Genomic DNA, 144,179 nt, shown 5'->3' on the forward strand with positions numbered 1-144,179 from the left:
GTGCAGGAGGTGGCCATTCAGCCCATCGGGTCTGCACCGCCAATGATCCCACCCAGGCCTATCCCCGCACTGGCACTTGATACCAGCTAAAAAACCATCCCAATTTTCAATAGTTTGATATCTAGTAAAAATCAGAGACCAAAAGAGAAAATGCTGGAAAATCTCAGCAGGTCTGGCAGCACCTGGAAGGTGGGATTGATAATTTATTTTTTAAATCTCAATTTCTCCCTAGAATCTCACAATTCTGGGAGAGTCCAGGCCAATCCGGGAGGAGTTGGCAACCCTGTGCTGTGGATGGGACAGGCGCTATAGCAACGTAACTCTCTCTCACCTCTCCCGTTGCTTCTTCTGCTGCTCCAGCTCCTGGGCGCGGAGGTTGCTCTGCATCTGCTGCAGGCTGGGCTCCCACTCGGCCTGGTGGGCGGCCAGGGCCCCCCCGGCCTGCGGCCACAGTGAGGCGGCCTCCACCCCCGAGGCGCTGCCCCAGCGGCCGTACCGCTTGCGCAGGGCCTGTGGGCTCCGCTGCCACTCGGGGCTGCCGTCGTGCGGCAGGTAGAAGCCGCTCAGGTCCAGGCCCAGTCGCCGGGCGTTGTAGCCGGCCCGGGCCTCCCGCAGCGGGGCCGGGAGCCGCAGGAAAAGCCGCCGCCCCAGAGCCGCCAACATGGGCGCCGCCATCTTGGATCCGGGGGGTCCTCCCGCCCCCTGAGGTGGCTCTCAAAGCGCCTGCTGAAAGGTTTTCCACAACTTTTTAAAAAGTAGCTGCACTCAGACAAAATCAAGTGTGCAAGTGACCCACCCTTCACATTGCAACATCTAGCCTTCTAAACGTTCATTTGCTGCCACTCAAGAAATCTGACAACACCAGGTTAAAGTCCAACAGGTTTATTTGGAACCAAAAGAGAAAATGCTGGAAAATCTCAGCAGGTCTGGCAGCATCTGTAAGTCATGATGTGGAGATGCTGGCGTTGGACTGGGGTAAATACAGTAAGAGTTTTAACAACACCAGGTTAAAGTCCAACAGGTTTATTTGGTAGCAAATGCCATTAGCTTTCGGAGCGCAGCTCCTTCATCAGATGGAGTGGATATCTGCTCTATATCCACTCCATCTGACGAAGGAGCAGTGCTCCGAAAGCTAATGGCATTTGCTACCAAATAAACCTGTTGGACTTTAACCTGTGTTGTTAAAACTCTTACTGTAAGCACAGTAAGAAGTCTAACAACACCAGGTTAAAATCCAACAGGTTTATTTGGTAGCAAATGCCACTAGCTTTTGGAGCGTGCTGCTCCTTCGTCAGGTGGAATGGGAGATGTGCTCATCTCCCACTGGACTGAGGTGGGCACAGTAAGAAGTCTCACAACACCAGGTTAAAGTCCAACAGGTTTATTTGGAATCATGAGCTTTCAGAGCGCTGCTCCTTCATCATCCACCACAGCACATCTCCCACTCCACCTGACGAAGGAGCAGCACGCTGCGAAAGCTAGTGGCATTTGCTACCAGATAAACCTGTTGGACTTTAACCTGGTGTTGTTAGACGTCTTACTGTCTTTACCCCAGTCCCAACGCCGGCATCTCCACCTCATCATCTGTAAGTGTCAGAAAAGAGCTGACGTTTCGAGTCCAGATAACCCTTTGTCAAAGCTATTTGGAATCACGAGCTTTCGGAGCGCTGCTCCTTCCTCAGGTGAGTGGAGAGGTAGGTTTCACAAACACAGCAGACAAAAACACAATTGCATAACCATCACTTCTACCTAATCTGCACATCTTTGGACACTAAGGGGCAATTTAGCATGGCCAATCCACCTAACCCGCACATCTTTGGACACTAAGGGGCAATTTAGCATGGCCAATCCAGGTGAATGGAGAGGTAGGTTCATCAGGTGAGTGGAGAGGTAGGTTCACAAAGACGGCATATATAGACAAAGATACAACTGTGCAGCTACTTTTTAAAAAGCTCCAAAAGCTCGTGATTCCAAATAATCCTGTTGGACTTTAACCTGGTGTTGTGAGACTACTTATTTGTGCCCACCCCAGTCCAACGCCAGCATCTCCACATCATGGCTACTCAATAAATAGCTCACCACTTGAAACTCCATACCATAAAATCCCTACAGTGCAGAAGGAGGCCATTCGGCCCATTGAGACTGGACTGACTCTCAGAAAGAGATCAGTTGAGCCCAGTTGACCATCCCTTCACATTGTCCCACCTAGCCTTCTAAACGTCCATTTGCTGCCACTGAAGCAATGGATTAGCACTTGAAACTCCATACCATAGAATCCCCACAGTGCAAAAGGAGGCCATTCGGCCCACTCAGTCTCCACTGACTCGCCAAAAGAGCAATCTTACCCAGGCCCACCCTATTCCTGAAGTTTCTTTCCACTGATGTCAGCTGATGTCAGACCTGCTGAGATTTTCCAGCAATTTTTGTTTCAGATTCCAGCATGTGCAGTATTTCACTTCTGCCTAATCTGCACATCTTTGGACACTAAGGGGCAATTTAGCATGGTCAATCCACCTAACCTGCACATCTTTGGACACTAAGAAGCAATTTAGCATGGCCAATCCACCTAACCCGCACATCTTTGGACACTAAGAAGCAATTTAGCATGGCCAATCCACCTAACCCGCACATCTTTGGACACTAAGGGACAATTTAGCATGGCCAATCCACCTAACCCGCACATCTTTGGACACTAAGGGGCAATTTAGCATGGCCAATCCACCTAACCCGCACATCTTTGGACACTAAGGGGCAATTTAGTATGGCCAATCCACCTAACCCGCACATCTTTGGACACTAAGGGGCAATTTAGCATGGCCAATCCACCTAACCTGCACATCTTTGGACACTAAGGGATAATTTAGCATGGCCAATCCACCTAACCCGCACATCTTTGGACACTAAGGGAAAATTTAGCATGGCCAATCCACCTAACCTGCACATCTCTGGACACTAAGGGGCAATTTAGCATGGCCAATCCACCTAACCCGCACATCTTTGGACACTAAGGGGCAATTTAGCATGGCCAATCCACCTAACCTGCACATCTTTGGACACTAAGGGGCAATTTAGCATGGCCAATCCCCCTAACCTGCACATCTTTGGACACTAAGGGGCAATTTAGCACGGCCAATCCACCTAACCTATACAGCTTTGGACACTAAGGGGAAATCTTGCATGACTAATCCATGCAGCCGACACATCTTTGGAGTGTGAGAGGAAACCGGAGCACCCGGAGGAAGCCCACGCAGACATGGGAGGATGTGCAAACTCCACACAGCCAGTCACCGAAGGCCAAAATCGAGCCCGGGTCCCTGTGAGGCAGCAGTGCTAACCACTGTGCCACCCATATAAGGCTATGGACCAAATGCTGGAAACTGGGATTAGAATAGATAGGTGCTTGATGGCCAGTGCAGACACGATGGGCTGAAGGGCCTGTTTCTGTACTGTAATAACTCTATGACTCCAAAGAACTTGCATTTCTTTAGTGCTTGGCCTGGAGTCTCCAGGAATTAAACATCATTTGTTATTATTTTATTATTTGATTTATTATTACATACATTGAAAAGTATTGTTTCTTGTGTGCTATACAGACAAAGCATACCATTCATAGAGAAGGAAACGAAAGAGTGCAGAATATAGTGTTACAGACATAGCTAGGGTGTAGAGAAAGATCAACTTAATGCAAGGTAAGTTCATTCAAAAGTCTGACAGCAGCAGGGAAGAAGCAGTTGGTACGTGACCTCAGACTTTTGTATCTTTCTCCCGATGGAAGAAGGTGGAAGAGAGAATCTCCGGGGTGCGTGGGGTCCTTAATTGTGCTGGCTGCTTTGCCGAGGTAGCAGGAAGTATAGACAGAGTCAATGGATGGGAGGCTGGTTTGTGTGATGGATTGGGCTACATTCACGACCTTTTGTATTTTCTTGCAGTCTTGGGCAGAGCAGGAGCCATACTAAGCTGTGATACATCTGGAAAGAATGCTTTCTAAGGTGCATCTGTAAAAGTTGGTGAGATTCGTAGCTGACATTACAAATTTCCTTAGCCTTCTGAGAAAGTAGAGGCGTTGGTGGGCTTTCTTAACTATAATGTCGGCACTGGGGGACCAGGACAGGTTGTTGGTGATCTGGACACCTAAAAACTTGAAGCTTTCGACCAGGACAACTGGGAGTGCTTCACTGGTCTACTTAAAAAAGAACACAATGCATTGGAAAATCTTTTAGTCACTCCCAGGAGGATTAACATCCCATCTGAAAAACAGCACCTCCCTCAGGTACTGCCAAGGATGCACCATAGAAAGTATCCTTTGGCTCTCTTTCTATGATGGCTCTCAAACCTCTGGAGTGGGAAATAGGACCCACAGCCTTTGTGAGTCAGAGAAGCAAAGATCCTTCAGCTAATATCCTTAATGTGTCGAATGCAAAGGCTTTAATATGCGGCATCCCCTTGCCATCGAATGTTTGCTCCAGGCATAGCTGGGTCAAATGAAAGCTTTGTGATAAAACAGTCTTTTAAGCCTTGCCAGGACTTCACACATTTCACTGTGGGAGGGTGGGTGGTGGAGGGTTGGGGGCAGGGGGCTTCTAAGCCACTCGACAAATGATGACCTTTTCTGGAGAGCTCGTAACCAGAGTTCGCACCTTCCTCCGAATCTGACCTTGAATGGTTTGAGTTATTGATCCGACAGCCCTATTTTCCGCTTGGCGGGAAGTCCATTAATCTCCAGTGACCCTTCCTCTAACACGGCGACTCCAACTTTCTCCTTCTCCCCCCTGGATTTCGCATCTGAAAGCAAGAGGACGCCCGGCAGATGCGTTCGAATCCACAGCTGAATCCTCATCCCGGGACCACCTCAGTGGAGAACCCCCGGTTGGTCCCTCGATTCTGACGGACTCTTGTTACACAGTGCAAAATGAAACAGATTTAATTTGATTTGATTTATTATTGTCACATGTATTGGGATACAGTGAAAAGTATTGTTTCTTGCGCACTATACAGACAAAGCATACCGTTCATAGAGAAGGACAGGAGAGGGTGCAGAATGTAGCGTTACAGTCATAGCTAGGGTGTAGAGAAAGATCAACTTACTGCAAGGTAGGTCCATTCAAAAGTCTGACAGCAGCAGGGAAGAAGCTGTTCTTGAGTCGGTTGGTACGTGACCACAGACTTTTGTATCTTTTTCCCAACGGAAGAAGGTGGAAGACAGAATGCCCTGGGTGCATGGGGGTCCTTAATTATGCTGGTTGCTTTGCCGAGGCAGCGGGAGGTGTAGACAGAGTCAATGGATGGGAGGCTGGTTTGCGAGATGGATTGGGCTACATTCCTGATCTTTTGTAGTTTCTTTTGTAGTAGGAGCCATTTCAAGCAGGAGCCAGACCATTCTGGGAAATCAGGATGTGAAGTATAACGCTGGGTTCACAGGAGCTGGACAAAATAAGTGGCCTTTTTGTCTGAAATGTTAGCTAAACCTTCCCGATGTGTTGCCTAGGCTGAGGATTCCCTGAACTTACTTTGTCTGTGTTTCTGTTCTATACAGTACGTGTTAATGTAAGACAAGGGATGGCCAACCTGCAGTTCACGGGTCAAATCAATATTCTGAGTGCGGCCCCCACGAGACATTGTGTTGACCGTTTCCCGCGCGCAGGGTTGCCACATTCCGCTGATTCCCGTCCGTGTAGTTTTTTTTCCTACCGGTGTGACTGAAGCGATTCGCACGTAAAGCAAGGGTGAGTAAAGTGGGGTGTGTGCTGATTGCTCACAACGATCGGGGTGGCACAGTGGTTAGCACTGCTGCCTCACAGCGCCAGGGACCTGGGTTCAAATCCGGCCTCGGGTCACTGTCTGTGCGGAGTCTGCACATTCTCCCCGTGTCTGCGTGGGTTTCCTCCGGGTGCTCTGGTTTCCTCCCACAGTCCAAAGAGGTAGGGGGATTGGCCATGCTAAATTGCCCCTTAGTGTCAGGGGGATTAGCAGGGTAAATATGTGGGGTTACAGGGATAGGGCCTGGGTGGGATTGTTGCTGCTGCAGGCTTGATGGGCTGAATGGCCTCCTTCTGCATTGTAGGATTCTATGATTATCTGACATTGCTCTCCAGCACACAGACTAGAGCACACATATATGATCCCTGACACGCAGACTAGTGTGTGCAGACACGATCCCTAACATGCATTGACACGGAGACACAAGATCTAATCACCATCAGGTTGGAGATCAGTCATTTCCATGGTTTCCCATCATCCTTTGTTTAGCTTTGCCCCCTCACCACCCAATACAGGGCTTGTTGGAGAGGCCACTGAAAAATGTACAGTCTTTGATTTGATTTATTATTGTCACATGTATTGGGATACAGTGAAAAGTATTGTTTCTTGTGCACTATACAAAGCATACCGTTCATAGAGTACATAGGGGAGAAGGAAAGGAGAGGGTGCAGAATGTGGTGTTACAGTCATAGCTAGGGTGTAGAGAAAGATCAACTTAACGCGAGGTAGGTCCATTCAAAAGTCTGACAGCAGCAGGGAAGAAGCTGTTCTTGAGTCGGTTGGTACGTGAGCTCAGACTTTTGTATCTTTTTCCAGACGGAAGAAGGCGGAAGAGAGAATGTCCGGGGTGCGTGAGATCCTTAATTATGTTGGCTGCTTTTCCAAGGCAGGGGGAAGTGTAGACAGAGTCAATGGATGGGAGGCTGGTTTGCGTGATGGACTGGGCTTTGTTCACAACCCTTTGTAGTTTCTTGCGGTCTTGGGCAGAGCAGGAGCCATACCAAGCGGTGATACAACCAGAAAGGATGCTTTCTATGGTGCATCTGTAAAAATTGGTGAGTCGTAGCTGACATGCCAAATTTCCTTAGCTTCCTGAGAAAGTAGAGGCGTTGGTTGGTTTTCTTGTTGGCATGGGGGGGGGACAGGTTATTGATGATCTGGACACCTAAAAACTCGAAGCTCCTAAAAACCTGAATCCCCGTTGGTGTAGACAGGGGCATGTTCTCCTTTACGCTTCCTGAAGTCGATGACAATCTCCTTTGTTTTACTGACATTGAGGGAGACATTATTGTTGGCGCACCGTTCAGTGACAGGAGTGCAGACTGAACCCACTGGCACCAGCACACTGCTGTTGATGAAAGTATCTCTTGCCTGTGTTTCCATCTCGATGGTTACCTGTCTGCTATGTCGATGGCCAGGCACCGTCAGTTCCGAACATACGAATTAGGGGCAGGAGTAGGCCACTCGGCTCATCGAGCCTGCTCCACCATTCAGTAAGATTGTGACTGATCTGTTTGTGTTTTGAGTCCACCTTCCCATCATCCTCCCAATAACCTTTGCTTATTCCCTTGCCTAAGAAGACTCGATCCACCTCCACCTTAAAAATATTCAGTGATCCCCACCTCCAACGCCTTCTGAGGCAGGGAGGTCCCTGCAGCTGTGAGGCAACAGCACTAACCACTGTGTCACCATGCTGCATCCTTGGGCGGCACGGTGGCACAGTGGGTTAGCACTGCTGCCTCACAGCGCCAGGGACCCAGGTTCGATTCCTGGTTCAGGTCACTGTCTGTGCGGAGTCTGCACGTTCTCCCCGTGTCTGCGTGGGTTTCCTCCGGGTGCTCCGGTTTCCTCCCACAGTCCAAAGATCATAGAATCATAGAAAGAATCATAGAAACCCTACAGCACAGAAAGAGGCCATTCGGCCCATCGAGTCTGCACCGACCACAATCCCACCCAGGCTCTACCCCCATATCCCTACATATTTACCCACTAATCCCTCTAACCTATGCATCCCAGGACACTAAGGGGCAATTTTAGCATGGCCAATCAACCTAACCCACACATCTTTGGACTGACGTGTGGGTTAGGTGGATTGGCCATGCTAAATTGCCCCTTAATGTCAGGGGACTAGCTAGAGTAAATGCATGGGGTTATGGGGATGGGGCCTGGGGTGGGATTGTGGTCACTGCAGGCCCGACGGGCCGAATGGCCTCCTTCTGCACTGTAGGATTCTATGAAAGTCGCACAACCTTCTGAGAGAAAAATATTTTCTTCATCACTGTCCTAAAAGGAAAGCCCCTAATTTTAATAAGTGCCGCCGCCCCCCCCCGCCGCCCCCCGCACCCCCCCCCCCTGCCGCCCCCCGCACCCCCCCCCCCCCCCCCAACCCCAGTACTGGATTGTACTGGATTCTGGCTCAAGAGGAAACATTTTTCCGGCATCCTCCTTGTCAAGACTGTCCAGAATCTTATAGACTTCAACCAAGTCACCCTTTACTCCTCTAAACTCCAGTGGAAACAAGCCCAGTCTATCCAATCTTTCCTCATAAGACAACCTACTTGTTCCAGGTATCAATCTGAATCCGGGGGGTGAGGGGGGAGGGGGGTGCGAGGTGGTTGGTGGGGGGAGATTTACAAAGATAGCGAGACAAGGCCTTGAAGGGATTTGAAAACAAGGATACAGCACGGTGGCACGGTGGCTAGCGCTGCTGCCTCACAGCCCCAGGGACCCGGGTTCGATTCCTGGCTTGAGTCACTGTCTGTGTGGAGGCTGCACATCCTCCCCGTGTCTGCGTGGGTTTCCTCCGGGTGCTCCGGTTTCCTCTCACACTCCAAAGATGTGCGAGTTAGGTTGATTGGCCATTCTAAATTGCCCCTCAGTGTCAAGGGGATGTGTGGGTTAGGTGGACTGGCCATGCTAAATTACACTTAGTGTCCAAAGATGTGCAGTTTTTAAAGTTTATTTATTAGTGTCACAAGCAGGTTTACATTAACACTGCAATGAAGTTGCTGTGAAAATCCCCTAGTCGCCACACTCCGGCGCCTGTTCGGGTAACACTGAGGGAGAATTTAGCACGGCCAATGCACCCTAACCAGCACCTCTTTCGGACTGTGGAAGGAAACCGGAGCACCCAGAGGAAACCCACGGAGACACGGGGAGAACGTGCAGACTCCGCACAGACAGCGACCCAAGCCGGGAATCGAATCCAGGTCCCTGGCGCTGTGAGGCAGCAGTGCTAACCACTGTGACGCCACAATAATTTCATTGCAGTGTTAGTGTAAGCCCACTCGTGACACTAATAAATAAACTTTGATACTGTTCAATCTCTTCTCATACGTCAATCCTTTCATCCCCAGACTCCACGTGACTCCAGACCCAGTGAGGCAGCAGTGCTAACCATTGGTTAGGTGGTTAGGCAATGGTAAATTGCCCCTTGAATGTGCAGATTGAGGGGACTAGCCATGCTAAATGGGTGGGGTTACGGGGGTAGGACAGAGGGGAGGGCCTGAGTGGGAAGCTCTTTCAGAGAGTCGGTGTAGATTTGATGGGCCAAATGGCCTCTGTCTTCATGATTCTCTGGTTGTATTTTAAAATCACTGCAAGGGCAGGTTTGGCTGCCAGTGTGCGTCAGCAGGCACGGGGGGCGGTGCGGAGGGGGGGGGTGGGGGTGGGGGGGAGATGGTGAGGATGAGCTACCAGCGAGGATACGGGGAGGCAGAGACTCCACACAGACATTTGTTGTATTCCCAAGCCAGGAATCGAACCCGGGTCACTGGTGCTGTGAGGCCGCAGTGCTAACCCACTGTGCCACCCGTGGATGGGATGCCAATGGGGAGATTTGGACGATCGCAAGTTTAGAGAGAGCCGGAGAGGGAATGCTCAAAGGTGAGGACGTTGACGGGGGAGTGTAGCCCCCACTCCTAGTGAGTTCAGGTATTTTTGACAAGAATGTGAGTTTTAAGGGGCGTCTGGACAAATACATGAACAGGATGGGAATAGAGGGATATGGTCCACGGAAGGGTAGGGGGGTCAGGCGGGCAGCATGGTCGGTGCAGGCTTAGAGGGCCGAAGGGCCTGTTCCTGTGCTGTAATTCTCTTTGTTCTTTGTAAAGCAGGACTGGATCACATGCCAGAGACTGGGTTTATATTTAGTCATTATTAATTTCTGCAAATAGATCTTGCTTTCTGTGGTTGCTAATACACAAAATCTGTTCGCTCTGCCTATTATAGATGCAAATGTCTTCAGAGTCAACACCAACAAGCTTAAACAACAGGTGTTAGCGCCGAATTCTTAAAAAGGTGGGGAGCTTCTCCCTCCTCTCCCTCCCCTCCTTCTATTCAATGATTTATTGAATCAATAAACTGAATGATTTCAATGACGCTTGGGGATGTGAGATGGCAGCTTCCTGTGGTAATCTCTGCAGCTTGGAAAACCGGCAAGATATAAAGAGGCAAGTGCTGTGGGAAAATCCAAAATTGACTGCAAGTCTCTGTTGTGAGAGCCTTGAACTGGGATTTACAAGCACAGAAGTCCTGTGAAAATGTCGGCCTTCTGGATAAAGCTCATAGTCAGTCTCTCCCTCACTGCATCAAGTCTCAGCTTCCTCCCCAGGCGAGCACAGTACCACCCAGATGACAACGAAGAAATGACCTCTTCTGCACACTCTCCGCTGGGGAGCGGCACGCCGGACCGCGAGCGGATCTCCAACCCGGTGGCCACGCTCCCCAACCTGCTGGCCGCCCGCTTCCCCTTCGGACACCGTCCCCCGCCCCGGCTCCCGGAGACCGCGAGCCACCAGTGGGCGACCTTCCTGGGGCTGCAGAGGAGGCGGGAGTCCCTCGGGGTGGATCTCCCCCGGCGGAGCCCGGGCTTCCCGGTTTGGGCCCGTCCCGTCGCTCCGGCTGCAGGCTTCCCGAGGCGGGGCAGGCCCGAGGACTGGGGGCAGGGAGACCCAGCTCCGGTTTTCCCGGGGGGCCCTTGGCGAAATCGGAAGAAAGCAGGCGGCCTTCAGATCCGTAAGACAGTGGCTTTGGGCCTTTGGGAGCCGGCGCAAAGTTTGACCAAAAGGGGAGGTCCTCACACAAAGCAGGGGCCACCGGATCTTGACACCAAAGAAAAGTTCAGCCACCAAAGGCCATTTCGACAGAGTGCCGAAGATCTCCCAACCGGGCGGGGGGCAGGGGATGAGGTTTGGGGTTCTGGCTCAGGCCATACGGACGACAACTTTGAGACAAAGCTAAAGAGCGAAGCCAGGGGTTGGGATCCGTCCGCACCCCTTGCAAGACATGACGCAGAAGCCAGGCAGAGGACAGCTGAAGAGGCATGGAGGAGATTGACTGAGAAAGGGCGAGGGGTTACTGAGGTGATTGCCCTTCCTCTGACGGAGCACGAAGCCACAAGATCAAACTGCAGAACGGTACCTTTCACACAGGTAGGTGAATTAATCTGCATCCAAAAACCAAATCTGGATTATCTTTTGAATTGATTTATTATTGTCACATGTATTGGGATTGTATCGAATCATAGAATCCCTACAGTGCAGAAGGAGGCCATTCAGCCCATTGAGTCTGCACCGAAAACCATCCCACCCTATCCCCGTAACCCCACGTAATGGGTGGCACGGTGGCAGAGATACAGGAGATGAGGAGAAACTGTTTCTCTCAGAGGGTGGTGAATCGGTGGAGTTCGCCAACCCAGAGTGCAGTGAATGCCGGGACATTGGGTAAATGTGAGTAAAATTGAGTAAAATCGAGGTGGACAGATTTTTAATTAGTAATGGGTTGAAGGGCGATGGTGAACGGGTAGGAAAGCGGAGTTGGGAGCGACACGGTGGCACAGTGGTTAGCACTGCTGCCTCACAGCTCCAGGGACCCGGGTTCAACTCCGGCCTTGGGTCACTGTCTGTGTGGAGTCTGCACATTCTCCCCGTGTCTGCGTGGGTTTCCTCCGGGTGCTTCGGTTTCCTCCCACACTCCAAAGATGTGTGGGTTAGGTGGATTGGCCATGCTAAGTTGACCCTGGTGCCAGGGGGATTAGTAGGGTAAATATGTGGGGTTACGGGAATGGGGCCTGGGTGGGATTGTGATCGATGCAGTCCCGATGGGCCGAATGGCCTCCTTCTGCACTGTAGGGATTCTGTGAGGCCGAGATGAGATCGATCATGATGGTATTGAATGGCGGAGCAGGCTCGAGGGGCTGAATGGCCTACTCCTGCTCCTATTTCTTAAGTTGAATGAGTAAAGGCTCAGGGGGCTGCCATTTGCGATTGGTGAAAGACCGTTTGTTATTTATTAATCTGAATAATTATGAAGGGGAAGTCAAATGGTTGATGAGGGGAATGGGAATAGAAGGTTATGATAATGGAACGAGATAAGTTATGGTGGAAGGAATTTCATCTGGAGCATAATCACTGGCGTGGAGAAATGTCCTTCAACTTTTTAAGAAGCATTGTTGATTGAGAGATCATGGTCCTCTGATATTGATCTACATTAATTACTAACATTAACTGGGTGGCACAGTGGTTAGCACTGCTGCCTCACAGCACCAGGGACCCGGGTTCGATTCCCATCTTGGGTCACTGTGTGTGGAGTTTACACATTCTCCCCGTGTCTGCGTGGGTTTCCTCCGGGTGCTCCGGTTTCCTCCCACAGTCCGAAAGACGTGCTGGTTAGGGTGCATTGGCCGTGCTAAATTCTCCCTCAGTGTACCCGAACAGGCTCCGGAGTGTGGCACCTAGGCGATTTTCACAGTAACTTCATTGCAGTGTTAATGTAAGCTTAGTTGTGACACTAATCATAGAATCCCTACAGTGCAGAAAGAGGCCGTTTGGCCCATCGAGTCTGTACCGACAACAATCCCATCCAGGCCCTATCCCCATAACCCCATTATTTACCTAGTTAGTCCCCCTGACACTAAGGGGCAAATAAATAAACTGTTGCAGTTGTGCTACTATAACTGGGGTTTCATTGTAGTTAATCTTTAACCCCCCCCTGCCCTAAATACACAGATATCCCTGAACACCCCCCCACTCCCCCTCAGCTCATAGGTCACTGGAACCATTGGGTGAACAGTGATGCTTTCACCACAGGCCAATTGGCCTGTGGGCACACTCTCCACTAACCAATCATTGCCAGGGTATCTCCAGCAATGGCTTCTCTTCTCTCCTCGTGTGATTGGCTCCTTTTTCCTCTCGTCTACCTCTTACTGTTCCTTGACATCATCAGCGCACAGAGCTCAAGGAATGCTGGGAATATTGTGTGACTAGCAAGTGCCCCAGTGGCCACACCAACAGCAGACAAGATTACACACTGCCCTAATCTGGTCACTTGATCGAGCCACGTTGACCGATCTAGGCCCACTCCAATTAAGGCACAAGTTTAGACTAACAAAATGGCTTCAGAGCATGTCGACTTCTTGCAAGCTGTCCCCAGCATACTCTCTAATTCTATCTTTTACTTTCGTTCTATGCTTTTAAAGCTGTATTCTAACTCTTCCAAACTCTACACCGTATTCTGCACGCTCTCCTTTCCTTCTCCCCTATGTACTCTATGAACAGTATGCTTTGTTGAAATAGCACTCAAGAAACAATACTTTTCACTGTAACCCAATACATGTGACAATAATAAATCAAATCAAATCAAAAGCCAGGAGTGTGATGGAATACTCCCCACTTGCCTGGATGGGTGCGGCTCCAACAACACTCAAGAAGTTCGACACCATCCAGGACAAAGCAGCCCCGCTTAATTGGGACCCCATCCACTCCCTCCTCCATCACCATAACAGGGTGGCAGCTGTGTGTACCATCTATAAGATGCATTGCAGCAACTCATCAAGCCTCCTTTGACAACACCTTCCAAACACGACAAGCTAGAAAGGTAGGAGCAACAGATGCATGGGAACACCACCAGCTGCAAGTTCCCCTCTGAGCCACACACCTTCCTGACTTGGAAATATATCCGTTTGAGCCTCTCGGTTGCTGTGGAATAAAGGAGGCCCGAGTTCTGCTTCTTCATAAAATATCTTCATTTCTTTGACCCAACTTCCCCACCCACAATTCTCCAACAACACCCAGTGCCACCTATAGCCCCTTTATATATCAGTGACTTCTATTTAATAATTGACATCAAATTAGGACTTAATTGGAAGGTCTCTTAACTCATTCCTAACAAGATTGGCCGCTCCCTCACTGTGGCTGGGTCAAAATCCCGGAACTCCCTTCCTGACAGCACTGTGGGTGTACCTACACCACACGGACAGCAGCGGTTCAAGAAGGCAGCTCACCCACCACCTTCTCAAGGGGCAATTAAGGATGGGAAGTAAATGTTGCCTTAGCCAGCAATGCCCACATCCCATGGCACAGTAAGAAGTCTCACAACACCAGGTTAAAGTCCAACAGGTTTATTTGGCAGCATGAGCTTTCGGAGCGCTGCCCCTTCATCAGGTGAGTCCCATGGAAGAGCAAAAGGAAAGGGATCTATTATCTCATCTGCAGGTACCTACCTACATAACCTGTAACACACTAGGGGTGTAGATGTTGTCAAATTTAATAAAAACCTTAAACAAAACCTTAAACTAATCAAGGACCCCACACATCCCGGACATTCTCTCTTCCACCTTCTTCCGTCGGGAAAAAAACACAAAAGCCTGAGGTCGCGTACCAACTGACTCAAGAACAGCTTCTTCCCTGCTGCTGTCAGACTTTTGAATGGACCTGAAACCAGAAGAGAAAATGCTGGAAAATCTCAGCAGGTCTGGCAGCATCTGTAAGGAGAGAAAAGAGCTGACGTTTCAAATCCAGACGACTCTCTGTCAAAGCTCATCTGGACGCAAAACATCAGCTCTTTTCTCTCCTTACAGATGCTGCCAGACCTGCTGAGATTTTCCAGCAATTTTTTCTTTTGGTTTCAGATTCCAGCATCCGTGGTAACTTGCTTTTATTTTGAATGGACCTACCTCGCACTAAGTTAATCTTTCTCTACACCCTAGCTATGACTGTAACACTACATTCTGCACTCTGCTGCCATCACAGCGCCAGGGACCCGGGTTCAATTCCCGGCTTGGGTCACTGTCTGTGTGGACTCCCCATGTCTGCGTGGGTTTCCTTCGGATGCTCCATTTCCTCCCACAGTCTGAAAGACATGCTGGTTAGGTGGACTGGCGATGCTAAATTCCCCCTCAGTGTTACCCGAACAGGTGCCGGAGTGTGGCGACTGGGGGATTTTCACAGTAACTTCATTGCAGTGTTAATGTAAGCCTACTTGTGACTCTAATAAATAAACTTTAAAAAAAACTGGGGCGGCACAGTGGTTAGCACTGCTGCTTCACAGCGCCAGGGACCTGGGTTCGATTCCTGGCTTGGGTCACTATGTAGAAAGAGTTTACACATTCTCCCCGTGTCTGCGTGGGTTTCCTCCAGTTTCCTCCCACAATCCAAAAGATGTGCTGGTTAGGGTGCACTGGCCGTGCTAAATTCTCCCTCAGTGTAACCCGAACAGGAGTGTGGGGACTAGGGGATTTTCACAGTAACTTCATTGCGGTGTTAATGTAAGCCTACTTGTGACACTAATAAATAAACTTTAAAACTTTGAAACTCTCTCCTTTCCTTCTCTATGAACGGTATGCTTTGCCTGTATAGCGCGCAAGAAACAATACTCTTCACTGTATCCCAATACGTGACAATAATAAATCAAAAATCACAAAGTGACTGGCCTCGTCATCGTCATAGTGATCAGTGCAGTATACACGAGACAAGGCTCATAATGACAGGCTAACGATCCCATTTTAGTCTGTTCAGCTCACAGAATAACTGAGGCTACACAATCTGAATTGTTCAAATTATTCCCTCAGTTCAGGTGCAAAGAAACCAGGACAGAGAGAGAGAACGTGAGCAAAAGAGAGGGAAGAGAAAGAGGACGGGAAGAAACAGCTGGAGAGAGGGGGAAGGAACAGAGAAAAAAAGAGGAGAGATAGAGCGAGGGAGAGAAGGAAGAATTAGACAGAGAGGGAGGAAAGATGTATAGAGAGGGAGGGTGGGAAGGGACAGAGAAAAAAGGGAAGGTAGAGGAGAGAGAGAAGGAAGAATTAGAGAGAGCGGAAAAATGTACAAAGAGAGAGTGAGAAGGAACAGGAAAAAAAAGAGGGAGGGTAGAGAGAGAGAATGAAGGAAGAATGAGAGAGAGCGGGAGGAAAGATGCACAGAGAGGGAGGGTGGGAAGGGGCAGAGAAAAAAGGGAAGGTAGAGGAGAGAGAGAAGGAAGAATTAGAGAGAGAGAGGAAAGATACTGTGGTGAACCCCATCGTTGGTTCTCACTGGATAGTGCTGAGCCAGGGGCTGGCCAGGACTACAAGGATGTACATATGTTACTGTTGGGTTGTGCTATTGTTGCTGTTGGGGTTAGGGTGGGGTTGTTACACCTTTGTACTGTAGTGTTGTGGCACATCCCAGTCGGGCTCCGCCTCCTGGGAGAGGTATAAGAGTCCCTGCTCTGGCCGGGACCCCTTCAGTCTGGGATAGTGTATATAAGTTCTGGTAGCTTCATTAACAGTAAATAAAAGCCTTCATTTACTGAGCTTCAAGCCTCGTGTCTGAATAGCGCATCAGATACACAGAGAGGGAGGGTAGGAAGAGACAGAGAAAAAAGAGAAAAAAGAGAGAAGGTAGAGATAGAGAGAAAGAAGGAAGAATTAGAGAGAGAGGGAAGAAATAATCACAGAGGAAGGGTGGGAAGAGACAGAAAAAAGGGAAGGTAAATGGAGAGAAGGAAGAATTAGAGAGAGAGGGAGGAAAGATGCAAAGAGAGAGAGGGTGGGAAGGGACAGAGAAATAGATAGTACAGAGAGGGAGAAAGTGCGGGAAAGAGAAAGAGGGAGGAAAGGTACAGAGAGAGTGAGCGAGAGAGAGGGAGGGTGGAAAGGAACAAAGAGGGAATGGAGAGAGAGAGAGAAAGAGAGGGAAGGAATAGAGAAAGAGGGAGGAAAGGTACAGAGAGATTGAACGAGAGAGAGAGAGAGGGAGGGTGGGATGAAACAAGGGAGTACAGGGAGAGAGAAGGAGAGAGAGAGAGAGAGAGAGAAAGACCAGGCGGGGAGAGGGAGAAGGCTCAGTGATTCCCAAGTGTCAGCCATTAATTTTTTAAAAACCATCTCTCTCCCCCAAGCCAGCTGAAATCTGCTCGCAAAGGCTGGTAAGGGACAGGCTGGCACGGTGAGACTGGCACGGTGAGACTGGCGGGGCGAAGAGTGGAGGGGGAGGGTCAGACGGGTGATGGAAGCAGTTGAGTGCTCCATACGGCCATGGGTCGTGCCCCCCTTGGCCCGCTTCCTCCCTTGAACCCAGCTGCCGGGGGGTTGGAAGTGGGACTTTGGTGTGTGGTTGGCATGGCCACCAGAGGGTGCTGCTGTGGCACGGTGCGGTATGTGTCTGTGTGTGGGTGAAAGGTTTGGCGTTGGTTCTTTTGCAATGACTGCATCCTGTTGGCTGCCATTTGCGGCAGCGTAGCCCAGACCATCCTTATGGCTGCGGCTTCTGGAAGATTTGGGGGAGTGTGAAATCGATTGCCTGCCTCACTTGTTGACACCATTTGAAGGGTTGCGAGCGACCCCGGTTTGCCGAACCTGCGGCTGGTGCCTGGGCTGGAGTCAGCAGTGTGAGATCCCATCGTGCCTTCTCTGCGAGAAAGCTTCTTTGTGCTTTTTTTTTGGCACGGGGGATTTACTCGTGGCGCCTCAAGGTGCAAACCGCAGAGCAGATGGGATGAGTCAAGCTCGCAATAGCTAGGCCGCACCCTGGCTATGGGCTGCAGGGAGCTGGCAGGGTGTAGGTTGGAGGCTCTGAGCGAGAGCGCGAGGGCGAGGAGAGGATTTCCACACAGAGCGAGGGACAGGGGGAGGAATAGAGGGGGAAGAATTGAGAGGGGGAAGAAATTGCGGCACGTTGTGGCATGGTGGTTAGCACTGCTGCCTCACAGCACCAAGGACCCGGGTTCGATTCCCGGCTCGGGTCACTGTCTGTGCGGATTCAGCATGTTTCTCCCACAGCCCCAAGGGGTACAGATTAGGTGGATTGGCCATGCTAAATTGCCCCTTAGTGTCCAAAGATGTGCAGGTTAGGGGGATTGGCCATGCTAAATTGCCCCTTAGTGTCCAAAGATGTGCAGGTTAGGGGGATTGGCCATGCTAAATTGCCCCTTAGTGTCCAAAGATGTGCAGGTTAGGGGGATTGGCCATGCTAAATTGCCCCTTAGTGTCCAAAGATGTGCAGGTTAGGGGGATTGGCCATGCTAAATTGCCCCTTAGTGTCCAAAGATGTGCAGGTTAGGTGAATTGGCCATGCTAAATTGCCCCTTAGCGTCCAATGATTTGCAGATTAGGTGGATTGGCCATGCTAAATGCACAGGGTTACAGGGATAGGGCAGAGGGAAGCCTGGGTGGGATGCTCTTTTGGAGAGTTGGTGCAGAGTCGATGGCCTCCTTCCACACTGTAGAGATTCTATGATTCTGAGCGAGGGGAAGGGATGGAGAGGGGGAAGGAGCAGAGAGAGAGGGAGAGAGAGATGCGAAAGTAGAGCGAGGGATGGAGAAGCTGAGGAGTGAGAAGGAGCAGAGTTCCAAAAGCTCGTAATTCCAGATAAACCTGTTGGACTTCAACCTGGTGTTGTGAGACTTCTTACTGTGCCCACCCCAGTCCAACGCCGGCATCTCCACCTCAGATTAAATGCATTTAATACATACTGAATGTTCCATAACGAGTTGTGGAAAATGCTTCATCATTTATATATTAATAGAACTCTCATCAGCTTCAAATGGTAAAAACAGAAGAAATATTGACGCTTTGGGCACAGAGGGAGTGCACGGCTCTCACAGTCAGTGTTGTGAGCAATCAGCACACACCTCACTTCACTCACCCTCGCTTTACGGGCGAATCGCTTCAGTCACACCGGCAGGAAAAAAAACTGCACGGACAGGAATCAGCAGAATGTGGCAACCCTGCGCCTGGGGCAACGGTCAACAAAATGTCTCGTGGGGGCCGCACTCGGAACCCAGAAGGGCCAAGTGTGACCCTTGGGGCTGCAGGTTGTGGTCTAGATCGTGCAGGCTGGAGTGGGATTTGAACCCACAGCATTCTGACTCAGTAATGCGAGTGGTACCGACCGTGCTGTAGCTGATTTCAGCAAAGGAGGCGGCCCGGCACACTGATTTGATTTGATTTATTATTGTCACTTGTGTTGGTGTACAGTGAAAAGTATTGTTTCTTGCACGCTATACAGACAAAACATACCGTTCATAGAGAAGGAAAGGAGAGAGTGCAGAATGTAGTGTTACAGTCATAGCTAGGGTGTAGAGAAAGATCAACTTAATGCGAGGTAGGTCCATTCAAAAGTCTGATGGCAGCAGGGAAGAAGCTGTTCTTGAGTCGGTTGCAAAGTAAAGTTTATTTATTAGTGTCACAAATAGGCTTACGTTAACACTGCAATGAAGTTACTGTGAAAATCCCCTGGTCACCACACTCCGGCGCCTGTTTGGAGAATTTAGCATGGTCAATGCACCCTAACCAGCACGCCTTTCGGACTGCGGGAAGAAACCGGAGCACCCGGAGGAAACCCACGCAGACACGGGGAGAATGTGCAGACTCCACACAGACAGTGACCCAAGCCGGGAATCGAACCCGGGTCCCTAGCGCTGTGAGGCAGCAGTGCTAACCACTGGCTCCCGCAATAAAAGTGCAGAACATCTTTAAGACGGTGACCTTGGGGTCTTCAGTCCGTCTGCACAGCCTGCGGGGCCCTCTCTCGCTTGCCCGCTCACTCACAACATATTTAATCGTCTCTCTCTCTCTCTCTCTTCCTCTTTCAGAACATCTCCCACCCAAACTGCAAGACGTCCGCCTTCCAAAACCGACTGTGTTTCGGGCAGTGTAGCTCCTTCTTCATCCCGGGGGCAGAGCAGCGACTGTACCGCTCCTGTTCCAGGTGTTTCCCCAGCCAGCTGAGGAGGGACACGGTCCGGCTGGAATGTGAAGGGGGCCTGCTGGTGAGCAAAGAGGTGACGCTGGTGGAACAATGTCAGTGCGACCTGGAGAAAGTGGGAAACTGAGTCGGTGTCCCCTTTTCCAAGCCCATTCCCAGTCACGGCCATGGCGGTCGGTCGATAGGAAGGGGAATAAGTCAAATTGGGATATTTTCCAGAACTTCATTGAGTTGGTGTCCATTTCCCTCAGTCCTGTCCACCATTTTATTTTCCCCATTTTTGAAATTCCCCCCCTCCCCTCCCCTCTCTCCAACATCTGCCTCTTGGGCCTTTGGGGTGGCACAGTGGCACAATGGTTAGCAGTGCTGCCTCACAGCGCCAGGGACCCGGGTGCGATTCCCGGCTTGGGTCACTGTCAGTGTGCAGTTTGCACATTCTCCTCGTGTCTGCGTGGGTTTCCTCCGGGTGCTCCGGTTACCTCCCACAGTCCAAAGATGTGTGGGTTAGGTGGATTGTCCATGCTAAATTGCCCCTTAGTGTCAGGGGGGATTAGCAGGGTAAATATGTGGGGTGACGGGAATAGGGCCTGGTCGGTGTAGCCTCGATGGGCCAAATGGCCTCCTTCTGAACTGTAGGGATTCCATGATGCTATGTTCTCTACCTCTGAGATCTGGGCAAGCACAGATCCTTTGTGGCTGGTCTCACTGCAACCTGGAGAGGGGATGCACAGCCGGTGGTATAACTCTAGGCCCTGAACGAATTCGAACCATCTAACCTGTCCGGAATGTCACTCCATTGCTAGGTCATTTTAAGGGGGAGCGGAGTGCTCAGACAAATTTGTGTTAATGGGACATCAGGGGAGGCGATGGCCTAGTGGTATTATTGCTAGACTATGAATCCAGAAACTCAGCTAATGTTCTGGGGACCTGAGTTCGAATCCCGCCGCGGCAGATGGTGGAATTTGAATTCAATCAAACATATCTGGAATTAAGAATCTACTGATGACCATGAAACCATTGTCGATTGTTGGAAAAACCCATCTGGTTCACTAATGTCCTTTAGGGAAGGAAACCTGCTGTCCTTACCCGGTCTGGCCTCCATGTGACTCCAGAGCCACAGCAATGTGGTTGACTCCCAACTGCCCTGTGAAATGGGCTAGCGAGCCACTCAGTTGGAAGGCTATCAGCGATTCAAGAAGGCAGCTCATCGCCACCTTCTCAAGGGCGACAAGGGGTGGGCAATAAATGCTGGCCAGCCAGCGACGCCAATTTCCCATGGGACAGCACGGCAGCACAGTGGTTAGGACTGCTGCCTCACAGCTCCAAGGACCAGGGTTCGATTCTGGCCTTGGGTCACTGTCTGTGTGGAGTTTGCACTTTCTCCCCGTGTCTGTGTGGGTTTCCTCTAGGTGCTCCGATTTCGTCTCAGAGTCAAAGGATGTGCAGGTTAGGTGGATTGGCCATGCTAAATTGCCCCTTAGTGTCCAAAAGATGTGTAGTTAGGTGGATTGGCCATGCTAAATTGCTCCTTAGTGTCCAAAGATATGTAGATTAGGTGGATTGGTCATGCTAAATTGCCCCTTAGTGTCCAAAAGATGTGTAGTTAGGTGGATTGGCCATGCTAAATTGCCCCTTAGTGTCCAAAAGATGTGTAGTTAGGTGGATTGGCCATGCTAAATTGCCCCTTAGTGTCCAAAGATGGGCAGGTCATGTGGATTGGCTATGCTAAATTGCTCCTTAGTGTCCAAAGATATGTAGATTAGGTGGATTGGTCATGCTAAATTGTCCCTTAGTGTCCAAAGATGTGTCAGTAAGGTGGATTGGCCATGCTAAATTTCACCTTGGTGTCCAAAGATGTGCGAGTTAGGTGGATTGGCCATGCTAAATTGCCCCTTAGTGTCCAAAGATGTGCAGGTTAGGTGGATTGGCCATGCTAAATTGCCCCTTAGTGTCCAAAGATGTGCAGGTTAGGTGGATTGGCCATGCTAAATTGCCCCTTAGTGTCCAAAAGATGTCTGGTTTGGGGAATTGGTAGGGTAAATTTGTGGGGTTATGAGGATGGGGCCTGGGTAAGATGCGCTGTCAGAGAGTTGGTGCAGACGGGCTGAACGGCCTCATTCTGCACTGTAGGGATTCTATTTTTCAATGAAAAATAAGTGACTGAATTGCATAGGGCCTTTGACACGGTGGCCAGAACTTCACTGTCCCGCCCGCCATGGGACCCGGAGCGGGTGTGGGACAGAGCATGGACCTCGGGCGGGATTTTACAGTTTCGGGACGAGCGAGGCCGTCAAAATCCCGCCCAGTAGAGCATCCCAATCCACAGGGGGACAGTGGGGCGATAGGGGAGGGCAGAAGGGAAGGAAGGTTAAGCCAAGGGTCGTTAGGAAGGACCGAAATTCTGGACCTGAAGTAGCGCCTTCCAGGAAGGGAATGGACTTGGCAAGTGAAAGGAATAATGAATAATTGAAGTTCAAAGAGTGGGGAGAGATATGGGGAGAGGGACATAGGAGAGGCTGTAGTTGTTTGAATTCATTTCTACGTGGATCGGAGAGAGAAAAAAATAAGAGTGGGTTGGAAGCACATTTTTAGATTTTAGTGAAAGGAGTTGAGAATCCTAATTAAGGTTGTGGCATTTTATATCCTGACTGGGGATTTATTGTTAAGATGTGAACGCAATACTCAGCCAACAAGCAGATTGCGAGGAGAGCTTGTCTTTTCCTGAAGGGATGAATTGGCCTTTTAATAGCTCTCTGCCATCAGAAAGCTGATGCATAATTTTGCGAGGTAGATTGAATGATGATAAGGCATGATTCAGCCATGGTTTCTGACAACGGGGAAACAATCTGTCAAAATATCCATCAGGCGAACCCTCTCTCGTGGAATTTACCCCTTCCACCCGCTCTCTCGACACCCCTTGGCTTTTTATTTCATGGCCGTGCCCCCCCCCCACCCCACCTCACGCTTTGGGGCAATGCCCCGGTTTGAGGAAAGTGCCCCCCCCCACCCCCACCTCCCTTTCTTCCCTCAGATTCAACAAAGTCCACACTCGTAGATGCCCCAACAGTGCAGAAGGAGGCCGTTCGGCCCGTCGGGTCTGCACTGACTCTCCGACAGTGGATCTCACCCAGGCCCACTCCTCGTCCTATCCCTGTAACCCATTTTACCGTGGCCAATCCACCTAACCCGCACATCTTTGGACACTAAGGGGCAATTTAGTATGGCCAATCCACCTAACCTGCACATCTTTGGACACTGAGGGGCAATTTAGCATGGCCAATCCACTTAACCTACACATCTTTGGACACTAACGGGCAATTTAGCATGGCCATGCCACCTAACTTACTTTGGACAGTAAGGGGCAATTTAGCATGGCCAATCCACCTAACCCGCACATCTTTGGACACTAAAGGGCAATTTAGCATGGCCAATCCACCTAACCTACACATTTGTGGACACCAAGGGACAATTTAGCATGGCCAATCCACCTAACCCGCACATCTTTGGACACTAAGGGGAAATTTAGCATGGCCAATCCACCTAACCTGCACATCTTTGGACACTAAAGGGCAATTTAGCATGGCCAATCCACCTAACCTACACATTTGTGGACACTAAGGGACAATTTAGCATGGCCAATACACCTAACCTACACATTTTTGGATGCTAACGGACAATTTAGCATGGCCAATCCACCTAACCTGCACATCTTTGGACACTAAGGGACAATTTAGCATGGCCAATCCATCTAACCCGCACATCTTTGGACACTAAGGGACAATTTAGCATGGCCAATCCATCTAACCCGCACTCAGCAACCTTGAGCTGCTCTATATTTTTGGCTTTGGGTGATATTGCATTGAAATGGCACATTGGAGGGCAGTCAATTGGCTCAGGGGTTGCTCCCAATTTCTTCCCTCTGCACCATATCCTGGTCCTTAAATGTGGGCAACTTCACCTCTGCACAGCACTCCATCATTATGTTAAAGGGCTGACCTTGCGATAGTTGGTGATCTACCATCCTGCCAGCAGTCCAAGCTGGGAGACCACGAGGGGGGTTCTCAAATATTGGCCATGCGGCAAAGGCTTTGGACAGATTCAGCCAAGTAGGAACATGGTCATTGGCTGAAAAAATTGCCCCAGCAAGTTTTTATAATATTCTTTCATGGGGTGTGGGTGTCACTGGCTGGGCCAACATTTATTATGGATCCTAATTGCCCTCCAACTGAGTGGCTTGCTAGGCCCTTTCAGAGGGGCATTTCAGTCATCCACACCGCTGTGGCTCTGGAGTCACAGGTAGGCCAGGCTGGGCAAGGATGGCAGATTTCCTTTCCTAAAGGACATTAGTGAATGGCAATGCGACCTGGGTTCGATTGTGGTCGGCACAGACTTGATGGGCCGAACGGCCTCTTTCTGTACTGTCGGGATTCTATAGTTCGAACCAAATGGGTTTTTGCAACAATTAACGATGGTTTCATGTTCATTTTCTTTCTACTCCCAATATTTGGCAGCATCTGTGGAGAAAGGAACAGAGTTAATGGGCTGAATTTTCCCGTACTGGCTGCCACGGGAATTGTAGCGGATGGAACGGACCATGCAAAGGTCCGGTGATCTCAGGTGGGATTTTCCGGTCTTGGGGCAAGGCGAAAGCGGCCGGAAAATCCCGCCCAACGTTTCGAGTCCAATATGGCTGTTATCAGAAGGGTTCCAAAGAGTTTAATTCCGAGTAAGGGTCACACAGGACTGGAAAACGGGAACTCTGTCTCTCCCAACACTGAAGCTGCCAGCTCTCCTGAGCTTTTCCAGCTCAGATCCCCAACATCCGTGATATTTTGCTTTTATAATATGCGATGTTAACGAGATGGCCTCTCAAAGACATTGGGGTGAGTTTTACCGTCCCGCCCGCCACGGGAATCGTAGCGAGCGACAGGCGGACCGTGGAAATGTCCGTTGAACTCAGGGGGATTTTTCTGTCATCGGGGCGAGCACAGCCGGAAAATCCCGCCCGTTGTCCTGTGGATACTGTGACCATGATGTGGAGATGCCACCAGGTTAAAGTCCAACAGGTTTATTTGGTAGCAAATGCCATTAGCTTTTGGAGCGCTGCTCCTTCGTCAGATGGAGTGGAAACTTGATTTTGTGTCTCTGCGCCCTGTTTGAGAGCAGATTTCCACTCCATCTGACGAAGGAGCAGCGCTCCGAAAGCTAATGGCATTTGCGACCAAATAAACCTGTTGGTTTTTAACCTGGTGTTAAAACTCGTACTGTGACCGACAGTATGGGCAGACAAGTAAATTACCCGTAACAGAGGTCGAACTTCAGCTGACTAGGCCCTGAGCTCTGGAATTCCCTCTCTATCTCCTCTTCTTTACCACACAGCCTGTGGCCATCTTCCCTAACAGCTCTATAGGTGACCCAGCGCTAACTTAATTCTGATAATCCCGTCTTTGACATGCTTTGGGATGGTTTACTTTGTTAAAGGTACTGTATAAACTCAAAATTCAAGACTCAGGGTGGCATGGTGGCACAGTGGTTAGCACTGCTGCCTCACAGTGCCAGGGACCCAGGTTCAATTCTGACCTTGGGTGACTATCTGTGTGGGGTTTGCACATTCTCCCCTGTGTCTGCATGGGTTTCCTCCGGCTGCTCTGGTTTTCTCCCACACTCCAAAGATGTGCGGGTTAGGTGGATTGGCCGTGCTAAATTGCCCCTTAGTGTCCAAAGTTTTGTAGGTTTTTTTTATTCATTCGTGGGACATGGGTGCCACTGGCTGGTCAGCATTTATTGCCCATCCCTAGTTGCCCGAGGGCAGTTGAGAGTCAACCACATTGCTGTGGCTCTGGAGTCACATGTAGGCCAGACCGGGTAAGGACAGCAGATTTCCTTCTCTGAAGGACATTAGTGAACTGGACCCTGGTTCGATTCCGGCCTTGGGTGACTGTGTGGAGCTTGCGCGTTCTCCTCGTGTCTGTGTGGGTTTCCTCCGGGTGGGCAATGTAGCATGGCCAATCCTCCTAACCTGCACATCTTTGGTCACTAAGGGACAATTTAACATGGCCAATCCACCTAACCAACTATTCTTTATACACTAAGGTGCAATTTAACATGGCCAATCCACCTAACCTGCACATCTTTGGTCACTAAGGGACAATTTAACATGGCCAATCCACCTAACCAACTATTCTTTATACACTAAGGTGCAATTTAGCATGGCCAATCCACCTAACCTGCACATCTTTGGACTGAGGGAGGAAACCGGGAGCACCCGGAGGAAAGCCACTCAGTCACGGGGAGAATGTGCAAACTCTGCACAGGCAGTGACCCAAGCCGGGAATTGAACCCGGGACCCTGGCACTGTGAGGCAGCAGTGTTAACAGACTGTGCCACCGTGCCGCCCTTATCAGGCGTTTTAAACAAGTCCCTAACTCGAAACCCCAGGTTTATAACGCAAATCAGTGAGCATTTAATTGATGAACCAGGAATCAAGAGAGAGAGAGATGAGTCGCTTTTGACTTCAGCCTAGTGCTAAATGAATTAAGCTCCTTCAGCCGCCTTTCGACACTCACCTGAATAACGATTTATCTGGGAGAAGCTTAGTGACAGACTGCCTAACATGCCTGACTACATATGTCCCGTGCTCACAGCTCTGGGTCCTGGTGGAGATGAGGAGTTGGCTTGTCTGGCTATTGTTCCTCTGCCAGGTTGGCATTTCAGCACACCTGGAATAGCCCGCAGAGGAAACGCACCTCCCTGCTCCTGAATAATGGAACATCTCAGGTGTCGCAGTTTGGAGGTGGGCCATTGCTATAATGCTTGCTCATTTAATGAGATAAAGATGTAGGGCTGGGGATTTCTGCACTGTACCCAACCCTGTACGTCCTGGAGATTATCGCAACTGCAGCAGCTTATATTGATATAACACTTCTCACGTAATGAAACCTCCCAGGACGCATCGCCGGAGCTTTAGGTAACAAAGTATAGCAGCCATACAGGGAGATATTAGGTCAGGTGCTTGGTCAAAGGAAGGCCAGAAAGGAGGAGGATGAGTTGGGGGATTGGGGGGAATCCCTACTGTGCAGAAGGAGGCTTTTCGGCCCATCCAGACTGCACCAATTCTCCATCAGAGCATCTTAGGCCCTATCCCTATGTATTTACCCCAATAATCCACCTAATCCACCCATCTTTGGACACTAAGGGGCAATTTAGCATAGCCAATCCATCTAACCTGCACATCTTTGGACACTAAGGGGCAATTTAGCATGGCCAATTCACCTAACCTGCACATCTTTGGACAGTAAGGAGCAATTTAGCATGGCCAATCCATCTAACCTGCACATCTTTGGACACTAAGGGGCAATTTAGCATGGCCAATTCACCTAACCTGCACATCTTTGGACAGTAAGGAGCAATTTAGCGTGGCCAATCCACCTAAACTGCACATCTTTGGACACTAAAGGGCAATTTAGCATGGCCAATCCACCTAACCTGCACGGTACGGTAGCACAGTGGGTAGCACTGCTGCTTCACAGCTCCAGGGACCTGGGTTTGATTCCCGGCTCGGGTCACTGTCTGTGTGGAGTTTGCACATTCTCCTCGTGTCTGCGTGGGTTTCCTCCGGGTGCTCTGGTTTCCGCCCACAGTCCAAAGATGTGCGGGTTAGGTTTATTGGCCATGTTCAAATTGCCCCTTAGTGTCCTGGGATGCGGAGATTAGAGGGATTAGCGGGTAAAATATGTAGGGATATGGGGGTAGGGCCTGGGTGGGATTGTGGTCGGTGCAGACTCGATGGGCCGAATGGCCTCTTTCTGTACTGTAGGGTTCCTATGTTTCTATCTTTGGACGCTAAGGGGCAATTTAGCATGGCCAATCCACCTAACCTGCACATCTTTGGACACTAAGAGGTAATTTATCATGGCCAGTCCACCTAACCTACACATCTTTGGACACTAAGAGGTAATTTATCATGGCCAGTCCACCTAACCTACACATCTTTGGACTGTGGGTGGAAACCAGAGCACCTGGAGGAAACCCACGCAGACACGGGGAGAATGTGCAAACCCCACACAGACAGTCACCCAAGGCCGGATTTGAACCCAGGTCCCTGGCGCTGTGAGGCAGCAGTGCTGACCACTGCACCACCGTACCACCTGACCTTAGGGACTGGGTGATTGATGTCCACGTGTCTACATGGGTTTCCTCTGGGTGTTCTGGTTTCCTCCCGCAGTACAAAGATGTGCATATTAGGTGCATTGGCCATGCTAAATTGCTCCCTCGTGTCCCCTGATGCCTGGGTTAGAGGGATTGGCGAGGTAAATATGTGGGATTATGGGGATAGGGCAGACTTGATGGGCTGAATGGCCTCTTTCTGCACTGTAGGGATTCTATGATTCTATGACGCTATAACAATACAGCACAGGAACAGGCCCTTCGGTCCACCAAGCCTGCGCCGATACGCGATTTCTATCCCCCTGTTGGCCTCCTGTTTGTGTGTCCATCAAGATAAACCTTGAATGTTGTTGACGTGTCTGCTTCCACCACCCCCACTGGCAGCGCGTTCCAGGCACCCACCACCCTCTGTGTGAAAAACGTACCCACGCATCTCCCCTAAACCTACTCATTAAACTTGTGCCCTCTTGTAGCTGACCTTGAGAGGGACTTCATCAAATTGCCACTGGACAGAACGAGGCTGTTCGGGCCATCGTGCCCGTGCCGGAACTCCAAGCGGGCATCGTGACTTGGTGCCCATTCCCCTGCCTTTGCCCCGTAAACCCCTGCACATTGTTTCTATGTAACTGAAAGCACTTGCGTAAATAGTTGGCCCCGAAAACCGTGCGGAACGCGACAAAGGGCGAACATTCAATCATGGGATCCCCTTCGGTTTAAGTGGGTTTTGTGATACGGATTATCATTCGACAATCAATAACTGGGCAGATACAAAGGGCATGCTGGACTGGGTTGCCCGGCCTGGAGGCTGGGGTTGCTAGGGTTGAGGGGGAGGGAGACACCAGGCAACTCAGAGGGGTCAGAATTTGGACACCCCTAGCTTGTGGGAGCAGGCCTCGGTGAGTTTGCAGAGATTTGCTCTCCGTCCTCCTCAGCATTGTTCCAGGAAGTGGGATTTAAGCAGTGTTTGTGTTCTGCCTGTTTATTGAGAAGTGTGTCTCTGTCGACGATGGGCAGTTCGCCCAGAAAATGTATGACTAGCAGCCGCATATTAATGAACTGCACAGAAAATGAGCTTGACTAATCTCTCGATGGGAGACAGCCTACTTGATAAAATCTCCAAAGCCGTGCTGAGAATCCCTTTTTTGTCTGGCTGGAGTGAAGGAAAGTTTATTTTTTATTTCGCGTGCGTGAATCCTTGTTCATTTCCTCACTGTCTATAACGGGACGCTCTCAGTGTGTTAGCGCGATGGACGCGGGATACTGTGCGCCCAGGCTTTTTGGGCCTGTAACTTCACTCGGAAGCTGCCTAATAAATATTCAAACTACCGACTTTGTCTGTCGTCTGGTGTTGTTCTTTAAGTCGCGGATGCCTTCCTTTCCCCAGGAAGTGCCGACATGTGAAAAATGACAGACTGCGTGGGAGAAATTTACAGCTCGGAAGAAGGCCATTTGGCACCTCATGTTTGACAAGTAGCCATCCAACTTCATCTTACTTTCCGGCCCCTTGCTTTGCAACCTCAGTAGAGGCTTCAAGTGCATACCCAAGTACCGTATAAATGAGAGAGGGCTTCCGCCCCTTTCAGCAAGTACGGGTTAGGTAGATTGGCCATGCTAAAATTGCCCCTTAGTGTCAGGGGGATTACTAGGGTAAATACTGCTGCCTCACAGTACAAGTGATCCAGGTTCGATTCCGGCCTTGGGTGACGGTCTGTGTGGAATTTGCACGTTCTTCCCATGTCTGCGTGGGTTTCCTCTGGGTGCACCTCCCACAGTCCGAAGGTGTGCAGGTTAGGTGGATTGGCCATGCTAAATTGTCCCTTAGTGTCCAAAGATGTGCAGGTTAGGTGGATTGGCCATGCTAAATTGCCCCTTAGTGTCCAAAGATGTGCAGGTTAGGTGGTTTGGCCATGCTAAATTGTCCCTTAGTGTCCAAAGATGTGCAGGTTAGGTGGATTGGCCATGCTAAATTGCCCCTTAGTGTCCAAAGATGTGCAGGTTAGGTGGATTGGCCATGCTAAATTGCCCCTTAGTGTCCAAAGATGTGCAGGTTAGGTGGATTGGCCGTGCTAAATTGCCCCTTAGTGTCCAAAGATGTGCAGGTTAGGTGGATTGGCCATGCTAAATTGCCTCTTAGTGTCCAAAGATGTGCAGGTTAGGTGGATTAGCCATGCTGAATTGTCCCTTAGTGTCCAAAGATGTGCAGGTTAGGTGGATTGGCCATGGTAAATTGTCCCTTAGTATCCAAAAGATGTGCAGGTTAGGTGGATTAGCCATGCTGAATTGTCCCTTAGTGTCCAAAGATGTGCGGGTTAGGTGGATTGGCCATGGTAAATGTATTGGGTTATGGAGATAGGGTGGGGGAAAGGACCTGGATAAGATACCCTGTCAGAGAGAATCGGTGAACACGGTAAGAAGTCTCACAACACCAGGTTAAAGTCCAACAGTTTTATTTGGTAGCAAATACCATAAGCTTTCGGAGCACTGCTCCTTCGTCAGATTGAGTGGAAATGTGCTCTCAAACAGTGCAAACAGACAAAATCAAGTTGCAGAATACTGATAAGAATGCGAATCCTACAGCCTGCCAGGTCTTAAAGGTACAGACAATGTGGGTGGAGGGAGCATTAAACACAGGTTAAAGAGATGTGTATTGTCTCCAGACAGAACAGCTAGTGAGATTCTACAAGCCCAGGAGGCAAGCTGTGGGGGTTACTGATAATGTGACATAAATCCAACATCCCGGTTTAGGCCGTCCTCATGTGTGCGGAACTTGGCTCTCAGTTTCTGCTCAGCGACTCTGCGCTGTCGTGTGTCGTGAAGGCCACCTTGGAGAACGCTTACCTGAAGATCCAAGGCTGAATGCCTGTGACTGCTGAAGTGCTCCCCCACAGGAAGAGAACAGTCTTGCCTGGTGATTGTCGAGCTGTGTTCATTCATTCGTTGTCGTAGCGTCTGCATGGTTTCCCCAGTGTACCATGCCTCGGGACATCCTTTCCTGCAGCGTATCAGGTAGACAATGTTGGCCGAGTTGCAAGAGTAGGTACCGTGTACCTGGTAGATGGTGTTCTCATGTGAGATGATGGCATCCGTGTCGATGATCCGGCACGTCTTGCAGAGGTTGCTGTGGCAGGGTTGTGTGGTGTCGTGATCACTGTTCTCCTGAAGGCTGGGTAGTTTGCTGCGGACAATGGTCTGTTTGAGGTTGCATGGTTGTTTGAAGGCAAGAAGTGGGGGTGTGGGGATGGCCTAGACGAGATGTTCGTCTTCATCAATGACATGTTGAAGGCTCCGGAGGAGATGCCGTAGCTTCTCCGCTCCGGGGAAGTACTGGACGACGAAGGGTACTCTGTCCACCGTGTCCCGTGTTTGTCTTCTGAGGAGGTCAGTGCGGTTTTTCGCTGTGGCGTGTCGGAACTGTCGATCGATGAGTCGAGCGCCATATCCTGTTCTTAAGAGGGCATCTTTCAGCGTCTGGAGGTGTCTGTTGCGATCCTCCTCATCCGAGCAGATCCTGTGTATTCGGAGGGCTTGTCCGTAGGGGATGGCTTCTTTAACGTGTTTAGGGTGGAAGCTGGAGAAGTGGAGCATCATGAGGTTATCCGTGGGCTTGCGGTACAGTGAGGTGCTGAGGTGACCGTCCTTAATGGAGATGCGTGTGTCCAAGAATGCAACCGATTCCGGAGAGTAGTCTATGGTGAGTCTGATGGTGGGATGGAACTTGTTGATGTCATCATATAGTTGTTTCAGTTATTGCTCACCATGACTCCAAAGGAAGAAAATATCATCGATGTATCTAGTGTATAGCATCGGTTGAAGGTCCTGTGCGTTGAAGAAGTCTTGTTCGAACCTGTGCATGAAGATGTTGGCATATTGAGGTGCGAATCTGGTCCCCATGGCTGTTCCGTGTGTCTGGATGAAGAACTAGTTGTTGAAGGTGAAGACATTGTGGTCCAGGATGAAGCAGATGAGTTGTAAAATTGCATCTGGAAACTGGCAGTTGACGGCATTGAGTACTGAGGCCGTTGCAGCAATGCCATCATCGTGGGGGATTCTGGTGTAGAGTGCCGAGACATCCAGTGTGACGAGGAGTGCTCCTGTTTCAACTGCTCCATGTGTGCTGAGTTTTTGTAGGAAGTCTGTAGTGTCACGACAAAAGCTGGGGGTTCTTTGTACAATGGGTTTCAAGATGCCCTCGACATAGCCGGAGAGGTTCTCGCACAGGGTTCCATTGCCTGAAATGATGGGACGGCCGGGTGTGTTTGCCTTGTGTATCTTTGGGAGGCAGTAGAGATCTCCAACGGGGGGAGTACGTGGGATGAGAGCACGGAGGGTGTTTTGAAGGTCCGGATCAAAAGTTTTGATCAGAGTGTTGAGTTGACGGGCGTGTTCTTTGGTCGGATCTGTGGGTAACTGTCTGTAGTGTTCCTCGTTGTTCAGTTGTCGGTACACTTCTTTGCAGTAATCCGTTCTGTTCAGTATGACGATGGCCCCTCCTTTGTCTGCTGGTTTGATGACAATGTTGCGGTTGGTCTTGAGAGCGTGGATGGCGTTGCGTTGTGCTTGGGTGATGTTCGGTGCTGTCTTGTGAGTGCGGCTGATGAATTTGGTGTTGACGCACCTCCTGACGGCTTGGGCATACATGTCAAGTCGAGGGCAGCGGCCTTCCGGAGGAGTCCAATTCGACTCTTTCCTCTTCGGTTGCACTGCGGATCTCTCTGTCAGCTGTTCCGGTTCATTGGCTGTCTCATTGTGTTCACTGTTGGCCTCTTGGGGTTTGTGGAAGAACTCCCGCAGCCTCATTCGCCTGATGAATTCCTCTGTGTCTGCTGCGAGACTGATGGGGTCTATTTTGGTAGTGGGACAAAAGTTGAGCCCTCGGCTGAGAACTTCGATTTCATCTGGCTGAAGTGTGTAGTCCGATAAGTTGACAATGGACTTTCCTGCAGTGGTCCTGTTTTCTACTGTGGTACGGGGGGAGGCTTGGTTGCTGCTGGTGGTGATGCCGAGTTTCTCAAGTTTCCTGTTCTTGGTGTGCATGTAGATGGTGTAGTTCCTTTGTCTCGTCTGCTTGGCAGAGTTTCGCAGCTGGTCTGCGTCCCGAGCGCAAGTTGAGAATATGGATTCGATCTTGGTTTCCAGGCTGCGGCGTTTGCTGTAGAGCTGTATGAGGTGTTTGAGGAGGGTGAGAGAGGTGCGACGGCAAAGTCTCTCAGCGTAGTCTGTGTTATAGGTTGACCTGAGTGGGTTCGTGATCCGTAGACCTTTCGGTATCTTGTCTGCTTTCTTGCATGTTTGTAGAAACTTGATGTCTGTGTCGATATGCGCAATCTTGCAGATGGGCCAAGTGGCCTCCTTCTGATCCTTTGATACTATCCACTCCATCTAGACACCTCCTAAATTTCTACACTTAATTTTGTGCATTTAGATTCAAACAGGTCGTATTGGTCCATCCAAACCCATCGTGATGTCCTGTCAATCTCAATACATTCACTCCCCTTAACACTGCAATGAAGTTACTGTGAAAATGCCCTAGTCGCCACACTCTGGCGCCTGTTTGGGCACACTGAGGGAGAATTTAGCATGGCCAATGCACCTAACCTGCACATCATTTCGTACTCTGTGAGGAAACCAGAGCACCCGGAGGAAACCCACGCAGACACGGGGAGAATGTGCAAACTCCGCACAGACAGTGACCCAAGCCGGGAATCGAACCCGGGTCCCAGGAGCTGTGAGGCAGCAGCGCTAACCACTGTGCCGCCATATGGTAAAGGGGCAAAAGACGGGCTTAGTAGGAGTTGGGAAAAGCTGAATCATCGCTGACAATTGCTGATCAAACACACGGAGGCACAAGTTATTGACTGAAATTGTTGAGTTCAATGTTGAGTCTGGAAGGCTGGAATGATTCCATGGATCACAACCTTTGGATTAGTTGTTATTTAATGCAACCCACAAACAATATGGCCACTGCGAACTTTTCCATTATTGTCAATTAGTGACTTCTCTTTTGCAATTTGTGTGGAATCCAACTTAATCAGCTAACAGCATGGGCTTCCGCAGGACTCATTGAATCATCGTGGAACAGGAGGAGGCCATTTGGCCCAAGGAATCCATGCTGGCTCGGTAGAGTGATCTAGTCCTCCCTGTTCCCCTGCTCAATCCTTGCAACTTCAAGTTCCTATCCAATATCCTTTAGAACTCAACATTGATCTTCTCTGCTTCTACTGTCCGTGATATCAGCCAGTTCCAGATTACAACAGGATGCGTAAAATAGTTCTTCCTCAATCCCCCTTGTCCATAACACTGAATCCATGTTCCCCCTTCACCCGTTACCTAGGCTTACAAAGGATATATGGCACAGAACATAAGAACATAAGAAATAGGAGCAGGAGTAGGCCATCTAGCCCTTCGAGCCTGCCCCGCCATTCAATAAGATCATGGCTGATCTGAAGTGGATCAGTTCCACTTACCCGCCTGATCCCTATAACCCTTAATTCCCTTACCGATCAGGAATCCGTCTATCCGTGATTTAAACATATTCAATGAGGTAGCCTCCACCACTTCAGTGGGCAGAGAATTCCAGAGATTCACCACCCTCTGAGAGAAGAAGTTCCTCCTCAACTCTGTCCTAAACTGACCCCCCTTTATTTTGAGGCTGTGCCCTCTAGTTCTAGTTTCCTTTCTAAGTGGAAAGAATCTCTCCATCTCTACCCTATCCAGCCCCTTCATTATCTTATAGGTCTCTATAAGATCCCCCCTCAGCCTTCTAAATTCCAACGAATACAACAGGCCATTCGGCCCAACCAGTCCATGCCAGTGTTCATGAGCCCACTCAAGTCTCCTCCTAACCTGTCTCATCGAAATCTGTTATTGTCTTCCCCTATCTCCTTCTCCTTCATATGTTTTCCCTTAAATGTATCCCTTCACGCAATGTGGGAGGTGGTGGCGCAGTGGTATTGTCACCGGACTAGTAACCCAGGCACCAGGGTAATGCTTTGGGGACCCAGGTTCAAATCCCACCATACTCGACTTGTATTCAAGTCAAATTGTATTCGATTTAACTCGAATGCAAAAGTGGAATTAAAAATCTAATGGTGACCATGAAACCATTGTTGATTGTTAAATACCCGTCTGGTTCACGTTTGGGCAGCATGATGGCACATTGGGTTGGCATTGCTACCTCACAGCACTAGGGACCCGGGTTTGATTCCTGGCATGGGTCACTATCTGTGTGGAGTCTACACATTCTCCCTGTGTCTGCGTGCGTTTCCTCCGGGTGCTCTGGTTTCACAGAATTACAGATTCCTACAGTGCAGAAGAGGCCCTTCGGCCCATCGAGTCTGCACCAACGCATTAAAGGCCCTCACCTGCCACCTAATCCCACTTGCCAGCACTTGGCCCAGAGCCTTGAATGTTATGACGTGCCAAGTACTCATCCAGGTACCTTTTAAGGCATCCCGCCTCCACCACCCTCCCAGGCAGCGCATTCCAGACTGTCCCCCCCAAGCCCCCCACCCTTCACTTTTAACTTGTGTCCCCTCGTAACTGACCTTTCAACTAAGGGGAACAGCTGTTCCCTCTCCGCCCTGTCCATGCCCCTCCTGCAATCCAAAGATGTGTGTGTTAGATGGATTGGCCATGCTAAATTGCCCCTTAGTGTCAGGGGGACCAGCACGGAAATACGTGGGGTTACGGGGATAGGGCCTGGGTGGGATTGTTGTCGGTGCAGGTTTGATGGGCCAAATGGCCTCCTTCTGCACTGTAAGGATTCTATGATTCTAATGTCCTTTAGGGGAGGAAATCTGCCATTCTTACCAGGTCTGGCCTACAGACCCACAGCGAATATGGTTGACTCTTAACTGCTCCTCTGAAAAGACCGAGAAGGACACTCAGTTCAAGGGCAATGAGGGATAGATGCCCACTTGAGAAAAGTAAACACTCCCTGTGGTAACGGGTTCCACGTTAGAGTCATAGCGATGTACAGCACGGAAACAGATCCTTTGGCTCAATCCGTCCATGCTGACCAGGTTTCCTAAACTGAACTAGCCCCATTTGCCTGTGTTTGGCCCATATCCCTCTAAACCTTTCCCATCCATGTACCTGTCTGAATGTCTTTTAAATGTTGTAGTTGTACCCGCCTCTACCACCTCCTCTGGCAGCTCATTCCATACACGCACCACCCACTGTGTGAAAAATTTGCCCGTTGAAATATTTCCCCTTTAACCTGTCCTCCTCTAGTTTTGGACTCCCCTACCCTGGGAAAAGACCTTGGCTATTCACCTTATCTAAGCCCCTCATGATTTTATAAACCTCTCTAAAGGTCACCCTCCTCCCAATCCTCCTTTGCTCCAGGGTCTCCGGGTTATGAGTTTTCTCCTGAATTCCCGATTGGATTTCTCGGAGACAATTATGGCTTCGGAAAAAACAAACATTCTCTCTCTCTCTGTGCTCCCGTTAATTATTTTAATGATTAAACCAATATTTTTCCGTCTGAAAGTTAACTCCCACACAAGAAATCTCGCTCTCATTCACAACTGCTAACAAACTCTGCTTTCTTAACTGCCAATAAATTTCTTTCTTCCTCATACACACACCCACCCACACACACCTGGCCATTCATAACAGTCACACGTACCTCGCATCATACCGCCTTGCGATTCTTTTTCACCAACTTTTCATTCATGCCTTAAGAGACACAGACAAACCTTTTGAAACACAACTGTGAAGCTTCAACATGGTGGCACAGTGGTTAGCACCGCTGCCTCACAGCGCCAGGGACCCGGGTTCGATCCCCGGCTTGGGTCACTGTCTGTGCGGAGTCTGCACGTTCTCCCCGTGTCTGCGTGGGTTTCCTCCGGGTGCTCTGGTTTCCTCCCACAGTCTGAAAGACATGCGGGTTAGGTGGATGCTAAATTGCCCCTCTTAGTGTCAGGGGGACTAGCCAGGGTAAATGCATGGGGTTATGGGGATAGGGCCTGGGTGGGATTGTGGTCGGTGCAGACTCGATGGGCCGAATGGCCTCCTTCTGCACTGTCGGGATTCTATGATTCTATAACATCCCCTCCCCGCCTCACCAATCACCCATCACTCCTCAAAGAACAAAGAAAAGTACAGCACAGAAACAGGCCCTTCGGCCCTCCAAGCCTGCGCCGATCATGATACCCTAACTGAACTAAAAACAAACTTCTGCCCTTACTCGGTCCGTATCCCTCTATTCCCTCCCTATTCATGTACCCATCCAGATGCCTCTTAAATGTTGCTAATGTGCCTGCTTCCACCACCTCCTCTGGCAGCGCGTTCCAGGTGCCCACCACTCTCTGCGTGAAAAACCTCCCCCGCACATCTCCCTTAAACTCACCCCCTCTCACCCTGAACCTGTGCCCCCTTGTAATTGACACTTCCACCCTGGGGAAAAAGCCTCTGACTATCCACCCTGTCTGTCTCTCATCATTTTGTAGACCAGGTCTCCCCTCAGCCTCCGTCTTTCCAGTGAAGACAATCTGAGTTTATTCAACCTCTCCTCATAGCCAACACCCTAGAGACCAGACAACATCCTGGTGAACCTTCCTTGCGCTCTCTCCAAAGCTTCCACGTCCTTCTGGTAGTGTGGCGACCAGAACTGTACGCAATACTCCTTGTAGTGCTATTTGTGGAAATGACCTGTTAAAATGTTGCTGAATGACCTTTGCAAACACATGCACCACAGAAAGCATTCTTTCTGGTTGTATCACAGCTTGATCTGGCTCCTGCTCTGCCCAAGACCGCAAGAAACTACAAAGAGTCATGAATGTAGCCCAATCCATCACGCAAACCAGCCTCCCATCCATTGACTCTGTCTACACTTCCCACTGCCTTGGAAAAGCAGCCAGCATAATTCAGGACCCCACGCACCTCGGACATTCTCTCTTCCACCTTCTTCCGTCGGGAAAAAGATACAAAAGTCTGAGGTCACGTACCAGTCGACTCAAGAACAGCTTCTTCCCTGCTGCTGTCAGACTTTTGAATGGACCTACCATATATTAAGTTGATCTTTCTCTACACCCTAGCTATGACTGTATCACTACATTCTGCACCCTCTCCTTTCCTTCTCCCCTGGGGCAGGTCTGTCACATGAGGGGAGAATAAGTCAGTTAGAATTATATTCACTGGAGTTTGGAAGAGTGAGAGGGTATCGCATAGAAACTTATAAAATTCTAACAGGGTTAGACAGGGTAGATTCAGAAAGGATGTTCCCGATGGTGCGGGAATCCAGAACTAGGGGTCACAGTTTGAGGATAAGGGGGTAAACCTTTTTGGACTGAGGTGAGGAGAAGTTTCTTCACCCAGAGGGTGGCGAATGGGTGGAATTCACTATCACAGAAAGTAGTTGAGGCCAAAACATTGCGTGATTTCAAGAAGGAATTAGATATAGTTCTTGGGGCTAAAGGGATCAAGGGATGCGGGGGGAAGGGGGGAATCAGGATATTGGATTTGATCATCAGCCACGATCAAAATGAATGATGGAGCAGGCTCGAAGGGACGAGTGGCCTAATTCTTTTCCTATGTCTTATGGTCTTAGTTTCTATGTTTCTATATCTGGATTTGGACTGGGGATTGAATCTGGGATCTTTCTGTTCTGGGCTTGTTTTTATCAAGTACAGAATTTTATTTGGACCATTGGGACATTAATTAGACATCATGAAATGTCTAAATTTCAGGGGGAAGTAGAGGTCTGAGATGGGTGCATGATTCAGGGTGGTACAAAGGGGGAGATGAGCACCTTCAGCCCTTCTCAGGAGATGGGGTGGGACATGAGATCCCATGAGATGGAGCAGAGGGCACCTAGACCTACATAAGTACATAAGAAATAGGAGCAGGAGTAGGCCATCTAGCCCCTCGAGCCTGCCCCGCCATTCAATAAGATCATGGCTGATCTGACGTGGATCAGTACCACTTACCCGCCTGATCCCCATAACCCTTAATTCCCTTACCGATCAGGAATCCATCCATCCGCGCTTTAAACATATTCAGCGAGGTAGCCTCCACCACCTCAGTGGGCAGAGAATTCCAGAGATTCACCACCCTCTGGGAGAAGAAGTTCCTCCTCAACTCTGTCTTAAACCGACCCCCCTTTATTTTGAGGCTGTGTCCTCTAGTTTTAACTTCCTTACTAAGTGGAAAGAATCTCTCCGCCTCCACCCTATCCAGCCCCCGCATTATCTTATAAGTCTCCATAAGATCCCCCCTCATCCTTCTAAACTCCAACGAGTACAAACCCAATCTCCTCAGCCTCTCCTCATAATCCAAACCCCTCATCTCCGGTATCAACCTGGTGAACCTCCTCTGCACTCCCTCCAATGCCAATATATCCTTCCTCATATAAGGGGACCAATACTGCACACTTGGAAAGTCCTCTCTCACGTGAGGACTTTCCAAGAGACCTCCTGGATCTTGGGCCTAATTCATACTAGACTGAATTTCCTCTCTTGTCCTTTTCAAATGGTGCTCACTTGCACCTTTTGTGACCATCTTTTTTCCCCGATTTTGTTTTATTCATTCGTGGGATGTGGGTATCACTGGCTGGCCAGCGTTTATTGCCCATCCCTAGTTGCCCGAGAGCAGTTGAGAGTCAATCACATTGCTGTGGCTCTGGAGTCACATGTAGGCCAGGTAAGGATGGCAGATTTCCTTCCCTAAAGGACATTAGTGAACCAGATGGGTTTTCCCATCAATGGTTCCATGGTCATCAGTAGATTCTTAATTTCAGATTAAGATTTCACTATCTGCCGCGGTGGGATTCGAACCCGGGTCCCCAGAACATGAGCTGAGTTTCTGGATTAACAGTCTAACAATAATACCACTAGGCCATCGCCTGCCCCTTTAGACCTAGTTCTCTCTCTCACGTGAGGACTTGCCAAGAGGCCTCCTGGATCTTGGGCCTGGCACATATTAGACTGAGTATTATACTCTTGTTGTTCTTTTTAAATGGTGTTCATTTTTCCATCCCGTTTCCTCTCCCTCATTATCTCTACGTCATTCTGACACCTCCCAAAATGATTTCCCTCCCAATCCTACACTGTTGTCTCTGGTGCCCCTGCCAGTGATCTATACTCAACCCAATTGGCAGCACGGTGGCGCAGTGGTTAGCACTGCTGCTTCACAGCGCCAGGGTCCCGGGTTCGATTCCGGCCTCGGGTGACTGCGTGCGGAGTCTGCACATTCTCCCCGTGTCTGCGTGGGTTTCCTCTGGGTGCTCCAGTTTCCTCCCATAATCCCAAGATGTGCAGCTTGGACTGATAGGGTGTGGGAGGGATTGTGGTCGGTGCAGGCTTGATGGGCCGGATGGCCTCCTTCTGCAGTGCAGGATTCTATGATTCAATTCTCACCAACATATTGCCCCCCTTGACCACAACTAGACTTTCCTCACCTCTCCTAATTCCTTCTCTGTCTCTGAATAGTCACAATGCTTCTGTGGCACTGCAGTGCTGGATGACCAGAAATCTCCTCCAGCTAAACATTGGGAAGGTCAAAGCCATGCCCTTTGGCCCGCACCGTTTCCTACACCCCTTGATGAGTGAACCCATCCCTCTGCATCGCTGAACCAGGCCATTTGCAACCTGGGCTTCCGATTTGCCTCTGAGTTTTGGACTCCAATCCATATCCGCTTACCAAAGCTCAGTACACATGTTTATTGGTGGCAGGGAGTGTAATGTTGCAGGTCCCTTTGTGGATCAGATCAGATTCATTCCAAAGAGGTCAGGTTTGAAGGGTTCATTTTATTAAAAATACTCTCCCGGGACATATGCTTAAGGAAGCATACCAGGTACTTCGCTAAAATATAGTTGTGGTGGAATATTGGTGGACATGGATTGGGAATATTGTCCATCTCCTCCCTCGCCTCATTCCATTTGCTATTTATTTATTAGGCTCACATTAACACTGCAATGAAGTTACTGTGAAAACCCCCTAGTCGCCACACTCCGGCGCCTGTTCGGGTTACACTGAGGGAGAATTTAGCATGGCCAATGCACCCTAACCAGCACGTCTTTCAGACTGTGGGAGGAAACCGGAGCACCCGGAGGAAACACACGCTGACACGGGGAGAACGTGCAGACTCCGCACAGACAGTGACCCAAACCAGGAATCGAACTCAGGTCCCTGGCGCTTTGAGGCAGCAGTGCTAACCACTGTGCCACCGTGCCTCATCAGCTGTTAAGAGCTTCTGGACCTTATTTTTGTGTGATGTGGGTGTCGCTGGCGAGGCACAGCATTTGTTGCCCATATAAAAGCAAATTACTGCGGATGCTGGAATCTGAAACCAAAAGAGAAAATGCTGGAAAATCTCAGCGGGTCTGGCAGCATCTGTAAGGAGAGAAAAGAGCTGACGTTTCGAGTCCAGGTCACCCTTTGTCAGAGTTTTGACCAAGGGTCATCGGGACTCGAAACGTCAGATCTTTTCTCTCCTTACAGATGCTGCCAGACCTGCTGAGATTTTCCAGCATTTTCCCTTTTGTTTTGTTGCCCATACCTAGTTGGGCGGCACAGTCGCACAGTGGTTAGCTCTGCTGCCTCACGGTGCCAAGGACCCGGGTTCAATTCCGGCCTCGGGTCACTGTCTGTGTGGAGTCTGCATGTTCTCCCTGTGGCTGCGTGGGTTTCCTCCGGGTGCTCCGGTTTCCCCCCAAAGTCGGAAAGATGTGTGGGTTAGTTTGACTGGCCGGGCTAAATTGCTCCTAGTGTCAGGGAATTAACAGGCTAAATATGTGGCATTATGGGAATAGGTCCTGTGTGGAATTGTGGTGGGTGCAGACTCAATGGGCTGAATGGCCTCCTTCTGCAATGCAGGGAATCTATGATTCTAGTTGCCCTTGAGAAGGTGGTGGTGAGCTGTGATGCGCATCAATTGGACACGAGGCACAAAGCTTCAGTAAAAGAAGGCTTTTATTAACTAACAATGGAACTATCAGAACTTTAACACACTATCCCAGACTGAAGGGGTCCCGCCCGAGCAGGGGGTCTTATACCTCTCCCAGGAGGCGGAGCCCGACTGGGATGTGCCACAACAGTAACAACCACAGGTGTATCAATCCCACCCTAGCCCAACAACAACATTAGAACAACCCCACAGTGGGAACCAACGATGGTTCACCACAAGCTGGCATCATGAACCTCTGCAATGTAGATGCGCCCACAGTCCATGTGGTGTAGGTGCACCCACAGTCCATGTGGTGTAGGTGCACCCACAGTGCTGTTAGGGAGGGTCCTTCAACACCACCTTCCAAAACCCTGCGCCTAAATCCTTCCCTCTCGATCACGGCTGGGATTCTCTGATGTCACTGAAAGTGAAAGGAGTTTTGGTCGGAACGCCAGATTATCCCTTCTTGCTGGCAGCGGGGCGGGTGAGGACGAAATCAGAGAATCTAGGTGGTCTCTCCCCCCTCGAAGGACAAGGGTAGCGGACGCACGGGGACACCAGCCCCTGCAAGTTCCCCTCCAAGCCGCGCACCATCCTGACTTGGAACAACATCGCCGTCACTGTCGATGGGTCAAAACCCTGGAACTCTCTCCCGAATGAGTAAGAGCGCCGTGGATATGGTTACACTGCAGAACAGCTCAGGAAGGGAACTCAGCAAGAAGCGCAAATAGGGCTAAGCACTGAAATCTGCCGTCGCCAGAGACGTCCGCATCTTGTGAATGAGTAAAAGAAAATTGCCAGCATCAGAGGTGGGGAGGGAATCAATTAAGTGTTTTGCCTGGTTCCGTCCCGTCTCTGAGCCGTCGCAGGCAGTTGACGGGTAAGCGAAGTGTTTGTGACACAGCTGTAGCTGCTGAAGGCTCCCATCGTCCCACTGATGAATTTGCGCTCATTAGGAGGGTGATGGGTCAATTAACCTGAAGGAACAAATGGGCTTTCTGAGCACGCGGTGTACCTGTCTCACAGAAAGCAGCCCCTCGCATGTTGTCCTCTGCGCCTGCCAGACGTTTCGCATGCACTGGGGGTAATTAGCAGGAAGCTAAACGCCCGTCTCCCGAGCCTGTTGTGCGTGGCCAAGACCGAGTCAGTTCGCATCACTGTGATTCAGGCTGCCACCTCCCTCACTAACCCGCGCTCGCAACAATGCTGCGGTGGCACGGGGGTGGGGTGGGGGTGGGGGTGGGGGTGGGAGGGGGGGGGGCGGCTGGTGGGGTGGTTTTCACACGGTTCCTGCAGTGAGGAAGCTCAGTCACACCCGCACCTCTCGCCCTTTTCAAATTCATGGCTGACTTGCGTTTCAGTTTATTTATGTATTGTTAGTTCCACAAGTAGGCTGACATTAACACTGCAATGAAGTTACTGTGAAAATCCCCTAGTCCCCACACTCCTGTTCGGGTAACACTGAGGGAGAATTTAGCACGGCCAATGCACCCTAACCAGCACGTCTTTGGACACTAAGGGGCAATTTACCATGGCCAATCCATCTAACCTGCACATCTTTCGGACTGTGGGAGGAAACCGGAGCACCCGGAAAAACCCACGCAGACACTGGGATTTTCACACGGTTCCTACAGTCGGGGGGGGGAAGTTCAGTCACACCCGCACCTCTCGCCTTTTTCAATTCATGGCTTATTTATTAGTGTTGGCTGACATTAACCCTCGTGTCTGCGTGGGTTTCCTCCGGGTGCTCCGGTTTCCTCCCACAGTCCAAAGATGTGTGGGTTGGGTTGATTGGCCATGCTAAAATTGCCCTTAGTGTCCTGAGATGCATAGATTAGAGGGATTAGTGGGTAAATATGTAGGGATGTGGGGATAGGGCCTGGGTGGGATTGTGGTCGGTGCAGACTCGATGGGCCAAATGGCCTCTTTCTGTACTGTAAGGTTTCTATGATTCTATGATAACACATTTTGGAGCAGCACATCGGCACAGTGGTTAGCACTGCTGCCTCACAGCGCCAGGGTTCGATTCCTGGCTTGGGTCACTCCCTGTGTGGAGTTTGCACGTTCTCCCCCCATGTCAGCGTGGGTTTCCTCCGGGTGCTCCAGTTTCCTCCCACAATCCACATGTTAGGTGGATTGGCCATTCTAAATTGCCTCTTTCGAGTGTCAGGGGGATTAGCTAGGGTAAATGCATGGGGTTATGGGGATAGGGCCGAGGTGGGATTGTGGTCAGTGCAGACTCGATGGGCTGAATGGCCTCCTTCTGCACTGTAGGGATTCTATAGCACTGCAGTGAAGTTACTGTAGCCAATTTATCATGGCCAATCCACCTAATTCGCACATCTTTGGACTGTGAGAGGAAACCGGAACACCCGGAGGAAACCCACGCAGACACAGGAAGAACGTGTAAACTCTGCACAGACAGTCACCCAAGCCGGGAATCAAACCCGGGTCCCTGGCGCTGTGAGGCAGCAGTGCTAACCACTGTGCCACTGTGCACTGAGCCCCAGTCGCAAGTGTAGAAAGCCAGCCACTTTATAGTCCAGTCAAGGGGAGGCACTGGCCCGCTGGTATTGTTGCTAGACTATTAATCTAGAAACTCAGCTAATGTTCTGGGGACCCGGGTTCGAATCCCGCCACGGCAGATGGTGGAATTTGAATTCAATTTTAAAAATCTGGAATTAAGAATCTACTGATGACCATGAAACCATTGTCGGAAAAACCCATCTGGTTCACTAATGTCCTTTAGGGAAGGAAATCTGCCGTCCTTACCCGATCTGGTCTACATGTGACTCCAGAGCCACAGCAATGTGGTTGACTCTCAACTGCCCTCGGGCAACCAGGAATGGGCAATAAATGCTGGCATTTATAAATGCCCCATGAATGAATGAATGGTTCCATTGTGGACAGTGCGGTGTTATGCAGCAAGAGGTTATCATAGAATCATAGAAACCCTACAGTGCAGAAACAGGCCATTCGGCCCATCGAGTCTGCACCGACCACAATCCCACCCAGGCCCTACCCCCTTATCCCTACACATTCTGCCCGGTAATCCCTCTAACCTACGCATCTCAGGACACTAAGGGGCAATTTTAGCATGGCCAATCAACCCAACCCGCACATCTTTGGACTGTGGGAGGAAACTGGAGAACCCGGAGGAAACCCACGCAGACATGGGGAGAACGTGCAAACTCCACACAGACAGTGACCCAAGCCGGGAATCGAACCCAGGTCCCTGGAACTGTGAAGCAGCAGTGCTAACCACTGTGCTACCGTGCCGTTATCTGGTACACATTGACTGACAGGGAGATGGAAGCAGACTTAATAAGCGCTTTCAAAAGGAAATTGGACATGGACTGGATGGCGACAGATTTACAGGGGGCGACATAGGAAGAACTACCCAGTAATTGCCCACCCTGGATTTTGCATCAAGTAATAAAAATTCAACAAAAACATTAACTTGAATTTATATAGCACCCTTCCCGTGGTAGGAATATCCCAAGATGCTTCAGTTTCATCAGACCCAGTGGGTGGATTTTCCAGTCGGGCTCGCCCCAAAACCCCGTTCGTGGTCAACGAACATTTGCATAGTTAGTCCAACCCCCCCCCCCCCTGCCCCAACCCCCCTTCCCGTGGCGGGTGGGATGGGAAAATTCCGCTCAATGTGATTGGGCAAGAGAACAAAGTTTTGATAGAAAGAGGAGAGTTTTAAGGAGGAGAGAGAGAGAGAGAGAGAGAGAGGCGGTGGCAGAGTGGCATTGCCATTGGACTATTAATCCAGAGAGACAGGATAATGCTCTGGGTATCCGGTTCGAATCCCACCACGGTGACATTTGAATTCAATAAAAATCTGGGAAAAAGTCCAGTGAGAACCACTGCATGGTGGCACAGTGGTTAGCACTGCGGCCCCACAGAGCCAGGGACCCGGGTTCGATTCCCAGCTTGGGTAACTGTCTGTGTGGAGTCTGCACATTCTCCCCGTGTCTGCGTGGGTTTCCTCCGGGTGCTCCAGTTTCCGTCCGAAAGACGTGCTGGTTAGGTGGCTTGGCTATGTTAAATTGATCCTTAGTGTCAGGGGGACTAGCTAGGATAAACGCATGGCGTTATAGGGATAGGGCCTCGGTGGGATTGTGGTCGGTGCAGACTCGATGGGCCGAATGGCCTCCTTCTGCAATGCAGATTCTATGATTGTCGTAAAAACCCATCTGGTTCACTAATGCCCCTTCCTTGGCCTAGCCTTCATGTGACTCCAGAGCCACACCAACGTGGTTGACCCCCCAAGCCACTCAGCTGAAGGGCAATTAAAGATGGACACTAAATGCTGCCCCAGCCAGCGATGCCCACATCCCATGAAAAAATAATCACAAAAAAAAGCCATGGGGGCAAGGGGGAGTCGTGGGGAGGGGCGGAACTGCAGAACCTAGGGCCTGGAAGGTTGTATGCATGGTTGCCATTGGGATAGGGTTGGGGTTAATAAACCCTATTAATAGGGTTAATAAACATTGCAGATGTGCAAGAGGCCAGAACTGGGGGAAAGCAGCCAAGGGTGGCCAGAATTGTCCGACAGATTGGTCACTCTGGCCCCTGGTAGAGTGAAGTGTTGAGGGAAGGGAAGGCTTCACTTACTGGAACACCAGCATCCGGTGTGGGACTAACCATCGAACCACAGAATCATAGAATCCCTACAGTGCAGAAGGAGGCCATTCGGCCCATCGAGTCTGCACCGACCACAATCCCACATAGGCCCCATTCCTGCAACCCCACATATTTACCCCACTAATCCCTGTAACCTGCACATCCCGGGACACTGAGGGGCAATTTAGCATGGCCAACGCACCTAACCCGCACATCTTTGGAGTGTGGGAGGAAACCGGAGCACCCGGAGGAAACCCCCACGCAGACACGGGGAGAACGTGCAAACTCCACACGGACTGTGCGTGGGGTTTGCACTAACTGGGTAGCTCTTATAAGGAGCCATCACAGGACGTGATGGGCTGACTGGCTTTCTATGGTGCTAGTGACTCCGTGTGAATGAAACAATTTACATTTGTGTAGCGCCCTTCACCACCTCAGGAAGATGCCTCTCAACTAATGAAATGCTTTTGCCTGGGTTGGGAGGGGGGAGGTGGGGTCACAGTTGGACTGCGGGAAACGCGGCAGGCAATTTACACCGAGTCAACTCCCACCATCTGCAAGGTGATAATGGCCAGATAATTCATCTCGGTGGTGTTGATCAAGGGGTGAATGTTGGCCAGGACACTGGGGAGAGAGGGCCCCTCACTCTTTTTCAAAATGGTGACTGCACCAGCAGAGGAGGTGGATGCGGCCTTTCGATTAAGGTCTCAAACCTGCGCTGGGGGCTCCGGCCTAGATTTTGTGCTCCAGTCTCCGGAACGTTACTTGGACTCGTAACCTACTGCGGCGGTGAGGAGAGTGCGATCTAATTAGCCCGACTGACACCAAGGCTGAAATTCTACCGTCCCACCCGCCACGGGAATCGGAGCGGACGAGGGGCAGATGGTGGAAAGGTCCGTTGACCTCGGGCGGGATTTTACGGTTTCGGGGCGAACGAGGCAGTATAATCCCGCCCCAAGGCCGGAATTCTCCAGCCATTCACGCCAGTGGGGTTCTCCAGCCCCGCCGGCAAGGCACCCCCGTCCATGGGTTTCACACCGGCGTGGGGGTGATGTCAACGGGAATTCCCATTGACAGCGGCGGGACTGGAGAATCCCGGCTCTGGCAAACAACGCGCCACTTCCCGCCGGCAGGAAACACACGGCTGGGAGGCCGGAGAATCTCGCCACAAATTTAAAAATGCATGACGGTGGCACAGTGGTTAGCACTGCTGCCTCACAGCGCCAAGGACCCGGGTTCGATTCCCGGCTTGGGTCACTGTCTGTGCAGAGTTTGCACATTCTCCCCGTGTCTGCGTGGGTTTCCTCCGGATGCTCCGGTTTCCTCCCACACTCCAAAGATGTGCGGCTTAGGTGGATTGGCCGTGCTAAATTTCCCCTTAGTGTCAGGGGGACTAGCCAGGGTAAATGCATGGGGTTATGAGGATAGGGCCTGGGTGGGATTGTGGTCGGTGCAGACTCGATGGGCCAAATGGCCTCCTTCTGCACTGTAGGGATTCGATGATTCTAGTTTAAATTTAAGTTTCTTTATTTGTGTCACAATTAGACTCACATTAACACTGCAATGAAGTTACTGTGAAAATCCCCCAGTCGCCACACTGCTGCACCTGTTCAGGTACACCGAGGGAGAATTTAGCACGGCCAATGCACCCTAACCAGATTTGATTTGATTTGATTTGATTTGATTTATTATTGTCATATATATTAGCATACAGTGAAAAGTATTGTTTCTTACAAAGCATATGATTCATAGAGAAGGAAAGGAGAGAGTGCAGAATGTAGTGTTACAGTCATAGCTACGGTGTCGAGAAAGATCAACTTAATGAAAGGTAAAAGTCCATTCAAAAGTCTGACAGCAGCAGGGAAGAAGCTGTTCTTGAGTTGGTTGGTACATGACTTCAGACTTTTGTATCTTTTTCCTGATGGAAGAAGGTGGAAGAGAGAATATCCGGGGTGCGTGGGATCCTTAATTATGCTGGCTGCTTTTCCAAGGCAGTGGGAAGCGTAGACAGAGTCAATGGATGGGAGGCTGGTTTGCGTGATGGATTGGGCTACATTCACAACCTTTTGTAGTTCCTTGCGGTCTTGGGCAGAGCAGGAGCCATACCAAGCTGTGATACAACCAGAAAGAATGCTTTCTATGGTGCATCTGTAAAAGTTGGCGAGAGTCGTAGTTGAAATGCCAAATTTCCTTAGTCTACTGAGAAAGTAGAAGCATTAAGAACATAAGAAATAGGAGCAGGAGTAGGCCATCTAGCCCCTCGAGCCTGCCCCGCCATTCACTAAGATCATGGCTGATCTGAAGTGGATCAGTTCCACTTACCCACCTGATCCCTATAACCCCTAATTCCCTTACCGATCAGGAATCCATCTATCCGTGATTTAAACATATTCAACGAGGTAGCCTCCACCACTTCAGTGGGCAGAGAATTCCAGAGATTCACCACCCTCTGAGAGAAGAAGTTCCTCCTCAACTCTGTCCTAAACTGACCCCTCTTTATTTTGAGGCTGTGCCCTCTAGTTCTAGTTTCCTTTCTAAGTGGAAAGAATCTCTCCACCTCTACCCTATCCAGCCCCTTCATAATCTTATAGGTCTCTATAAGATCCCCCCTCAGCCTTCTAAATTCCAACGAATACAAACCCAATCTGCTCAGTCTCTCCTCATAATCAACACCCCTCATCTCTGGTATCAACCTGGTGAACCTTCTCTGCACTCCCTCCAAGGCCAATATATCCTTCCGCAAATTGGTGGGCTTTCTTTACTATAGTGTTGGCGTGGTGGTGTCAGCACGTCTTTCAGACTGTGGGAGGAAACAGGAGCACCCGGAGGAAAACCCACGCAGAGAACATGCAGGCTCCAACGCAGGCAGTGACCCAAGCCGGGAATCGAACCCGGGTCCCCTGGCGCTGTGAGGCAGCTGTGCTGACCACCAGGCCACCTTGCCGTCCAAATTCTGTGATTTACCGGTGAGTGTTTGGATGAGCGTGGGTGGGGACGGAGAAAGAAAGTACTCATTCCATTGTGGTGACGTGTTTGCTCGTTCATATGAGGCCTTCATAAAATCTTTAATTTGAAAAAATAATGTCACGAAAATGTCCAGAATGCGAGCGTTCAAAGTCATCCAGTGAGTTAGGAGCCCTGCTGCCTTCATTCTGTGTTAATCACCGCAGATTATAGGCAATGCCTCAATCATTTTAAAAAACAGATTATTAAACTACAACGCCATCAATCTTGTTTAAACGATTCCGCTGGAACAGAACCATCTGAATCCTCCTTCGCAATAGGTTAAGCGATGTTTTTTTTCCCTTCTCTCTGCTTATTTGTTTTGCATTAGCCAGCTTGCCCCCGATCATCTTTGGTGTCTAATTAATGATCTGATGAGGAAAGATGGCAAAAAAAAATATTAATCCGAGTATCTTTTTTAAAGCAACCTGACCTTTGCTTTGAATCGTAGAATCCCTACAGGAGGCCATTTGGCCCATCGAGCCTGCACCGACCACAATCCCACCCAGGGCCCTATCCCCGTAACCTCACGTATTTACCCCTCGCTAATCCCCCTGATGCGAAGGGGCGATTTATCATGGCCAATCAACCCAACCTGCACATTTTTGGACACTCGTGGAGGTTGGAACCAGCCGTCGGCAGGTGAAGGGACTGAGTCTGTTTAGCAGCATGGCTGGGTCCATGAGAAAACACACATTCCAAGTGCTGACTGCGGTTAAAGGAGATCAGGATGTTTACTGACCCACTGCCTGCTAAAAATGTCAAGGATTCTGCACAACTGTGTGTATAGGTGATAAGGATGCACATGAGGGATTGAAATTATGCTATTCGTTGAAAGTGCACACCAAACTCTAAGGCTATTGGTGCTTTAACTGGCATGTTCTCTCTCATTGGCTAAAAAGTGCTATAACTGACACTGTTTTGCGGAACTTTGTTAGAAAATCATAATGGAATTCACTGCGTCTGTACTCCTTGCGAGAGCAAGTGATAAAGCATTGTCTGGTTAATATTCAACACACTAAGAGGCGATTTAGCATGGCCAATCCACCTAACCTGCACATCTTTGGACACTAAGGGGCAATTTAGCATGGCCAATCCACCTAACCTGCACATCTTTGGACACTAAGGGGCAATTTAGCATGGCCAATCCACCTAACCTTCACATCTTTGGACTCCAAGGGGCAATTTAGCATGGCTGATCCACCTTAAGGTGGCATGGTGGCACAGTGGTTGGCACTGCTGCCTTACAGTGCCAGGGACCCAGGTTCGATTCCCGGCTTGGGTCACTGTCTATGTGGAGTCTGCGCGTTCTCCCCGTGTCTGCGTGGGTTTCCTCCGGGTGCTCCGGTTTCCTCCCACAGTTCAAAAGACGTGCTGGTTAGGGTGCATTGGCCGTGCTAAATTCTTCCTCAGTGTATCCAAACAGGCGCCTAACTGTGGCGACTAGGGGATTTTCACAGTAGCTTCATTGCAATGTTATTGTCAGCATACTTGTGACTAATAAATAAACTTTAACTTACACATCTTTGGACATCAAGGGGCAATTTAGCATGGCCAATTCACCTCACCTGCACATCTTTGTACACTAAGGGGCAATTTAGCATGGCCAATTCACCTCATCTGCACATCTTTGGACACTAAGGAACAATTTAGCAAGGCCAATCCCACATTAGGGGGAATTAGCCTTGCTAAATTGTGAGACTATTAATCCAGAAACTCAGCTAATGTTCTGGGGACCCGGGTTCGAATCCCGCCACGGCAGATGATGGAATTTGAATTCAATAAAAAAAATGTCTGGAATTAAAAGTCAACTAATGACCATGAAACCATTGTCGATTGTTAGAAAAACCCACCTGGTTCACTAATGTCCTTGAGGGAAGGAATTCTGCTGTCCTTACCTGGTCTGGCCTACTTGTGATTCCAGAACTGCCCTCAGGCAACTCAGGATGGACAATAAATGCTAGCCAGCCAGCGATGCCCATGTCCCACGAATGAATTTAAAAAACCTGCAAAACTTTGGACGCTAAGGGGCAATTTAGCATGGTCAATCCACCTAACCTGTACATCTTTGGACTGTGGGAGGAAACCGGAGCACCTGGAGGAAACCCACGCAGACACGGGGAGAACGTGCAAACTCCACACATATATGTTAGATTTTTCACTCACTCCGCCTGCGACGGGGACTGACTTGGGCAGGAAGAGAAAATTTGGAGAGGCTGCCAAAAATCCACTGGAGACTGGAAAACCCCGGTTGTGGGTGGCATCAGAAAATTCCACCCCGAGCATGTTCTGGGGCATCATGAATTTGAAAAGGAAATTTGCTCCAATGTGCATGAGACTGAAGAGAATGACAAGCGTAGCGGAGACCTATGTCAAACCCTCACAATACTATGGCACGGTGGCACAGTGGTTCGCCCTGCTGCCTCACAGCGCCAGGGACCCGGATTTGATTCTGGCTTTGGGTGACTGTGTGGAGTCTGCACGTTCTCCCCGTGTCTGCGTGGGTTTCCTCCGGTTTCCTCCCACATCTTTGGAAAAGAAGTGTAGGTTAGGTGGATTGGCCATGCTAAATTGCCCCTTAGTGTCCACAGATATACAGGTTAGATGGATTGGCCATGCTAAATTGCCCCTTAGTGTCAGGGGGACTAAACTTAAAGTTTATTTATTAGTGTCCCAAGTAGGCTTACATTAACACTGCAATGAAGTTACTGTGAAAATTCCCTAGTCGCCGCACTCCGGCACTTGTTCGGGTCAATGCACCTAACCCACACATCTTTGGACTGTGGGAGGAAACCGGAGCACCTGGAGGAAACCCACGCAGGCATGGGGAGAAAGTGCAAACTCCACACAGACAGGTGACCCGAGCAGCAATCGGACCTAGGTCCCTGGCGCTGTGAGGCAGCAGTGCTAACCACTGTGCCACTGTGCCGCCCACACTAGCGCGGGTAAATGCATGGGGTTAATGGGATAGAATCTGAGTGGGATTGTGGTTGGTGCAGACTTGATGGGCTGAATGGCCTCCTTCTGCACTGTAGGGATTCTACTCTATTCTATTCCATTCTATTCTATGATTCTGTTTTATAAATGGTATTAGCCCTTGAACCCTTCGATGGAAAATACTTTTGCTACACTTCTCCGGAGGTGAGGACGGCTGACCTCCCCGCCACAACCAAGACCGCAATACTTTACTTAAGCAAGCATCCACACCCTGACCGTCGCCCACCTAACCCAAAGGGTCCCCGGTGGGGACCACCACGGTTTCAAGACGACGCACTGTTTTAATTCTAAGGTCTGTTCAGCAAGGCAGAAAGCAATTTAGCTTGGCTAGAGTTTAATATGTCGGGCACATCAACAGAACTGTCTGTTTGCCTTGTAAAAATAACAGACAGATTGCAATGCGCAAATTGTCATTTGGAAAGAAGCGGCAAGCAATGCCAAGGGAACTCATTTATTGAATCATCTGGAGCTGCATCGAACCAGCATTTGGGACAGGGAGGAGGGGAGCGAAGGGGAAGGAGAGATGGAGGGGGGGGGGGGCGGAATGGCTGGTGGTGGGTTTGGTTAGTGGCGGCAGGGAGAATGTTGTTGCAGGTTCTGGCACTTGCTAAAAACAGGAGGTACCAGTAAACATCACAGGACAAAACATTTGAAAAAATATGAAGCGTTTTCTCATTATCTGCTGAGTGCTATTAAATGGTGCGTACTTGAAACGCCACTTCACATAACAGATGTCATCCCTGTTACCAATAGGGGGAAGGCATGGAGGAAAAGCAAAAAAAAAGCTTTCAGTTGCAGCCAGCAGAACAAAGCTGCAACAATCGGAAAAGGTATCATGCTTTCTCTGCTGCCAGCTCGATATCGGCTGGGCAGCTATTTATCTCCCCCCCCTACCCCCCCACTCCAAACTCCCACCCCACAACCCCGCCATTGAATCCTTCCTCTTTCAGTTGATTCCCTTCCCAGTCAACTTTTGTGGGGAGTGTTTTAATGAATAGCCCATTTTCCTTCCTTTCACCTGGCACCTTGCTGCCTGCAGCCAGTCCTGAGGCGCAAAGCAGGGTCATAGAATCGCCTACAGTGCAGAAGGAGGAGCCACATTCGGCCCATCGAGTCTGTACTGACCCTGCGAAAGAACATCTTACCCACCCCCATCAATGTAACCCCACACATTTACCCTGCTAATCCAGCTAACCCGCACATCTTCGGACACTAAGGGGCAATTTAGCATGGCTAATCCAGCTAACCCGCACATCTTCGGACACTAAGGGGCAATTTAGCATGGCCAATCCACCTAACCTGCACATCTTTGGATACTAAGGGACAATTTAGCATGGCCAATCCATCTAACCTGCACATCTTTGGACACTAAGGAGCAATTTAGCATGGGCAATCCACCTAACCTGCACATCTTTGGACACTAAGGGACAATTTAGCATGGCCAATCCACCTAATCTGCCCTTCTTTGATACTAAAGGACAATTTTCCATGGCCAATTCACCTAACCTGCACATCTTTGGACACTAAGGGGCAATTTAGCATGGCCAATCCATCTAACCTGCACATCTTTGGACACTAAGGGACAATTTAGCATGGCCAATCCACCTAATCTGCCCTTCTTTGGATACTAAAGGACAATTTACCATGACCAATCCACCTAACCCGCACATCTTTGGACACCAAGGGGCAATTTAGCATGGCCAAAGCATGTGGAAACTTCGTGAAGTCTCCCCCGACATGGAAAAGCCCCTCTCTGAATTACCAAAGGACTCAATTATTTCTGAAAAGAGACACCTTGCTGAAGTTTTTCATCTTTAATTTATCAGGACAAATGGAAGAATATCATATGTCATTCCAGTGTTTGTCCTAAAGAGCCTGACCAAAAGATTCGATAATATGTCTTGCTTTTCACCAACAGTTGAGTTCTGTCTGTCCATTTTGTTTACCATGGGTCGGAAGTTTCCCGTCCTGCCTACCTGAGTGGGGCAGAAAGTTCGGCGGACCATTTAAAGGGCCGTTAAGCTTGTGCAGGAATTTCTGGTCTTGGAGCGCACATGGTCGGAAAAGCCCGCCCATATGTCTAACCTATCTCCCATGAAGTTGATCTAAGGTTGGTAACAAGCCTGTGGCCTACCCCTTTTTGAACTTGCCGCTCTGTTGCTTCCCACTCGGGTTCACATATGTCCTGAGGTCATCTGGAGTTCAATTGCTGCATGGACTGGGGTCAGTTTGCAGGTTGGCGGGTGTTGTTGAATCTCTGGCTTCGGATCAGGCAATAGAAGTGACTACCAACCACTCTAGAATTTCCGTCGGTGAATTGTCTGTCATTCACCATAACTCCGGCTCATTTTGCCATTCCTCTGTGGCTCCTGCGCAATCAACGTTCCCCCGCCTTTGGATAGCGTGGAGGCCCTCAGTTGGGTTCACCTGGCTAACTTCATCAAAGAGATGTGTTTTAGCGAATCCCCGGTGGCATTGCTCACGGTTCTGATGCATGACTGTGCCATTCGGGGACCCAAAGCTAGAATTTACAAAATAATAGTATTAAAGGGACAGCGAGTGTCAGAATATTCCAATAATCAAGACGCGAGCTTCCCGCCTATCGGGAATTCTGCATTCATCTGATATTTCTCTTTAAGAAGTGGTCTTCTCACCTCATTGTGGTCAAGATATTTGTCACCGCCCCCACGCCCCCCGCCCCCCCCACCCCCCCGCCCCCCCACCCCCCCCCTCCCACCCCCACTCTTAATTTAACCTTTCTCCCCTTATTCCCCGAGGCTGATGTTCATTGACCTCAAGTGTGGAATTTTCCGACCCTCCCTCCCACAGGCGGAATTTTCTGGGCATGCCAGAGTCGATGGATGTTTGAATGGCTTGGTGGCATGGTGGCACAGTCGTTAGCACTGCTGCCTCACAATGCCAGAGACATGGGTTCGATTCCTGGCTTGGGTCACTGTCTGTGCAGAGTCTGCACGTTCTCCCCGTGTCTGCGTGGTTTTCCTCCGGGTGCTCCGGTTTCCTCCCACAGTCCAAAAACATGTTGGTTAGGTCCATTGGCCATGCTAAATTCTCCCTCGGTGTACCCGAACAGGAGTGTGGCCAATCCATCCAACCTGCATATCTTTGGATACCAAGGGGCAATTTAGCACGGCCAATCCACCTAACCTGCACATCTTTAGACACTAAGGGCAATTTAGCATGGCCAATCCACCTAAACTTCACATCTTTGTACACTAAGGGGCAATTTAGCATGGCCAATCCACCTAACCTTCATATCTTTAGACACTAAGGGGCAATTTAGCATTCCCAATCCACCTAACCTACACATCTTCGGACACTAAGACGCAATTTAGCATGGCCAATCCACCTAAACTTCACATCTTTGTACACTAAGGGGCAATTTAGCATGGCCAATCCACCTAACCTTCATATCTTTAGACACTAAGGGCAATTTAGCATGGCCAACCCACCTAAACTTCACATCTTTGTACACTAATGGGCAATTTAGCATGGCCAAGAGTTGTAGTCCAGAGGTCAGTGAGTGTAGTGAGGTACTGAGAAGGGTATCATGGTCAAAGGTGGGTACCAGCAGACAAGAAGGTGGGTTGAAGTGCGTCTACTTCAATGCAAGGAGCATCCGAAATAAGGTAGGTGAACTTGGGGCGTGGATTGGCAATTGGGACTACGATGTTGTGGCCATTACGGAGACATGGGTAGAACAGGGACAGGAATGGTTGTTGGAAGTTCCGGGGTATATATGTTTCAGTAAGTGTAGGGTAGCTGGTAGAAGAGGTGGAGGAGTGGAACTGTTAATCAAGGAGAGTGTAACGGCTGCAGAAAGGCATTTCGAAGGGGATCTGCCTACAGAGGTAATATGGGCTGAGGTTAGGAATGGGAAAGGAGCGGTCACGTTGTTAGGAGTTTACTATAGGCCCCCAAATAGTAATAGAGATGTGGAGTAAGAAATTGCTAAGCAGATTATGGATAGGTGTGGAGGTCACAGGGTAGTTGTCATGGGGGACTTTAACCTTCCAAATATTGATTGGAACCTTTATAGGTCGAATAGTTCGGATGGGGCAGTTTTTGTGCAGTGTGTGCAGGAGGGGTTCCTGACACAATATGTGGATAAGCCGACAAGAGGTGGGGCCACATTGGATTTGGTAATGGGAAATGAGCCGGGCCAAGTTTTGGATTTGGTTGTGGGAGAGCACTTTGGAGATAGTGACCACAATTCGGTGTCTTTTGTTATTGCAATGGAGAGGGAGAGGGCCATACGGCAGGGCATAGTTTACAATTGGGGGAGAGGTAATTAGGATGCAATCAGGCGGGAATTAGGAAGCATAGGATGGGAACAAAAATTGTCAGGCAAAGGCACTAATGATAAGACCATAAGACCATAAGACATAGGAGCGGAAGTAAGGCCATTCGGCCCATCGAGTCCACTCCACCATTCAATCATGGTTGATTTCAACTCCATTTACCCGCTCTCTCCCCATAGCCCTTAATTCCTCGAGAAATCAAGAATTTATCAATTTCTGTCTTGAAGACGCTCAACGTCTCGGCCTCCACAGCCCTCTGTGGCAATGAATTCCACAGACCCACCACTCTCTGGCTGAAGAAATTTCTCCTCATCTCTGTTCTAAAGTGACTCCCTTTTATTCTAAGGCTGTGCCCCCGCGTCCTAGTCTCCCCTGTTAATGGAAACAACTTCCCTACGTCCATCCTATCTAAGCCGTTCATTATCTTGTAAGTTTCTATCAGATCTCCCCTCAACCTCCTAAACTCCAATGAATATAATCCCACGATCCTCAGACGTTCATCGTATGTCAGGCCTACCATTCCTGGGATCAGCCGTGTGAATCTCCGCTGGACCCGCTCCAGTGCCAGTTTGTCCTTCCTGAGGTGTGGGGCCCAAAATTGCTCACAGTACTCCAAATGGGGCCTAACCAGTGCTTTATAAAGCCTCAGAAGTACATCCCTGCTTTTGTATTCCAAGCCTCTTGAGATAAATGACAACATTACATTTGCTTTCTTAATTACGGACTCAACCTGCAAGTTTACCTTTAGAGAATCCTGGACTAGGACTCCCAAGTCCCTTTGCACTTTAGCATTATGAATTTTGTCACCGTTTAGAAAATAGTCCATGCCTCTATTCTTTTTTCCAAAGTGTACGATAAGTGGAACTTTTTCAAGGAACAAATACTGCGTGTCCTTGATAGGTATGTCCCTGCCAGGCAGAGAGGAAATGGCCGAGTGAGGGAACCATGGTTCACAAAAGAGGTGGAATGTCTCGTCAAGAGGAAGAAGGAAGCGTATGTTAGGTTGAGAAAACAAGGTTCAGTTGGCTCGATGGAGGGTTACAAGTTAGCAAGAAATGAGCTGAAAAAGGGGCTTAGGAGAGCTAGGAGGGGGCATGAGAAGTCCTTGGCGGGTCGGATCAAGGAAAACCCCAAGGCTTTTTACTCTTATGTGAGGAATAAAAGAATGACCAGGGTGAGGCTGGGGCCGGTCAAAGACAGCAGTGGGAATTTGTGCATGGAGTCAGAAGAGATCGGAAAGGTGATGAATGAATACTTTCCTTCGGTGTTCGCCAAGGAGAGGGGCCATGTTTTTGAGGAAGAGATGGTGTCACAGGCTGATAGGCTGGAGGAAGTAGATGTTCGGAGGGAAGATGTACTAGCAATTTTGAATAAACTGAAAGTTGATAAGTCCCCTGGGCCTGATGAAATATATCCTAGGATTCTTTGGGAGGCAAGGGATGAGATAGCAGAGCCTTTGGCATTGATCTTTGCATCCTCACTGTCCACGGGGGTGGTGCCAGAGGACTGGAGAGTGGTGAATGTGGTTCCTCTGTTTAAGAAAGGGAATAGAAATGACCCTGGTAATTATAGGCCGGTTCGTCTTACTTCGGTGGTCGGTAAGTTGATGGAAAAGGTCCTCAGGGATAGGATTTACGACCATTTAGAAAGATGCAGCTTAATCCGGGTTAGTCAGCACGGATTTGTGAAGGGCAAGTCTTGCCTCACAAATTTGATAGAATTTTTTGAGGAGGTAACGAAGTGTGTTGATGAAGGTAGTGCAGTTGATGTCATATACATGGATTTTAGTAAGGCGTTTGATAAAGTCCCCCACGGTCGGCTTATGAAGAAAGTAAGGATGTGTGGGATAGAAGGAAGTTTGGCCGATTGGATAGGTAACTGGCTATCTAACAGAAGACAGAGGGTGGTGGTGGATGGAAAATTTTCGGACTGGAAACCGGTTACCAGCGGAGTGCCACAGGGATCAGTGCTTGGTCCTCTGCTATTTGTAATTTTTATAAATGACTTGGAGGAGGGGGCTGAAGGGTGGATCAGTAAATTTGCTGATGACACCAAGATTGGTGGAGTAGTGGATGAGGTGGAGGGCTGTTGTAGGCTGCAAAGAGATATAGATAGGATGCAGAGCTGGGCTGAAAAATGGCAAATGGAGTTTAACCCTGACAAATGCAAGGTGATTCATTTTGGTAGGACAAATTTAAATGTGGATTACAGGGTCAAAGGTAGGGTTCTGAAGAATGTGGAGGAACAGAGAGATCTTGGGGTTCATATCCATACATCTCTGAAGGTTGCCACTCAAGTGGATAGAACCGTGAAGAAGGCCTATAGTGTGTTGGCGTTCATTAACAGGGGGTTTGAGTTTAAGAGCCGTGGGGTTATGCTGCAACTGTACAGGACCTTGGTGAGACCACATTTGGAATATTGTGTGCAGTTCTGGTCACCTCACTACAAGAAGGATGTGGAGACACTGGTAAGAGTGCAAAGGAGATTTACCAGGATGCTGCCTGGTTTGGAGGGTCGGTCTTATGAGGAAAGGTTGAGGGAACTTGGGCTTTTCTCTTTGGAGCGGAGGAGGTTGGGAGGAGACTTGATAGAGGTTTATAAGATGATGAGGGGGATAGATAGAGTGAACGTTCAAAGACTATTTCCTCGGGTGAATGGAGCGGTAACTAGGGGGCATAACTATAGGGTTCATGGTGGGAGATATAGGAAGGATGTCCGAGGTAGGTTTTTTACTCAGAGAGTGGTTGGGGTGTGGAATGGACTGCCTGCGGGGATAGTGGAGTCAGAAACTTTAGGAACATTTAAGAAGCTATTGGATAGGCACATGGAGTACTTCGGGATGATAGGGAGGAAATAGCTTGATCTGGGTTTTAGACAAAGCTCGGCACAACATCGTGGGCCGAAGGGCCTGTTCTGTGCTGTACTGTTCTATGTTCTATCCACCTAACCTTCATACCTTTAGACACTAAGGGGCAATTTAGCATGGCCAATCCACCTAAACTTCACATCTTTAGACACTAAGCAGCAATTTAGCATGGCTAATCCACCTATGTCACACACCTTTGGACTGTGGGAGGAAACCGGAGCACCCGGAGGAAACCCACGCAGACACGGGGGAGAACATGCAAACTCCACACAGACAGTGACCCAAGGCCGGAATCGAACCCGGGTCCCTGGCGCTGTGAGGCAGCAGTGCTAACCCACTGTGCCATCGTGCTGCCCAGTGACAATGAAGGATGCGTGGATGCCTACATCCCAGCAAAGAATTTAAATAATCAAATCAAAGCATTAATCTGCAACCGAGTGGGCAAGGTGGCTCGCAAGGAAGGGAAGTGAGTAAATAAATCTGCTTTGAATGAGAATTTGAGGTGAACAGTTTTCTCCCGTTGTGAGTGAGTGGATAGATTATCTCACCTTGCTTGGCTCACATTGTGCTGACAACATCCAAGAGTGTTAGCAGTGCAGTGGTTGCCATGCCTTCATGAATGTCCACCCCTTCAGGATGCCAGGAGGCTGGCTGCTAAGCGATGATACTGATCTCTGTCTGTCATTTTCTCTCTGTTGGCTTTCTCCTTCTCCCTCTCTCTCTCTCTCTCTATTTCTTTCTCAATGTCATCTATTTCTCAACTTGGCCTCCTTCTTCCGTCGGGTAAAAGACACAAAAGTCTGAGGTCACGTACCAACCGACAGAAGAGCAGCTTCTTCCCTGCTGCCGTCAGACTTTTGAATGGACTTACCTCGCAATAAGTTGATCTTTCTCTACACCCTAGCTATCTCTGTAACACTACATTCTGCGCTCTCTCCTTTCCTTCTCTATGAACGGTATGCTTTATCTGTATAGCGCACAAGAAACAATGCTTTTCACTGTATCCGAATACATGTGACAATAATAAATCAAATCAAAGGGCGGCACGGTGGCACAGTGGTTAGCGTTGCTGCCTCACAGTGCCGGGAACCCGGCTTCGATCCCCGGCTTGGGTCACTGTCTGTGTGGAGTTTGCATCTTCTCCCCGTGTCTGCGTGGGTTTCCTCCGGGTGCTCCGGATTCCTCCAACAGTCTGAATGATGTGCAGGTTAGATGGGTTGGCCATGCTAAATTGCCCCTTAGTGTCCAAAGATGTGCAGGTTAGGTGGATTGGCCATGCTAAATTGTCCCTTAGTGTCCAAAGATGTGCAGGTTAGGTGGATTGGCCATTCTAAATTGACCCTAGTGTCTGGGGGATTATCAGGGTAAATATGTGGGGCTACGGGGATAGGGACGTGTGGGACTGTGGTAGGTGCAGACTCGATGGGCCGAATGGCCTCCTTCTGCACTGTAGGGGTTCTATGAAATCATTGGAAAGCAGCAAGAGGAGGCAGCCATTTTAAGGCCCTCTGTTGCCCACTGATCCATTTATCCGCGCTGATTTGTACCTCAACTTCGAATTCAGCCACCTTCGCTCCAAACATTTTAATATTCGATAAAAATCTGACAAACACGATGTTTGAAATTTCAGTTGACACCCAACCTCGACAACCTTTCGTGTGATGGAGTTCGAGATCTATTGCTACCCAAATGCTTCCTGATTTCACTCACTCCTGTTGGCCTGATTCCCATTTTAACAGCATTATGGCACCTCGCTCTGGAAGCCTCAACCAGAAGAAATAATTTCTCTGCGTCTGCTTTTTTTTTGATGCCAGCCCTGGAACAGTGAGCAGCAATCTCACCTCTAAGGCAGAGGCCCCTGGGATCACACCTCGGGACACTATGGGGCAATTTAGCATGGCCAATCCACCTAAACTACACATCTTTGGACACTAAGGGGCAATTTAGCATGGCCAATCCACCTAAACTACACATCTTTGGACACTAAGGGGCAATTTAGCATGGCCAATCCACCTAAACTACACATCTTTGGACACTAAGGGGCAATTTACCATGGCCAATCCACCTAAACTACACATCTTTGGACACTAAGGGGCAATTTAGCATGGCCAATCCACCTAAACTACACATCTTTGGACACTAAGGGGCAATTTAGCATGGCCAATCCACCTAAACTACACATCTTTGGACACTAAGGGGCAATTTACCATGGCCAATCCACCTAAACTACACATCTTTGGACACTAAGGGGCAATTTAGCATGGCCAATCCACCTAAACTACACATCTTTGGACACTAAGGGGCAATTTAGCATGGCCAATCCACCTAAACTACACATCTTTGGACACTAAGGGGCAATTTAGCATGGCCAATCCACCTAAACTACACATCTTTGGACACTAAAGGGCAATTTACCATGGCCAATCCACCTAAACTACACATCTTTGGACACTAAGGGGCAATTTAGCATGGCCAATCCGCCTAACCTGCGCATCTTTGAACACTAAGGGGCAATTTAGCACGGCCAATCCGCCTAACCTGCACATCTTTGGACACTAAGGGGCAATTTAGCATGGCCAATCCACCTAACCTGCACATCTTGTGACACTAAGGGGCAATTTAGCACGGCCAATCCACCTAACCTGCATTCTTTGGACTGTGGGAGGAAACCGGAGCACCCGGAGGAAACCCAAGCCGTCAAGAGAGGGAAAATTACAAACTCCGCACAGTCAGTTACCCGACGCTGGAGTCGAACACTGGCTGCTGGGTGAGGTACCAATGCTAACCACTGGGTCACCGTGCCGTCCTTTAAGTCTCAGTCTATTTCTGACCAATCTGCATGGCACCGACCTCCTACACCCAGCCCGGAAGATCCCACTGGCATGGAAGGCTGGAAGGTTCAGGCCCAAGTTTTTCAATATAACCCTCCACCCTGCCATCTATTCACCTCTCCCTCATACGCCTGTATAGCCTCACCCTAAGCATGTCCATGCTAATCGCTTTGACCATTCCCTGGGGTATAAAGTTCCACATTCTCATCACTGTTTGGTGAAGAAATTCCTTCTAAATTCCCCTTTTGATTTCTTAAATTGATGGCCCCTAGTTAGTCCTTTCCCACATTCTGAGGATTCAGGGTAGACCATTTAGGACAGAGATAAGGAGACATTTCTTCACCCAGAGAGTGGTCAGCCTGTGGAATTCATTACCACAGGAAGTAGTTGATGCCAAAACATTGAATGTATTCAAGAGGCGGCTGGATATAGCACTTGGGGCGAATGGGATCAAAGGTTATGGGGAGAAAGCAGGATTAGGCTATTGAGTTGGACGATCAGCTATGGTGGTGATGAATGGCGGAGCAGGCTCGAAGGGCCGAATGGCCTCCTCCTGCTCCTATCCCCTATGTTTCCCCATAAGAGGAAACATTCTCTCCGTATCCACCCTCATCAAAACCTTTCCGAATTTTAAACACCTCAATTAGGCCTCAGCCCTCTGACCCAGCCTGTCAATCCTTCCCCGATCTGTACACCCACACGCTTCTGCTATCATCCTTGGGATCCTTCTCTGCCTCCCTCCTCCACAGATGGGAACATCCTTCCTGTGTCCACCCTCCTGAGAAATTTAGTCCAATTTATTTCACGTGGGTCTAAGTTGGGTGATCCCAGTCTTTTCCTGTGGTGAATGTGAAGCTTGTTGATGAAACTTTGATCTCACATGCAATATTTCTTGTGTAAAACACAGGGGGTGGGGGTGGAGTTTTCCAGCCGCGCTCACCCTCAAGGCCAGGAGATCCAGCCCGAGGCCTATGAACCTTTGCACGGTCCGTGCCCCGCCTGCTACAATTCCCGTGGCGGGCGGGACTGGAAAACTCTGCCCTGGATGACTATGTATCAGCCAAAAGGAGTTCCATCTGCCTCATAGTTTCACCCACTTCTTTAGTTTGTCAGTGTCCCTGCATTCTTCTGACGAAAGGTCATCCAGACTCGAAACATTGGCTCTATTCTCTCTCCACGGATACTGTAGAGTAAGAAGTCTCACAACACCAGGCTAAAGTCCAATAGCTTTGACAAAGGGTCATCTGGACTCGAAACGTCAGCTCTTTTCTCTCCTCACAGATGCCGCCAGACCTGCTGAGATTTTCCAGCATTTTCTCTTTTGGTTTCAAAATCTAACATGTTTATTTGGAATCACGAGCTTTCGGAGCTCCGATTTTCAGGTAAGCGGCCTTCAAGACACACAACAATGCAGAATCGTCGAGCAGAAACTGATAGCCAAGTCCCGCACGCATGAGGACGGCCTCAACCGGGATCTTGGGTTCATGTCACACTACCTGTAACCCCCATGACTTGTCTGGGCTTGCAAAATCCGACTAACTGCCCTGGCTTGAGACAATTCATACCTCTTTAACCTGTGATTATCCCTCTCTCCACTCGCACTGGCTGTACCTGTAAAGACTTGATTACCTGTAAAGACTCGCATTCCAACCATTATCTTGCAATTGTGTCTCTGTCTATATATGCCATGTTTGTGAACCCAACTCTCCACTCACCTGATGAAGGAGCGGCGCTCCGAAAACTCGTGATTCCAAATAAACCTGTTGGACTTTAACCTGGTGCTGTGAGACTTCTTACTGTGCCCACCCCAATCCAACGCCGGCATCTCCACATTATGGCATCCACTAGTGCTGTCAGACCTGCTGAGATTTTTCAGTGCGGACTCGATGGACCAAAAGGCTTCTTCTGCATTCTACGATTCTATGATTTGCCAATCTTGTCAATGAGAGAGCATTCTCCTTTCCCCCACTCACTGTTCTTGGCCTCTCAACCAATTGCGACACCACAAGCTGCCTCATAAATTTAGGTCAACCTTCCAAGGCCACTGTTGCGAGTACTGTCCAGGAGAAGATTTTGAACAGGATGGGGAGGGGGGTTCATTACTTCATGCCATTCCCCTGTCTTTACCCCCCTCACTGGAGTTCAGACGAAGGGGGGGAATGAGATCAGCCATGATCGTATTGAATGGCGGAGCAGGCTCGAGGGGCTGAATGGCCTACTCCTGCTCCTAGTTCTTTTTCTATTCGGGGGGAATCTCTTAGAGGGGAGGGTGAACTGTGACGAGAGATCCTTCAGCATGATCTGGACAGGTTGGGTGAGTGGACAAATCAATGGCAGACGCAGTATAATTTGGATAAATGTGGGGTTATTCACTTTGAAAGCAAAAACAAGAAGGCAGATTGCTTCCAGAATGGTTGTAAATTGGGAGAGGGGAGTGTGCAGCGGGACCTGGGTGTCCTTGTGCACCAGTCGCTGAAGGTAAGCATGCAGGTGCAACAGGTGGTAAAGAAGGCAAATTATATGTTGGCCTTCATTGCGAGAGGTTTTGAGTACAGGAGCAGGGATGTGTTGTAGCAATTATACAGGGCCTTGGTGAGGCCACACCTGGAGTATTGTGTGCAGTTTTGGTCTCCTTTTCTGAGGAAGGATGTTCTTGCTCTCGAGGGAGTGCAGCGAAGGTTTACCAGGCTGATTCCGGAGATGGTGGGACTGATGAATGAGGAGAGATTGACTCGGTTAGGATTGTTTTCACTGGAATTCAGATGAATGAGGGGGGGGGAATCTCCTAGAGACTTATAAAGTTCTAACAGGACTAGACAGGGTAGATGCAGGGAGGATATTCCCGATGGTGGGGGAGTCCAGAACCAGGGGTCACAGTCTGAGGATTCGGGGTAGACCATTTAGGACAGAGGTGAGGAGATATTTCTTCACCCAAAGAGTGGTGAGCCTGTGGAATTCATTACCACAGGAAATAGTTGATGCCAAAACATTGAATGTATTCAAGAAGCGGCTGGATATAGCACTTGGGGTGAATGGGGTCAAAGCTTATGAGGGGGTTATGAGGAGATGAGGGGGTTAGCTTATGAGGAGAGATTGAGTAGACTGGGCCTGCACTCATTGGAGTTTAGAAGGTTGAGGGGAGATCTTATAGAGACATATAAGATAATGAAGGGGCAAGACAGGGTAGAAGCAGCGAGGTTATTTCCACTTACAATGGAAACAAGAACTAGGGGGCATAGCCTCAAAATACGGGGGAGTCAATTTAGAACAGAGTTGAGGAGGAACTTCTTCTCCCAGAGGGGAGCGAATCTTTGGAATTCTCTGGCCAATGAAGCATTAGAGGCTACCTCGTTAAATGTGTTTAAGTCACAGATAGATAGATTTTTAACCATTAAGGGAATTAAGGGTTATGGGGAGCGGGCGGGTAAGTGGAACTGAACCCACTATCAGATCAGCCATGATCTTATTGAATGGCGGGGCAGGCTCGAGGGGCTAGATGGCCTACTCCTGCTCCTAGTTCTTATGTTCTTGTGTTATGGGGAGAAAGCTAGGCTATTGAGTTGGACGATCAGCCATGATGGTGATGAATGGCGGAGCAGGCTCGAAGGGCTGAATGGCCTCCTCCTGCTCCTATCTTCTATGTTTCTATACCCCTGCACATTGCTTCTGTTCCAATAACGTCCCCTCGAATGCCTTTCTTACATAATGTTTTCACTGGGGCATCACGAGAAATTGGGTTGCGTTTTTCACAGTTCTTTGCACTCTTTCCCTGATCGACTACAAAGATATTGGCGATAGCTGTGGGAGGGTTGGGGGGGCGGGGGGGTGCTTCCTTTGTGATTGGCTGTGGGAAGGGTCTCGGAGGGTGGATCAATGGGGGAGTTGGGGGGAGGGGTATTTAGAGGTGGACGATCATGTGATGAGACTTCCAGGGAAACAGCCCGCCCATATTGTTCCGGGAGGCACAGGTGTGGTTGGGAAACAACAGTCCTATGATAAAAGCAAAATACTGCGGATGTTGGAATCTGAGACAAAGACAGAAAATGCTGGAAAATCTCAGCAGGTCTGACAGCATCTGTGGAGAGAGAATTCACCAATTCAATCAGTTGCAATCATAGAATCCCTACAGCGCAGGACGCTATTCGGCCCATCGAGTCTGCACCGACTACAATCCCACCCAAGCCCTATTCCTGTAACCACACATATTTACCCCTGACACTAAGGAGCAATTTAGCACGGCCAATCACCCTAACCCGCACATCTTTAGAGTGTGAGAGGAAACCAGAGCACCCGGAGGAAACCCACGCAGACACGGGGAGAATGTGCAGACTCCGCACAGACAGTGACCCAAGCCGGGAATCGAACCCGGGTCTCTGGCGCTGGGAAGCAGCAGTACTAACCACTGCGCCGCCCTGCACCCCAAATCTGTGGTGGGAGATTAGAGCCAACGTTTTGAGTCAGGGTGACCCTTCGTCAGAGCAGTTTTTCATTGTTAGTAGAACCAGGTGCCGTCAACATCAGATAGCCAGTAATAAAACCGGTTGAACATTCAGTGGAAACCTCTTCAGCCAGAGAGGGGGGGGAATGTGGACCTCGATCCCACAGGGAGACCTGATGAAGGGTCATCCAGACTCAAAGCGTTGGCTCTCTCCTCTCTCCACAGATGCTGTCAGATCCGCTGAGATTTTCCAGCATTTTCTGTTGTAGAAACATCTTCCCCCTCTCTACCCTATGAAACCCCCCCCTTACATAATCCTGGGATCTGTGTTAGATCACCACTGGATGTTCTCTCTGCTACAGAAAACAGGGGCAGGAGGTCAGGATGCTGGCATAATGTCTGGAAGATTAAAGTTTATTTATTAGTGTCACAAGTAGGCTTACTGCAATGAAGTTACTGTGAAACTCCCCCAGTCGCCACACTGTGGCGCCTGTTCGGGTAACACTGAGGGAGAATTTAGCACGGCCAATGCACCCTAACCAGCATGTCTTTCCGACTGTAGGAGGAAACGGAGCATCCGGTAGAAACCCACGCAGATACGGGGAGAAGGTGCAGACTTCGCATAGACAGTGACCCAAGCCGGGAATCGAACCCGGGTCCCTGGTGCTGTGAGGCAGCAGTGCTAACCACTGTGCCACCGTGCCATCCATAATGGGGAGAATTCCAAAACCTGAGACCGCGAAAGCTCCTTGGTATGGCTCCTGCAGATGCCTCTTAAATGTTGCTAATGTGTCTGTTTCCACCACCTCCTCTGGCAGCGCGTTCCAGGCACCCACCACTCTCTGCATGAAAAACCTACCCCGCACATCTCCCTTAAACTCACCCCCTCTCACCTTGAACCTGTGCTTCCTTGTAATTGACACTCCCACCCTGGGGAAAAAAGCCTCTGACTATCCACCCTGTCTGTGTCTCTCATCATTTTGTAGACCTCTATCAGGTCTCCCCTCAACTTCCATCTTTCCTGTGAAAACAATCCTAGTTTATTCAACCTCTCCTCATAGCCGACACCCTCGAGACCAGGTAACATCCTGGTGAACCTTCTTTGCACTCTGAGATTACTGACACGTAGGCACACAGGCACCTCTAACTAACAACCCTTTAGTCTGCTTCCAAAAGAGAAAATGCTGGAAAATCTCAGCAGGTCTGGCAGCATCTGTAAGGAGAGAAAAGAGCTGATGTTTCGAGTCCAGATGACCCTTTGTCAAAGCTAAAAGGAAAGTGGAAAGTGGGAGATATTTATACTGTAGAGGGAGGGAATGAAAGATGAATCATAGCCACAAAATCAAGAGAAAGGCTGTTAATGGCAGCCCATAGAGAGACTAGAAGATGTGAATGGCCAAACGGCAGAGAAGCTGAAATTAGAGGGTAAACTGTGACAGATGAAGATGTGGGGGGAGGAGGGAGGATGGGTGGGAGAGAGATAAAATTGAGAAGAAGGGGGGAAAAGGGAAGCAAAGGGGGAGAAAAGGTAAGGAAAGGGGAGATAAAATAGGGAGAAAGAGTTGAGGGAAAAGAAAAATAAAGGAAGACACTCAAGAAACAAAAGGTAGAGAACAGTTCAAAATTAAATGAAAACAGAGGGGTGGAGGTGGGGTGGAGCAAATCATCTGGAGTTGTTGAATTCGATGTTGAGACCGGAAGGTTGTAAAGTGCCCAGTCGGAAGATGAGATGCTGTTCCTCCAGTTTGCGTTGAGCTTCACTGGAACATTGCAGCAGGACAAGGACAGACATGTGGACACGGGAGCAGGATCATGTGTTGTTCATATATAGCTAATGTCCACTAACCCAGTACAATCGGTATGTAATTAAGACCTCATAATTAAACACGTTGATATGTCAGCAAGCACATACAAACAGCAATGAGGGGAATGACCACCCGATAGGCAGGATTTTAAGGACTCGCTCAAGTGAGACCGGAAATTCCCGCCCGAAGTCAACAGACATTCCCGTTTTCAGCCCCTCATCCCGCTCTGTTTCCGTGGCAGGTGGGGCGGTAGAATTCCAGTGAAGCTATTTGTGGAGAAGTTTGCATCTGAATCAAGCAGTCTTGGAGCCCACACATATCTTCAGCCAGCTGCAAAGCAAAAGATCCTTAATTCGGCCCCCGGGCTGCCCTGCTGGACTATTACACAGGCCAAGCGTCCTCTGCAGGGGCCACGGCGGCACAGTGGTTAGCACTGCTGCCTCACAGCGCCAGGGACCCGGGTTCGATTCCCGGCTCGGGTCACTGTCTGTGTGGAGTTCGCACGTTCTCCCCGTGTCTGTGTGGGTTTCCTCCGGGTGCTCCGGTTTCCTCCCACAGTCCAAAGATGTGGGGGCTAGTGGGATTGGCCATGCTAAATTGCCCCTTAGTGTCAGGGGGACTAGCTAGGGTAAATTCATGGGGTTATGGGGATAGGGCCTGGGTGGGATTGTGGTCAGTGCAGGCTTGATGGGCAAAATGGCCGCCTTCTGCACTGTAGGGATTCTATGACTATTTAACGTCTGTTGTGAATTGCCAGGACTGAACATCCCCTTTGCCTAGCAGATCGGAGATGGCAGAGAGTTCTACAGGTTCTTAAAGCCCATCACCTTTTCCCTCCACCTCTTTTCCACACACCGATGTCCACAAGCAGCTGAGGGGGAGGAGATCTTAAAGTGCGGTGAGTCTCCAAGGGTAGCCCTCAGGCTGTTTTGACAGTTCCCAAAGGCTGGACAGCACTTACCCCATCCTGGGGAAGGAGCAAAGGAAGGCTCGCAAATTCAATAAAGTTTAAAGTTTATTTATTAGTGTCACAAGTAGGCTTACATTAACACTGCAATGAAGTTACTGTGAAAATCCCCCAGTCGCCACACTCCGGCGCCTGTTCGGGTTACACTGAGGGAGAATTTAGCACGGCCAATCCACCTAACCAGCCTTTTGGACTGTGGGAGGAAACCGGAGCACCCGGAGGAAACCCACGCAGACATGGTGAGAATATGCAGACTCTGCACAGACCCAGGCTGGGAATCGAACCCGGGTCCCTGGCGCTGTGAGGCGGCAGTGCTAACCACTGTGCCACCGTGCCGCCCATAATGGGGAGAATTCCAAAACTCGAGGCTGAGAAGGCTCCTCGGTATGGCTCCTGCTCTGCCCAAGACTGCCAGAGAGTACAAAGGGTTGTGAGCGTAGCCCAGTCCCATTAGACAAACCAGCCTCCCAGCCATTGATTGACTCCGTCTACCCTTTCCCCCTGGCCTGGGCACGTCAGTGGAGTACGTCTGAAGCTCAGTCACCGTCACGCTGGGAGGAAACGCGGCGGCCACTGCAAGGCACAGCAAGATCCCACAAAGGGCGAGCCGTACCCGCTCGTGTTGAATATCGCCAGAGGGGCAGACCGCCATCGTTCTTCCTTGATATAACGGAGCTCAGTGGGGGAGTGCGGCGAGGCGATGGGGTGGTGGTGGTGGTGGTGGGGGCGGGGGGGGGGGGGGGGGGGTGGGTGGTGGTGGGGGGAGCGGGGTGGCCTCGGTTTTAACACCCCTCCAAATGCCGCACTCCGGGCAGTGCAGCACCGCGGGGACGATTGAAGATTCCCGTGTGGGGATAACACGCCTTTTTCTTTTTATGTTCGGAGTGTGTTGCCCCCCCGCCCCCCCCCACCCCTGCCCCAATCCCACGCAGAGAAACTCTCACCCACCTTTTTTATTTTAAACACTTGGTTCCGTCAAATCGCCTCCCACTGGGGCGTCTTTATCTGGGAGTCTACCGTGGAACACGCAGAGGATCCAGTTAGCAGCAGTTGCTTTGCGATGCCACCTCTTAATGTATGCCATCTTGGCACCGTGGCATCGAGAGTGACTGCTATAGTCTGCAGCGTTTCATTTGTGCGTCAGTTTTTTTGTGTGTGTGTGTGTTTTGTCTTTCCACTCTTGTGCGTTGCAAGCCTTAGTGGCCGGGCTGGCACAGGTTTGCCAAGGCGCTGTAGGGTAACTAATGTATTTGATCTGATGGTGGGTGCAGGTGGCACGAGAGATGGTATGCAGGAGCTAATCAGGTTTGCCAGTGCCATCTGTCAGTGCCAGAACATCTGCTGTGAAGGTGACCCTGTCGCCCTTTGTTAAAGTTATGAGTTTGGCATTTATATCAGCGACACCAGCGCAGATAGCAGGCAGCGAGGGGGGGTGGGGGGGGGGGGGGTGGTGGGGAGGGGAGTGGGGAAGCGGGGGGGGGGGGACTAAGACGAGGGAGGGAGGGGGGATGCGGGCAACGTCCGTGAAGCTTTTGAACAATGGCTCAGCTGTGTTAGTGATAAATGAGGCTAATTTAATCGCAATAATGTACTACTTTGCATTTGCCAAAGGTTCTTTTAGGGACTGCCTTGTTACGGCAGTCGAATCCAGATTTTTTTTAGGAGATTCTGGATGTATTCCACACAGATGGCAAACCTTGTTTTTTTTTTGTTTTTTTTTCCTTCCACCAGTTTCGACAGTATAGCTACATATGTCTGCGTGTGCGTGCGTGTGTTGTGTACATGTTTTTGTGTGTCTCTCTCTCTACATGCGTGTGTGTGTGTGTTTTTTAAACTGCTTTCCTCCGCTCTCACCTGCTCTGTTTTAATATTTTTTTTATTATTTCCCCCAACGAGCAGACTCCTCTGCTAAAACCTTGAATTTAACCTTTAAAATGCCCCTACGCGCTGACGGCTAAGGGTGTCGTAGCCTCAGAGCTGCCTCACTCATGTCAGAGGGCTGCCAAAATCGTCCCGAGGTGCCTACTAGGCCCGAAGCCTCAATTTCCCAATGTCAATCTGTCCTGTTGGTCTGGATCCGACTGCCATGTTGACGAAGGGGCTCCAAAAGGCAAATTTTTAGTCAGTTTTTTCCCCCCGGGTGGGGCAATGGCCTAGTGGTATTATCTATTAATCCAGAACCTCGGCTCATGTTCTGGGGACCCGGGTTCGAATCCCGCCACGGCAGATGGTGGAATTTAAATTCAATAAAAAAAATCTGGAATTAAGAATCTACTGATGACCATGAAACCATTGTCGGAAAAACCCATCTGATTCACTAATATCCTTTAGGGAAGGAAATCTGCTGTCCTTACCTGGTCTGGCCTACATGTGACTCCAGAGCCACAGCAATGTCGTTGACTCTCAACTGTCCTCCAAGGGCAACGAGGGATGGGCAATAAATCCTGGCCAGCAAGTGACGCCCGTGTCCCAGGAATGAATTTTTAAAAAATGTAATCGGAAGCTCGGCTGGTAAAATGGCAGCGAGTTGCCAGGAAGCAGAGGGTGGGAGACTGGTACTGAGGTAAGTGGGTAGGGGTGGAAGGAGCGTGGATTTTGGGAGGAAGTTTGCACATGGGGCCTGGCAAAGCCTTCTTGTGCCTCCTGTCCTCTGTGGGAAAAAAAGAAAATGGACGACTTTAGGCCGCACCTGCCCTCACTCCTCTCCTCCTCTGGGCAGTTACGGCCTACTCATGGGGCATCTGTCCAAGCTGGGCTCAGGGTAAGACTGGGCCCTCATAACATCGCTCAGTCTGTGTGTTTGAACAAGATTCCTGATAGATTGGGACTTAGGATTGTCGGTTGAAGCCTCAAGGAGGGGGGCGGCATGGTGGCACAGTGGTTAGCACTGCTGCCTCACAGCACCAGGGACCTGAGTTCGATTCCCGACTTGGGTCACTGTCTGTGCGGAGTTTGCACGTTCTTCCTGTGTCTGTGTGCGTTTCCTCCGGGTGCTCCAGTTTCCTCCCACAGTCCAAAGATGTGCGGGTTAGGTGGATTGGCCGTGCTAAATTGACCCTTAGTGTCAGGGGGACTAGCAGGGTAAATATGAAGGGTTATGGGGTAAGGGCTTGAGTGGGATCGTTGTCGGTGCAGGTTCGATGGGCTGAATGGCCTTCTTCTGCGCTGTAGGGATTCTATGATCGATGATTGTGCAGTGGGAGCATGGGGGGATGAGAGGGTGTCAGGGGCATGGGGGATGGGAGGGTTTTTGGGGTCAGACAGAGAGAGGACATGTCTCCTTCTCTTCATGTTCTGCTTCTTTTGGCCCACATCCAGCCTTGTTGCCCCCATGATGCCTTGCCCTTATCTTGCGGCTTGTTGTCTCCTGGGCCTTTTCCTTTGTTTTAATATTACTCATGTTAGTTTTTTCTTTTGTGGGGTGTGAAATTGGAGGGAGGTGGGTATAAGTGTATTGGTGGGGGAAAAGGTTGTGGGGGGGGGAAAGGTGTTGGCTGGGGCCTCTCGAGGAGGATGGTAATAGGTATGTGGGTTCCGCTGTATTAGGCGGTTGGGGAGAGGAGGGGGAGGGGGTGGCTTCTGGTGTGAGGGAGTGGGTCAGTGATGGGGGGGGGTGGGAGAAAGTCAGTGATTGGGGGGTGGGAGGGGGTCACTGATTGGGGGAGTGGGAGGGGGTCAGTGATTGGGGGAGTGGGAGGGGAGGTCAGCGATTGGGGGGGTGGGACGGGGTCAGTGATTGGGGGAGGGGGTCAGTGATTGGGGGAGGGGGTCAGTGATTGGGGGAGGGGGTCAGTGATTGGGGGAGGGGGTCAGTGATTGGGGAGGGGGTCAGTGATTGGGGGGTGGGAGAGGGTCAAAGGTGAGGTGGAGGATAGGGGGTCAGTGATTGGGGGAAGGGGGTCAGTGATTGGGGGGTGCGATGGGGTCAGGGGTGAGGGGGAGGGGAGGGGGGTCAGTGATGCGGGGGGGTGGGATGGGGTCAGGGGTGAGGGGGAGGGGAGGGGGTCAGTGATGCGGGGGGGAGGGGGTCAGTGATGCGGGGGGAGGGGGGAGGTGATGCGGGGGGTGGGATGGGGTCAGGGGTGAGGGGGAGGGGAGGGGGTCAGTGATTGGGGGGTGGGATGGGGTCAGGGGTGAGGGGGAGGGGAGGGGGTCAGTGATGCGGGGGGGGGGGTCACTCAGAGGGGAATGTGGAAGACAAAGTGAGCAGGAACTGGAAGGTACCGGATAACTGTCCTCCTGCGGGGAATGGGGGAGCCTTTCAGGATAATTGTCCCTCTGTGACATTTGCATAAAGCTGATTAATTAATCAAAGTAAATTAAAAATTAAACCAGCTCCGTGAGTTGAGTACGGGGCACTCAGTAAACACTGTCCCTGCACAGATGGGACGACATTGCAACTCCTGGACAGGCTGGGCGCAGCGATAGAGACTGAGCACTGACTCTGACCTCAGGGCCCAGTTGTCTGGGAGCTGGGAATCCAGAAGCTGTGGATTATTATCCGGCTGGAAAGAGGGCCTATGTGAGGTCTCGGGCAATGGCGCTCAGCTGTCACGCACTCTGTCGCGGAATAGCTTCACAGTGGTCACTGTCGAGAGTCGGATGGCACCCAAACCTCTCGGTCTATCGGTCGAATCAATTCCTCTCTGTCATCTGCTTCCCTCACCCCAGAACACCTTGTCTATCACAAACCTGTCTAACTCTCCCTTGAGTGAATGGTCAGCACTCTCGTTCCAGGACTCACAAAGTCAAGGACGGCACGGTGACGCAGTGCTTAGCACTGCTGCCTCACAGCGCCAGGGACCCGGGTTCATATTCCCGGCTTGGGTCACTGTCTGTGTGGAGTTTGCACGTTCTCCCCATGTCTGCGTAGGTTTCCTCCGGGTGCTCCAGTTTCCTCCCACAGTCCGAAAGACTGCTTAGGCGGATTGGCCGTGCTAAATTGCCCCTGAGTGTCAGGGGAATTAGTGGGGTAAATATGTGGTGTTATGGGGATAGGGCCTGGGTGGTATTGTTGTCAGTGCAGGCTCGATGGGCCGAATGGCCTCCTTTTGATGGCAAACCCTTTGTTTGGCAAGTTTTCCCCTTCCGTCCTCACGATGGGATTTTGCACTGGAACTTGCATTGCCATAGCGCCTTTCACAATCTCAAGTTACCCCAAAGCACTTTACAATCACTGAAGAATTCTTGAAGAGTGTGTAAATGCAGGAAACGGGACAGCTAATTTATGCACAGCAAGATCCCACACACAGCCATGCGATAATGACCAGATAATCGGTACTTTATTTTTAAGTAAGAAGTCTCACAACACAAGATTAAAGTCCAACAGGTTTATTTGGAATCATGAGCTTTCGGAGTGCCTTCATCATGTGAGTGATATTGATTAAGGGATAAATATTGAAGTTTTTAAAGTTTATTTATTAGTGTCACAAGTTACATTAACACTGCAATGAAGTTACTGTGAAAATCCCACACTCCGGCGCCTGTTCGGGTACACTGAGGGAGAATTTAGCACGGCCAATGCACCCTAACCAGCACGTTTTTCGGACTGTGGGAGGAAACAGGAGCACCCGGAGGAAACCCACGCAGACACGGGGAGAACGTGCAGACTCCACGCAGACAGTGGCCCAAGCCGGGAATCGAACCCGGGTCCCTGGCGCTGTGAAGCAGCAGTGCTAACCACTGTGCCACCCAGAATGGTGCATCTGTAAAAGTCGGTGAGAGTTGGAGCGGACATGCAAAATTTCCTTGGCCAAAGTAGAGATGTTGGTGGGCTTTCGTAGCTATAGCGTTGGCGTGGAGAGACCAGGACAGGTTGTTGGTGATCTGGACACCTAGATAGGGGGGATGTGGTGACATTCGGGACAGGAATTTCTGTTTTGGGGTCACAAGTGGGTCCTGACCTGGCACTGTGGCGGGAGCAGTAAGGTGGAGTCAATTTTGTCTGGATTGACCAACTAATAGGTAAACTCTGCACCCATTGAAGTGCGGGCTCTCGAACCTGGGGGCCAATGGGAAGCTTTCCAGCAAGGTCACCATTGCAGGTGAGGGAGACATGGGCTCCTCCACCCCAGTCGTTGAGTCGGTTTAAGACTGAGATTTGGAGATTTCTACGCATCGATAAACATGATGGGATATGGGGATAGTGCTGGTGTTGAAGTGGATGATCAGTTGTGATCTCATTAGATGTTGGAATGAGCTGGAGGGGCCGAATGGCCTACTCCTGCTCTTATTCCTCTTCTTGAGGGCCCCCCAGCAGCAACTTTCAAATATTTAAAACAAAATATGGCCTCAGGAGGCAACCAACGTGGAGTAGGGACCGTACCCAAAATACCTCGGTGGCGGGGTGGCACTGGCCTCAGTTGCTGCCCTCATTGGCCTCCAAACATTCTGCCCCCTGCTGGAGGTGCCACCCTCGCCCAGGGAAAGAGCAAAGATTGAACTTATTCTGATAGGAGGTGCCCTTTGCCTCTTGATGCCAGGGGAGGGAAGTGGAGTGGGAGAGGGAGGCAGTGGTGGAGGGAGTGAGGGTAAAGAGAGAGATAGAGAAGAGGTGTAGCAGCTTTAAGGAGTAGCTGCTCTTTCCGTGGTGCAGTTATGCACTGAGTCAGATCATAGAATCATAGAATCCCTACAGTGCAGAAGGAGGCCATTTGGCCCATTGAATCTGAACCGATTCTCTGACAGAAAATCCAACCCAGATCTGCCCCATTCCCTTAGCCCCATGCACTTACCCCACTGAGCCACCTAACCTGCACATCTTTGGACACTAAGAGGCAATTTAGCATGGCCAATTCACCTAACCTGCACATCTTTGGACAATAAGAGGCAATTTAGCATGGCCAATCCACTCTAACCGGCACATCTTTGGACACCAAGGGACAATTTAGCATGGCCAATCCACCTAACCTGCACATTTTTGGATACTAAGGAGCAATTTAGTATGGCCAATCTACCTAACCGGCACACCTTTGGACACTAAAGGCAATTTAGCATGGCCAGTCCACCTAACCGGCACATCTTTGGACACTAAGGAGCAATTTAGTATGGCCAATCTACCTAACCGGCACATCTTTGGACACTAAGGGGCAATTTAGCATGGCCAATTCACCTAACCTGCACATCTTTGGACAATAAGAGGCAATTTAGCATGGCCAATCCACTCTAACCGTCACATCTTTGGACACCAAGGGACAATTTAGCATGGCCAATCCACCTAACCTGCACATTTTTGGACACTAAGGAGCAATTTAGTATGGCCAATCTACCTAACCGGCACATCTTTGGACACTAAAGGCAATTTAGCATGGCCAATTCACCTAACCTGCACATCTTTGGACACCTCAAATTCAAGGAGTACTCAAATGTTCTGCACTCAGGAATTTGTAACCCCTGTACGATCCAGTCCAAAACGTGTGCAAACAAGGGTTCACACTGAGGCTCTTAGGGGACCAAACGTGCCTACAGAGTCCTGGCCAATGATTATCTCTTGAAAGATGGACAAAAGACTCATTATCCCGTCACTGCTGGTGAGGGTTTGCTGTTTGAATATTGGCTGGCCCTGTTTCCTGCATTACAAAGCAGCTACGCGTCAAAGGTAACCCCGTGAGCTGGCACACGGATTTGGGGGCATCATGGATTTGCTGAAAGGTGCCCCTCAGCCGTCCCGTTTTTCCCCCCCCAACACTCCTTCCCCCTTTGAACAGTTCTGGCTGAAAATGGGAAGGGGGCGGTGGAGTGAGGCAATGTTTCCACTAGAGGGTGCAACAACCAAGACAGTCACTCAGAAGGCCCAAACCCTCGTCCTGTCGCCTGGGCCCTGAATCTTGGTACCAGTTTTTACAGATGCACCATAGAAAGCATCCTTTCCGGATGTATCACAGCTTGGTCTGGCTCCTGCTCTGCCCAAGACCGCAAGGAACTACAAAAGGTCGTGAATGTAGCCCAATCCATTAGACAAACCAGCCTCCCATCCATTGACTCTGTCTACACTTCCCGCTGCCTCAGCAACACAGCCAGCATAATTAAGGACCCCACGCACTCCGGACATTCCACCTTCTTCTGTCGGGAAAAAGTCTGAGGTCACGTACCAACCGACTCAAGAATAGCTTCTTGGGCGGCACGGTGGCACAGTGTTTAGTACTGCTGCCTCACAGCGCCAGGGAACCAGGTTCGATTCCTAGCTTGGGTCACTGTCTGTACAGAGTTTGCACATTCTCCCCGTGTCTGCATGGGTTTCCTCCGGGTGCTCCGGTTTCCTCCCACAGTCCGAAAGATGTGCAGGTTAGGTGCATTGGCCATGCTAAATTGCCCCTTAATGTCCCAGGATGCGTAGGTTGGAGGGATTAGTGGGGTAAATACGTGGGATGGCGGGGATAGGACCTGGGTGGGATTGTGGCCGGTGCAGACTCGATGGGCCGAATGGCCTCCTTCTCACTGTAGGGATTCTTGAATCTATGATTCTTCCCTGCTGCTATCAGACTTTTGAATAGACCTACCTTAAGTTAAGTTGATCTTTCTCTACACCCTAGCTATGACTGTAACACTACATTCTGCACCCTCTCCTTTCCGCCACTCCTACGTACTCTAAGAACGGTATGCTTTGTCTGTATATCGCGCAAGAAGCAATACTTTTCACCGTATCCCAATTAGACAGGATTAGACAGGGTAGATTCAGAAAGAATGTTCCCGATGGTGGGGGAGTCCAGAACTAGGGGTCATAGTTTGAGGATAAGGGGTAAACCTTTTAGAACTGAGGTGAGGAGAAATTTCTTCACCCAGAGGGTGGTGAATGTGTGGAATTCACTCCCACAGAAAGTAGTTGAGGCCAAAACGTTGTCTAATATTAGGAATAAATTAGATGTAGCTCTTGGGGCTAAAGGGATCAATTCAGGATATTGAATTCGATGATCAGCTATGATCAAAATGAATGGCGGGGCAAGTTCAAAGGGCTGAAGGGCCTATTGCTTAACACTGCTGCCTCAGTACCAGGGACCCAGGTTCGATTCCCGGCTTGGGTCACTGCCTGTGCGGAGTCTGCACGTTCTCCCCGTGTCTGCGTGGGTTTCCTCCGGATGCTCCGGTTTCCTCCCACAGTCCGAAAGACGTGCTGGTTAGGCCATGCTAAGTTCTCCCCCAGTGTACCTGAACAGGTGCTGGAGTGTGGCAACGAGGGGATTTTCACAGTAACTTCATCGCCGTGTTAAGGGATCAAGGGATATGGCGGGGGGAAGGGGGGGAAATCAGGATATTGAATTCGATGATGAGCCATGATCAAAATGAATGGCGGAGCAGGATCGAAGGGCCGAATGGACTCCTCCCGCTAGTTACTATGTTTCTATGAAACCCTTAAACCCTTAAGTGCCTTTCTCCTCCCAGTTTTATCAAATGAAAACCTTACTGCAAGATCAAACTGCCCCAAGGGGCTGTGAATGGGTCTGTATGTGTTTTCCGCTTCTTATTTTGGGAATTAATTTGTGATTTTCTTTTACAAACCAAAGTCTTCCACCGGGATTGTAGCCCAGTCTAAACTCCCTCCCTATCTCTGTAACCTCCTCCAAACTGAGGGCTGTCTAGGTCCGGAGATCTGTTAACTCAAGCCTCGCATGCACCCCTCATTTCCAGCGCCCCACCAATGGTGGCCATAGCACCAGCTGCCTGAGCCCCAAGCCCAGGAGCTCCCCCCCTGCCCCATTTCGCCCCCTTAACCTGCCCGCCTCCATTTCTCGTATCACCTTTTCTCGCATTCCCTGGGCGGGATTTAACGGACTTCTTCGCCATGGGTGCAAATCCCATTGTGGACCAAAGATCTCGGGAGACGGCCGTTACGGGATTTGCGTCGGCGAGATCTCGGTATGAGATCTCCTCCCCCCCACTTTGCCGGCGACATAATCGGGTTTGCGCCCAGAAAGGACATGAACTTAAACGTGACTATACGGTTTTACGCTGCAATGCCCAGCCTCGTGGAACGCTCACCCCCTGGCGGTGTGGCATCAACCCCGCGCGAGTCCAAACTGGCTTTCAGAAATGAAGACCAGTCGAGGTGACCACCCTGGGGGTGTCGAGATGCCCAGAGGACCCTGGGGTGGGTAGTTTGAAGCTCAAAGTTGGGCATGACTCCCTGGCAGTGCCGCAGGCACTGAATTGGGCACTATCGCACCAGGCAAGGGCAGAGTATCCCATCACACTCCAGACTTGTGTCCTGGAGATGCTGGACAGGCTTTAGTGGGGGGTCAGAAGGTGAGTTACTCGCCACAGAATTCCTGACCTCTGATCTGCAGCATGGTGGCACAGTGGTTAGCACTGCTGCTTCACAGCGCCAGGGACCCGGGTTCGATTCCTGGCTTGGGTCACTGTCTGTGTGGAGTTTGCACATTCTCCCCGTGTCTGTGTGGGTTTCCTCCGGGTGCTCCGGTTTCCTCCCACATTCTGAAAGACGTGCTGGTTAGGGTGCATTGACCCGAACAGGCATCGGACTGTGGCGATTAGGGGAATGTCACAGTAACTTCATTGCAGTGTTAATGTAAGCCTTACTTGTGACACTAATAAATAAACTTTGCCCTGGTAGCCACAGCATTTATGTGATTGTGTCCGGTTCAATTTCTGGTCCCCAGGATGTTGGGTGGCACGGTGGCACAGTGGTTGGCACTGCTGCCTCACAGCGCCAGGGACCCGGGTTCGATTCTCAGCTTGGGTCACTGTCTGTGTGGAGTTTGCACATTCTCCCCGTGTCTGCGTGGGTTTCTTCCGGATGCTCTGGTTTCCTCCCACAGTCCAAAGATGTGTGGGTTAGGTGGATTGGCCGAGCTAAATTCTCCCTTCGTGTTGGGGGGACTAGCTAGGGTAAATGCATGGGGATAGGGTCTAGGTGGGATTGTGGTTGGTGCGGACTCAATGGGCCAAATGGTCTCCTTCTGCACTGTAGGATACTCTGTGATCAAGATTTAAAGTTAAAATTTAAAGTTTATTTATTAGTGTCACAAGTTGGCTTACATTAACACTGCAATGAAGTTACTGTGAAAATCCCCTAGTCGTCACACTCCGGCGCCTGTTCGGGTACACTTTCAGACTGTGGGAGGAAACCAGAGCACCTGGAGGAAACCCACGCAGAGACGGGGAGAATGTGCAGACTCCACACAGACAGTGACCCAAGCCAGGAATCGAACCCGGGTCCCTGTCGCTGTGAGGCAGCAGTGCTAACCACTGTGCCACTGCGCAGGGGAGTCAGCGATGGTAATGCTATTGAATGTCAAGGGGTGATGGTTAGATTAGATTCTCTCCTGTTGGAGATGGTGATGGATAATTGATCCAGTAAAGTGTGTTTTACTGTTAAAGACACTACATTAATGCCAGTTACTGAAGACAGGTTCACCTTGAGGGGGAGGTGGGAGAGAGTGCAACATTCTTCTGGGAAGAGGTGAGTGGCAATATTTTATGCGCTACATCCAATTGGATAACTTCTACTTTTGAGGGATGGAGTTTAAAAGCAGGGAGGTTATGTTGCAGCTGTATAAGGTGCTGGTGAGGCCACACCTGGAGTACTGTGTACAGTTTTGGTCTCCTTACTTGAGAAAGGATAAACTGGCACTGGAGGGGGTGCAGAGGAGATTCACTAGGTTGATTCCGGAGTTGAGAGGGTTGGCTTATGAGGAGAGACTGAGTAGACTGGGGCTATACTCATTGGAATTCAGAAGAATAAGAGGGGATCTTATAGAAACATATAAGATTATGAAAGGAATAGATAAGATAGAAGCAGGGAAGTTGTTTCCACTGGCAGGTGAAACTAGAACTAGGGGGCATGGCCTCAAAATAAGGGGGAGCAGATTTAGGACTGAGTTGAGGAGGAACTTCTTCACACAAAGGGTTGTGAATCTGTGGAATTCCCTGCCCAGTGAAGCAGTTGAGGCTACCTCATAGAATGTTTTTAAGGCAAGGATAGATAAATTTTTGAACAGTAAAGGAATTAAGCGTTATGGTGAGCGGGCGGGTAAGTGGAGCTGAGTCCACGAAAAGATCAGCCATGATCTTATTGAATGGCGGAGCAGGCTCGAGGGGCCAGGTGGCCTACTCCTGCTCCTAGTTCTTATGTTCTTATTCTTCCTGAACCATCGGTGAGAGGGAGACGACTTTAACTGAGGAGGGAGAATCTGGGTGGTTGGTTTTTAATTTTGACCTGTCGATGCAAGCTTCTCCTATCACGGTGAAGCAGAATTTATTTAACGAGTTGGATTTTTCACCCGCTAATGGGAAATGTGACCCAGGTTAGTGAGTATGCCCCATTAGTGAATATACCATGTTAGACAGTATACCAGATTAGTGAGTATACCACGTTAGTGAATATACCAGGTTAGACAGTATACCAGTTTAATGAGTATACCATCTTCATGAATATACCAGGTTAGTCACTAAACCAGCTTAGTGAGTATACCATGTTAATGAATATACCAGGTTAGACAGTATACCAGCTTAATGAGTATACCATTTTCATGAATATACCAGGTTAGTCACTAAACCAGCTTAGTGAGTATACCATTTAATGAATATACCAGGTTAGACAGTATACCAGATTAATGAGTATACCATGTTAATGAATATACCAGGTTAGTTACTGTACCAGTTTAGTGAGTATACCATGTTAATGAATATATCAGGCTAGACAGTATACCAGCTTAATAAGTATACCGTGGTAATGGCAATCTTGCTGAACACGAGGGAGTATGACAAGGAACAAGTTCCAACCTTTCTTCTTGGCTGAGGAGCCAATGGCGGGATGTTACCGCTTGTAGGATAACGCCTCAATGACATCTCCATCCCCACTCACCCACATTTGCCTTCTTCCAACTCTCTGAGCCATAAAGGGTGCGAGGTTGGATTCCTTTTAAAGTTTAAAAGTTTATTCATTGGTGTCATAACTTGCCTAATGACCCTGTAGTGGGTCAGATCTCCAACCACGGTGAAACGGAGTACAGGAATGAGATAGACAATCTGGTGAACTGGTGCGATGACAAGAATCTCTCCCTCAATGTCAACAAAATGAAAGAGATCGTCATAGACTTCAGGAAGTGTAGTGGAGGACATGCCCTTGTAACATCAATGGGGACGAAGCAGAAATGGTCAAGAGTTTCACATTTCTAGGTGTCCAGATCACCAACAACCTGTCCTAGTTCCTCCATGCTGATGCTATAATTAAGAAAGCCCACCCCAACGCCTCTACTGTCTCAGGCTAAAGACATTTGGCGTGTCCGCTACGACTCTCACCAAATTTTACAGATGCACCAGAGAAAGCATTCTTACTGGTTGTTTCCCAGCTTGGTCTGGCTCCTGCTTTGTCCAAGACCGCAAGAAATTACTAGAGGTCGTGAATGAAGCCCAGTCCATCACACAAACCAGCCTCTCACCCATTGACTCTGTCTACACTTCCTGCTGCCTCGGCAAAGCAGCCAGCATAATTAAGGACCCCACGCACCCCGGACATTCTCTCTTCCACCATCTTCCTTCGGGAAAAAGATACAAAAGTCTGAGGTCACGTATCAATCGACTTAGGAACAGCTTCTTCCCTGCTGCCATCAGACTTTTGAATGGAGTTGCCTTGCATTAAGTTGATCTTTCTCTACACCCTAGCTATGACTGTAACACTACACTCTGCACTCTCTCCTTTCCTTCTCCATGAACGGTATGCTTTTTCTGTATAGCGCACAGGAAACAATACTTTTTGCTGTATCCCAATACATGTGACAATAATAAATCAAATCAAATTAAATCAAATCAAATCAAACATTAACATAACAATGAAGTTGCTGTGAAAATCCCCTAGTCGCCACACTCTGGCGCCTGTTCGGGTAACACTGAGGGAGAATTTAGCATGGCCAATGCACCCTAACCAGCACGTCTTTCGGACTGTGGGAGGAAACCGGAGCACCCGGAGGAAACCCACGCAGACACTGGGAGAACGTACAAACTCTGCACAGACAGTGACCCAAGCTGGGAATCGAACCCGTTTTTAAAAATGCATTTGTGGGACATGGCATCGCAGGCTGGGCCAGCATTTATTGCCCATGCCTAGTCGGCCGAGGGTAGTTGAGAGCCAACCACATTGCTGTGGCTCTGGAGTCACGTGTAGGCCAGACCGGGTAAGGACAGCAGATTTCCTTCCCTAAAGGACATTAGTGAACCAGATGGGTTTTTCTGACTATCGACAATGATTTTATGGTCATCAGTAGAACAAAGAACAAAGAACAAGGAAAATTACAGCACAGGAACAGGCCCTTCGGCCCTCCAAGCCTGCACCGACCATGCGACCGGACTGAACTAAAACTTCCTACCCTTTCGGGGACCGTATCCCTCCATTCCCATCCTATTCATGTCAAGATGCCCCTTAGAAGTCCCTACCGTATTTGCTTCCACTACCTCCCCCAGCAGCAAGTTCCACCGCCCTTTGTGTAAAAAACTTGCCTCGTACATCTCCTTTAAACCTTGCCCCTCGCACCTTAAACCTGTGCCCCCTAGTAAATGACTCTTCCACCGAGGGGAAAAAGCTTCTGACTATCCACTCTGTCTGTGCCCCTCATAATCTTGTAGACTTCTATCAGGTCACCCCTCAACCTCCGTCGTTCCAGTGAGACTAAAACAAGTTTCTCCAACCTCTCCTCATGGCTAATGCCCTCCATAGCAGGCAACATTCTGGTAAACCTTTCCTGTACTCTCTCCAAAGCCTCCACATCCTTCTGTAGTGTGGTGACCAGAATTGAACACTATATTCCAAATGCGCCTAACTAAGGTTCTATAAAGCTGCAACATGACCTTGCCAATTCTTAATTCCAAATTTTTTTTTATTGAATTGAAATTGCACCACCTGCCGTGGTGGGATTCGAACCCGGGTCCCCAGAACATGAATTTCTGGATTAATAGCCTAATGATAATACCATTCGGCCATTGCCTCCACAGTGCCAGGGTCCCTGGTGCTATGAGGCAGCAATGCTAACCACTGCGCCACCGTGCCCCGCCCCATCTCTACTTAACTATTAACATCTATACCGTTGGGAGGGTCTTCACCTGATCTGGGACCAGTTTTCTCTGCGGAAAGAGTAAACAGGATGGTCACAAGGACTTTAAACTAGCAAATGTTGGGGGGGGGAGCGAAGGGTAAAATGACCAGAAGTATAATAGCTAATGGGAAGCAAAGCAGCAGGTTAGCATGTGGGGAGGAGGGTTCAACTCCATGGAAAATTATGAAAAAAATTAAAAGGAGATGGCACAGTGGGTTAGCACTGCTACCTCACAGCGCCAGGGACCCGGGTTCGATTCCGGCCTCGGGTCACTACCTGTGCGGAGTCTGCACATTCTTCCCTGTGTCTGCGTGGGTTTCCTCCGAGTGCTCCGGTTTCCTCCCACAGTCCAAAGATGTGCGGGTTAGGTGCATTGGCCATGCTAAAATGACCCTAGTGTCAGGGGGACTAGCAGGGTAAATGTGTGGGGTTACAGGAATAGGGCCTGGGTGGGATTGTGGTTGGTTTAGACTCAATGGGCCGAATGGCCTCCTTCTGTACTGTATGAATTCTATGTCTATAGGCCACCAAATAATAACATCACGGTGGGGCGAGCAATAAACATCAAAATAACTGATGCATGTAATAATGGTACGGCAATTATTATGGGGGATTTTAATCTACATATCAATTGGTCAAACCAGGTTGGTCAAGACAGCCTTGAGGAGGAGTTCATAGACTATATCCGCGATAGCTTCCTTGAACAGTATGTAATGGAACCTACGAAGGAGCAAGCTATCCTAAATCTGGCCCTGTCTAATGAGACAGGAATAATTAATGATCTCACAGTTAGGGATCCTCTCGGAAGAAGTGATCACAGTATGGCTGAATTTAAAGTACAGATGGAGCGTGAGAAGGTAAAATCCAATACCAGTGTCTTGTGCTTAAACAAAGGAGACTACAATGGGACGAGGGAGGAGTTGGCTAAGGTAGACTGGGAGCAAAAACTTTATGGTGGGACAATTGAGGAACAGTGGAGGACTTTCAAAGTGAACTTTCACAGTGCTCAGCAAAAGTATATACCAGTGATAAGGAAGGACTGTAGGAAAAGAGATAATCAGCCATGGATATCTAAGGAAATAAAGGAGGGTATCAAATTGAAAGAAAATGCATACAAAGTGGCAAAGATTAGTGGGAAACTAGAGGATTAGGAAATCTTTAAAGGTCAACAGCAAGCCACAAAAAAGCTATACAAGCACAAAAAAAGTAAGATGGATTATGAGAGTAAACTAGCTCAGAATATAAAAACAGACAGCAAACGTTTCTACAAATATGTTAAAGGAAAAAGAGTGGCTAAAGTAAACATTGGTCCTTTAGAGGATGAGAAGAGGGATTTAATAATGAGTAATGAGGAAATGGCTGAGGCATTGAACAGGTATTTAGTGTCGGTCTTCACAGTGGAAGACACAAATAACATGTCAAAAATTGATGACAGGAAGACTATGGCAGGTGAGGACCTAGAAACTATCATTATCACTAAAGAGGTAGTGTTGGGCAAGCTAATGGCGCTAAAGGTAGACAAGTCTCCTGGTCCTGATGGAATGCATCCCAGGGTACTAAAAGAGATGCCGAGGGAAATAGCAAATGCGCTCGTGGTAATTTACCAAAATTCGCTGGGGTCTGGGGCGGTTCCCGCAGATTGGAAGACAGCAAATGCGACGTCACTGTTTAAAAAAGGAGGTAGACAAAAGGTGGGTAACTATAGGCTGGTTAGCTTAACTTCAGTAAGAAGTCTCACAACACCAGGTTAAAGTCCAACAGGTTTATTTGGTAGCAAATACCATACCATGGTATTTGCTACCAAATAAACCTGTTGGACTTTAACCTGGTGTTGTGAGACTTCTTACTGTGCTTACCCCAGTCCAACGCCGGCATCTCCACATCATAGCTTAACTTCTACAGTGGGGAAAATGCTTGAATCTATCATCAAGGAAGAAATAGTGAGACATCGGGATAGAAATTGTCCCATTGGGAAAATGCAGCATGGGTTCATGAAGGGCAAGTCATGTTTAACTAATTTACTGGAATTCTTTGAGGACATTATGTGCACAGTGGACAATGGGGAACCTGTGGATGTGGTGTATCTGGATTTCCAGAAGGCATTCGACAAGGTGCCGCACCAAAGGCATAAGATAAAGGTGCACAGTGTTACGGGTAATGTATTAGCATGGATAGAGGATTGGTTAACTAACAGAAAGCAAAGAGTGGGGGTAAATGGGTGTTTTTCTGGGTTGGCGATCAGTGACTAGTGGTGTGCCTCGGGGATCAGTGTTGGGACCGCAATTGTTTACGATTTACATAGATGATTTGGGGTTGGGGACCAAGTGTAGTGTGTCAAAATTCACAGATGACACTAAGATGAGTGGCAGAGCAAAGTGTGCAGAGGACGCTGAAAGTCTGCAAAGGGATATAGATAGTCTAAGTGAGTGGGTGAGGGTCTGGCAGATGGAGTACAATGTTGGTAAATGTGAGGTCATCCATTTTGGTAGGAATAACAGCAAAATGGGCTATGATTTAAATGGTAAAAAATTGCAGCATGCTGCTGTGCAGAGGGACCTGGGTGTCCTTGTGCAGGAATCTCAAGGAGTTGGTTTGCAGGTGCAGCAGGTAATTAAGAAGGCAAACGGAATTTTGTCCTTCATTGCTAGAGGGATGGAGTTTAAAAACAGCGAGGTTATGTTGCAGCTGTATAAGGTGCTGGTGAGGCCACACCTGGAGTACTGTGTACAGTTTTGGTCTCCTTACTTGAGAAAGGATATACTGGCACTGGAGGGGGTGCAGAGGAGATTCACTAGGTTGATTCTGGAGTTGAGAGGGTTGGCTTATGAGGAGAGACTGAGTAGACTGGGACTATACTCATTGGAATTCAGAAGAATGAGCGGAGATCTTATAGAAACATATAAAATTATGAAGGGAATAGATAAGATAGAAGTAGGGAAGTGTTTCCACTGGCGGGTGAAACTAGAACTAGGGAGCATAGCCTCAAAATAAGGGGGAGCAGATTTAGGACTGAGTTGAGGAGGAACTTCTTCACCCAAAGGGTTGTGAATCTGTGGAATTCCCTGCCCAGTGAGGCAGTTGAGGCTACCTCATTGAATGTTTTTAAGGCAAAGATAGATTTTTGAACAGTAAAGGAATTGAGGGTTATGGTGAGCGGGTGGGTAAGTGGAGCTGAGTCCGCAAAAAGATCAGCCATGATCTTATTGAATGGTGAAGCAGGCTCGAGGGGCCAGATGGCCTACTCTTGCTCCTAGTTCTTATGTCCTTATGGAAGATTGCTGTGCTCTCTCCATTACCTCAGCGATGTACATTTTAAGAAGTACTTCTGTGGCTGTAAAGCGCGTGGGGACATCCTAAGGTCAAGAAAGGCACCAATTATAAATTCAAGTCTTTTCTGTTATTTTCCTAAGTTGGCTGATGTTGATTGGAGTGGACTATTAGAATTCTCCTTCATTGTTCTTGGATCAATTCCTGGAACTCCCCTTAGCACAATTCTGATCACCAATATCTCACTGAATGGATATAAATGAGCTGTGGGTGTGCCTTTACCACATGGACAGCAGCGGTTCAAGAAAATGGCTAATTTGTTCTGGGGCAACCAGGGCTGGACAGTAAGTGTTGGCTTTGCCAGTGATGCCCACATCCTACGAATAAACTTTGAATATAATTCTGAAGACTTGATTCTAAACAGCGGCCTTGAGGGGATAAGAGTGGTGGAAATTTGACCAGGTGTTTTTGCTGCTCATCTGGAAGGCCGATGTTGAGCGGGTGCAAGATTGGACTCAGCGTGGTGGCACAGTGGTTAGCACTGCTGCTTCGCAGCGCCAGAGACCCGGGTTCAATTCCTGGCTCGGGTCACTGTCTGTGTGGAGTTTGCACGTTCTCCCCGTGTCTGCGTGGGTTTCCTCCGGGTGCTCCGGTTTCCTCCCACAGTCTGAAAGACGTGCTGGTTAGGGTGCATTGACCCAAACAGGCACCAGAGTGTGGCGACTGGGGGAATTTTGACAGTAACTTCATTGCAATGTTAATGTAAACCTGACTAATAAATAAACCTTCATAGAAACCCTACAGTACAGAAAGAGGCCATTCGGCCCATCGAGTCTGCACCGGCCACAATCCAACCCAGTCCGTACCCCCATATGCCTACATACTTACCCGCTAATCCCTCTAACCTACGCATCTCAGGTCACGCAGGGGCAATTTTTAGCATGGCCAATCAACCTAACCCGCACACCTTTGGACTGTGGGAGGAAACCGGTGCACCCGGAGGGAAACCCATGCAGACACGAGGAGAATGTGCAAACTCTACACAGACAGTGACCCGAGCCAGGAATCGAACCCAGGTCCTTGAAGCTGTGAAGCAGCAGTGCTAACCACTGTGCCACCGTGCCGCCCTTACTTTACTTTAGCATCTCCAAGCCAACAAGTCCGGAGTGTGACGGGATACCCTCCACTTCCCTGGAGCGATGGTGTCCGCCTCAACTTGAAACCCGAAAGGCGCCGGAGTGTGGCGACTCGGGGGATTTTCACAGTAACTCCATTGCAGTGTTAATGTATTGAGACACTAATGAATAAATGTTAACTCCTGCACAACACCACTTGAAAGAGGGGCTCTTAACTGAATGAGAACCAGTGTTGCAGGTGTTTCTTTGCCCCGGCCTAGTCAAGGTGTCTCTTCAACAATCCACATTACCCACAAGAAAACATTCCCTGCAATGTTCAAAAAAAAAAACTTCCTTTCCATATAAACCTGCTGGTGCTAACTTTCACACTTCCAGCCGCAATCTGACCCAGCAGGAGACGGGGGGGGGAGGTGGGGAGGGGGGGCGGTCAGCGCACACTCCAGTGTCACAGAGAATGGAAAGCCAGTTACCAGCTCTTGGCTGCAAATCGCTTCTCCTCGATTTGTGTGTGTGTGTATTCTACTCCTGCCTAAATGAACTTTTCACACACCAAGAATTTTAATCAGAGGAAATTAATCCCGCGGAGTTATTAAATGTTCCTTCGGTGTTGATGTGAAGCCAAGCATTGGTGCAAAAAAAACCCCCCCCCCCGCTCTAACAGGCCCCAAAGGGAAGACTGAAGTGTAAACCGCTTACTCTGCTGTTACATTTTCCACGCGCCTTGCTCGCTCGCTTCGCCCCCGGGCTGGGAGATTCACCCCCTCCCTCCATTGGCCGGTGAGCGAGGGTCGCGTTCTGAAGTTTTCTTGCACTTAAGTGCTCAGAGCGGGATTTTCCGGCCGCACGTGTGCCCCCAGGGCCGGAGATTCCCGCCCGAGGTCAACGGACCTTTACATCATCCCGCCAAAGTTTCTGGCATTCTCACGTACCGCCCCCCCCCGCCCCCCCCCCCCTCATCCTCCGCCGCCCCACCCCGTTAGCGATTCCCGTGGTGGGTGGGATGGGAAAATCTCGCCCAAGGCAGCACAGTGGTCAGCGCTGCTGCCTCACAGCGCCAGGGACCCCCGGGTTCGATTCCTGACTTGGGTCACTGTCTGTGCGGAGTCTGCACGTTCTCCCCGTGTCTGCGTGGGTTTTCCTCCGGGTGCTCCGGTTTCCTCCCACAGGCCGAAAGACGTGCTGGTTTAGGGTGCATTGGCCGTGCTAAATTCTCCCTCAGTGTACCCGAACAGGCGCCGGAGTGTGGCAACTAGGGGATTTTCACAGTGACTTCATTGCAGTGTTAATGTAAGCCTACTTGTGACACTAATGAACAAACTTTAAACTTTATGGAAGTTTCAGGGCTACTGGCACCCCGGATTCTGACTCTGAAGCTGGAGCACCCTTAGGAGTGGAATTGAGTTTGTAAATTTTGGGGTGGCACAGTGGTTAGCACTGCTGCCTCACAGCACCAGGGACCCGGGTTCGATTTCGGCCTTGGGTCACTGTCTGTGTGGAGTTTGCACGTTCTCCCTGTGTCTGCGTGGGTTTCCTCCGGGTGCTCCGGTTTCCTCCCACACACCAAAGATGTGTGGGTTAGGTGGATTGGCCGTGTTAAATTGCCCCTTAGTGTCAGGGGGACTGGCTCGGGTAAGTGCCTGGGGTTATGGGGATAAGGCCTGGGTGGGATTGTGGTCGGTGCAGACTCGATGGGCCAAATGGCCTCCTTCTGCACTGTCGGATTCTATGAGTCAAAATAATCGAAACTCCAAGAATCCAACGCTAGTTTGTGTAAATAAAGGGTATCTGGTGATGGGACACAAGGCCTCTGAGGAGTTATTTCAAAGGGGGGGGGGTCACAGGTTGTGGGGGGAGAGGCAGGAAAGTGGACTTTCAAGGCCCTCACCCATTCTGACTTGGAAATATATCGGCCGTTCCTTCACAGTCGCTGGGTCAAAATCCTGGAATTCCCTCCCCCAAACGGCATTGTGGGTCAACCCACAGCACGTGGACTGCAGCGATTCAAGAAGGCGGGGCAGCACGGTGGTTAGCACTGCTGCCTCACAGCGCCAGGGACCTGGGTTCGATTCCCCGCTTGGGTCACTGTCTGTGTGGAGTCAGCACGTTCTCCCCATGTCTGCGTGGGTTTCTTCTGGTTTCCTCCCACAGTCCAAAAGACGTGTAGGTTAGGTTGATTGGCCGTGCTAAATTGACCGTAGTGTCAGGGGGATTAGCAGGGTAAATATGTGGGGTTACAGGGGATAGGGCCTGGGTGGGATTGTGGTTGGTGCAGACTCGATGGGCTGAATGGCCTCCTTCTGCACTGCAGGGATTCAATGATTCAATGATTCTATGATTCTAAGGCAGCTCACCACCACCTTCTCAAGGGCATCTAGGGATGGGCAACAAATGCTGACCGAGCCAGCGACGCCCGTGTCCCACGAATGAATAAAAAATAGTAATAGCAGCAACATTCTGGTAACACCATCCTGATTTGGACTTGTAAGTGCTGTTCTTCCAGCGCCCCTGGATTTGTTATGCCGAAGGCAGCATTGTCAGGCCGGACTGCAGCGAACCAAGTGTAACATCCTCCAGAAACAGGCAATAAATCTTGATCTTGCTGGTGTCACTCACACCGTCACATACATCTGGAGTGTTGTGTCCAGTTCTGGTCCCCTTATTAGAGGAAGGATGTTGCGGCATTGGAGGCAGGTCAGAGGAGGTTCACCAGATTGATTCTGGGGATGAAGGGGTTGACGTACGAGGAGAGATTAAACAGTTTGGGTTTATACTCGCGGGAGTTTAGAAGGATGAGAGAGGATCAGATTGAGGGATATAAAATCCTAAAAGGGATTGATAAAGTAAATGTAGACCAAATGTTTCCCCTTGTGGGGCAATCTGGAACAAGAGGTCACAGGTATAAGTTGAGAGACGGTAGATTTAAAACTGAGATGAGGAGGAACTACTTCTCGCAGAGGGTGGTGAATTTGTGGAACTCGCTGCCCCATCGCGCGGTGGAGTCTGAATCATTGAAATCATAGAAACCCTACAGTGCAGAAGGAGGCCATTCGGCCCATCGAGTCTGCACCGACCACAATCCCACCCAGGCCCTACCCCCACATACTTACCCGCTACTCCCTCTAACCTACACATCCCAGGACTCTAAGGGGCAATTTTTAACCTGGCCAATCAACCTAACCCGCACATCTTTGGACTGTGGGAGGAAACCGGAGCACCCCACGCACACACGAGGAGAATGTGCAAACTCCACACAGACAGTGACCCGAGCCGGGAATCGAACCCAGGACCCTGGAGCTGTGAAGCAGCAGTACTAACCACTGTGCTACCGTGCCGCCCATGGTTACAAGAAGGAGACAGATATATTTCTAATTTTAAAAATGGGATAGAAGGATATGGGGAAGAGGTGGGGAGGTGGATTTGAGACCAGGGAGAGGTCAGCCATGATCTGATTGAATGAGGATCAGGCTCGAAGAGCTGAATTATCTCCTTCTACTCCTAATTCCAATGTTCCTTTCGCTAGAGAAAATACAGATATATTTGTGCACTATTGGTAAAGCGTACTTTGTGATTTAGTCATAGAGGTTTACAGCATGGAAACAGGCTCTTCGGCCCATCTTGTCCATGCCGCCCTTTTTCTTTAACCATTAAGCTAGTCCCAATTGCCCGCATTTGGCCCATATCCCTCTATACCCATCTTACCCAAGTAACTGTCTAAACGCTTTTCAAAAGACAAAATTGTACCCGCCTCTAGTACTACCTCTAGCAGCTCGTTCCAGACACTCACCATTCTCTGTGTGAAAAAACTGCCCCTCTGGACCCTTTTGTATCTCTCCCCTCTCACCTTAAACCTATGCCCTCTAGTTTTAGACTCACCTGCCTTTGGGAAAAGATATTGACTATCTAGCTGATCTATGCCCCTCATTATTTTATAGACCTCTATAAGATCACCCCTCAGCCTTCTACGCTCCAGAGAAAAAAGTCCCAGTCTATCCAGCCTCTCCTTATAACCCAAACCACCAAGTCCTCGTGTTTCAGCAAGAAGACTGATTCTGTCACCAAGGTGGATCAGAAGCTTTCAAGAAGCAAACCCCTGAATCTTTGGTCAAACTTTGTGCGTAAGACCGTAAGATATAGGGGCAGAACTAGGCTATTCGGCCCATCCAATCTGCTTTGCCATTCAACATAGCTGATATGATTCTTATCCCCATTCTCCTGCCTTCTCCCAGTAACCCTTGATCCCCTTATTGATCAAGAACCTATCTATCTCTGTCTTAAAGACACTCAATGACCTGGCCTCCACAGCCTTCTGTGGCAAAGAGTTCCACAGATTCACTACTCTCTGGCTGAAGAAATTCCTCCTCATCTCGGTTTCAAAGGAGTGTCCCTTCACTCTGAGGTTGTTGCCTCTGAGGTAGTCTCTCCCACTAGAACAAAGAACAAAGAAAATTACAGCACAGGAACAGGCCCTTCGGCCCTCCAAGCCTGCACCGACCTTGCTGCCCGCTTGAACTAAAATTCCCTACCATTCCAGGGACCATATCCCTCTATTCCCATCCTATTCTTGTACTTGTCCAGACGCCCCTTAAAAGTCACTATCGTATCTGCTTCCACTACCTCCCCCGGCAGCGAGTTCCAAGCACTCACCATCCTCTGTGTAAAAGACTTGCCTCGTACATCTCCTTTAAACCTTGCCCCACGCACCTTAAACCTGTGCCCCTTAGTAATTGACTCTTCCACCCTGGGAAAAAGCTTCTGACTATCCGCTCTGTCCATGCCCCTCATAATCTTGTAGACTTCTATCAGGTCGCTCCTCAACCTCCGTCGTTCCAGTGAGAACAAACCAAGTTTCTCCAATCTCTCCTCATAGCTAATGCCCTCCATACCAGGCAACATCCTGGTAAATCTTTTCTGTACCCTCTCCAAAGCCTCCACATCCTCCTGGTAGTGTGGCGACCAGAATTGAACATTAGTGGAAACATCTTCTCCGTGACCACTCTATCCAGGTCTCTCAGTATCAGCTGGGGCTCAGTTAGTTACTCGCTCACCCCAGATTCGCAAAGTTTAGGGTTCAACTTGCACTCCAGAGACTTGAGCACAAATAAACCCAAAGTTGACAGTCCAGCGCACTGCCGAGGGAGCGCTGCTTGGCTGGAGGCGCTGTCTTTCGGCCGAAACTTCAAACTGAGGCCCTGACTGCCTGTTCGGATGGATGCCAAAGATCCCATGGCTCTATTTTGAAGAAGAGGGGCAGAGTTATCACCAGAGTCCTTCAACAAACACCACACAAAAATAAACATTATCTGGTCACTAATCAAGTTGCTGTTTGTGGGATTTTCCTGTGCACGGAATTAGCTGCCGTCTTCTCAATCTTAAAACAGTGGCAACACTTCAAAAATTACTTAATTGGGTTGTAAGGCACTTTCAGAAATCTGCTGGATGTGAAAGGCGCTATATAAATGCAAGTTTGTCTTTAAACCTGGCCAGAGGTTGCTGCCACCTGGTGGATGAGTGGGAAAACATCAGGTTTCTAAGCTTGAAAGTTCGATGCGCCAGTCTTTTGGAAGGAGTGCTGAGGTCAAGACTGGAATTTTACCGGCACGCCCGCTCCGATTCCGAGGCTCGCAGAACGGGCATTCTCCGTTGGCCTCGGATGGGATGTAACGAGCCTCGGGTGGACGAGGCGGTATAATTCCGGTACAAGTATTGGTGGAAATGTTTGTCGCAATATTTCACATCTTGGAATAGCTCCTGCTCTCTGAGCAAGACCACAAGAAACTATAAAGCCTTGTGAACGTAGCCCAGTCCCATCACGCAAACCAGCCTCCCATCCATTGACTCTGTCTACACTTCCCGCTGCCTCGGCAAAGCAGCCAGCATAATCAAGGACCCCACACACCCCGGACATTCTCTCTTCCACCTTTTTCCGTCGGGAAAAAGATACAAAAGTCTGAGGCCTCATACCAATCGACTCAAGAACAGCTTTTTCCCAGCTGCCGTCAGATTTTTGAATGGACCTACCTTATAAGACCATAAGACATAGGAGCAGAATTAGGCCACTCGGCCCATCGAGTCTGCTCTGCCATTCAATCATGGCTGATATTTTTCTCATCCCCATTCTCCTGCCTTTTCCCCATAACTCCTGATCCCCTTATTAATCAAGAACCTATCTATCTCTGTCTTAAAGACACTCAATGACCTGGCCTCCACAGCCTTCTGCGGCAAAGAGTTCCACAGATTCACCACTCTCTGGCTGAAGAAATTCCTCCCCATCTCTGTTTTAAAGGATCGTCCCTTTAGCCTGAGGTTGTGTCCTCTGGTTCTAGTTTTTCCTACTAGTGGAAACATCCTCTCCACGTCCACTCTATCCAGGCCTCGCAGTATCTTGTAAGTTTCAATAAGATATTAAGTTGATCTTTCTCTACACCCTGGCTATGACTGTAACACTACATTCTGCACCCTCTCCTTTCCTTCTCCCCTATGTACTCTATGAACGGTATATTTTGTCTGTATAGCGCGCAAGAAACAATGTTTTTCAGTGTATCTGATCTGCTTAGGGGTGGCACGATGGCACAGTGGTTAGCACTGCTGCTTCACAGTGCCCGGGACTCAGATTCGATTCCTGGCTTGGGTCACTGTCTGTGCGGAGTCTGCATGTTCTCCCCGTGTCTGCATGGGTTTCCTCTGGGTGCTCCGGTTTCCTCGCACAGTCCAAAGATGTGCACATTAGGTGGATTGGCCACACTAAATTGCCCTTTAGTGTCCAAAGATGTGTAGGTTAGGTGGATTGGCCACGCTAAATTGCCCCTTAGTGTCCAAAGATGTGTAGGTTAAGTGGATTGGCCATGCTAAATTGCCCCTTAGTGTCCAAAGATGTGTAGGTTAGGTGGATTGGCCACGCTAAATTGCCACTTAGTGTTCAAAGATGTGTAGGTTGGGTGGATTGGCCATGCAAAATTGTCCCTTAGTGTCCAAAGATGTGTGGTTTAGGTGGATTGGCCATGCTAAATTGCCCCGTAGTGTCAGGGGGACTAGCTAAGGTAAATGCATGGGATCATGGGGATAGGGCCTGGGTGGGATTGTGGCCGGTGTGGGCTCGATGGACTGAATGGCCTCCTTCTGCACTGTCGGATTCTATGATTCTATCCCAATACATGTGACAATAATCAAATCAAATTAAATCAATGATAAAGGAATAGAACTGTGTTTAGACAAAGCAGGAATTGATTCTTACACTAACTCAGGGTCCCCAACGTGTGAAGTCACTCCCAATCTTGGGATTTCTCCCTTGTCGCCACCACTCCTTCGGAAGAGAGAACAGGAGACAATTTATTGCCTCCCCCTCCACGGCGAGTGAGTTGGCAAGGGTTATTGAATCCAGCCGGAGGTGGGGCCCACCTCACCCAATCGCGATGCAGTGATGGACATTTAAAGAAATATCGGGAAACATTCCAACCGGAAAGAGAAATTCCAAGAGTTGGAGCCGCAAGCATCCGCGGTTAACTAAAAAAGTTAAAGGCCGTGTCAAACTTTTGTGCAAAGACAGGTCAGGAGTTTGGACAAGAGTATAAAGAACAGCAAAGAAAGACAAAAAGATTCATAAGAAGGGAAAAATTGGAGAAACCTAGAAATATAAACGGATAGTAAGAATTTCTACAGATACTTAAATATCCAAAGAGTTAACAAAGTGGCTGTGGGTCCGATAGAAAGAGAATCTGGGGAATTATGAATGGAAAATGAGGAGGTGGCAGATGAAATTAAACATAGAATCCCTACAGTGCATGAGGAAGCCATTCGGCCCAATGTAATTTAAACACTGGTCTCCAATGTAATTTAATCTGGGTCTCCAGTGTAAATTAACCCGGGTCCCCAATGTAATTTAACACTGTAAAGTATGAAGCGAAACACTTTGGAAGAAGTAATCTGACAAGGAACTGTTCAATGAACCGCAGTTGGGGAGGTGATGGCCTAGTGGTATAATCGCTATACTGTTATCCAGAAACTCAGCTAATGTTCTGGGGACCCGGGTTCGAATCCCGCCACGGCAGATGGTGGAATTTAAATTCAATAAGAAATATCTGGAATTAAGAATCTGCTGATGACCATGGAACCATTGTCGGAAAAGCCCATCTGGTTCACTAATGTCCTTCAGGGAAGGAAATCTGCCGTCCTTACCCGGTCTGGCCTACATGTGACCCCAGAGCCACAGCAATGTGGTTGACTCTCAACTGCCCTCCAAGGGCAACTAGGGATGGGCAATAAATGCTGACCCAGCCAGCGACGCCCATATCCCATGAATGAATTTTAAAAAAATGACACTGGGAAGTCCTGTGGAAAAAAGGGACCTTGGTGTGTTCGTCTAAAAACCTCTGAGAGCGGGAGGTCATGTTAGTAGGGTGGTTAAAAAAAGCATATGGGACACTTGCCTTTCTCAATTGAGGCACAGATTACAAAAGCAGAGAGGTCATGATGGAGTTGTATAGAACTTTGGTGAGGCCACAGCTGGAGCACTGTGTGCAGTTCTGGTCACCACATTATAGGAAGGATGTGATTGCACTGGAGGGGGTGCAGAGGAGATTCACCAGGATGCTGCCTGGGTTGGAGCATTTAAGTGATGGAGAGAGGTTGGGTAGGCTTGGATTGCTTTCGATGGAACAGAGAAGACTGAGGGATGACCTGATCGAGGTGTTCAAGAGGGGCATGGACAGGGTGGATAGGGAGAAGTTAGCCGAAAGCTCAGTCACGAGAGAACACAAGTTCAAGGTAGGGACAAGAGGGGAATGTGAGGAATAACGTTTTTACCCAGAGGGTGGTGACAGTCTGGAATGGGCTGCCTGGGAGGGTGGGTTGCCATTGTGTTAGCAGGAGAGTCGGTCAGCAGGAGGGACAAATTTACGATATGTGGACAGAGAAAGAACGGCTACAACAATGATTTAACAAAAATAATGGCAATATTGGATTTAAAATGGCTATTCTGGCTGAGGGCTAAGCATGCTGGGAATTTTGGTCAACTTAAATATTAAAGTCAGATGCAGGTCATAAAGAGGCTCTGGCCTGGGAGCTGTGATTGGAAGCTTCCCAGATAAGGGAAGTTGTTTACATTGACCGAGATAATGTGACTTTTAAAAAATTTTATCGCTTCTCGGCTTTTTGGCTAAGATCAAGTGTAGTTATGCTGATGCTGCACTTTTTTGAGGTCATTGGGTTGCATTTAAGCTTCATATGTTTCATATGAAGCAATTTTTAAAAGCGGCATCTCGGCCTTTTGGCTAAGATGCAAATGAGATCAAGCCTTGGAGGAGGAATTCTCCGCCTGCTCCAATCAGCTTGGCTCATGTAGATCAGGCCCAGGACAGGGTAAATGGTCGCTTGCCCTGTCTTGTCAGCTTGGATCGGAAATGTCTCAACTTGTTGAGACTCTGAATTGGACTTGATATGATTGAATTGGAAAAGTATAAAAAAAACCTGAGATAATGTGACTTTGATTTTTATGGCTGCTATGTGTGGGACATGTCACGTAAACTAAGCATCATGGCGCCGTTCAAAAATAATTTCACTGGTTGTTCGAGCCATGTGATCGACTTCTGGTTACCCAACAGGCTGGATGAGAGACAATCTTCCGGAAGCGAGTGGAGAGTTGTGGATAAAGAGACGTGTGAGTCTTTTGTTTGGCAGCGATAACTCGAAGAGATCAACCATCGCAACAAGACATGTACCCTGAAGGATGCTTCAGAGAACAAGAAGATGGATTCTACATTGAGGATATTTCTTGGCCAAGGTTTTCCTAAGCTCGGTAGTATCTACTTTCAGTTAAATAGTTAAAAGTTGATGTTTAGTTAAAGTTGATGTTTAGTTAAAGTTAAAGTATAGTTTAAGAGTTAAAGTTCAGTTGAAAGTTGATGTTCAGTTCGAGTTAAAGTTCAGTAAAGAGTTAATGAGTTGCAACTGTTTATGTTTGAGTTGGCACTAGAAGTGTTAAATAAAGAAATAATTGAATTATTGTCTGATTAAATTGGAATGTTTGGAAGGCGTTCAAATTAAAGATGTATAACAGGGAACTGAGTCATAGAGGTTTACAGCATGGAAACAGGCCCTTCGGCCCAACTTGTCCATGCCGCCCTTTTTTTAAAACGCTGAAGCTAGTCCCAATTGCCCGCATTTGGCCCATATCCCTCTATTCCTATCTTACCCATGTTACTGTCTAACCGCTTTTTAAAAGACAAAATTGTACCTGCCTCTACTACTACCTCTGGCAGCTTGTTCCAGACACTCACCACCCTCTGTGTGAAACAATTGCCCCTCTGGACACTTTTACATCTCTCCCCTCTCACCTTAACCCTATGCCCTCTAGTTTTAGACTCCCCTACCTTTGGGAAAAGATATTGACTGTCTAGCTGATCTGTGCCCCTCATTATTTTATAGACCTCTATAAGATCACCCCTCAGCCTCTTACGCTCCAGAGAAAAAAGTCCCAGTCTATCCAGCCTCTCCTTATGACTCAAACCATCAAGTCCCGGGAGCATCTTAGTAAAACTTTTCTGCACTCTTTCTAGTTTAATAATATCCTTTCTATAGTAGGGTGACCAGAACTGTACACAGTTCAAAAGTGGTGCGCTTTGGAGAAGTTTAATTTCTGATCTGGAGTGTGTGTGGGGGCAGTGGAAGCAGATTCAAGAGTAACTTTCCAAATGTAGGTGAATAAATACTTGGAAAAGGGAAATGTTGCAAGGCTGCGGCGGGGTGGGTGTGGGGGGGGGGGGGGGGGGGGGATGCGTGTGGGGGGCAGTGGGAAGGGTCAGGAGAGTGGGATGAATCGGGGGACTCTTTCGAAGAGCTTGCACAAGTGCGATGGGCTGAAAGGTCTCCTTGTGTGGGTGGAACTGGGCTGACAAATTGAAACACTGAACCAGTGAGACAGCAAAGAATGCCGTATGTATGTGTATAGATTGATTGAACAGGAAGGAGCCACTTCAACTGCGACACTGCAATCTGACAAAGAGGCAACAGTTTACACGTTTTAAACAAGCCCGAATGTTTCCAAATGAATGCTCCATCCGTTGACGTGGGTTCTAGAAGATAGAATTATTAACCTGGAGGGGGCTCGACAACGCGGCCTGTTTACGGAGATAGCTCAGTGTGCAGTTTGATTTGGGTAGGAAAAAAAAATAAAACTCAAAGCAGATGGTGGATTTGGCTGCTGTCCCACTTGGAATCTTTTCCAAGCAATGCCGAACTGACTGTTTGCTATTCCGCAATGCATAACTGCTGTACGCTCAACCACCCAATCTCACACTCTCCCCCCTCTCCACTCCCTTCCATTCCCCCCCTTCTCCCCGACTCCCTCCTCCACCCCCTTCCATTCCCCCCCTTCTCCCCGACTCCCTCCTCCACCCCCTTCCATTCCCCCCCTTCTCCCCGACCCCCTCCTCCACCCCCTTCCATTCCCCCCTTCTCCCCGACCCCCCCCTTCCATCCCCTTCCATTCCCCCCTTCTCCCCGACCCCCTCCTCCATCCCCTTCCATTCCCCCCTTCTCCCCGATCCCCCCCTCCATCCCCTTCCATTCCCCCCTTCTCCCCGACCCCCTCCTCCACCCCCTGCCATTCCCCCCTTCTCCCCGACCCCCCCCTCCATCCCCTTCCATTCCCCCCTTCTCCCCGACCCCCTCCTCCACCCCCTTCCATTCCCCCCTTCTCCCCGACCCCCTCCTCCATCCCCTTCGATTCCCCCCTTCTCCCTGACCCCCTCCTCCACCCCTTCTATTCCCCCCTTCTCCCCGATCCCCTCCTCCACCCCCTTCCATTCCCCCCCCTTCTCCCCGACCTCCTCCTCCTCCACCCTCTCACCCTCACCCATACCCCCTTCTCCCTGACCCCCTCTTCCACTCCCTTCCATTCCCCCCTTCTCCCCGACCCCCTCCTCCACTCTCTCACCCCCTTCCATTCCCCCCCTTCTCCCCAACCCCCTCCTCCACCCTCTCACCCTCTTCCACACCCCCTTCTCCCCGACCCCCTCCTCCACCCCCTTCCATTCCCCCCCTCTCCCCGACCCCCTCCTCCATCCCCTTCCATTCCCCCCTTCTCCCCAAAGCTCAAATTCCCCCTTCTCCCCTTCCCCCCTCCACTCCCCTTCCATTCCCCTGACCCTCTCTCCATTCCCCCCATTCCCACTTCTCTCTGACCCCTCCTCCACTCCCCCCTTCTCCCCAACCCCACCCTCCATCCCCTTCCATTCCCCTCTTCTCCCCACCTTCTCCCCCCTCCTGTTCCCCCCTTCTCTCTGACCCCCTCCTCCACTTCCCCTTCTCCCCTTCCATTCCCCCCTCCATTCCACCGACCCCCCTCCACTCCCTTCCATTACCCTTTCTACCCCTTCATTCCTCCATTCCCCCCATCCCCCTTCACTCTGACCCCCCTCCACCCCCCCCTCCCCAAAGCCGCTCCACTCTCTTCCATTCCCCCTTCTTCCCCTTCCATTCCCCCCTCCATTCCCCCCTCCATTCCCCCTCCATTCCCCCTTCTCCACGACCCCCTCTCCATTCCCTTCCATTCCCCCCCTTCTCCCCTCCATTCCCCCTTCTCCCCGACCCCCCCTCCATTCTCCCCCTTCTTCCCCCCGCCCCCCCCCCCCCCCCACCGCACCCCAGGTTAACCTCCTCACTCTCGACGTGGTTCTATTTAGCTGGTTCTATGCAATCCATCTTTCAGGGGTGGGACAGGGGCTGCAGGCGGGTTGTTGGGTGGGTGTGTAAGGGTGGGGGGAGTATGTGAGCAGTGGTGGTATGGGGTGATGTTGGGGGTGGGGGGGGAATACACTTCGAACCTCAGGTTGCTGGTCATAGAATCTCTACAGTGCAAAAGGAGGCCATTCGGCCCATCGAGTCTGCGCCAACCACAATCCCACCCAGGCCCTATTCCCATAACTCAATGTATTTACCCTAGCTAGTTCTCCTGACACGAAGGGGCAGTTTGGCATGGCTAATCCACCTAACCCGCATATCTTTGGACACTAAGGGGCAATGTAGCATGGCCAATCCACCTAACCTACACATCTTTGGACACTAAGGGGCAATTTAGCATGGCCAATCCACCTAACCTGCACATCTTTGGACACTAAGGGGCAATTTCGCATGGCCAATCCACCTAACCTACACATCTTTGCAAAGGGACTTGGGAGTCCTAGTCCAGGATTCTCTAAAGGTAAACTTGCAGGTTGAGTCCGTAATTAAGAAAGCAAATGTAATGTTGTCATTTATCTCAAGAGGCTTGGAATACAAAAGCAGGGATGTACTTCTGAGGCTTTATAAAGCACTGGTTAGGCCCCATTTGGAGTACTGTGAGCAATTTTGGGCCCCACACCTCAGGAAGGACATGCTGGCACTGGAGCGGGTCCAGCGGAGATTCACACGGATGATCCCAGGAATGGTAGGCCTGACATACGATGAACGTCTGAGGATCGTGGGATTATATTCATTGGAGTTTAGGAGGTTGAGGGGAGATCTGATAGAAACTTACAAGATAATGAACGGCTTAGATAGGATGGACGTAGGGAAGTTGTTTCCATTAACAGGGGAGACTAGGACGCGGGGGCACAGCCTTAGAATAAAAGGGAGTCACTTTAGAACAGAGATGAGGAGAAATTTCTTCAGCCAGAGAGTGGTGGGTCTGTGGAATTCATTGCCACAGAGGGCTGTGGAGGCCGAGACGTTGAGCGTCTTCAAGACAGAAATTGATAAATTCTTGATTTCTCGAGGAATTAAGGGCTATGGGGAGAGAGCGGGTAAATGGAGTTGAAATCAACCATGATTGAATGGTGGAGTGGACTCGATGGGCCGAATGGCCTTACTTCCGCTCCTATGTCTTATGGTCTTATGGTCTTTGGACACTAAGGGGCAATTTAGCATGGCCAATCCACCTAACCTGCACATCTTTGGACACTAAGGGGCAATTTAGCATGGCCAATCCAACTAACCTGCACATCTTTGGACACCAAGGTGCAATTTAGCATGGCCAATCCACCTACCCTGCACATCTTTGGACTGTGGGAGGAAACCGGAGCACCCGGAGGAAACCCACGCAGACATGGGGAGAACGTGCAAACTCCGCACAGACCGTGACCCAAGCCGGGAATCGAACCTGAGTCCCTGGCGCTGTGAGGCAGCCGTGCTAACCACTGTGCCACCATGATCAATTCAGAATTTCTTCACTTGGGAAAGCCGTAAAGAAAATTCTCCTTGAACTGATGTCAAACCTATCTGGGGGGAATCTGAGCACAGGTTTCTCTATATATAGGTTCATTCACGGGATGTGGGTGTCGCTGGCTAGGCCAGCCTTTGTTGCCCATCCTTAATTGCACCTTGAGACAGTGGTGGTGAGCCGCCATCTTGAAACGCTGCATTCCCTGAGGTGTAGGTACACCCACAGTGCTGTTAGGGAGGGAGTTCCAGGATTCTGACCCAGCGATACTGAAGGAACGGTGATATATTTCCAAGTGAAGATGGCGTGTGGCTTGGAGGGGTCCTTCCAGATGGTGGTGTTCCCATGTATCTGCTTGCCCTTGTCCTTCTAGGTGGTAAAGGTTGTGGGTTTGGAAGGTGCTGCCGCAGTTGCTGCAGTACATCTGAATGACCACAAGACGCAGCTTTCCCTGGTCCCTGTACACTCACGGGGTGCGATTTTCCGGCCGTGTACACCCCAAGATTGGAAAATCCCTCCCAAGGTCAACGGACCTTTGCATGGTCCTGTCCTGCCCGTTACGATTCCCATGGTGGGCGTGACAGGAAAATTCCGTCCCATGTCTCACGAATGGCATTGGAATTGAACACTTGCCCTTCTTCAGCCGACTGGATCAATTGCTTTGTCTCGAGGAGTGCGATGGAGCTGTAATTATGGAGTCACATAGAGTCATAGAGGTTTACAGTATGGAAAACAGGCCCTTTGGCCCAACCTGTCCATGCCACCCTTTTTTTTGCCACTAAGCTAGCCTCAATTGTCCGCATTTGGCCCATATCCCTCTATACCCATCTTACCCATGTAACTGTCTAAATGCTTTTTAAAAGGCAAAATTGCACCCGCCTCTACTACTACCTCTGGCAGCTCGTTCCAGGCACTCACCACTCCCTGAGTGAAAAAAATTGCCCCTTTGGACCCTTTTGTATCTCTCCTTTCTCACCTTAATCCTATGCCCTCTAGTTTTAGACTCCCCTACCTTTGGGAAAAGATGTTGACTGTCTACCTTATCTATAGTAAGAAGTCTCACAACACCAGGTTAAAGTCCAACAGGTTAATTTGGAATCACGAGCTTTCGGAGCGCTGCTCCTTCATCCACTCACCTGATGAAGGAGCAGCGCTCCAAAAGCTCGTGATTCCAAATAAACCTGTTGGACTTTAACCTGGTGTTGTGAGACTTCTTACTGTGCCCACCCCAGTCCAACGCCGACATCTCCATATCATGGCTATCTTATCTATGCCCCTCATTATTTTATAGACCTCTATAAGATCGCTCCTAAGTCTATTACGCTCCAGGGAAAAACGTCCTAGTCTATCCAGCCTCTCCTCATAACTCAAACCACCAAGCCTCGATAGCATCCTAGTAAATCTTTTCTGCACTCTTTCTAGTTTAATAATACTCTTTCTATAATAGGGTGACCAGATTGGGGAGGAAGTGGGGATTGGGTTTGCGGGGATTGGGGTTAGGGTATTGCAATTGTGATGATACCTGTTCTGGTGACATCTGAGTCCCAATCAATGCCCCCTCTGGACTGAGAGCAAGATGGAACCCAGCAGGATTCCTGATCATTGGCCACAGTGGTGGTTGGGGGGCGGGGTGGGGGGGGGGAGGCGGTGGGGGGTGGGGGGGGGGGCAGCTGGGTTGACCTCAGAGCAATTTGGCAAGAGGTTACAGTGCCTCTGTTTGAATTTGGGAAGTGGGGATGGAGAGACATTAAAAAGAAGCGACTTCACAGAGCCAGCACCAGTGGATATCCATTCTATAGGCCAGAGACAAAACAGATAAAATGGTTCGTCCTATTGGAAAGACACGAAGACTTTGAGGGATGGAGAGGGGAGTGGGGGGGGGGGGGGGGGAATATAGAAAAGATCCAACAGAACAATTCCAGGGGTAAGGAATTCCAATTATGTGGAGAAACTGGGCTGTCTTTAAGAGCGGAAAAGGCTGAGAGAACATTGGATGGAAGTCTTCGAAATCACAATGAGTTTAGGTAGTGTAAATATATGGTGGCTTCCCTCTAACACTTCCCCTCCTCCGTCCATTACAACCCCCCCCGTCCCCACTCCCCCGGCCCCCCATGGCATATCTACCAGAGGTGTAGGTGGCCCACCATTGACCAGTGGTGTGATCTCCTGTTCTTGACGATGTCTGTGGTGTTTTCTGTGCCCTGTACTCTCTGCTGTGCTGGGAACTGCGCCACGGAAGTGGTATGGGGTTTGCCATCAACAGGACTGGAAGTGGGAAGGGCTGGAAAACTTTGGCTACCGTTTCCAACGTCAACAACAACAAGGAACTGATCTAAAGACGCAGAGAGAATGCCACAACAACTTCTTAATCAGCTGGTTTGGATTTGGAGTGCACCATCTGATAGATACGTTGAAAGAAATTCCATAGAAATACTCAAAGGGAATTGGATAATTAAGATCATAAGATATAGGAGCAGAATTAGGCCATTCGGCCCATCAAGCCTGCTCCACCATTCATTACGATCATGGCTGATTGTCCAACTCAATAATCCTGCTTTCTCCCCATAACCTTTGATCCCATTCACCCCAAGTGCTATATCCAGCCGCCTCTTGAATACATTCAATGTTTTGGCATCAACTACTTCCTGTGGTAATGAATTCCACAGGCTCACCACTCTTTGGGTGAAGAAACGTCTCCTCACCTCCGTCCTAAATGGTCTACCCCGAATCCTCAGACTGTGACCCCTGGTTCTGAACTCCCCCACCATCGGGAACACCCTCCCTGCATCTACCCTGGCTGGTCCTGTTAGAATTCTATAGATTTCTAAGAGATCCCCCCCTCATTCGTCTGAATTCCAGCAAAAACAATCCTAACCGAGTCAATCTCTCCTCATACATCAGTCCCGCCATCCCCGGAATCAGCCGGGTAAACCTTCGCTGCACTCCCTCGAGAGCAAGAACATCCTTCCTCAGGTTAGGTGGATTGGCCATGCTAAATTGCCCCCTCGTGTCCAAAGATGTGCAGGTTAGGTGGATTGGCCATGCTAAATTGCCCCCTCGTGTCCAAAATGTGCAGGTTAGGTGGATTGGCCATGCTAAATTGCCCCCTCGTGTCCAAAGATGTGCAGGTTAGGTGTGTCCTCACCAAGGCCCTGTAAACCTTGATCCCCTTATTGATCATGAGCATATCAACCTCTGTCTTGAAGACACTCAATGACCTGCCCTCCACAGCCCACTGTGGCAATGAATTCCACAGATTCACCACTCTCTGGCTGAAGAAATCTCATCTCAGTTTTGAGGTTGTGCCCTCACATGCTCCAAACAATGGAAACAATACAGGGCTATGGGGGAAAGAGCAGGAGACTGGGACTAACAGGATTGCTCTTTGAAAGAGCTGACACAGACTCAATAGGCCGAATGGATGTCTTCTGTGCTTTGCTGGTCCATTATTCTTTGAACGGCGGCACAGTGGTTACCATTGCTGCCTCACAGCGCCAGGGACCCAGGTTCAGTTCCGGCCTCGGGTAACTGTCTGTGTGGAGTTCGCACGTTCTCTCCAGGTCTGCGGGGGTTTCCTCCGGGTGCTCTGGTTTCCTCCCACAGTCCAAAGACGTATAGGTTAGGTGGATTGGCCGTGCTAAATTGCACCCTCGTGATCAAAGATGTGCAGGTTAAGTGGATTGGCCGTGCTAAATTGCCCCCTCGTGTCCAAAATGTGCAGGTTAGTTGGATTGGCCATGCTAAATTGCCCCCTCGTGTCCAAAGATGTGCAGGTTAGGTGGATTGGCCATGCTAAATTGCCCCCTCGTGTCCAAAATGTGCAGGTTAGGTGGATTGGCCATGCTAAATTGCCCCCTCGTGTCCAAAGATGTGCAGGTTAGGTGGATTGGCCATGCTAAATTGCCCCCTTGTGTCCAAAATGTGCAGGTTAGGTGGATTGGCCATGCTAAATTGCCCCCTCGTGTCCAAAGATGTGTAGGTTAGGGGGATTGGCCTTGGTAAATTGCTGCTTAGTGTCCAAAGATGTGTAGGTTAGGTGGATTGGCCATGCTAAATTACCCCTTAGTGTCCAAAATGTGCAGGTTAGGGGGATTGACCATGGTAAATCTCCCCTTATTGTGGAAAGATGTGCAGGTTAGGTGGATTGACCATGCTAAATTGCCCTCAGTTTCCCAAGATGCATAGGTTCGATGGATTGGCCATGCTAAATGCATGGGATTATGGGGATAGGGAGGGGGAGAGGGCCTGGGTAAAATACTCTGTCAGAGACTCGGTGCGGACTCGATGGGCAGAATGGCCTGTTCTGCGCTGTAGGGGTTCTATGAAGAGAGTCAAAGGGTCGGTGGAGTTGAGACCACAATCAGATCAGCCATGATCTTATTGAATGGCGGAGCAGGCTCAATGGGGCCTTACTCCTGCTCCTATTTTGTATGTTCGTGTGACGATAGAGGGCTTGATCCAAGTTTCCAATCATATTGATGGGACACAGTGGACGGGATATGGTGCAGTTCTCTGTGCTAAACTCCAGGGGACGTCCGTAAGTCATAGGAACCCTCAAGCCAACTTTCCACTTTGAATTGTTGTCTTACAGGACAGATGGAACGTTGCTTTCCCACAATCCGGGTACCACCTCAGGATGGCAGGAGAGTCATAGGAATAGAGAAGGAGGCCATTCAGCCCCTCAAACCAGTTCCTCCCATTCAATTAGATCAAGGCTGACCAATATCTCAAACTCGATTGATCTGCCTTGATTCCATATCCCTTAATATCCTCACCCAGCATTGAACAAAAATGTACCCATCGCAGTTTTGAAACTTGCAAACGACCCTCAGCCTCAATAGTCGTGTGGGGTTGTGGGTTCATGAGTCCCAGATTGTCGCTCGCCTTAGTGTAAAGAAGTCTTCCTTCTCGCATCTCCAAATGGCTCTTATTTTAACGTTGCCCGGAATTCTCCAGCCGTTCACGCCCCGCTTCTACTACAAGCGAGGACGCAGAATTTGGCACTCAGCCAAGTGTTCATTCTCTGCAGCGGGACTGGACAATCCCACCGGTGGGAACAGCTGGTGAATCCCATCCCTTCATCTTTTTTAGACCCTAGGATATAGGAGCAGATAGTTAAAGCATGTCCTTGCTATAGAGGGAGTGCAGCGAAGTTTACCAGGCTGATTCCGCGGACTGTCACATGAGGAGAGACTAAGTCGGTTAGGATTGTGTTCACTGGAGTTTAGAAGAGTGAGGGGGATCTCATAGAGACTTATAAAATTCTAACAGGATTAGACAGGGTAGATTCAGGAAGAATGTTCCCGATGGTGGGGGAGTCCAGAACTAGGGGTCATAGTTTGTTTATTTATTAGTCACAAGTCGGCTTACATTAACACTGCAATGAAGTTACTGTGAAAATCCCCTAGTCGCCACACTCTGGCGCCTGTTCGGGTACACTGAGGGAGAATTTAGCATGGTCAATGCATCTAACCAGCACATCTTTCAGACTGTGGGAGGAAACTGGAGCCCCCGGAGGAAACCCACGCAGACATGGGGAGAATGTGCAAACTCCATACAGACAGTGACCCAAGCCAGGAATCGAACCTGGGTCCCTGGCGCTGTGAGGCAGTGTTGCTAACCACTGTGCCACCGTGCCGGCTCCCCCACCAGACGGGGCAGGAGCCACAATCTAAGCCAAGTAACTGCCGTCAAATCAGTTTGGGGTTTCCCAGCCCTGTTGTGATGGGTTTGCATCCCCGCCTCACCGACCTGTTGACTATCAGACTGTGCCACGGGTGACGCTTTGGTAGACGTTTTGGTTTGAGGTTGTGTGGGCTTCTAATTTCTGTTTGCTTCCTCTTATCCCCACCCCCATTCCCCCATCACCAGCTTTACTCCCCTGGCCTGGGACGGCGGGGCTCCCACTGCCTGTGGAATCCACCAACATGAGGTGATTCCGTGACAATTTTCCAGGTGACGATGGCTGAAAATTGTGTTGTTTGGGAGGCCGCTCGATCTCTGACAGAGAAACGTGGCCAAATGATTATAACTCTCCCGGAAACCTCTCTCCTCCTTGCTCTCCCGATCACCAACAACCGGTCCAGGTCCCTCCACAGCGACGCTGTTGTTAGGGAAGCCCACCAATGCCTCTACTTTCTCAGGAGTCTTAGGGAATTTAGCACGGTGGCACAGTGGTTAGCACTGCTGCCTCAAAGCGCCAGGGACCCGGGTTCTATTCAGGCCTTGGGTCACTGTCTGTGTGGAAGTTGCAAGTTCTCCCTGTGTCGGTGTGGGTTTCCTCTGGGTGCTCCAGTTTGCTCCCACTGTTCAAAGATGTGCAGGTTAGGTGGATTGACCGTGCTAAATTGCCCCTTGGTGACCAAAGATGTGCAGGTTAGTTGGATTGGCCATGCTAAATTGCCCCTTAGTGACCCAAAATGTGTAGGTTAGGTGGATTGGCCATGCTAAATTGCCCCTTAGTGTCCAAAGATGTGTAGGTTAGCTGGATTGGCCATGCTAAATTGCCTCTTAGTGTCCAAAGATGTGCAGTTTAGGTGGATTGGCCATGCTAAATTGCCCCTTAGTGTCCAAAGATGTGCAGTTTAGGTGGATTGGCCATGCTAAATTGCTCCTTAGTGTCCAAAGGTGTGTAGGTTAGGTTGATTGGTCATGCTAAATTGCCTCTTAGTGTCCAAAGATGTGCAGTTTAGGTGGATTGGCCATGCTAAATTGCCCCTTAGTGTCCAAAGATGTGCAGGTTAGGTGGATTGGCCATGCTAAATTGCTCCTTAGTGTCCAAAGATGTGTAGGTTAGGTTGATTGGCCATGCTAAATGTGTGGGATTCTGGGGGTGGGGCAGGGGGGAGAGCCTGGGTGGGATGCTCTGTTGGAGGGTCAAGTGCAGACTCGCTGGGCCGAACGGCCTCTTCCGTGCTGTAGAGATTCAATGATTCAATGATTTTATGTCCACTGCAACTCTCACCAACGTTTACAGGTGCACCATCGGAAGCATCCTTCCCGAATGTCTCACAGCTTGGTATGGTTCCTGCTCTGACCAAGACCGCAAGAAGCTACAAAGGGTCGTGATCCTAGCCCGGTCCATCACGCAAACCAGCCTCTCATCCATTGACTCTGTCTACACTTCCCGCTGCCTCGGCAAAGCAGCCAGCATAATCAAAGACTCCACGCACCCCGGACATTCTCTCTTCCACCTTCTTCCATCGGGAAAAAGATACAAAAGTCTGAGGTCACGTACCAACCGACTCGAGAACAGCTTCTTCCCTGCTGCCATCAGACTTTTGAATGGACCTACCTTGCATTAAATTGATCTTTCTCTACACCCTAGCTATGACTGTAATATTACATTCTGCACCTTTCCTTCTCTATGAACGGTATGCTTTGTCTGTATAGCGCGCAAGAAACAATACTTTTCACTGTATCCCAATATATGAGACATTAATAAATCAAATCAAATCCCCCTTCCTTATTTGTACAATTGGTTCTTCTTGACTATGGTGGAATAGAGGATCGAGTCCCACATTATATATTAGCAAGGAAGGAAACATATATATTATTAGTCATATTTAGGCTTACATTAACACTGCAATGTCACACCATACCTCTCACCCTTTTTAATTCACTGCTAACTTGTACTTAAGTTTATTTATTAGTCTCACATTAACACTGCAATGAAGTTACTGTGAAAATCCCCTAGTCGCCACACTCCGGTGCCTGTTCGGGTAACTGGGGGAGAATTCAGCATGGCCAATGCACCTAAGCTGCACGTCTTTGGACTGTGGGAGGAAACCGGAGCACCCGAAGGAAACCCACGCAGACAGGGGAGAAGATGCAGACTCTGCATGGACAGTGACCCAAGCCGGGAAATCGAACCCGGGTCCCTGGTGCTGTGAGGCAGCAGTGCTAACCACTGCCACCACCCCGCATGTCTCTCAGCCAGTGGAATTTGGCCAGTCAAGATGAGTAAAATTTGCACTCGTTTCTGCCCCTTCCAACACTTGGGAATCTTTGATTTCCAACCCAGAACCTGGACATTCACATCAGTACCTTGCTGCGTAATAATGGATTTTTCCAATATGATTCGACTTTGATTTGGGGAGTGGACGCATATTGAAGTGTCAGACACAGTTGAGAGCATTGACCTGCTCAAAATATCTCACTTCAGTGTGTATAACCTGGCGTTAGGGCTTTCTAAGAATTCACAGTAACTTCAAGGTGCTGGTTAACACTAATCCCGGGTGAGGCAGGGGGAAAGAGATTGTGAGAGATTGTTGGCCACCTTCCCATGAGGTGAGGAGCGTGCGACTCTCCCATGCTGCGTCTGGAGGTGGTCTAGTCCGCCCAACGCTTGTCAAGTTCACTCTAAGACTCCAAGTTTGCGTTCCTCTTCAGGGGAAAGGTGTCGTAGTTTGTTAGTTGGTCGTCTTTCTCACCTTGGAGATTTGCCCGGTTGGCACAGCAGTTTTTGTGGGGCGGGATTTTATGGCCTCGCTCGACCCCGAAACCCTAAAACCCCGCCCGAGGTCAACGGGCCTTCCCACTGTCCACCCCTCGCCCGCTCCGATTCCTGCGGTGGATGGGATGGTAGAATTCCGGCGTATGTCTAAACTGGGGTTGCCAACCCCTCCAGGATCGACCAAGAATTGAAGGCCAACCTCCAGGACATAGAAACATAGAAGCAGGAGGAGGCCATTCCGCCCTTCGAGCCTGCTCCACCATTCATTATGATCATGGCCGATCATCGAATTCAATATCCTGATTCCCCCTTCCCCTCATATCCATCGATCCCTTTTGCCCCCAAGAGCTATATCTAGTTCCTTGAAATCACACAACATTTTGGCCTAACTACTTTCTGTGGTAGTGAATTCCACACATTCGCCACTCTCTGGGTGAAGAAATTTCTCCTCACCTCAGTTCTAAAAGGTTTACCCGGGCTGTGTGCAACTCTGGAGGAAAAAACGTTTTGTTTTGTCATTTTCCTTTTGTTTTAATTTCTTTTTTTTAACCAGATTTGAAAATGGGAACATGAGGCTGATTGGCTGAATGTCAATCATCACCCAACTGGGGAATGAGTCACTTTGCTTTGCAGTTAGTGTAGGAAGGTCCTCCCTCACGAGGATGGATGTGTTGGCTGACTTATGGCTGAAGTGTTGGGCATGTCATGTGAAGAAACAAAGAACAAAGAAGGGGACAGCACAGGAACAGGCCCTTTGGCCCTCCAAGTCTGCGCCCATCACATTGTCCTATCCAGACCAACCGCCTGTATCCCTCTATTCCCCGCCTGTTCATGTGTCCATCCAGATAAGTCTTAAATGTCGCTAACGTAACCACCTCACTTGGCAGCGCATTCCAGGCCCCCACCACCCTCTGTGTAAAAAACTTCCCCCGCACATCTCCACTGAACCTTTCCCCCCTTATCTTGAACTTGTGCCCCCTTGTAATTGTCATTTCTGCCCTGGGAAAAAGCTTCCAACTGTTCACCCTATCAATACCCCTCATAATTTTATAAACTTCTAATAGTTCGCCCCTCAGCCTCCGACTTTCCAGGGGGAACAATTCCAGTTTATTCAATCTCTCCTCAGAGCTAATACCCTCCATACCCGGCAACATCCTGGTAAACATTTTCTGTACCCTCTCCAAAGCCTCCACATCCTTCGGGTAGTGTGGTGACCAGAATTGGACACAGTATTCCAAATGTGGCCTCACCAACGCTTTATATAACTGTAACATAATTTGCCAACTTTTATACTCGATGAAGGCAGCGTGCCACATGCTTTCTTCACCACCTTTTCCACTTGTGCTGCCACTTTTAAGGATCTGTGGACCTTAAGGATATGCGGACCTGTGAACCACCCATTAGGGCGGCACGGTGACACAGTGGTTAGCGCTGCTGCCTCACAGCGCCAGGGAGCCGAGTTCGATCCCTGGCTTGGGTCACTGTCCGTGTGGAGTTTGCACATTCTCCCCGTGTCTGTTTGGGTTTCCTCCGGGTGCTCCGGTTTCCCCCCACACTCCAAAGATGTGCAGGTTAGATTCATTGGCCATGCTAAATTGCCCCTTAGTGTCCCGGGATGCATAGGTTAGAGGGGTTAGTGGGTAAATATGTAGGGATATGTGGATAGGGGCTGGGTGGGATTGTGGTTGGTGCAGACTCGATGGGCCAAATGGCCTCTTTCTGCACTTAGGATTCTATGTAAGTGTGGCGACCAGAATTGGACACTGTATTCCAAATGTGGCCTAACCAATGTTTTATATAACTAAAATATAGAATTCCCTACAGTGCTTTTAAAATGTCCGCACTCACATGCTCCCAACTCTTTTAGTTTCTGTTTCTCAGTAACCGCAGTCAGGCTTGGCTAACAGCACACAGAGAACAGCCGACAGACGCAGACAATCAAACACCGAACGATTGATACAACATCTAGTTTTCCCTCAGGTCCCTCCCGAACCCTCTCTGCCTCCCTACTCTTTCCTTCAAACCTCCTGCAAAGATTATGTCCCGTCTTTGTTATGGTGAGGCAGTGGCATATTTTATTCATCCATTTATTTTATGGAACATGGGCGTCGCTGGCTGGGCCAGCATTTATTGCCCATCCCTAACTGCCTCAGAGGGCACTTGAGACCAGGACAACCTGTCCTGGTCCCCCCCATGCCGACACTATAGTTAAGAAAGCCCACCAACGCCTCTACTTTCTCAGAAGACTAAGAAAATTTGGCATGTCAGCTACGACTCTCACCAACTTTTACAGATGCACCATAGAAAGCATTCTTTCTGGTTGTATCACAGCTTGGTATGGCTCCTGCTCTGCCCAAGACCGCAAGAAACTACAAAAGGTCATGAATGTAGCCCAATCCATCACGCAAACCAGCCTCCCATCCATTGACTCTGTCTACACTTCCCGCTGCCTCGGCAAAGCAGCCGGCATAATTAAGGACCCCACGCACCCCGGACATTCTCTCTTCCACCTTCTTCCATCGGGAAAAAGATACAAAAGTTTGAGGTCACGTACCAACCGACTCAAGAACAGCTTCTTCCCTGCTGCCGTCAGACTTTTGAATGGACTTAGCTTGCATTAAGTTGATCTTTCTCTACACCCTAGCTATGACTGTAACACTACATTCTGCACTCTCTCCTTTCCTTCTCTATGAAGGGCATATTTTGTTTGTATAGCGCGCAAGAAACAATACTTTTCACTATTTGTTAATACATTGACAATAATAAATCAAAAGAGCCAACCACGTTGCTGACTCGGGAGTCACATGTAGGCCAGACCAGGAAGGATGGTAGATTTCCTTCCCTGAAGGACATGAGTGAACCAGATGGGTTTTTCTGAGAATTGGCAGTCATCTAATTTTTATTGAATTCAAATTTCACCATCTACCTGGTGGGATTCGAACCAGGCTCCCTAGATCTTGCTCTGGATTCCTAGCCCAGTGACAATACCACTGCACCATTTCCTCCCTGGTAGTGGCATTGTCACTGGAATAATAATCCAGAGACCCAGGGTGATGCGCTGGGGACCTGGGTTTGAATCCCATCAGGGCAGATGGTGAAACTTGAATTCCATAAAAATTTGGAATTAAGAATCTACTGATGACCATGAAACCATTGTCAGAAAAACCCATCTGGTTCACTAATGCCCTTTAGGGAAGGAAATCTGCCGTCCTTACCCGGTCTGGCCTACATGTGACTCCAGAGCCACAGCAATGTGGTTGGCCCTTAAATGCCCTCCGGAATGAGCAATAAATATTTATCTATTATTGTCACAAGTAGGCTTACATTAACACTGCAATGAAGTTACTGCAATGAAGTTACTGTGAAAATCCCCGAGTCGCCACACTTCGCCCCTGTTTGGGTATATTGAGGGAGAATTTAGCATATCTAATCTGCCTAATCTACACATCATTGGATACTAAGGGGCAATTTAGCATGGCCAATCCACCTAACCTGCACATCTTTGGACACTAAGGGGCAATTTAACATGGCCAATCCCCCTAATGTGAACATCTTTGGACATGAAAGGGCAATTTAGCATGGCCAACCCACCTAACCTACACATCTTTGAACACTAAGGGGCAATTTAGCATGGCCAATCCATCTAACCTGCACATCTTTGGACACTAAGGAGCAATTTAGCATGGCCAATCCACCTAACCTACACATCTTTGGACACTAAGGGGCAATTTAGCATGGCCAATCCATCTAACCTACACATCTTTGGACACTAAGGAGCAATTTAGCATGGCCAATCCACCTAACCTACACGTCTTTGGACACTAAGGGGCAATTTAGCATGGCCAATCCACCTAACCTGCACATCTTTGGACACTAAGGAGCAATTTAGCATGGCCAATCCACCTAACCTGCACATCTTTGGACACTAAGGGGCAATTTAGCATGGCCAATCCACCTAACCTCCACACCTTTGGACACTAAGGGGCAATTTAGCAAGGGCCAATCCACCTAACCCGCACATCTTTTGGATCGTGGGAAGAAACCGGAGCACCCGGAGGAAACCCACGCAGACACGGTGGGGGTGGGGTGAGAAGGTGCAGACTCCGCACAGACAGTGACCCAAACTGTTCAAGAAGGGAACAAGAAAAAAGATGGAAAATTATAGGCCAATTAGCCTAACCTCAGTTGTTGGCAAAATTCTAGAATCCATCGTTAAGGATGAGATTTCTAAATTCTTGGAAGTGCAGGGTCGGATTAAGACAAGTCAGCATGGATTTAGTAAGGGGAGGTCGTGCCTGGCAAACCTGTTAGAGTTCTTTGAAGAGATAACAAATAGGTTAGACCAAGGAGAGCCAATGGATGTTATCTATCTTGACTTCCAAAAGGCCTTTGACAAGGTGCCTCACGGGAGACTGCTGAGTAAAATAAGGGCCCATGGTATTCGAGGCAAGGTACTAACATGGATTGACGATTGGCTGTCAGACAGAAGGCAGAGAGTTGGGATAAAAGGTTCTTTCTCAGAATGGCAACCGGTGACAAGTGGTGTCCCGCAGGGTTCAGTGTTGGGGCCACAGCTGTTCTCTTTATATATTAACGATCTAGATGACGGGACTGGGAGCATTCTGGCCAAGTTTGCCGATGATACAAAGATAGGTGGAGGGGCAGGTAGTATTGAGGAGGTGGGGAGGCTGCAGAAAGATTTAGACAGTTTAGGAGAGTGGTCCAAGAAGTGGCTGATGAAATTCAACGTGGGCAAGTGCGAGGTCGTACACTTTGGAAAAAAGAATAGAGGCATGGACTATTTTCTAAACGGTGACAAAATTCATAATGCTAAAGTGCAAAGGGACTTGGGAGTCCTAGTCCAGGATTCTCTAAAGGTAAACTTGCAGGTTGAGTCCGTAATTAAGAAAGCAAATGTAATGTTGTCATTTATCTCAAGAGGCTTGGAATACAAAAGCAGGGATGTACTTCTGAGGCTTTATAAAGCACTGGTTAGGCCCCATTTGGAGTACTGTGAGCAATTTTGGGCCCCACACCTCAGGAAGGACATACTGGCACTGGAGCGGGTCCAGCGGAGATTCACACGGATGATCCCAGGAATGGTAGGCCTGACATACGATGAACGTCTGAGGATCGTGGGATTATATTCATTGGAGTTTAGGAGGTTGAGGGGAGATCTGATAGAAACTTACAAGATAATGAACGGCTTAGATAGGATGGACGTAGGGAAGTTGTTTCCATTAACAGGGGAGACTAGGACGCGGGGGCACAGCCTTAGAATAAAAGGGAGTCACTTTAGAACAGAGATGAGGAGAAATTTCTTCAGCCAGAGAGTGGTAGGTCTGTGGAATTCATTGCCACAGAGGGCTGTGGAGGCCGAGACGTTGAGCGTCTTCAAGACAGAAATTGATAAATTCTTGATTTCTCGAGGAATTAAGGGCTATGGGGAGAGAGCGGGTAAATGGAGTTGAAATCAACCATGATTGAATGGTGGAGTGGACTCGATGGGCCGAATGGCCTTACTTCCGCTCCTATGTCTTATGGTCTTATGGTCAAACCCGGGTCCCTGGCGCCATGAGGCAGCAGTGCTAAGCGCTGTGCCACAGTGCTGTCCAATGTGGCAGCGACGCCCACATCCTATGAATGAACATAAGGAGAACCGTTGCCAATATTGTGAGGCATCTTATTACTGCATTAAAGGCCGTAGTAGGATCGTGTTATAGTCTATAAGCAAATCAGATAAAGCAGTTTGTTTCTGTCGCACATGGGTTAGATTTGTTGACAGAAAGCTGAGTATTATGATTGGCCATCTCATTCCGAGAACCATTCTCTGCTAAGCCGCACTGAGGGAATCTGGTATCTTTGTTTATACGACTTTTAAAAAAATATTGTTATGACAACAGCTTTCTTATTTTGGCTGACATAAAAGTTTATTTAACCTTGATAATTAAACTAATTGCCGAAGGAATGTAAACTGATAGGGATTTTGCCAGACCTCATGAGTGCTCGGAGCACACTGTAATAAGTCTTTGGAGGCAACAGTCCATTCACCGAAGTCCCTTTATTTACAAACTCTAACAGCAGTACACAGAGTGCTCGCAGTCAGCAGTCTACCTCCGGGAGCACCAGAGGAACTGACACGCCCGGTTAAATACAAGGAAAAGACTCCCTGATTGGTCCTTCAATTGACTTCTTAATCAGGGGGTTCATACTCCAATCGGCCACCCTCAATGGCCTGATTGAAGTCACTACACACGCAATTCTCTGTCTTACACCCATTTGAAATTAAAGAATATTTTGGGAAATCTCTTTCCGTCCCCTCCCTCCCACCCAAATATTTATTGGGTAAGTGGTCCTGAGTCAAGTGGGGCAGAAAGATCCCAGGCTCTTGATTTTCACGGTGGCACTGCTGCCTCACAGCGCCAGAGACCCGGGTTCGATTCTGATCTTGGGTCCCTGTCTGTGTGGAGCTTGCATGTTCTCCCCGTGTCAGCATGGGTTTCCTCTGGGTGTTCCGGTTTCCTCCCACAGTCCAAAGATGTGCAGGTTAGGTGAATTGGCCATGCTAAATTGTCCCTTAGTGTCCAAATCAGTGCAGATTTAGTGGATTGGCCATGCTAAGTTGCCCATTGGTGTCCAAAGATGTGTAGGTTAGGTGGATTGGCCATGCTAAATAGTCCCCTCGTGTCCAAATCAGTGCGGATTTAATGGATTGGCCATTCTAAATTGTCCCTTGGTGTCCAAAGGTGTGTATGTTAGGTGGATTGGCCATGTTAAATTGTCCCTTGGTGTCCAAAGGTGTGTACGTTAGGTGGATTGGCCATGCTAAATTGTCCCTTGGTGTCCAAAGGTGTGTATGTTAGGTGGATTGGCCATGCTAAATTGTCCCTTGGTGTCCAAAGGTGTGTACGTTAGATGGATTGGCCATGCTAAATTGTCCCTTGGTGTCCAAAGGTGTGTACGTTAGGTGGATTGGCCATGCTAAATTGTCCCTTAGTATCCAAAAATGTGTAGGCGAGGTGGATTGGCCATGGTATACGTGTGGGGTTATGGTGATTGGGACAAGGTGGGGTTGTGGTTGGTGCAGACTCAATGGGCCGAATGGCCTCCTTCTGCACTGTGGGGATTCTATCATTCTCTATAATCCAATATTTTTGGAAGCAGTGAATGGAATGTTCACAGAAATTGGAAAGTAAACATTTTTTTTTGGAATGACTTGGATCATTCCAGGGGTTGTACTGTCTTGGAGACCAGTCTTCAATTTTGGGAGAAGCATAGAAACATAGAATATGGGAGCAGGAGTAGACCATTCAGCCCTTTGAGCCTGCTCTGCCATTCATTATGATCATGGCTAATCCTCTGTCTCAACGCCATACTCTCTCCCCATCACCCCATGTCAACTGTAGAGTTTAGAAATCTATCCATTTCCTTCTTAAATATATTCAGTGATTTACCTCCACAACTGTCTGTGCTGGAGGTTTCCCATCTTCTGAATGAAAAGGTTTCTGCACATCTCAGTCCTAAATGGCCCAACCCGTATCATGAGACTGTGACCCCTTGTTCTAGACCCTCTCGCCAGAGGCAACAACATCTGTCCAGCCCTGTCAGAGATTTCAATTAGACCTCCTTTAATTCTTCTGAACTCAAGTGAATACAGGCTCATTCAACCCAATCTCTCCTAATACGACAGTCTTGCTACCCCAGGGATCAGTCTGATGAACCTTTGCTGCACTTCCTCAATGACAAGTGTATCCTTTCTTAGATAAGAAGGCCAAAACTGTGCACAGCACTCCAGGAGGTTCCAGGGTAACTCTGGATGGCCGAAAACCCTGTATTTAAGATGCTCCAATCCAAGAAGGGCCTAGACCTTGCCATTTCTGTCCACACGTCCTTCCTTGACCTTTTCCAATGTTCAAGTGAAGCCCAATGCAAACTGGAGAAACAACACCTCATCTTCTGATTGGGCGCTTTACAGCCTTCCAGTGTGAACATTGAGTTCAACAACTTCAGAGCGCGAACTGTCTCCTCCACCTTCACCCCATTCCCATTCATTTCTTCTTTTCATCTCATGCATCCATTCTTATCACCCTTCATTCCTATTTTTACTTTTCCCCTTCAAGACATCTCGCTCTTCATCCTATCTCCAAACTCCCCCACCCCCAACCTGGCTTCATTTTGTCTCCAAACTTCCCCCACCCGCCACCCAGGCCAATTGCTACATTCCTCAGGTAGTCCCCTAACAATCTGTACCTCTGTTCTGCCATTCATACATTCTGATCACTTAATGGATGCTTTTAGCAACTTCCTCAGCCTTCTTCATCACCATTTATGTTCCCTTTGTCCAATTACAGCAACGCCCACCCTCATAGCATAAATCTTGGTAAGAAGTCTCACAACACCAGGTTAAAGTCCAACAGGTTTATTTGGTAGCACGAGCTTTCGAAGCGCTGCTCCTTCATCAGGTGAGTGGAGAGTTGGGTTGAACTCAATTCTCCACTCACGTAGGGGGGAGCTATACGATAAATGGCAGAACCATAAAGGGTGTAGATACGCAGAGGGACCTGGGTGTGCAAGTCCACAGATCCTTGAAGGTGACGGCACAGGTGGAGAAGGTAGTGAATAAGGCATATGGCATGCTTGCCTTTATAGGACGGGGCATAGAGTATAAAAGTTGGGGTCTGATGTTGCAGTTATATAGAAGGTTGGTTCGGCCGCATTTGGAATACTGCGCCCAGTTCTGGTCGCCACACTACCAGAAGGACGTGGAGGCGTTAGAAAGAGTGCAGAGGAGGTTTACCAGGATGTTGCCTGGTATGGAAGGGCTTAGTTATGAGGAGAGATTGGGTAAACTGGGGTTGTTCTCACTGGAAAGACGGAGGATGAGGGGTGACCTAATAGAGGTGTATAAAATTATGAAAGGCATAGATAGGGTGAATGGTGGGAAGCTTTTTCCCAGGTCGGTGGTGACGTTCACGAGGGGTCATAGGTTCAAGGTGGCGGGGGGGAGGTTTAACACGGATATCAGAAGGACGTATTTTACACAGAGGGTGGTGGGGGCCTGGAATGTGTTGCCGGGCAAGGTAGTGGAGGCGGACACACTGGGAACGTTTAAGACTTATCTAGATAGCCACATGAACGGAGTGGGAATGGAGGGATACAAAAGAATGGTCTAGTTTTGACCAGGGAGCGGCGCGGGCTTGGAGGGCCGAAGGGCCTGTTCCTGTGCTGTATTGTTCTTTGTTCTTTGTTGTTTGTGACGAAGGGGCAGCGCTCCGAAAGCTTGTGCTACCACATAAACCCGTTGGACTTTAACCTGGTGTTGTGAGACTTCTTACTGTGCTCACCCAAGTCCAACACCGGCATCTCCACCTCAGTATAAATCTTGTCTGGTTTTCCTTGTCTTAAGCTCTGATGAAGGATCACCCTGACTCGAAATGTTGGCTCTATTCTCTCTCTCTTCACAGATGCTGTCAGACCTGCTGAGTTTTTCCAGCATTTTCTGTTTTTGTTTAAGATTCCAGCATCGGCAGTATTTTGCCTTCATCCAAACCCTTCCCCGACTTAGACATCGGTCCACCTGCAAAGGACAAGCCGACAGAAATCCGGAATATTAGCCGAAAATATGGGAAAAACTCAGCAGGTCTGGCAGCGTCTGTGGAGAGAGAAACAGAGTTATTGGGCAGAATTTACCCGTCTCGCCCGCCATGGGAATCTTGGCGAGCGGAACATGCACCATGCAAAGATCCGCTGGCCTCGGGCAGGATCTTCCGGCTTTGGGGCGAGCGCGGCCAGAAAATTTGCTCTTCTGAAACAAAAACAGAAAATGCTGGAATATCTCAGCAGGTCTGGCAGCATCTGTGGAGAGAGAATGGAGCCAACGTTTCAAGTCTGGGTGACCCTTCGTCAGAGTCCTTCTGAAACCTACCACATTCCTCAGGCAGTCCCTTAACCATCTGATTTGATTTGATTTATTATTGTCACACGTATTAATATACAATGAAAAGTATTGTTTCTTGCGCGCTATACAGACAAAGCATACCATTCATAGAGAAGGAAAGGAGACAGTGCAGAATGTGGTGTTACAGTCATAGCTAGGGTGTGGAGAAAGATCAACTTAATGCAAGGTAAGTCCGTTCAAAAGTCTGATGTATCTGGAATTCCCTGCCCAGTGAAGCAGTTGAGGCTACCTCATTGAATGTTTTTAAGGCGAGGATAGATAATTTTTTGAATAGTGAAGGAATTAAGGGCTATGGTGAGCTGAGTCCACGAAAAGATCAGCCATGATTTTATTGAATGGCGGAGCAGGCTCGAGGGGCCAGATGGGCCTACTCCTGCTCCTAGTTCTTCTGTTCTTGATTCTCCTTTCACCGGAGCCAAGAAGAACCAATTGGAAAACTAAGGAAGAGGGATTTGATTTGATTTGATTTATTATTGTCCCATGTATTGGGATACAGTGAAAAGTATTGTTTCTTGCGCGCTAGTTTAACAACACCAGGTTAAAGTCCAACAGGTTTATTTGGTAGCAAAAGCCACACAAGCTTTCGAGGCTCTGAGCCCCTTCTTCAGGTGAGAACCAATTGGAAAACTAAGGAAGAGGGATTTGATTTGATTTGATTTATTATTGTCCCATGTATTGGGATACAGTGAAAGTGAAGGGGCTCAGAGCCTCGAAAGCTTGTGTGGCTTTTGCTACCAAATAAACCTGTTGGACTTTAACCTGGTGTTGTTAAACTTCTTACTGTGTTTACCCCAGTCCAACGCCGGCATCTCCACATCTTGCGCGCTATACAGACAAAGCATACCATTCATAGAGAAGGAAAGAAGAGAGTGCAGAATGTAGTGTTACAGTCATAGATAGAACATAGAACATAGAACAGTACAGCACAGAACAGGCCCTTCAGCCCACGATGTTGTGCCGAGCTTTGTCTGAAACCAAGATCAAGCTATCCCACTCCCTATCATCCTGGTGTGCTCCATGTGCCTATCCAATAACTGCTTAAATGATCCTAAAGTGTCTGACTCCACTATCACTGCAGGCAGTCCATTCCACACCCCAACCACTCTCTGCGTAAAGAACCTACCTCTGATATCCTTCCTATATCTCCCACCATGAACCCTATAGTTATGCCCCCTTGTAATAGCTCCATCCACCCGAGGAAATAGTCTTTGATAGGGTGTAGAAGAAGATCAACTTAGTGCGAGGTAGGTCCATTCAAAAGTCTGATGGCAGCAGGGAAGAAGCTGTTCTTAAGTCGGCTGGTACGTGACCTCAGACTTTTGTATCGGCACCTCTGTTCTGCCATTCACACATTCCGATTACTTAATGGACGTTTTTAGCACCTTTCTCGGCCTTTTTCATCCTCGTTTACATTCCCTTTGTCCAATTACAGCCTCCCCCCAACCCCCATTGTATAAATCTCTGCTGATTTCCTTTGCTCTGAGCTCTGACGAAGGGTCATCCAGACTCGAAACATTGGCTCTATTCTCTCCCCACAGATGCTGTCAGACCTGCTGAGATTTTCCAGTGTTTTGTGTTTTTGTTTAAAAAAAAGGACGCGGGTCGCGGAAAAACACTTTCCCAGGAATTACCGAGACAAAGGGAACACTTTGAACAGTGATGCAGAGTTGCTCCCATTGAAAGGGACGTCATGTGCGTGTGTGTGTGTGTGTGTGTGCATGTGAAGCAGATCTGGCCTACAAATTGCCAAGTTTACGTGCTGCACCAGTGGATAGAAAGGAGTGGGAGAACAGGACCACAGAGGGATAAAGCCCTTACGCTAAGGCCTTAAACAGGGTGCCCAGCACGTATCTTCTCCACAGATATTAGGTGAAGAGGGGTGAGCGGGGGCCGGCGGGGAAGGGGGTGTGGGGGGGGGGGGGGTTATTTTCTTTGTGGTAGACCCTTTGGCAGCTCTGTTTAGTGTCTGAGTGCAGAAATGTGACTAAACGACAAGAGAGAGTGAGATGGCGAACAATGCTTTGATTCATCAAGCGCTGCATGGTCTCCTAGCAACGACAGTGCTATATAGCAGTATCGCAACGTGCCAAGATACACCATGGTTTCGACGGAGCCTTCCTCAGAAACTGCAAAGGCAGCCAGTTGAAAAGGGGAGAATTGCTTCTTCTTTTTTGTACCCCCCCTCCTCTCTCTCCGGCCTACCCCGATCCTTTCGAAGGACCGACACGCGTTTTATTACCCCGGGCCTCCTTGTAAAAGAATAAGGAAAATCGTCTTCTTCAAAAATAAAATTTAAAAAAAAATTCAGGCAAATGTTTTGACGCCTTGACAACCATGTTGAGGTGGGCAGCTGTGGCCTGGGCCGATGGAAGGGGCACAATAGGAGAGGCAGTATAAACATTCATGGCAAACTATCTTTCTCAAAGTTCGGTCTCAGATCAAACATTTTGTAACAAAACATCTGAATGTTTGCATGAGTTGAAATGACTTGAAAATAAATTCTGCAGCTTAAAACCTTGGACTGCAGCCACCTTCCATTGGCTGCAGTGAAAATAGGACCCAGTACGGAGGAACAGTAGGAGTTCTTTGCTCCAGTGGTTTCAATCCAAAATATCCTCTGTGGTTCCCTGAGCTTAGCAGACTGGCACAACATTTCACATGAGTCTGTGAACCCAGCTAGCAAATTATGAGGCTTTTTTTTCTTTAAAGCAGGATTAGAGTAGACACCTATCCTGATATGGGTCCCAGTGTTTTCGCTCCCTCGTGCAACCCCCCCCCCCCCGCCACCCCCCCCCCCCAGCCCCCTCCCCCCCCCCCCCCCTCCCCCCCCGCCCCACCCCCTGCTTTCCTTCTCCAGATGATGTTGTTTCTTAATGAGTTATTTCCACACACAATGATCTAACATCTTGTAGGGCAGCCACGGTGGTACAGTGGTCAGCACTGCTGCCTCACAGCGCCAAGGACCCGGGTTCAATTCTGGCCTCGGGTGACTGTCAGTGTGGATTTCCACGTTCTCCCCTTGTCTGTGTTTCCTCCGGGTGCTCCAGTTTCCTCCTGCAGTCCAAAGGTAGGGTTAGGTTGATTGGCCAAGCTAAATTGCCGCTTATTGTCTAAAAAGGTGCAGGTGAGGTGGATTGGCCATGCTAAATTGCCCCTTAGCATCCAAAGATGTGAACGTAGGGGATTGGCCATGCTAAGTTGCCCCTTAGTGTCCAAAGATGTGCAGGTTAGGTGGATTGGCCATGCTAAATTGCCCCTTAGTGTCCAAAAATGTGCAGGTTAGGTGGATTGGCCATGCTAAATTGTGCTTTAGTGTCCAAAGATGTGTAGGTTACGTTGATTGGCCATGCTAAATTGCCCCTTAGTGTCCAAAGATGTGCACGTTAGGTGGATTGGCCATGCTAAATTGCCCCTTAGTGTCCCAAGATGTGCAGGTTAGGGGGATTGGCCATGCTAAATTGCCCCTTAGTGTCCCAAGATGTGCAGGTTAGGGGGATTGGCCATGCTAAATTGCTCCTTAGTGTCAGGGGGATTAGCAGGGTAAAGTTGTGGCGTTACGGGGATTGGGCTTGGGTGTGATTGTGGTTGGTGCAGGTTTGATGGGCCGAATGGCCTCCTTCTGCACGGTAGGGATTCTATGCTCCCATTCTTGGCAAGAGAAGACAGTGATTCCACTATGCCTTCCATGATAGCAGGTTTTAGTGCTTATGAAGTGTAGTCACTGTATGAAACATGGCAGCTATTTTGAATGCTGGAAACTTCCAAAAACAGCAACGTGACAAATGAGCAGATAATCTATTTTTTTCAGCAATGTTGGTTGAGGGCTGAATGTTGGCTCGGAACCCATGGAGACCTTCTGTGCTCTTCTTCAAGCTTCACAAGATTTTTTGCATCTATCAGACCTTGGTTTAACACCTCATCTGAAAGACAGCACCTCTGGCAGTGCAGCACTGCCTCAGAATTGCATTGGGATGCATCAGCCAGGACTTTTGTTCTTAAGCCTCTGAGTTGGGAATCGAACTCAGAGAGGTGAGACGGCTGCCGGTAGTGTAAACGGTTAACCATAGAAACCCTACAGTGCAGAAGGAGGCCATTCGGCCCATCGAGCCTGCACCAATAACAATCCCACCCAGGCCCTATTCCCCTAACTCCACATAGCCACCTCGCTAATCCCTCTAACCTACACATCCCAGGACACTAAGTGGCAATTTATCATGGCCAATCAACCTAACCCGTCCATCTTTGGACTGTGGGAGGAAACCGGAGCACCCGGAGGAAACCCACGCAGATTTGGGGAGAACGTGCAAACTCCACACAGACAGTGACCCAAGCCGGGAATCGAGGACAGGACCCTGGAGCTGTGAGGCAGCAGCGCTAACCACTGTGCTACCGTGTCACCCATGTTAAATATGTAAAGAGAGAGCTTACACCATCTGCGTTCACGGGTGGCATCGTGGCACAGTGGTTAGCACTGCTGCCTCACAGCGCCAGGGACACGGGTTCGATTCCCGGCTTGGGTCACTGTCTGTGCGGAGTCTGCACGTTCTCCCCGTGGCTGCGTGGGTTTCCTCCGGTTTCCTCCCACAGTCCGAAAGATGTGCAGGTTAGGTTGATTGGCCATGCTAAATTGCCCCTTGGTGTCCAAAGCCATGCTGGTTAGGTGCATTGGCCGTGCTAAATTCTCCCTCAGTGTCACCCGAACGGGCACTGGAGTGTGGCGACTAGGGTATTTTCACAGTAACTTCATTGCAGTGTCAATGTAAGCTTACTTGTGACACTAATAAATAGACGTAATCACAAGACAACAGAGTATGCTGAGAGATAATTCTGTGAGAAGCCTCTGAGTTGACCTTGCATTTCCAATAGTTAATAGAATGTCCAATAAAAGGTAAACTCTGCCTCGAGCCGTTTCTATCGATCCGGACCAAGGTAAGTTTCATCGAAGACCCACACTGATGATAAGTGGAGACTGCAAATTCGGGAAAAGTGAGTCCAAGTAAGTGGTTACTCAACCATGAGATAGGAGGAGGCATGAACCTCTCAGCCAGCAATCATACACACTGTCCAGCGACTGTTTCCCCATCCAGCACCGACACCCACCTCCCCGATTTTGGTCAGAACCACTGGAACTGTTTGTAATACCTGAGCTGTTGCTGGAGCCTCTTAGTCTGTGCGGTCTGTTAACACTGCAGGATTCATTCACTCGTTGACTCAGGAGAGGAGCTACCACCACCACTTCCTGATCCACGCCACGGTTTCCTCAAAGTGGCCATCTTAAGTGGTGTAAGCCACTTTACACAAGGTAATGTTACAACCTTACCATTGACGATCTTTCTCTCTCCATCACCTTTTTCAATAGCTTGCTGTTGAAACAGCAAAAGCTGGCTTAGAGATAGCATTCGCCATAAACCTCCTGGGTGGCACGGTGGCACAGTCGTTAGCACAGCTGCCTCACAGCGCCAGGGACCCGGGTTTAATTCCAGCTCCGGTGACTCTCCGGTGAAGATTGCATGTTCTCCCCGTGTCTGTGTGGGTTTCCCCTGAGTGCTCTGGTTTCCTCCCACAGTCCAAAGATGTGTTGGGTAGGTGGATTGGCTGTGCTAAATTGCCCCTTAGTGTCCAAAGATGTGCAGGTTAGGTGGATTGGCTATGCTAAATTGTTCCTTCGCGTCCAAAGATGTGTAAGTTAGATGGATTGGCCATGCTAAATTGCCCCTTAGTGTCTGGAGATGTGCAGGTTAGATGGATTGGCCATGCTATGTTGCTCCTTAGCGTCCAAAGATGTGTAGGTTAGATGGATTGACCATGCTAAATTGCCCCTTAGTGTCCAAAGATGTGCAGGTTAGATGGATTGGCCATGCTAAATTGCCCCTTATTGTCCAAAGATGTGCAGGTTAGATGGATTGGCCATGTTAAATTGTCCCTTAGTGTCCAAAGATGTGTAGGTTAGGTGGATTGACATGCTAAATTGCTTCTTAGTGTCCAAAGATGTGTAGGTTAAGTGGATTGGCCATGGTAAATGTACTAGGTTACAGGGATGGTGATGGGCGCGGGCCTGGGTGGGATGATCTTGCGGAGAGTCAGTGCAGACCCGATGACAGAATGGACTCCTTCTGCACTGTTGAGATTCTATGAGCAGCATCTCCCCAGTTGATGGCAGTATCATTGGGCCAAACCCTTGATTAGTTCTGGTAAAGCAATGTGCGATGGTTGCACTATTTTGTGCAGGGTCCCTCACAACAGGCAAAGAAAATGTATCCTCCTCAATGGGCCCAATTCAAACTCTGGCCTCCAAGGTGACAAATAAATATCTCCACCTGAACTTTCAGATGTTTACAGATCAATATTTGTGGCAATCCAGTTCTCTCATTGGTGCGGAAATATGAAGAGATTAGGCACTTTACAGCCTTCTGGACTAAACACTGAGTTCAACAGTTTCCGACCATCAACTCTCGTCTCCATCTTGACCCACATTATTAATCCCATTTAATCTCAATGCCTCCCCTCTCCCACAAGGCCATCTGAAACTTGTTCTTAAATTCTGCTTTCACAGAGCACTGACCATTGTTCTGCCATTAACACATTCTGCTATCCTTCCTTTCCACCACTATTAGCCCCTTTTCTAACCACTAACACTCTCTCCATCACTTTTTCAATAATTTGTTGTTTAAACAACAAATGCCTTTGGTGTCAATGGAAAGCTGGTTTAGATGTAGCATTCACTGAAAACCTCTTGGGCGACACGGTGGCACAGTGGTTAGCACTGCTGCCTCACAGCGCCAGGGACCCGGCTTCGACTCCCGGGCTTGGGTCACCATCTGTGTGGAGTCGGTACGTTCTCCCCGTGTCTGCGCTGGTTTCCGCCGGGTGCTCCGGTTTCCTCCCACAGTCCAGAAGACGTGCTGGTTAGCTGTATTGGCTGTGCTGAATTCTTCCTCAGTGTACCTGAAGAGGCGCCGGAGTGTGGCGACAAGAGAATTTCCCCTTAGTGTCTAAAGATGGTCAGGTTAGGTGGATTGGCCATGCTAACTTGCCCCCTTCGTGTCCAAGGACATGCAGGTTAGGTGGATTGGCCATGTTAAATTGCCCCTTCGTGTTCAAAGATGTGCGGGTTAGGTGGATTGGCCATGCTAAATTGTCCTTTAGTGTCCAAAGATGTGTAGGTTAGGTTGATTGGCCATGCTAAATTGCCCCTTAGTGTCCAAAGATGTGCAGGTTAGGTGGATTGGCCTTGCTAAATTGCCCCTTAGTGTCCAAAGATGTGCAGGTTAGGTGGATTGGCCATGCTAAATTGTCCCTTAGTGTCCAAAGATGTGTAGGTTAGGTTGATTGGCCATGCTAAACTGCCTCTTAGTGTCCAAAGATGTGCAGGTTAGATGGATTGGCCATGCTAAATTGCCCCTTAGTGTCCAAAGATGTGCAGGTTAGGTGGATTGGCCATGCTAAATTGTCCCTTAGTGTCCAAAGATGTGTAGGTTAGGTTGATTGGCCATGCTAAATTGTCCCTTAGTGTCCAAAGATGTGTAGGTTAGGTTGATTGGCCATGCTAAATTGCCCCTTAGTGTCCAAAGATGTGCAGGTTAGGTGGATTGGCCATGCTAAATTGCCCCTTAGTGTCCAAAGATGTGCAGGTTAGGTGGATTGGCCATGCTAACTTGCCCCCTTCGTGTCCAAGGACATGCAGGTTAGGTGGATTGGCCATGTTAAATTGCCCCTTCGTGTTCAAAGATGTGCGGGTTAGGTGGATTGGCCATGCTAAATTGTCCTTTAGTGTCCAAAGATGTGTAGGTTAGGTTGATTGGCCATGCTAAATTGCCCCTTAGTGTCCAAAGATGTGCAGGTTAGGTGGATTGGCCATGCTAAATTGTCCCTTAGTGTCCAAAGATGTGTAGGTTAGGTTGATTGGCCATGCTAAACTGCCTCTTAGTGTCCAAAGATGTGCAGGTTAGATGGATTGGCCATGCTAAATTGCCCCTTAGTGTCCAAAGATGTGCAGGTTAGGTGGATTGGCCATGCTAAATTGTCCCTTAGTGTCCAAAGATGTGTAGGTTAGGTTGATTGGCCATGTTAAATTGTCCCTTAGTGTCCAAAGATGTGTAGGTTAGGTTGATTGGCCATGCTAAATTGCCCCTTAGTGTCCAAAGATGTGCAGGTTAGGTGGATTGGCCATGCTAAATTGCCCCTTAGTGTCCAAAGATGTGCAGGTTAGGTGGATTGGCCATGCTAAATTGCCCCTGACATCTTTGTCCGATCCTTCTGAGCTCCCACCTATCCCAGATAGGGATATACTTTGCTCCACCTGCTCCACCTAAGGGAAAGGCACGGGGCATGGGGCCTGGACGGGTCAGGAACAAGGAGGGGAGAGGGGGAGAATGCAAACCGCAAACATAGATCCCAATCCAGGAATCCCGTGAAAGTCGCCAGGGCAAGGATTGTCCTGATGTGAAGAAAAATAACTTTGTATCATTGGGGTTGTGTGGGGTGGGGGGGCGGGGGAGGGGGGTGCGGGGTGGGAAATATTTGCATGAATGCCTGAAGAAGGCAGTGCAACGATGAAAGACATTAACGTTTGCAATGGGAAGAAATGTTTTATTTTTTTAAGTGATTTAATGCAAACCTTTTTGGGGGATTTTGCTGCACTGTTGTTGATGGGATAGGAAAGTTACGGTGCAGAAAGTGGCCATTCAGCCCATCATAGAATCCCTACTGTGCAGAAAGATGCCACTTGGCCCATTGAGTCTGCACTGACAACAATCCCACCCAGGCCCTATCCCCGTCACCTCACACATTTACCCTGCTAATCCCGCTGACACTAGGGTCAATTTTAGCATGGCCAATCCACCTAACCTGCACATCTTTGGACACTAAGGGGCAATTTAGCATGGCCAAACCACCTAACCTACACACGATTTGAGTGTGGGAGGAAACCAGAGCAACTGGAGGAAACCCATGTGTGGAGAACATGCAGACTCCACACAGACAGTGACCCAAGCCGGGAATCGAACCCGGGTCCCTGGCGCTGTGAGGCAGCAGTTCTAAACACTGCCACCGTGCCGCCTTGCTGGTTCCAGATACAGATCCAGGTGCTTTTGCAATGAGTTGAGTGTTTCGGCCAGAACCACCATCTTAGGCCGTGCATTCCAGATGCCCACCACCCTCTGGGATTGGGATTATAAAGTGGGGGGGGGGAACAAGATGGAGGAGAGCGTTTCATTGTCTGAAGTTGTTGAACTCAATGGGGAAGGGGCAATTTTCCCAAAAAGAAACTAAGGGAAAACGGGTGGTTTTCCCTCCTGTTTTTGGGGCGTACTTAGCCAGTTGAATTTGTGGCACTCTGTGCTTCACAGAGTCTGCTGATGGAGGGGGGAGGGGAGGATTCACACCAGTAAGGGGAGGTGGGGGTCTAATCCCACCCGAGAGGCCGGCATCAGTACACTGCGTGGGCCACTCCACATGCGCTGACCTGTTAGTAGGGAAATCAGTGGCGCATGCGCACTGGACCTCCCCTCCCCCGATCGCCGGCCTCCACGACCCCCAGCCCCCCACCCCACCCACCACCCAAACGTCAATCTCCAGTAGTCAGTCTCGCGCTGTTTCCAGGTGCGAGTCTGATTATGCCATAAAAGATGACCCGGGAAAGTCGCGACCGGCCAGATGCCAGTGGTGAATCCCGCTACAGCCCCGCCTCCCCACCCCCCCCCGCTGACAATTCCCAGCCCGCTATCCCAGCCTGCTGCGCTATTTGAGTGGTGCCGTGTGCCGGAAAACCGTGTCCAATGTTCCTCATGTCCCCTCTAATCCTTCAACCAATCACCATAAATCTATGCCCCCTGGTAATTGCCCCCTCAGCTAGGGAGGTGTAATGACTTTAATCAGGCCCGTTAGAATATGAGCTCCCCGATTGAGGGCCAAATTGATGGACCAACCAGGGAGCCCCTTGCGTTGCATTTAACCAGGCGTGTCAGTTCCTCTGGGACACCTTGTGTGGACTACTAACTGTATACTGTTGTCAGACTTGTAAATAAAGGGATTTTGGTGAAGGGACTTCTGCCTCCAAGGATTTATTACAAGGGGAAACAGGTCTTTTCTGTCTACCCTGTCTGGGCCCCACATCATTTTGTACATTCGGTCACCTCTCAGCCTCCTCTATTCTAACGAAAATAACCCCAGCCTGTCCATTCTCTCCCCATCACTGCAATGATCAAGCCCTGGCAACATTCCTGCCAATCAAAATCCTGGGATCTTGCTGTGCGACGCAACTGCTGCATTTGCCCTCAGTTGCTGATTGTCATGTGTCGTGACTAAACATTATGAGGCAGAATGTGATAAACGCTTTTTATGATTCGGTCCGGCAGGGGCTTGGAGGGCCGAAGGGCCTGCGCTGTACTTTTCTTTGTTCTTTGGTTGGCTCTTTTTTGTACGTGCTTTCCTTTCACTTATTATTCCTCCTATATTTTTCTCTCTCTCCCTTTCTCTTCCTCCCCTTCTCTCTCTCGCCTTCCGTCTCTCTCTCTCTCTCTCTGCTTGGAAAATCAATTCTTAGCCTTCTCCTGGTGACGGAGTGCTATCTGTGACCTCTCTCTCTCTCTGGCCTAAAATTCATTTCTACATTCTTGACAGTTATCCAATTGGTTTTCAATCATGCACAGACTGTAAATGAGATCCAGGCAGCAATCACACAGCCAAACTAATTGGAGGCTTGCTATTTCTAACAGGCTAAGATAAAGACACTCTGATTTGATTGCTAAAAAATCCCAGATTATTGTACATTTTGCGTTGCTGCCCAGATACCAGCACTGTAAACTATTACTTCATTATTTCGAGAACGCAGTTGTGTTTTCTTTTTATTAATTCGTGGGAGATGGGCATCGCTAGCTGGTCAGCAATTATAGAATCTACAGAAGGAGGCCATTTGGCCCATCGAGCCTGCACCGACAACAATCCCACCTACGGGATTGTTGTCCTATCTCCTTAACCCCACATATTTACCTTCCTAATCCCCCTGACACTTAAGGGGTAATTTAGCACGGCCAATCAACCGAGCCCGCACATCTTTGGAGGAAACTGGAGCACACGGAGGAAACCCACGCAGACACGGGGAGGATGTGCAAACTCCACACAGACAGTGACCCAAGCCGGGAATCGAACCCAGGTCCCTGGCGCTGTGAGGCAGCAGTGCTAACCCTAATGCAGTGCCGCCCCTAGTTGCCCAGGACAGTTGAGAGTCAACCACATTGCTGTGGCTCTGGAGTCACATGTAGGCCAGACCGGGTAAGGATTTCCTTCCCTAAAGGACATTAGTGAACCAGATGGCTTTTCCCGACAATCGACAATGTCAATCAGGTCATCAGTGGATTCTTAATTCCAGATTTTTTTAAAGTGAATTCAAATTCCACCATCTGCTGTGGCGGGATTCGAACCCGGGTCCCCAGAACATTAGTTGATTTTCTGAGTAATAGTCTGGCAATAATACCACTAGGCCATGGCCTCCCCAGGATGTCAGGGGGCCGTTCAAAAGCGCAAGCCATTGAGGGGCGGATAATGGGTTTTTACTATTGAGCCCCATATCGGGTAACCCCTGTACCATACCTTCTCAACTGTGGCTCGATTGGTTTGAGGGTTCAAATCCCACTCTAACTTGCAGTATCTGGATGGACACTCCAATGCGGTACTGAGGGAGTGCTGCACTGTCAGAGGAGCCGTCTAGGAGGTGCGTTAAGCCAAGGCCCTGCCTGGCTCTTTTGGCTGAGTCCTATGGCGCTATTTTGATACAGCCGGGAAATCCCGATCAAAATTTACTCCCTGCCTGATGTTGCCTCAAGCAGATGATCGCACTGGGGAGCTTTGTGGGATCTTGCCGTGCGCAAGCTGGATGCTGTGTTTGCCACATTGCAACAGGGGCCGTCTAGCCTTCCAACAGCACAAGGGGTGTACCTACACCACTGCGACTGCAGCGGTTCAAGATGGCGGCTTACCACCACCTTCTCGAGGGTAATTAGGTATGGGCAATAAATGCTCAATCTAGCCAGCGACATCCGGTGAATAAATTTTTAAAGAACTCTTCAAAAGCACTTAGTCTGTTGCTTTGGGATGTTGTGGTTCTATATAAATGCAATTCTTTTTAATTTCCTTCCAGTTTTTAAAATATTTTTATTTTTATTGTTAGTGTCACAAGTAGTTTGAAAAGTAGGGTGCTCCAGTTTCCTCCCACAGTCCAAAGACGTGCAGGTTAGGTGGATTGGCCATGCGAAATTGTCCCTTAGTGTCCAAAGATGTGCAAGTTAGGTGGATTGGCCATGCTAAATTGTCCCTTAGTGTCCAAAGATGTGCGGGTTAGGTGGATTGGCCATGCTAAATTGCCTCTTAGTGTCCAAAGATGTGGAGGTTAGGTGGATATGCCATGCTAAATTGCTCCTTAGTATCAGGGGGATTCACAAGGTAAATAAGTGGGGTTATGGCTTGGGAGGGATTCTAATCGGTGAAGACTCGATGGGCCAAATGGCCACCTTCTGCACTGTTGGGATCCTATGATTATAAGAAGTAGGCTTACATTAACACCACAATGAAGTTACTGTGAAAATGCCCTAGTCGCCACACTCCTGTTCAGGTACACCGAGGGAGAATTTAGCATGGCTAATGCACCTAACCAGCATGTCTTTCGGACTGTGGGAGGAAACTGGAGCACCTGGAGGAAACCCACGCAGACACGAGGAGAACATACAGACTCTGCACAGACAGTGACCCAAGCCGGGAATCGAACCTGGGTCCCTGGCGCTGTGAGGCAGCAGTGCTAACCACTGTGCCACCGTGCCGCCCACTGTGTCAATGTATCAGCAATTGCATCCCTTACCAATTACACTATTGAGCTAATGGCTTTATTAAAGACAGGAAATGATCATTGGCTCAATCTCTGAAAGAGTATAAATAGAAATGGCTGGAAGAGTTGGGGGTGGGGGAACTATTGGAACCATAGGGGAAACATAGGGTTGGCACGGTGGACATGATGGAAAGAAATGGCACCCTTCAGTGCTGTACGAGTCGACACAGCGGCACAGTGTTAGCACAGCGGCACAGTGTTAGCACTGCTGCCTCAGTGCCAGGGACCCAGGTTCGATTCTCGCCCTTGGGTGACTGTGCGGAGTCTGCACATTCTCCCCGTGTCTGCGTGGGTTTCCTCCAGGTGCTCCGGTTTCCTCCCACAGTCCGAAAGACGTGCTGGTTAGGGTGCATTGGCCGTGCTAAATTCTCCCTCAGTGTACCCAAACAGGAGTGTGGCGACTTGGGGATTTTCACAATAACTTCATTGCAGTGTTAATGTAACCCTACTTGTGACACTATTAAATAAACTTTTAAAAAGAATAGGAGTTTGTCACTTTTCTGAGCTGGGTATCGAATAAACTTGCTGACGGTAAATGAGGAGCTGCTGCATTATCCTTCCAATGTATACTATTGGTGGAATTAACACCAAGGACTCGTGGCCGATGAGAAAAAAAGAAGTTAGACTAAGTTTGCAGAGGGAGGTGGACTTGTCATAACTCGAGCCCATTCGGCATTCTTTGGTTTCAATTTAGATTTATCATTGTCACTTGTGTTGGTATACAGTGAGAAATATTGTTTCTTGCGTGCTATACAGACAAAGCATACCATTCATAGAGTAGGAAAGGAGAGAGTGCAGAATGTAGTGTTACAGTCATAGCCAGGATGTAGAGAAAGATCAACTTAGTGCGCGGTAGGTCCATTCAAAAGTCTGATGGCAGCAGGGAAGAAGATGTTCTTGAGTCGGTTGGTACCTGATCTCAGACTTTTGTATCTTTTTCCCGACGGAAGAAGGTGGAAGAGAGAATGTCCGGACTGCGTAGGGTCTTCGATTATGCTGGCTGCTTTTCCTGAGGCAGCGGGAAGTGTAGACAGAGTCAATGGATTGGGCTACGTTCAATAGGTTTCGCACAATGTGGGAGAGAAACACAAGCTCCAGTTCGTGGCAAGCAATAGGTTGAGAATTGGCTGACAGGGTTATGAGTGTTGGAAGAGTTTGATATATTTCCTGGAGAAGGTGGGGGTGGGGGGAGGGTGGGGGGGGGGGGGGGGGGGAGGAGGGCGGGGTGGGGGGTGGTGAGATGAATTGCTGAGGGTATGTTCCAACGTTGCCACAGAATTTGTAGATATTCTCTCATCTTGGGCCCCAACTGTAATTCTGCCTTTTTAAAAAAAATTTCAGGAATCGCTTTCGCTGGAAAGGCGACAAATATTTCACAAATGAAAATAAAGGTGGTTTCGGGATTTCAATCCAATTGCTCAGGGCCCAGTTCCTTTCAGTGGGAATCTAGCCACCCAATCTTTTTTTATATTCATTCATGCTACATGGGTGTCGCTGGCTGGGACAGCATTTATAGTCCATCCCTAGTTGCCCCTTGAGAAGGTGGTGGTGAGCCGCCATCTTGAATCGCTGCAGTCCACGTGCTGTGGGTTGACCCACAATGCCGTTAGGGAGGGAATTCCAGGATTTTGACCCAGCGACTGCGAAGGAACAGCCGATATATTTCCAAGTCAGGATGGTGAGTGGTTTGGAGGGGAACTTGCAGGTGGTGGTGTTCCCCATGTATCTGTTGCCCTTGTCCTCCCAGCAAAGTTAAAGTTTTATTTATTAGTCACAAGTCGGCTTCCATTAACACTGCAGTGAAGTTACTGTGAAAATGCCCTAGTCGCCACTCTCCTGTTCGGGTAGACCAAGGGAGAATTTAGCACGGCCAATGCACCAAACCAGCACATCTTTCGGATTGTGGGAGGAAACCGGAGCACCCGGAGGAGTGAAGCCTCAACGACTCTCAAAGTGAAAGATTGGTCCAAGATGGAAGTGGTGGTGGGTTTGGAAGGTGCTGTCTAAGGATCTTTGGTGAGTTGCTGCAGTGCATCTTGTAGATGGTACACACTGCTGCTACTGAGCGTCGGTGGTGGAGGGAGTGGGTGTTTGTGGATGGGGTGCCAGTCAAGCGGGGCTGCTTTGTCCTGGATGGTGTCGAGCTTCTTGAGTGTTGTTGGAGCTGCACCCATCCAGGCAATCTGGTTTTGTGAACCTTTTACAGCACTTACAATAACATCATAAAATGCATTACAGAGAGAGTGCAGCACTGTCAGAGGTGCTGTTTTCAGATAAGCTGTTAAAAAGAAGTCCCAGCTTGTGTGGATGCAGACTCCCATTATACTATTCAAAGAACAGGGGAGTTATCCCCAACGCCCTTAATAATAGTTATCCCTCAACTAAGATTCCCTGAAACAGATTATCTTGTCACCATCACTTTATTGTTAATGGGATCTTGCTGTGCATCCATTGGCAGCCGTGTTTCCTGCATTCTATTTGGTGTAATCATGCTGGGCAGGGAGGGTCGGTTAGCTCAGTTGGCTGGACAGCTGGTTAAGTGTTGAGTAGCGATGCAAACAGCGCGGGTTCAATTCCCGTACACCCACCGTGCTGCTAGGGAGGGAGATCCAGGATTTTGAAGGAACGGCCAATATATTTCCTAGTCAGGATGGCTTGGGGGGAAAACTTGAGGAAGGTGATATTCCCATCTTGCCAGTTGCTTTTGTGGTTCTCGTGGTAGAGCCTTCAAGTTTGGTCAAAGGTGCCGATGAAGGAGTTGCTGCAGGCGTACCCTGTAGATGGTAGACACTTCCATCACTGTGTGTTGATGGTGATTGTTTAAGGTGGCGGACGGGGCGCCAATTGACTTGGACCAATCTTTCACTTTGAATGGCATTGAGCTTCTTGAGAGTCGTTGAGGCTTCACTCATCCAGGCAGGTTGGGAGTATTCCATAGAATCATAGAATCTCTATATCACAGAAGAGGCATTGGGCCCATCGAGTCTGCACTGACTCTCTGACCCTTTCCCTGTAACCCCACACATTTAGCATGGCTAATCCCACCTAACCTGCACATCTTGGGCCACTCAGGGGCAATTTAGCATGGCCAATCCCACCTAACCTACACAACTTTGGACGCTAAGGGGCAATTTAGCATGACCAATCCCACCTAACCCTCACAACTTTGGACACTAAAGGTCAATTTAGCATGGCCAATCCACCTAACCTGCATGTCTTTGGACACTAAGGGGCAATTTAGCATGGCCAATCCACCTAACCTACACAACTTGGGCCACTAAGGGGCAATTTAGCATGGCCAATCCACCTAACCCGCACATCCTGGGACACTAAGGGGTAATTTAGCATGGTCAATCCATCTAACCCGCACATCCTGGGACACTAAGGGGCAATTTAGCATGGCCAATCCCCCTAACCTGCACATCTTTGGACACTAAGGGGCAATTGAGCATGGCCAATCCACCTAACCTGCACATCTTTAGATTGTGGGAGGAAACCGGAACACCTGGAGGAAACCAATGCAGACATAGGGAGAATGTGCAAACTCCACACAGACAGTCACTCGAGGCCAGGAATTGAACCCGGGTCCCTGGCGCTGTGAGGCAGCAGTGCCAACCACTGTGCCACCGTGCTGTCCATCACACTTTATCACATTGTGCTTTGTGGATTGTGAAGTCACCACAGAATTTGCAGTCCACTGTTCCGGTAGCTCCAGTTATCGTTCATGTTTCCGATTAGTGGTCGCCCCCAAGATGTTTGATGGTGGTGTATTCAGAGATGGCCATTGAACACCAAGGGGAGATGGTTAGATTCTCTCTTGCTGGAGATAGCCACTGCCTTGCTCTTGTATGGTGCAAGTGTTACTTGCCACTTATCAGCTGAAACCTCAACGTTGCCCACAGATTTCTTCAATATCTGAGAGGTTTTGAATAATACTGAATACCATGCAACTGTCATTTTCTCTGTATGTCTCCTGTTCATCTGTGGAAAACAAACCCCAAATAATTACATCTGCAACTCCTGGGAATCCACTTTCCTCTTCCAATCTTTCTGCTTTAAGTTGGGAAAGGTGGAGAAAAATAATGTTTGATTATTTATTAGAGTCATAGAGCAATATAGCTCAGAAACAGGCCCTTCGGCCCAACCGGTCCATACCGACCATGCTGCCCTCCCAGCTAGTCCCAATTGCCCACATTTGGCCCATATCCCTCTAATCCTTTCCCATCCATGTACTTATCCAAATGCTTTTTAAATGCTGCCATTGTACCCGCCTCAAACACTTTCTCTGGCAGCTCATTCTGTATACGCACTACCCTCTGAGTGAAGAAGTTGCCCCTCAGATCCCTTTTATAAATCTTTCCCCTCACACCTTAAACTTATGCCCTCTAGTTTTCAATTCCCCTACCCTGGGAAAAAATCTATGTGCGTTCATCCTATCTATGCCCCTCATAATTGTATACACCTCAGTAAGCTCACCCCTCATTTTCCTACATTCCAAGGAATAAAGTCCTAGCCTGGCCAACTGCAGCCTATAACGCAGGCCCACTAGTTGTGGCAACATCCTCATGAATCTTCTTTGCACTCTTCCCAGTTTATCAATGTCTTTCCAAAACACAATTCTCCAAGTTCATTTATTCTGTTAGCTTCCAGACCAGTCCCACTGCTCCTCCCATCCATTCCACTCCAACCCAACTCAACCCAACTCAACTCAACTCAACTCAATCCAACCCAACTCAACCCAACTCAACTCAACTCAACCTAACCCAACCCAACCCAACCCAACTCAACTCAACCCAACCCAACCCAACCCAACTCAACTCAACTCAATCCAACCCAACTCAACTCAACCTAACCCAACCCAACCCAACTCAACTCAACTCAACCTAACCCAACCCAACCCAACCCAACTCAACTCAATCCAACCCAACTCAACCCAACTCAACTCAACCTAACCCAACCCAACTCAACTCAACTCAACCCAACCCAACCCAACCCAACTCAACTCAACTCAATCCAACCCACTCAACCCAACTCAACTCAACTCAACCCAACCCAACCCAACCCAACTCAGCCCAACCCAACCCAACCCAAACCCACTGCAACTTGCCTGCAACTTGTGATTGACCCTGAGATCTCCAATTGCATCTTTCTTCAGACTTGAACGGCCCAATGACCTCATCCAGCTCCTATTTTCTATGTTCTAAGAAGTTGTGGAAATGTTGACACAGCCCTTTTGGGTTCAAAGCAGTTGGCTTGTAAGATATTGTTGGCAAAGTCGCAGGCATAGAACGGCTATAAGCAAGAACATCCATCTATCTCACGGTGGCACAATGGTTAGCACTGTTGCCTCACAGTCCCAGGGACCCGGATTCGAATCCCGCCACAACACTTGGGGGAATTTGGATTCAATAAAACAAACCTGGAATTAAGAATCTACTGATGACCATGAAACCATTGTCGGAGAAACCCATCTGGTTCACTAATGTCCTTTAGGGAAGGAAATCTGCCATCCTTACCCGGTCTGGCCTACATGTGACTCCAGAGCCACAGCAATGTGGTTGACTCTCAACTGCCCTCGGGCAACTAGGGATGGAGAACAAATGCTGGCCCAGCCAGCGACGCCCATGTCACACGAATGAATAATAAATGACACTAACAAATAAATTTTAAACTCTAAAATTTGACACCAAGCTACTTAAGGAGATATTAAGGCCAGATACTTGGTCAAAGAGGTAGGTTATAAGGATGGGCTTAAAGAAAGGTGGAGGGGAGAGCGAGAGAGTGAAAGAGAGAGAGAGAGAGATGGAGATATTTATACCGGAATCCTATCACCATTCACACTAGTGGGGTTTTCCCATCCCGCTGCGGTGAACTGAGATTTTGCGGGCCGTCAAATTCTCTGCAATGGGGACGGCCAGTGAGGCCGCGCCCTTTGAGAGTGATTTCCAGAGTTCACACCCTTGGGAGCCCAAAGCATCGCCAGCAATGGCGGAACGAAGAAAATGCAAGATACGCAAGACGCCAGAATTAAAGAGGCTCCGAGATCTTAGAGGGTTATTTGGGCTGGAGGAAGTTGCGGAGGTCGGGACCCGCGAGGCCACGGAGAGATTTGAGAACATGGACGAGAATTTAAAGTAATGTTAAAGTTTATTTATTAGTGTCACAAGTAGGCTTACATTAATGAAGTTACTGTGAAAATCCCCTGGTCGCCACACTCTGGCGCCTGTTCGGGTACACTGAGGGAGAATCTAGCACGGCCAATGCACCTGAACCAGCACATCTTTCAGACTGTGGGAGGAAACCGGAGCACCCGGAGGAAACCCACACAGACACGGGGAGAACGTGCAGACTCTGCATAACAGTGATCCAAGCCGGGAATGGAACCCGGGTCACTGGCGCTGTGAGTCAGCAGTGCCAGCGTGCCACCCGTTTGAGCCCCTTCTTATAACCAAGTATTTGGTCCCCTTGCTTTAATATCTGTTAAAGTGGCCTGGTGTCAAATTTTACTCGAAGATGCCGGGAGGGGCCACCTTTCGAATGCGTTAAAGCTCGACATAAATGCAAGTTATCTCTGCTGTGTCGTTCGACTTTGCATAACATGTTGTTGAGAACTTGCCTGGAGCCTAATATAATCTTGTTGGACCATTGAGAAAGGCACCAGTTGGGTTGGCTACAGAACATGGCTGGCAAAGATTTTGTACCAGGCTGCTTGCCTGTCTTCTTTTTTCTGTTGTGTGAAAAGAGATATGGCTTGGAGACAGGAGGGAAGGGAACAGAATAACTCGGAAATCATAAGGAAAAATAATTGATTTCTAAGAAACCCGACGTTTTGGGCAGATCAGAAAGCGTTGCTACTCCAAACAGGAAGACGCTCACTCTGAGGTGTAGTGTAGGCAGTCAACTCTCACTTTGAACACTTTTGCTCCCCCTTATCTGAGGAAAGATGTACTGGCATTGGCGGCAGTCCAGAGAAGGTTCATTTGGTCGATCCTGGGTATGGAGGGATTTTCTTATGAGGCGGCCCGGTGGCACAGTGGTTAGCACTGCTGCCTCACAGCGCCAGGGACCCGGGTTCGATTCCCGGCTTGGGTCACTGTCTGTGTGGAGTTTGCACGTTCTCCCTGTGTCTGCGTGGGTTTCCTCCAGGTGCTCCGGTTTCCTCCCACAGGCCAAAGATGTGCGGGTTAGGTGGATTGGTCATGCAAAATCGACCCTTAGTGTCAGGGGGATTAGCAGGGTAAATGTGTGGGGTTATGGGGGAATAGGGCCTGGGTGGAATTGTGCTCGGTACAGGCTCGTTGGGCCGAATGGCCTCCTTCTGTACTGTGGGGATTCGATGAGAGGATTAGTAGGTTGGGCCTGTCTTCGAAATTCATTGGAGCTTCGAAGACTGAGAGGCGACCTTCTTGAGATACATAGGGCGGGATTTTCCAGCCACGCTCGCCCCAAATCTGGAAAATCCCGCACAAGGTCAATGGACCTTTCCTTGGTCCACTGCTCCTCACTTGCTCCGATTCCTGAGATGGGTGGAACGGGAAAATTCGCCCCATGTACCGGAACTTTCCACCCGTTCACGCCCTGCCGCTGCCAGCGAGGATGAAGAATTTGGCGCTCAACCAAATCGCCGTTCACTGCAACGGGACTGGAGAATCCCGCCGGCTGTGAATGGCAGGAGAATTCTAGCCCGAGGATTCTCAGCAGGTTTGGACAGGGTAGATGCTGAGAAGTTGCTTCCCCTTGTGGGAGAGTCTCGGGCCTGAGGGCATGATCTCAGAGTAAGGGGGTCACCCAATTTAGACAGAGATGGGGAAGAATTTCTTCGAGTGAATCTGCGGAATTCTTTCCTGCAGAGGGCTGTCGAGTCTGGGTCATTAAGTATGTTCAAGGCTGAGATAGACGGATTTTTGATTAGTAAGGGAATCGAGGGAATAAGCGGAGTTGAGGATTGTATCAGATCAATCATTGAAGGGCGGAACAGACTTAATGGGTCGAATTACCTACTTTTACTCCTTTGTCTACCTACACTGGAATCCAAACAGATTTCGGCCACTGTGTTCTTTGTCACGTTGCTACCATTAGCTCACCACGTCTGCGGCTGTCCTTGAGGCGGCTGGGGTGAGTTATGAAGTCAGAAGCCTCATAGAGGTTTACAGCATGGAAACAGGCCTTTCGGCCCAACTTGTCCATGCCGCCCTTTTTTTTAAACCCCCAAGCTAGTCCCAATTGCCCGCATTTGGCCCATATCCCTCTATACCCATCTTACCCATGTAACTGTCTGAATGCTTTTTAAAAGACAAAATTGTACCCGCCTCTACTACTACCTCTGGCAGCTCGTTCCAGACACTCACCACCTTCTGTGTGAAAAAATTGCCCCTCTGGACTCTTTTGTATCTCTCCCCTCTCACCTTAAACCTATGTCCTTTAGTTTTAGACTCCCCCACCTTTGGGAAAAGATATTGACTATCTAGCTGATCTGTGCCCCTCATTATTTTATAGACCTCTATAAGATCATCCCCTCAGCCTCCTACGCTCCAGAGAAAAAAGTCCCAGTCTACCCAGCCTCTCCTCATAACTTAAACCATCAAGTCCCGGTAGCATCCTAGTAAGTCTTTTCTGCACTCTTTCTAGTTTAGTAATATCCTTTCTATAATAGGGTGACCAGAACTGTACACAGTATTCCGAGTGTGGCCTTACCAATGTCTTGTACAAGTTGGGACCATTGCTCCCACCCCTCCTTCTGCAGTGTGCTGTGACAAAGAAGGTCGGGAGAGGGATACGGTCCCGCACAGCTCTGCAGGGTTCTGCGCTGTGCGGGCCGTTCCTGGGGGACACGCGCCAAGATAAACGTCAGCAGCGGCTGAAGGATTATCAACTTGGGGGGGGGAGACGCTCTGAGGTCTGTGAAGAACTGTCCACGGCTGAGTGTCGCAGAGTGAAATATTCTAAGGCCCAGCGTGACTAGCTGAGAGACGCAAATTCGTGGGGGTGAGGATAGGGTGGGGGTTAGGAGGAAGTGGGGTGGTGACACTACCACAAGGGTAACCGGGGAGAGTCTAAGGCCCTCCAGCCTTGGTGCACCGTGGGGCTGGAGCCTGCATAAAGCTCTCGGGGTATTTGCACCATTGAATTTTGCCATGAAATGTAAGTTCTCCGTGTAACTATAACCCATAATTGTAGGTGGAGTCAGGTACCACAGATCGCCATGTCTTGGTTTTGAAAGTGTAGCTTCAGAAATCTGAGGATTGAAATGCATTTTTGAGCCTTGCGGTAAAAAAGGAGATGAGCTGTCAAAATTTTTCATCTTGTACTCATCAGGACAGCTTCGCAAAGTGTGGAATTTTACCATCCCGTCCACCACGGGAATTGTAGCGGGTGGAACACGGGCCATGCAAAGGTCCATTGACCTCGGGGGGGATTTTCTGGCTTTGTGGGGGGCGAGCGTGGCCGGAAAATCCCACCCCCAAATCTCAAAGACAAAGTCTCAAAAGCGGCACAGTGGTTAGCACTGCTACCTCACAGCGCCAGGGGCCCGGGTTCGATTCCCGACTTGGGTCACTGTCTGTGTGGAGTTTGTTCATTCTCTGCGCGTCTGCGTGGGTTTCCTCCGGGTGCTC

At 49.3% G+C, this 144,179-nt stretch overlaps 2 protein-coding genes across 3 annotated transcripts in view; one reads left to right on the forward strand and one right to left on the reverse strand.

Annotated features, from left to right (window-relative positions):
- Positions 1 to 694, reverse strand: part of LOC144507796 (large ribosomal subunit protein mL64-like) — a 10,142-nt gene extending 9,448 nt beyond the window's left edge. Inside the window, 1 exon segment of the mRNA XM_078235097.1 lies at positions 322 to 694. Coding sequence (XP_078091223.1) covers positions 322 to 675 — 354 coding nt within the window. The 5' untranslated portion in view covers positions 676 to 694.
- Positions 695 to 10,392: 9,698 nt separating this feature from the next.
- On the forward strand, positions 10,393 to 110,364 carry LOC144507785 (uncharacterized). Of its 2 annotated transcripts, none has more exons than XM_078235079.1 (2): positions 10,393 to 11,189; positions 110,252 to 110,364. In XM_078235079.1, exons 1-2 carry the CDS (start codon positions 10,404 to 10,406, stop codon positions 110,309 to 110,311), a joined length of 846 nt encoding a protein of 281 aa, XP_078091205.1. In that variant the 5' UTR covers positions 10,393 to 10,403; the 3' UTR covers positions 110,312 to 110,364. The 2 variants fall into 2 exon arrangements, with proteins under 2 accessions (XP_078091205.1, XP_078091204.1); XM_078235078.1 differs by lacking the exon at positions 110,252 to 110,364 and adding an exon at positions 19,610 to 20,162.
- Positions 110,365 to 144,179: the final 33,815 nt, after the last annotated feature.

The sequence above is a fragment of the Mustelus asterias genome, chromosome 19, assembly GCF_964213995.1.
Source record: "Mustelus asterias chromosome 19, sMusAst1.hap1.1, whole genome shotgun sequence".
NCBI classification, from domain to species: domain Eukaryota; kingdom Metazoa; phylum Chordata; class Chondrichthyes; order Carcharhiniformes; family Triakidae; genus Mustelus; species Mustelus asterias.

What these genes read in the sequence shown, in the direction of transcription:
- LOC144507785 (XM_078235078.1), top strand. Translation starts at nt 10,404, where the DNA reads ATGACCTCTTCTGCACACTCTCCGCTGGGGAGCGGCACGCCGGACCGC. An exon ending in GAACGGTACCTTTCACACAG is followed by an intron (nt 11,190 to 19,609) that starts GTAGGTGAATTA and finishes TTCCTCTTTCAG; the next exon opens with AACATCTCCCACCCAAACTG.